This window comes from Myxine glutinosa, chromosome 1 (genome assembly GCF_964187855.1).
Source record: "Myxine glutinosa chromosome 1, kmMyxGlut1.1, whole genome shotgun sequence".
Classification (NCBI taxonomy): Eukaryota; Metazoa; Chordata; class Myxini; order Myxiniformes; family Myxinidae; genus Myxine; species Myxine glutinosa.
In genome coordinates, this window is record NC_136261.1 from 311,781,864 (window position 1) to 311,896,888 (window position 115,025).

The 115,025-nt window shown below is 43.9% G+C and overlaps 2 protein-coding genes and 1 long non-coding RNA gene across 7 annotated transcripts in view; 2 read left to right on the forward strand and 1 right to left on the reverse strand.

Moving 5' to 3' along the window:
• Positions 1 to 6,852: 6,852 nt before the first annotated feature.
• Positions 6,853 to 58,629, forward strand: LOC137439994 (rho guanine nucleotide exchange factor 3). The gene is made up of 10 exons (XM_068136332.2): positions 6,853 to 7,452; positions 17,934 to 18,029; positions 19,202 to 19,387; positions 19,583 to 19,645; positions 20,043 to 20,139; positions 35,636 to 35,712; positions 46,750 to 47,007; positions 47,464 to 47,634; positions 50,295 to 50,475; positions 56,270 to 58,629. The coding sequence occupies exons 1-10, from the start codon at positions 7,357 to 7,359 to the stop codon at positions 56,476 to 56,478; spliced, it is 1,434 nt and encodes a 477-aa protein (XP_067992433.2). The 5' UTR covers positions 6,853 to 7,356; the 3' UTR covers positions 56,479 to 58,629.
• An 85-nt stretch (positions 58,630 to 58,714) lies between these two features.
• Positions 58,715 to 69,715, reverse strand: ASB13 (ankyrin repeat and SOCS box containing 13). Of its 3 annotated transcripts, XR_010987034.2 has the most exons (7): positions 69,574 to 69,676; positions 69,270 to 69,457; positions 67,254 to 67,404; positions 66,843 to 66,980; positions 60,997 to 61,188; positions 60,499 to 60,551; positions 58,715 to 59,733 (listed from the first exon to the last, which is right to left on the reverse strand). XR_010987034.2 is itself a non-coding variant. In XM_068136346.2 (6 exons), the coding sequence occupies exons 1-6, from the start codon at positions 69,608 to 69,610 to the stop codon at positions 59,606 to 59,608; spliced, it is 834 nt and encodes a 277-aa protein (XP_067992447.1). In that variant the 5' UTR covers positions 69,611 to 69,715; the 3' UTR covers positions 58,715 to 59,605. The 3 variants fall into 3 exon arrangements, 2 of the variants coding, with proteins under 2 accessions (XP_067992447.1, XP_067992458.1); XM_068136346.2 differs by lacking the exon at positions 60,499 to 60,551 and having other exon boundaries at positions 69,574 to 69,715; XM_068136357.2 differs by having other exon boundaries at positions 58,715 to 60,551.
• Positions 69,716 to 114,556: 44,841 nt separating this feature from the next.
• Positions 114,557 to 115,025, forward strand: part of LOC137440032 (uncharacterized) — a 99,851-nt gene continuing 99,382 nt past the window's right edge. For all 3 annotated transcript variants that reach the window (XR_010987038.2, XR_013621497.1, XR_013621496.1), the window contains exon 1: positions 114,557 to 115,025. This exon is cut by the window's right edge and continues 1,472 nt beyond it. This is a non-coding gene — a long non-coding RNA (uncharacterized LOC137440032).

Here is a 115,025-nt window from a genome sequence, read left to right on the forward strand (position 1 = left end):
TTTTAAAGTGCTTTTTTCACCATTAAGAGATGTGGCCAAAAACGATATATAGCATGATATCTCAAAAAGTTGTGGACGGGTTCGGCCGAAACTTGGTGGAGAGGTTGGGTGTGTGAGAAAAAAGAATTCATTCGATTTTGGTGAAGATTCAAATCCGAATCCGAAATTTAGATATTTTTAAAGTGCTTTTTTCACCATTAAGAGATGTGGCCAAAAACGATATATAGCATGATATCTCAAAAAGTTGAGGACGGGTTCGGCCGAAACTTGGTGGAGAGGTTGAGTGTGTGAGAAAAAAGAATTCATTCGATTTTGGTGAAGATTCAAATCCGAATCCGAAATTTAGATATTTTTAAAGTGCTTTTTTCACCATTAAGAGATGTGGCCAAAAACGATATATAGCATGATATCTCAAAAAGTTGAGGACGGGTTCGGCCGAAACTTGGTGGAGAGGTTGGGTGTGTGAGAAAAAAGAATTCATTCGATTTTGGTGAAGATTCAAATCCGAATCCGAAATTTAGATATTTTTAAAGTGCTTTTTTCACCATTAAGAGATGTGGCCAAAAACGATATATAGCATGATGTCTCAAAACGTTGAGGACGGATTCGGCCGAAACTTAGTGGAGAGGTTGAGTGTGTGAGAAAAAGAATTCATTCGATTTTGATGAAGATTCAAATCGGAATCCGAATTTAGATATTTTTAAAGTGCTTTTTTCACCATTAAGAGATGTGGCCAAAAACGATATATAGCATGATATCTCAAAAAGTTGAGGACGGGTTCGGCCGAAACTTAGTGGAGAGGTTTAGTGTGTGAGAAAAAGAATTCATTCGATTTTGATGAAGATTCAAATCGGAATCCGAATTTAGATATTTTTAAAGTGCTTTTTTCACCATTAAGAGATGTGGCCAAAAACGATATATAGCATGATATCTCAAAAAGTTGAGGACGGGTTCGGCCGAAACTTGGTGGAGAGGTTGGGTGTGTGAGAAAAAAGAATTCATTCGATTTTGGTGAAGATTCAAATCCGAATCCGAAATTTAGATATTTTTAAAGTGCTTTTTTCACCATTAAGAGATGTGGCCAAAAACGATATATAGCATGATATCTCAAAAAGTTGAGGACGGGTTCGGCCGAAACTTGGTGGAGAGGTTGGGTGTGTGAGAAAAAAGAATTCATTCGATTTTGGTGAAGATTCAAATCCGAATCCGAAATTTAGATATTTTTAAAGTGCTTTTTTCACCATTAAGAGATGTGGCCAAAAACGATATATAGCATGATATCTCAAAAAGTTGAGGACGGGTTCGGCCGAAACTTGGTGGAGAGGTTGGGTGTGTGAGAAAAAAGAATTCATTCGATTTTGGTGAAGATTCAAATCCGAATCCGAAATTTAGATATTTTTAAAGTGCTTTTTTCACCATTAAGAGATGTGGCCAAAAACGATATATAGCATGATATCTCAAAAAGTTGAGGACGGGTTCGGCCGAAACTTGGTGGAGAGGTTGGGTGTGTGAGAAAAAAGAATTCATTCGATTTTGGTGAAGATTCAAATCCGAATCCGAAATTTAGATATTTTTAAAGTGCTTTTTTCACCATTAAGAGATGTGGCCAAAAACGATATATAGCATGATATCTCAAAAAGTTGAGGACGGGTTCGGCCGAAACTTGGTGGAGAGGTTGGGTGTGTGAGAAAAAGAATTCATTCGATTTTGGTGAAGATTCAAATCCGAATCCGAAATTTAGATATTTTTAAAGTGCTTTTTTCACCATTAAGAGATGTGGCCAAAAACGATATATAGCATGATGTCTCAAAATGTTGAGGACGGATTCGGCCGAAACTTGGTGGAGAGGTTGAGTGTGTGAGAAAAAGAATTCATTCGATTTTGGTGAAGATTCAAATCCGAATCCGAAATTTAGATATTTTTAAAGTGCTTTTTTTCACCATTAAGAGATGTGGCCAAAAACGATATATAGCATGATGTCTCAAAACGTTATGGACGGATTCGGCCGAAACTTGGTGGAGAGGTTGAGTGTGTGAGAAAAAGAATTCATTCGATTTTGATGAAGATTCAAATCCGAATCCAAAATTTATCTATTTTAAAGTGCTTTTTTCACCATTAAGAGATGTGGCCAAAAACGATATATAGCATGATATCTCAAAAAGTTGAGGACGGATTCGGCCGAAACTTAGTGGAGAGGTTGAGTGTGTGAGAAAAAGAATTCATTCGATTTTGATGAAGATTCAAATCCGAATCCGAAATTTAGATATTTTTAAAGTGCTTTTTTCACCATTAAGAGATGTGGCCAAAAACGATATATAGCATGATATCTCAAAAAGTTGAGGACGGGTTCGGCCGAAACTTGGTGGAGAGGTTGGGTGTGTGAGAAAAAAGAATTCATTCGATTTTGGTGAAGATTCAAATCCGAATCCGAAATTTAGATATTTTTAAAGTGCTTTTTTCACCATTAAGAGATGTGGCCAAAAACGATATATAGCATGATATCTCAAAAAGTTGAGGACGGGTTCGGCCGAAACTTGGTGGAGAGGTTGGGTGTGTGAGAAAAAAGAATTCATTCGATTTTGGTGAAGATTCAAATCCGAATCCGAAATTTAGATATTTTTAAAGTGCTTTTTTCACCATTAAGAGATGTGGCCAAAAACGATATATAGCATGATGTCTCAAAACGTTGAGGACGGATTCGGCCGAAACTTAGTGGAGAGGTTGAGTGTGTGAGAAAAAGAATTCATTCGATTTTGATGAAGATTCAAATCGGAATCCGAATTTAGATATTTTTAAAGTGCTTTTTTCACCATTAAGAGATGTGGCCAAAAACGATATATAGCATGATGTCTCAAAACGTTATGGACGGATTCGGCCGAAACTTGGTAGAGAGGTTGAGTGTGTGAGAAAAAGAATTCATTCGATTTTGATGAAGATTCAAATCCGAATCCAAAATTTATCTATTTTTAAAGTGCTTTTTTCACCATTAAGAGATGTGGCCAAAAACGATATATAGCATGATATCTCAAAAAGTTGAGGACGGATTCGGCCGAAACTTAGTGGAGAGGTTGAGTGTGTGAGCAAAAGAATTCATTCGATTTTGATGAAGATTCAAATCCGAATCCGAAATTTAGATATTTTTAAAGTGCTTTTTTCACCATTAAGAGATGTGGCCAAAAACGATATATAGCATGATATCTCAAAAAGTTGTGGACGGGTTCGGCCGAAACTTGGTGGAGAGGTTGGGTGTGTGAGAAAAAAGAATTCATTCGATTTTGGTGAAGATTCAAATCCGAATCCGAAATTTAGATATTTTTAAAGTGCTTTTTTCACCATTAAGAGATGTGGCCAAAAACGATATATAGCATGATATCTCAAAAAGTTGAGGACGGGTTCGGCCGAAACTTGGTGGAGAGGTTGAGTGTGTGAGAAAAAAGAATTCATTCGATTTTGGTGAAGATTCAAATCCGAATCCGAAATTTAGATATTTTTAAAGTGCTTTTTTCACCATTAAGAGATGTGGCCAAAAACGATATATAGCATGATATCTCAAAAAGTTGAGGACGGGTTCGGCCGAAACTTGGTGGAGAGGTTGGGTGTGTGAGAAAAAAGAAGTCATTCGATTTTGGTGAAGATTCAAATCCGAATCCGAAATTTAGATATTTTTAAAGTGCTTTTTTCACCATTAAGAGATGTGGCCAAAAACGATATATAGCATGATATCTCAAAAAGTTGAGGACGGGTTCGGCCGAAACTTGGTGGAGAGGTTGGGTGTGTGAGAAAAAAGAATTCATTCGATTTTGGTGAAGATTCAAATCCGAATCCGAAATTTAGATATTTTTAAAGTGCTTTTTTCACCATTAAGAGATGTGGCCAAAAACGATATATAGCATGATGTCTCAAAACGTTGAGGACGGATTCGGCCGAAACTTAGTGGAGAGGTTGAGTGTGTGAGAAAAAGAATTCATTCGATTTTGATGAAGATTCAAATCGGAATCCGAATTTAGATATTTTTAAAGTGCTTTTTTCACCATTAAGAGATGTGGCCAAAAACGATATATAGCATGATATCTCAAAAAGTTGAGGACGGGTTCGGCCGAAACTTAGTGGAGAGGTTTAGTGTGTGAGAAAAAGAATTCATTCGATTTTGATGAAGATTCAAATCGGAATCCGAATTTAGATATTTTTAAAGTGCTTTTTTCACCATTAAGAGATGTGGCCAAAAACGATATATAGCATGATGTCTCAAAACGTTATGGACGGATTCGGCCGAAACTTGGTAGAGAGGTTGAGTGTGTGAGAAAAAGAATTCATTCGATTTTGATGAAGATTCAAATCCGAATCCAAAATTTATCTATTTTTAAAGTGCTTTTTTCACCATTAAGAGATGTGGCCAAAAACGATATATAGCATGATATCTCAAAAAGTTGAGGACGGATTCGGCCGAAACTTAGTGGAGAGGTTGAGTGTGTGAGCAAAAGAATTCATTCGATTTTGATGAAGATTCAAATCCGAATCCGAAATTTAGATATTTTTAAAGTGCTTTTTTCACCATTAAGAGATGTGGCCAAAAACGATATATAGCATGATATCTCAAAAAGTTGTGGACGGGTTCGGCCGAAACTTGGTGGAGAGGTTGGGTGTGTGAGAAAAAAGAATTCATTCGATTTTGGTGAAGATTCAAATCCGAATCCGAAATTTAGATATTTTTAAAGTGCTTTTTTCACCATTAAGAGATGTGGCCAAAAACGATATATAGCATGATATCTCAAAAAGTTGAGGACGGGTTCGGCCGAAACTTGGTGGAGAGGTTGAGTGTGTGAGAAAAAAGAATTCATTCGATTTTGGTGAAGATTCAAATCCGAATCCGAAATTTAGATATTTTTAAAGTGCTTTTTTCACCATTAAGAGATGTGGCCAAAAACGATATATAGCATGATATCTCAAAAAGTTGTGGACGGGTTCGGCCGAAACTTGGTGGAGAGGTTGGGTGTGTGAGAAAAAAGAATTCATTCGATTTTGGTGAAGATTCAAATCCGAATCCGAAATTTAGATATTTTTAAAGTGCTTTTTTCACCATTAAGAGATGTGGCCAAAAACGATATATAGCATGATGTCTCAAAACGTTGAGGACGGATTCGGCCGAAACTTAGTGGAGAGGTTGAGTGTGTGAGAAAAAGAATTCATTCGATTTTGATGAAGATTCAAATCGGAATCCGAATTTAGATATTTTTAAAGTGCTTTTTTCACCATTAAGAGATGTGGCCAAAAACGATATATAGCATGATATCTCAAAAAGTTGAGGACGGGTTCGGCCGAAACTTAGTGGAGAGGTTTAGTGTGTGAGAAAAAGAATTCATTCGATTTTGATGAAGATTCAAATCGGAATCCGAATTTAGATATTTTTAAAGTGCTTTTTTCACCATTAAGAGATGTGGCCAAAAACGATATATAGCATGATATCTCAAAAAGTTGAGGACGGGTTCGGCCGAAACTTGGTGGAGAGGTTGGGTGTGTGAGAAAAAAGAATTCATTCGATTTTGGTGAAGATTCAAATCCGAATCCGAAATTTAGATATTTTTAAAGTGCTTTTTTCACCATTAAGAGATGTGGCCAAAAACGATATATAGCATGATATCTCAAAAAGTTGAGGACGGGTTCGGCCGAAACTTGGTGGAGAGGTTGGGTGTGTGAGAAAAAAGAATTCATTCGATTTTGGTGAAGATTCAAATCCGAATCCGAAATTTAGATATTTTTAAAGTGCTTTTTTCACCATTAAGAGATGTGGCCAAAAACGATATATAGCATGATATCTCAAAAAGTTGAGGACGGGTTCGGCCGAAACTTGGTGGAGAGGTTGGGTGTGTGAGAAAAAAGAATTCATTCGATTTTGGTGAAGATTCAAATCCGAATCCGAAATTTAGATATTTTTAAAGTGCTTTTTTCACCATTAAGAGATGTGGCCAAAAACGATATATAGCATGATATCTCAAAAAGTTGAGGACGGGTTCGGCCGAAACTTGGTGGAGAGGTTGGGTGTGTGAGAAAAAAGAATTCATTCGATTTTGGTGAAGATTCAAATCCGAATCCGAAATTTAGATATTTTTAAAGTGCTTTTTTCACCATTAAGAGATGTGGCCAAAAACGATATATAGCATGATATCTCAAAAAGTTGAGGACGGGTTCGGCCGAAACTTGGTGGAGAGGTTGGGTGTGTGAGAAAAAGAATTCATTCGATTTTGGTGAAGATTCGGTTACGGATACAAGAATGTTTTAATTTTTAAGTGATTTTTTACCAATAAGAGATGTGGCCAAAAACGATATATCGGACGATATCAAAAAGTTTAGGAAAGATTGAGCCGAAACTTGGTGGACTGGTTGGGTGTGTGTGAACGAAGAATTGATTCGATTTTGGGGAAGATTCGGCTACCGATAAGAGAATGTTTCAAATGATTATTCTCCATTGAGAGATCGGGCCAAAAACGATACATAGAACGATATCTCAAAAAGTTGTGGACGAGTTATGATAAAACTTGGTTGATGAGTTGGGAAGGTGACAAGAACAAAATGATTCGATTTTGGTTCAGGTCCGGATCCAGATCTGACCTATCAGTGGGATACAAAACGTAAGCATGCCGCATGATCCAGCGCCCCATTCACCAGAAGGGGGGCTTTAATATGATTCGACTCCACAGAGGAACTAAGCCATGTTCAGATATCTCGCGATCAAAACCCTCCCAAACACGCGAGCCAACCGAGCTCAGGAGTGCTCCCATCCGAGCACTGGGCGGTCTCAACTCCGCCCAGAGTTCGAGATCTGATAAAACCGGGTCCGTTCACGCAGGTATTCTCATCCATTAAGGAGACTTTATCGTTGAAAAAGTTTCTCCAAGTTGTTTAAACATTTATATTTGAACAAACTAAGCAAATGCAAACCGCCCATGTGCTTCGCCATGCAAATTGAGGTCAGTTCGACTATTAAACAGTAAAATATGCAAAACTCGTGAAATCAATAGTTTTAACCAATTAGGACCAAAGAAAGCGAATGAAGGTGTTCAACGAGAGCAAAGTGTACCCAGCAGGTAACAGGTAAGACTCTGGTCCTACCTGGATTTGTGGTCTTTTAATACCGGACAACGTGCTGTGCGGAGGGACCGATTTCCCTTCGCTGGGAGGTGGTGGGGGAGGGAGGAGGGCGGTGCGAGGATTGTTGGCCCCGCCCTCTAACCTAGCTTGTTATTCCCCACGAGAGTGGGCGGAGCTGTGAGCAAGGTCGAACACGAGTCGAGATTAGAGGAGCATTCGACGAGCGTAGCTACAGAGAAGGACTTGTCGAAACACCCGGACAAAGACAACATGCCGGAGCTGCAGGTAACCCAGGGCAGGAGCAAAAGGAGCAGCAGAGTGTTGGAACCTCTTCCCGTCAACGTTCTCAGGGAAGTTGAAATCCAGGTAAGATATCCCACGTAAATCTTCTTCTTCCTATTCCACTCGAATTATTTCGATGATTTTTATTTCCAATTATTCTAATGTTTGTTTTGCATCTTTTCGCGCTTTTTCACTCATTCCTCTAATTATTTTAATATTTTCGTTCATTTTGGGTTGTTTTTTTTATGAACTGTGTTACCTTTCACAACGGTGAACATGCACATTGCGTGGTGACCTCATAGAAACCCTTTGTTTATAGAAACCTAATCCTATTACCTGTTCTCTTTTTCTGTCCTATTACATAAGAGGATACCTTTTTGTGTGCCAAATGAATTGCGTGCCAGTGCGTGAAGCCCCTAGGTGCGAACAACTTGCGACTTCACCAAAGCTGTTTACCTGTCACTTGGGAATTTCGCGGCAATCTTCTATAAAGGGAACGATCGAACAAAAATTGCGATGCAGCAAAAGTAAGTTCGAAAACCTTGTTATATGTAAACAAGATTGTTACAGGTGATTGTTACAGGTAAACCAGAGTAGGTGGTTGAAAAGTGGCCTGGGGGTGGGGAGGCGTGGGAAGGGGGGGAGGTAGGGGAGCTTGTATGCTCATTACATGAAGGATTTGGATTGAAAAGGTTCCTCAGGGAGGGGGGGGGGGCTTATATGCGCATTACACTGAAGTGTTGGTTTAGCGGTTAGGGTGCCGGCTTGGGATCCTGGGATCCTGGGTTCGAATCCCGGTCGATCGCTGAATTAACGCCAGGGGTGTTGACTCAGCCTGTCGTCCTTCCAAGGTCGGCAAATTGAGTACCACTACCAGTTCACTGGTAATTCCCTGTGTGTGGCAAGAGGCGACTAACAGGGTTGGCGGCAGGAAGGGCATACGGCCATAAAACATTGCTTCAAAAAGGGGACCACGGTGCCCAAAAAAGGCCAACCCCTGCTCTGCGGGGAAAAGTGGCCTCTAAAGATGGTTCTGTTTTTTCTTTACACGGAGGACCTATATGCGCATTACACGGAGGACCTATATGCGCATTACACAGAGGACTTGGATTGAAGAGGGTCCTCAAGGGTGTGTGTGTGTGTGTGTGTGTGTGTGTGTGTGTGTGTGTGTGTATTGAAAAGGGTCCTCAGAGAGGGGAAACTTGTTGTCTCATTACATGGAGGACTTGGATTGAAAATGGTCCTTGGGGAGGGGGGCTTATATGTGCATTACATGGAGGACTTGGATTGAAAATTGTCCTCAAGGGGACTTGTGTGTGCATTACATGGAGGATATGGATTGAAAAGGGTCCTCGGAGAGGGGGGCGGGGCTTGTATGCGAATTACATGGAGGATATGGATTGAAAAGGGTATTCGAGGGGGCTTCTGTGCGCATTACATGGAGGATATGGATTGAAAAGGGTCTTCGAGGGGGCTTGTGTGCGCATTACATGGAGAACATGGATAGTAATGAGACACTATTGATATCACCAATGAAGCCACTGAGTGTAACCTGAGGCAATAGTGTTATGAGGCCACTGTGATGTTAATCGGAGCACACAGCCTGACATCATAGATGATTTCACATTTGGAAGTGCTGGATGAAGTGTATCCAAATTGATGGAAGCATTCAGACAAATACGTTCGTGTTCACACAGATGTACCAAGAGTACATAGCTGAAGCTTCGCCATCCAGACTCTCCAGGTGGCTGCAAATGAAGGGGTCGTTCGTCTTGGTTGTTCTGGAGGTCGAACAGCGGCTATCTGCTACCCCATCGGGCAATGGTTTCGCTTCGCCAAATATGTTTGGTCTGAAAGCCGAGGAAATGAGTGCGCAAAGCTACGATGGAAATGGAGATAAATGTTGGTAAATGTGCTTGGGGTAAACTATTCCCGACACACGAAGGTGGGAATGCTGACCGACGGTGGAAATGTAGGCCACAGAAGCAATTAAGAAATTGCGCTGAGACCCCCTGTTGTTTACTCATGTCGGGTTCAAGAGGGCCAGGCGAATAAACAAGCTCCGAGTCTTTTGTCTATTAGCGTGGTCTTGGAGGCCGAGGTGGTTGGGTGGAGGGGATGGAAAGTGGAGCTGCTCTGTCCCGGATTGTTTGGGAGAAGCAGGTGCCCCTGTCAGGTTTGTGGCCTTGATGGAACATGGCGTTTGAAGTATTTGGGGAGGTCTCCCTGACTTGATTGCTGTAATCCTGGGCCTGTCAATCCACAAGGATCTCTCTCTCTCCTCTCGCTCTCGCTCTCGCTCTCGCTCTCTCTCTCGCTCTCTCTCTGGATAGGCTTTGCACAGAAATTAATACGCTGGCCTTCTCCAGCTTTCGTGATTCGTTATGGACGGGCTACGCGTATGAGTGTGTACGCCTGTGTGATGCACGCGCCTATCTGTCTGTCTGTTTGTTTGTTCGCGCATGCGTGCAGACATTCAGATGTTCTCATGCAATACCACTTGGGTTTTTCCTTTCTCACGACTTCAGTACATGGGGAGTTCTAAGGTCCAGCTGAATGGGTTGGACAGGTGTTTGGACAGTCGGAGTGGAATTTCGGTGACAGTCAATGGGTCAAGCCCGGGAATTTTTTCAGAAATATAAACTCTGACGTCGTTAAACAAGTATTTGTCACCTTATCTCTCCAGTTATAGCATTCGTTTGGCATCAGTTTATTTTCCCTTTGTGGATAAAGTGAGTAACTTGGAATGATGTGATTCACAGTGGGTCATACAAGAAGTGCGTATATCTGAATAAAGATAATGATTTGCTTCATCACTGTTGAAAACTAAACAAATGCAAGATTTATGTATCAGGAAAGCACTTTAACTCGAGGCAGAACAAAGGAGCATGGATCCTTATCGCTTACTCCACATCCAGCAAATCCTGCATGTTGCAAGCTCATTAACCGAGGGTTAAGAAACTTCTTGGTGTAAAAAGATAATCTCATCAAAGTCTGTTGCAGTCACTTTACTAACTTAGTGCAGTGTCTGCAAAGGAGGAATGATTAACATTTCATCACGTACATCCACTGTGATCTTTGCACTTGAGAACTGTACTCGTATAACTAGAGAAAGTGAACTTTGTCACGTGCTTAAAAAATGACGCACAAGATAATTGCAAAAAACAAAAAAACAAGTATAGATACATTCAAAGTACACTGCCCACATGCCAAATAAATTAATATCCTCCAGCGCGGCATTGCCGGGGCACCTTTGGTGCCCGGCGATACCGCCATGCAGCTCATAGAGGCTGTATTTGGAGGGAGAGGTGTACAATAATTGATTGATTAATTGCATAATTAAAATCAATAAATAATAATCATAAAATATTTTCTTAATCAATTGGCTATTAGCATACCTAAACCAACAATGTTTCATCCGAAGCTATAACTTTTTGAACATTAATTAAATGTCATTAATCAGAAAAATTAAATAATTGATTAATCAAATAATCTATTAATTAATTAATCAATAAATCAAAAATATCCTTTATAGCCACATCACTTGGTCACTGTCGTGTCCAAATATCAGCTTCCTAGCTCAAAATGTGCCTGAGATATTGCCCAGATGAGAGAGAAAATAAATTAATAATTAATAATTAAAATAAATAAATAATTAATAATTAAAATAAATAAACAATAATCATAAAATAATTAAATAATTAATCAATTGGCTAATAGAATAGCGAAACCACAACCGTTTCATCCGAATCTGTAACTTAAAAATAATTAATCAAGTCATTAATCAAGTCATTAATCAAATAATTAAATAATTAATCTATTTATTGATTAATCAATAAATCAAAAATAGCCTTAACAGTGAAATCATTTGGTCATTGTCATGTCCAAATATCAGCATTCTAGCTCAAAAGGTGCCTGAGATAATTCCCAGAAGAGAGAGGAAATAAATATGTACTTAATTAATCGATAATAATTAAAGAACTAATCAATTAATTGATTAATCAAAAAATATAAATATACAGTGTTTGCCAAACCACTTGCTCACTATTGTGCCGAAATTTCAGCTTCCTAGCTCGCTCAAAGGATGGCTGAGATATCGCCCTGATAAACAAGAACACAAGAAAGAAACCGGAGTGAAAACTGAGTACTCCCTTTCAGCGTGCGTCATTGCCGAGCCCTCTTTGGTGCCCGACAATGATGGCATGCAGCGCCTGGAGATGGCATAGGAAAGGCGTGGTGTACAACAAGTACAGATACATTCAAAGTACACCGCCCCCATGACAAATAAATAAATAACATCCTCCAGCACTGCATTGCCGGAGGGGGGGGTGTGGGGGGGGCACCTGGCGATACCGCCGTGCAGCACATAGACTGTATTGGGAGGGAGAGATGTACAATAATTGATTAATTGCGGAATTAAAATCAATAAATAAGTCATAAAATAATTTCTTCATCAATTGACTGATAGCATACCTCAACCACCAGTGTTTCATCCGAAGCTGTAACTTTTTGAAAATTAATTAAATAAATCATTAATCTAAATAAATAATTAATTGATTAATCAATAAATTGATTAATCAGTAAATCAAAAATATCCTTTATGGTCAGGTTCACGCTGTTTTTTCGTTCAAAATTTTGGTAGATTAGCAAAACTATACATTTGTGGAATATTCAGAGAATGAGGAATCCAAAAATTAATGTTTACATTTGCGTAGACACCTTTGCGAAAATGACACTCAGGACAGTGATGAAGATCTGTAAAAGCATATTCCTGAACGGTATAGACCTCGTAGATCCTGTGTATAGGACTTATAGTTCAATCTGATACTACCTATAACTTCCTATAACAACCTATAACTTCAAAGGGCTTGCAATATCATGTATTATGTAATAGTTATATCACAAATATAAAGACAATGGTTTTCAATTACCTTTGTTTGTTGCTTTTCTATAATCCTGAGCACTCTTTTGAGGCCTTTATTGGATTCCTTGACCCAGAAAACATAGGATTAGCATATTTAATTAAGTCTCTAGGTTGACTAGAAGCCGAGATCGCGCAAAATATGTATTTTATGGCATATTATGGCAAAATATGTATTCAAAATCCAAAATGGCGGCCATGCAGGTGTCTGTGCAAATGCCAACATTGATTTTCAGATTCTCCATGCTCTGAAGATTCCAAAAATGTACAGGTTTGCTAATCTCCAAAATTTTGAACGAAATTATATTTGTTAACATAGTGAACCTAACTATCTTCATCACTGTCCTGAGTGTCATTTTCGCAAAGGTGTCTACGCAAATGTAAACATTAATTTTTGGATTCCTCATGCTCTGAATATTCCAAAAATGTATAGTTTTGCTAATCTACCAAAATTTTGAACGAATTTATATTTGTTAACATAGTGAACCTGACTATTATAGCCACATCACTTGGTCACTATCATGTACAAATATCAGTTTCTTAGCTCAAAAGGGCCTGAGATATTGCCCAGATGAGAAAGAAAATAAATAAGTGATTAATAATGAAAATAAATAAATAATGGTAAAATAATTCAATTCATAATCAATTGGTTAATAAAATACCTAAACCACCACCGTTTCATCTGAATCTGTAACTTAAAAAAAATAAAAAAATAAAGTCATGAATCGAATAATTCAATAATTAATCGATTAATTGATTGATCAGTAAATCAAAAGTACCCTTTAGTCATCATTGCTGATGACTCCACTCTCTGCCGCTCCATTCCTCTTCCCTCAGATCGGCAGTCTGCTGCCTCCTCACTCTCTGAAGACCTGGACAAAATCACAGACTGTTCAAACAAGTGGAACATGTCTTTCAATCCTGACAAATCTCACACTCTTACTATGTCTCTCCGAAAAGATCGACTGGACAACCCTCCCATCTACTTTCTCAACAATCCTCTCCAAGAAGTTCTGTCGCTCAAGATTTTGGGTCTCACTATCTGCCATGATCTTTCTTGGGAAAACCACATTTCCAAGCTGGCCTCCAAAGCCAGTCGCCGACTGGGCATCCTCCGTCGTGCGAAGTCCTTCCTCGCAACACCTGAGCTCCTCACCACATACAAGGCTTTCATCCGCAGCTCAATGGAATACTGTTCTCCCCTATGGGCCGGTGCTCCTGCCTCACACCTAGCTCGGCTTCACGCTGTTGAAACCAAAGCTTTCAGAATTATTGGAATCTCCCGCGATGAAGCTATCTCTGAGGGCCTTTCACTCACTCACCGCAGGCAGGTAGGTGGTCTTTCTGTCTTCTACCGACTCCTCTCCGGCCTTGCACCCCCAGCTCTCTCTGTGCTCTGTCCCCCAAATATTCCTACAGGTCGCACAAGATCTGCCAGCAACCCTCTGATGGTTAAACTGCCGAAATCTCGGCTCTCTGCTCACCTTCACTCTTTCATTCCTCTTTTCTCCGGCCTCTGGAACAAACTCCCTCACTCCCTTCAATCCCACTCCTCCCTCCAGGTCTTTAAAACAGCTGTTCACCACCATCTCTTATCTTCCCCCATCCAAAACCTTGATCTTTTCTACCCCCGCTAATTCACCCCAGATCCACCTTGTTTGAAATTCCAACTTCTTTCCTGGAAGTCCTGGCAGTGTCCATATGTTTTATACCTCTCCCACCGCCCCCTTCCCATGCCCCCCCCCCCCCCAAAGCCCTCGCCCTCTCTCAGATCTCTCGATGTCTCCATGTCTCTCGTCCCTGCTCTCAAATGTTGTGTTTGTGTCCTTCCCCCTCTCTCCCCATCTTGTCTACCGCTCCCGATGTTATATGTTTTATGTGTCGGTTTGTCTTTCTGTGTGATTAATGTTCGCTCTTTCACGAGCCTCGATCTTGTATACAAAAAAAAAAAAAAAAAAAGAGCCAAATCACTTGGTCATTCTCATGTCCAAATATCAGCTTCCTTGCTCAAAAGGTGCCTGTGATGTTGCCCAGATGTGAAAGGAAAAAAATAAGTACTTAATTAATCGATAATAATTAAGTAATCCATCAATTAATTGATTAATCAAAAAAACAAATACCGTTCTTGCCAAAGCACCTGCTCACTATTGTGCCAAAATTTCAGCTTCCTAGCTCAAAGGATGGCTGAGATATCGCCTGGACAAACAAGAACACAAGAAATAAAGAGAACAAGAAAACAAGAACCCGGAGTGAAAACTGAGTACTCCCTGTCAGCACACGTCATCACTGGGCCCCCTTTGCTGCTCGGCGATGACGTCATTCAGCGCCTGGAGATGGAGCATGAAAGGAGCACTGCACAAAAAGGAATTGATTGGATCAAAATACATTATGGAAAATACAAAATACAAAGAAGCTCGTTTTGGTTAATGGACACTCACTCATCACCTGTATGTTTTTCTTTAAATAAGTTTCAACCTTCTCTTTGTGGCCTTCTTTCCCTCATTAGAATGTGGAGTTAAGCCTTGGTTTTGGAATTGTCTGTCTTGGATAGTGGACGTTCCATGTACGAACCAGAATTGTCTATGAAGCCAACACATTCTGTTATATGGCTATACAAATAACATGGCAGGTTCTGCTTTATTCAAATGTTCACAATAAGAAACTAGAACTGCACTCGGCAGAGCGCATACCTCCACCAGGCTCAATAGTTTTCGTTTTGTATCCCACTGATAGGCCGAATCTGGATCCGAACCTGAACCAAAGTCTAATCTGCTTGTTTTTGTCGCCTACCCAACTCATCCAACCAAGTTTTGTCATCATCAATCCACAACTTCTTGAAATATCATGCTACTGACATCTTTTGGCCCCATCTCACGATGGTGAATAATCGTCAAAATAATTTTAAAACTCTCGGATCTGGATCTTCACCAAAATTCAATCAACGCGTCCTTTTCACACCCAACCTGTCCACCAAATTTCATCCTAATCTGTCCATAACCTTTTGAGATATCCTGCTAACAGACAAAAAGACAAACTGGTGAAAACAACCTCTGCCCACCTTCGGTGGCAAAGGTAAATATAATTGTGGTTTCCGTGTATTTATCAAACGTAACGTACTCATCTTTTAGTTGTCATTGGGGTTCAATTTCAAGACCGAATATGAATTGCCATCCTTTTCCTTTGCTTTTCCTTTTTTTTAGCTTACCTGGAACGAAGTTCAGGGGAGCTTATGTGACGGTGTGTCGTCCGTCCGTCCGTCAGTCCGTCCTTCTGTCCGTAAACACTTGAAACTTACTCTCTGAAACCGCTGATGGGATTGTGACCAAATTTGGCACAAATTATATTTGTTGTGTTGTGACTAAAGTTCGTTCATGGCATTAAAAAATTCGAGGTCTAAGGGGGTCTACCGAGGGTCAAAGTGGATCCAGGTTTGACGCCCCCCCCCCCCCCCCACCCCCAAATAGGAATTTGCTTTTTACTTTGAAACTACACACACAATTTAGATGAAACGTTACCACAACCCCTTCATCACCTGTGATGTACCAAACTTTGTTCACGGTATTAAAAAAAATCTGCCCCTTTGGGGGTCTATTGGGGGACAAATTGGGTCCAGGTTTGACCCTCGCCCCTCCCTCCCCACCCCCCAAATAGATGTTTAGATGTTTGCTTTCTTCTCTGAAACTACACACACAATTTTGATGAAACTTCACCACAACCTTCATCATCCGTGATGTACCAATGTTTGTTCAAGGCATTGGAAAAATTGGGGTCTGAGGATGTATACAGGGTGGGGGGGGGGGGGGAGGAGGTTTCCCCCCAAAATAGGTATTTTTTTGCTTGTTTAAAGTCTTATGATTATGTTAGTATGATTCTACATGCTGCCCTGTCTTCTAGCAAGCATTGAAATTAAAATACCTTTAGTCAGTGCAGTATACTGTTTATTCTACCAGATGAGTGCCGGGGGTATTGTCCCTACGTTTTCAGTAGAGCATCAATCATCTTCTTTTATATGTAGCACAAGGCTGTGGGTAGCATCAATGGTTGAGGGCAAGGCTCTGATGCTCACGGCAAGAATTTGGAATTTGGTCATTGTGCCGACGACAGCTCGTCTATTCTTCACGAAGGACATTGCCATTTCCAAGATCTTTAATGTCCAACTATTGCCGGCAGATGGGACGTCTGGTTTAACGTCCATCCGAGGTACAGCACATACATCAATGTATCACCTGGATGACAGTTTATAGTTGAGCTGAGATTGGAACCCAGACCAGACAGCTTAGAAGCGAGTGTGCGTACATCTCGACCATCCTTGCAACCCAGAGCATCAATGATTCTGATATCAAATTACCATATGAAATTTAAAATGGGCCAGCTCTCTCGTCTGCAAATATTTTATTTCTGGGAGATGCTAAATGTCTTCTTATCCTTGCACATGGCACGGCCAGGTGATGGCACTTAGTCCTGATGTCTTCATAGTATAACACTGTCAATATCATTAACAGGAGCACCCGCGTGTAGGTTGACATTTCCTTCCTGTTAAATATCTCGCACTGCATTGCAAAAAGAGTAAGTTCTTGTGCACTGGTATCTCAACAATAATTCCAAATCCCAGCCAGTCATTGCTGACCATAATGCCAGAATACTCACGGCTGACTCATAAAAGCTTCAGAAACGCCAAACTTCAGACTATCAAAAGCTCATTGCTTCTATTTATTACCAGATGGATCCCCTTGGTAGGTGTAATTGACAAAACTATTTGTACTAAGCCACGTTTTAGTATGGCTAAAATGGAAGACGTAGGCACATGCGCAAGGAAGCCAGGTAAAGCATGAGTTTGAAGAGGTTTTCCACTTGTGCAAACCACATGGTTTAACACGAAAACAGGACACGTAGCACAAAATACCAGCCACACCTGTCTCGTATTCGCCCATGCTTATTTCAATATTTGTCTTCCTACATGGGCGATAGGAGAGGCCCACCCTCGATTATGCAGGTGGCAGCACTTGCTGCATGCAGTTTGTGCTGCCCATTCCAACTGCATTCCCATAAAACGAGGCCATTATTCAAAGCTCTATACAAACACGCTGTACCCTGATTAGCTTCACAGGCCCGGTTTGTATTTTGGCCCAGTTCCCAGCTATGAAAAAGGTTGATGGAAAGGTCAGCGAAAGGATCTACTTTGAGGCCTGTACGAATATTTGTTTCGAGATTTTAACACTTTTGAGTTTGGTACACACAGCTGGCTGAGAGACATTCCGAGTACCGACTCGTTTCTCAACCCGGAATGAGCCGACAATCTTCTTTAAAAGTACCCTTTCCTTTAGCATTTTAACGATAAAGGATTGGATCATGTAACCCACAAGGCCATGTTGTGGCAAAAGGAAGAAGCAAAGTTATATTCATAAAAAATATATATTTATCATGTGATGTGCTGGCAAGAATCCAAAGATTTACCAGCTTGTGTACGGTCTGGAGCCAAGAGTCTGCAAAACAAAGCTCTGGCCAAAAGCCATAAAGATAGTGAAGCCTCAAACCCATAATGATGTCCCCTTTCATACAGGTGGCTTTTTGGGTTACAAGCCTCATTTTTGTTTTTGTTTATCCCCACTCCCCCTTTCCACTCTCCCGATTCTCTGCCACTCAGGAACCAAGCCGCAAGCGTGTTCGATCACAGTCAAAAGTCTCCAATTCCTTGGCAAATCTCATCTCTCCCGTTCGACATCTGGGAAAAGGCTTGCAGGTAAAGGCATGAGGATGGCGTTTATAATTTTACCTGAACTTTCATCCAGGATCGAGACATACATAAGGAATAAACAACCCTCCTTGCACTTGACGCTGGGATGCGCATGCCTCTCACTTTCCAATTACTCAGCGTTATCCGATTTTCATCAAAATAAAACGCCCGACTGCCATATTCTTCCATGTTTTTGCAATCTGGAAGTGCAGTAATTGCTTCCTCCATTCAGTTTGAGCAGTTCGCTTTGAGATAAAGACTGATTCATGACAAACAGGTGTGCAGGTAAACCCTTTGTCTGAACTCCATCCCATACCTAAGTCGCTGCCAATCTGTATAAAGATTGAATGTCTTACGTTATTCAGCAATTGTGTGTGTTTCTCTGTGTGTGTGTGTCTGTGTCATTACTGTAATTACGCCTTTCTCATGTTGATACTCCCACCAATGTTAACATTGTCGAGCACTACCACAAATTTGCATTTTGATTTATATTCCAATTACCGCATATCATTTCCTGAGCATGGACACTGATTATGCCTGAACAGGCTTACTGCACAGATATTGGGCCTAGGGAACATTGTTTATTGGAGAAGGTTCAAGACAACAGAGAAATGGAGAGTAGTTTGGCATCTGTGCATGTGTGGTGGCATATAGCTTCTTCAGTCGCTTGCTCGCCAATGAGCTACCGAGTCTGGGTTTGATTCCCGATGGGCTCAGAAGGCTCAGTTCATATCTTAAACTGAAAACTGCTGTTTTGGTGCAGTTCCAACAAGAAGTTCTCCATCTTGATGCATGCCATCCTCTGAATGGAGACCTAAAGCTGGCTGTCCTGTCACCCAATATGTGCCTGCACTCTAATCAAATTCCTTGATTGAGATTAGCATGATATGCAGCAGAAGGGAGTGCTGAGATGTGGATATAGCATAGGCATGATGGCCTTTACATGTACCTTAAGTAGGCCCTATTTTGCAATGCGTTGTACTGCATTGGTGTGTGATTCTGGTATTGTGCAGAGTTCTTATTGTGGTCGACAATCAAGTCCATTTTATTGCCGAACTTTGCTACCTCTTGGCTCGAGTGAAATCAACTGGCGACCATAATTCTGTGTGGAAATGAAGTTCTCAAACATTTTCAAACTCTCTTTCCCTACCCCATCACCACCCTCGGACCCCTCCCAGCATTCCATGAGTTTCCGTGGTGATTCGCGCCCTCACCAAGCACTCTTGAGCAGCCCCAGTCTAGGCTCACCTCCAGGGCTCCGCACGGCCAGTCTTGCCCGCAAACGCGGCAGCCTTCTCTGGAGTGACATGTTTGGTGCGTGCCCGGGCAGCTGCCTGTCCGCTAAAGAAATTCGCCGACAGGAGGTGTGCTTTTGATCAGATTCCTTTTGGATTGTACACCTTCGAGCCGAATATAATTAGCTATTTTTTATTTCTCTAGTTAATGTATGACTTTATTTTTAATTTTGTATGAGAGGCAGTGATAGTGTCTTATTTTAGTACTAAATCCATGAAGGAGATGTGAAATTTTTGTTTTTATGGTGCCATATTTGCATGCAGGCCATTTTTGAACTTTCGCAAGGTGAACAGGATCTCGTTGATGATCTCCGGTTAGCCAAAAAGGTAAGAATTAGAAACACTCATTAAAATATCCCAAAATATCTTAAATGGAGATTTACATGTACATAATGGGGAAAATTGGATAAACATCTCAAATGGGGAATTGGGGATTTCCAAACAAAATACATGTGAAGTCCGTACTCAAAAAGGAGTGAGGAAAGTTGGAACATCATCAAGTATGCTATCTCAAAACTACCTTGTCAGAATAATTGTGGGATAAATTGATGAAGTAAATAAAATGGAGCGAAGGTGTCAGAAGAGGAAATTAGATTCACTGGCCGACCCCACAATAAGGTGGGAATAAATGGGGTCGTTGATGTAGTCGTTGATGGACCGATACACTGAAAGGCAATTTTGTAACATAAATCAACTTAACAACAACGTTTTTGCCTCTTTCCAGGCATACCACGATCCGATGCTCAAGCTCTCCATTATGACGAAAGAGGAATTGGCTCAGATTTTTGGAGCTGCCCACTCATTCATTCCCCTGCATGAAGGTAAGCCATTTATTCATGCTGTCTATGTATGGTATTAAAAGAAACTATGTTCTACAAAACAATCTTTGCCGCTGCTCGAGTCTATGGTAATGCAAAGCTGACAGCTCAAGGCCGTTACAACAGGAACAAGAAAGAGCAATCAGAGATTACAAACTCTCACCAGGATGTATTTTCAGTGTTTTTTAAGGCTTTTGTGGTGAAACAAATATGGCGGCCGAACCACGTGACCGATGACGTCATTATTTTTTTTCTCCACTAATTTATTCCTACATTATGCTCAAGTAATGTCATCTTGATCGGATAAGTTTTGCACTTGTCAAATTATGAGGTCATAATAGAGGCATCGATGACATCATCACTAACAGATGTTATTCCACATGGAGAGTTCTTTACAATGAGCCATGTCTCAATTTTTTATATTCAGCGATTTCAGGTATATAGAGGTGCAAAATTTCGGTTTTTCCAAGATGGCGGCCAAACCACGTGATCTATGACGTGATAATTATCAATAAAAAAAATTATACAGGTGGAGGTGCACCAATGGTGAAAATTTCATGTCAATCGGACCAACGGTTGCAGAGAAAATCATATTTATTCCGTGTGGACAAACATACAAACAAACAGACTCAAATGCAATACCCTCTCCTCAGGTGAGGGTAAACATCTTTGGAAGACAACATGGTATACTCCACATGGACAGAAACATTTGATCCGCATAAAGTGTGTGTGTGTGTGTGTGTGTGTGTGTGTGTGTGTGTGTGTGTGTGTGTGTGTGTGTGTGTGTGTGTGTGTGTGTGTGTGTGTGTGTGTGTGTGTGTGTGTGTGTGTGTGTGTGTGTGTGTGTGCGCGCGCGCGCCTGTGTGCCTACAGCATAACCACCCGATGATATCATCCGATCTTGATGAAACTTGGGTGGGAGGAGGTTGATATCATGATATAGTTGTGTACTGCCTAGAGTGGGCGTATTGCGCCCATTGTGGGTGGAGCCACGCCCGAAAAATGTCTTTTTAGGGGGTAATCAAGATCAAGCTACATCTTCTCCGAGGGGTTTGGTGGAATCTGACAAGGGGTTTCGGTATTTGGTTAGGCCAATGTCATGTGTCTAGCCCCACGGAGCTCGATTTTTAATTTTTTATTTTATTTATTACTTATTTATTTATTTATTTATTTATTTTTCATTTCATTTTTCACCGAATTTTCGGTATTGTGTAGCTAACTAACCTCATAACTGATTATACATTCTTTTCTATCTCATTTCAAGGTCAGTAACCTTCGTTTTGACATTTCCGGGCCTGGCCTGTATCAGTTACAGTCCGTCCTTTGTCATTGAATACCGCTCGCTCGTGAACCATCGTCGTCTCCTGACTTGTTTACTACTATAATTCAGCTTTTAGTCGTGGCTGTAGAAGATAGACTACTATAATTCAGCTCAGCTTTTAATTGCGAAATGGCCCCAGCCCGGCCGAGGCGGCCTCGACCGGACTCGTCACCTAGCCTATAACCTTCCCGGGGCCCGTCCCGACATTTTTTGTTTCAGAGGTTTCCTCCTATCTTTCACCGTTCAGGAGATTAGCGCGTGCAGACAAACAAACAAAAACATTCTTTTATATATATATTTAGCCACAAGAGCATTAGTCAGGTGGGGCACTGATGTTGGGTGATGAGGCCTGGCTTGCAGTAGGTGTTCCAATTCATCCCAAAGGTGTTCTATGGGGTTGAGATCAGGGCTCTGTGCAGGCCAGTCAAGTTCATGCACACCGATCTTGACAAACCATTTCTGTATGGACTTCGCTTTGTGCACGGGTGCATTGTCATGCTGAAACAGGAAAGGGCCTTCCCCAAACTGTTGCCACAAAGTTGGAAGCACACAATTGTCTAGAATCTCATTGTATGCTGTTGCGTAAAGATTTCCCTTCACTGGAACTAAGGGCCAAGCCCGAACCATGAAAAACAGCCCCAGACAATTATTCCTCCTCCACCAAACTTTTCAGTTGGCACTATGCATTCGGGCAGGTCGCGTTCTCCTGGCATCCGCCAAACCCAGATTAGTCTGTCAGACTGCAAGATGGTGAAGCGTGATTCCTCACTCCAGAGAATGCATTTCCACTGATCCAGAGTCCAATAGCGGCGAGCTTTACACCACTCCAGCTGACCCTTGGCATTGCTCATGGTGATGGTGATCTTAGGCTTGTCTGCGGCTGCTCGGCCATGGAAATCCATTTAATGAAGCTCCCGACGAACAGTTGTTGTGCTGACGTTGCTTCCATTTGAATTTTGGAACTCTATGGTGAGTGTTGCAACCGACAAGACGATTTTTACGGGCTACGCGCTTCAGCACTCGGCAGTCCCGTTCTGTGAGCTTGTGTGACCTACCACTTCATGGCTGAGCTGTTGTTTCTCCTAGACATTTACACTTCACAATAACAGCACTTAGATGGCCAGGGCAGCTCGAGCAGGGCAGAAATTTGATGAACTGACTTGTTGGAAAGGTGGAATTCTATGACGGTGCCACGATGAAAGTCACTGAACTCTTCAGTATGGCCCATTCTACTGCCAATGTTTGTCTATGGAGATTGCATGGCTGTGTGCTTGATTATATATATATGTACATATCATTGTCAACAGGTTTGGTTGAAACAACAGAATCCACAAATTAGCAGGGGTGTCCGCATACTTTTGATCATGTAGTGTGTGTGTGTGTGTGTATATATATATATATATATATATATATATATATATATATATATGTACTAGCAAAAGTACCCGGTGTTGCCGGGTAACAATGAGTTGCTTCCTGACGGGAATAGGATATACGCAATCTGGGTCCATCACCGAGAGGGAATTTTAAAAATGGCTCGCAAGTACAGTGGACTCTGATGTAGTGGAGTGACACCCTATCCCATAGAATTTGCGCTCACAAACTGCTTAGGAAGTACCAGGCTATGCTTATGCATTTTATTAAACCATTCGTGTAAGACGATGACATTCTTTTGCTCCTTCAGCTGACAGTTTCGTTGAGTTCAGTAACACAACACACAGTAACACAGTGACACACACACACACACACACACACACACACACACACACACACACACACACACACACACACACACACACACACACACACACACACACACACAGTAACACACACACACACACAGTAACACACACACACACACAGTAACACACAGTAACACACACACAGTAACACACACACAGTAACACAGACACACACTAACACACACACACACACTCAGTAACACACACACACACACACACAGTAACACACCCACACCCACTAACACACACACACAGTAACACACACACTAACACAGACACACAGTAACACACACACAGTAACACACACACAGTAACACACACACAGTAACACACACACAGTAACACACACAGTAACACAAACACAGTAACACACACACACACAGTAACACACACCTACACACAGTAACACACACACATACTAACACAAACACAGTAACACAAACACAGTAACACAAACACAGTAACACACACACAGTAACACACACACAGTAACACACACACAGTAACACACACACAGTAACACACACAGTAACACACACACACAGTAACACACACACACAGTAACACACACACACAGTAACACACACACACAGTAACACACACACACAGTAACACACACACACAGTAACACACACACACAGTAACACACAGTAACACACACAGTAACACACACACAAAGTAACACACACACACAAAGTAACACACACACACACAGTAACACACACACACACACAGTAACACACACACACACACACAGTAACACACACACAGTAACACACACACAATAACACACACACAGTAACACAAACACAGTAACACACACACACACAGTAACACACACCTACACACAGTAACACACACACATACTAACACAAACACAGTAACACAAACACAGTAACACACACACAGTAACACACACACAGTAACACACACACAGTAACACACACACAGTAACACACACAGTAACACACACACACAGTAACACACACACACAGTAACACACACACACACAGTAACACACACACACAGTAACACACACACACAGTAACACACACACAGTAACACACACACACAGTAACACACACACACAGTAACACACACAGTAACACACACACAAAGTAACACACACACAAAGTAACACACACACACAGTAACACACACACACACACACACAGTAACACACACACAGTAACACACACACAATAACACACACACAGTAACACACACACAGTAACACACACACACACACACTGTAACACTAACACAGTGTAACATCGTGTAACATAGTGTAACACACAGTGCAACACACATTGTAACACACAGTAACACACATTGTAACACACACTGTAACACACACGGTAACACACATTGCAACACACATTGCAACACACATTGCAACACACATTGCAACACACATTGCAACACACATTGCAACACACGTTTTAACACACGTTGTAACACACGTTGTAACACACATTGTAACACAAATAGTAACACAAATAGTAACACAAATGGTAACACACATAGTAACACAGTAACACAAATAGTAACACACACTAACACACACATAGTAACACACACACATAGTAACACACACACATAGTAACACACACACATAGTAACACACACACATAGTAACACACACACATAGTAACACACACACATAGTAACACACACACATAGTAACACACACATAATAACACACACACTCACATAATAACACACACACACACACACACACATAATAACACACACACACACACATAATAACACACACATAATAACACACACACACACACACACACACATAGTAACACACACACACACACACACACACACATAGTAACACACACACATAGTAACACACACACACAGTAGCACACACACACAGTAGCGCACACAGTGTAACACACATTTTAAGACACATTTTAACACACATTGTAACACACATTGTAACACACATTGTAACACAAATAGTAACACACATAGTAACACACATAGTAACACAGTAACACAAATAGTAACACACACTAACACACACACATAGTAACACACACACATAGTAACACACACACATAGTAACACACACACATAGTAACACACACACATAGTAACACACACATATAGTAACACACATAATAACACACACACTCACATAATAACACACACACACACACATAATAACACACACACACATAATAACACACACACATAGTAACATAGTAACACACACACACAGTAGCACACACACACAGTAGCGCACACACACACACACACACAGTGTAACACACATTGTAACACACACACACAGTAACACCCCAGCACCGATCTCATGGAGCGAGATGCATTTTACCTGACAAAGTTAAATAAATAAATAAATCTTAACCTAACCAACAACGCCATGTAGGCAACCATCATGTGTCCATTTTAGTCCCGTGGAATCTTGACTGACCGTGTTTTGAAGTATATACAACGTTTTGTTGCAATTTCTGTAACTCATATGTATACTGATCTCAAAACAAGAGGGTGCCACTTTGGAACCTTTGGGGAATTTATTTTATTGCCATTTGAAAAAGTGAACGTTTTCGAGTGATTATCGACATTTTGTCGACTCATCTAAAATATATTTTTATGAATTAGTAGTACCTATGTCCAAATTAGCTAGACTATTTACAGCCTGTTAACATTTATTACATATAAATTTATGATAAAATCATCCAGGGGCAGAATAATGCACTTTATATCACATTTTGTTGTGAATAGCAAATAATATCGGTTTGACCTAGAATATGCGCCAGGAGATAATAAACAACTTGCATATGTATTTACTTTCCATATATATTTCAGATGCTTAATTCATGGTACACCCATGATGACAATTGGTGAAAATACATAGATTACAGACACATTGAAATAATAGATGGAAAAGAGTCCTCATAGATGGAAAAGAGTCGTTCATTGCATAACTGCTGAAAGGGGGCCTGACATGAAGAGCTTCAAAGATTCCATTCTGGAAGTATGTTCCATTCGAGAGGTTGAAATTGCCCAGCATGTCAGGATACGGGTGCAAGGAGCTGTCAGCGACCTTCATGCAGCAGATGCACAGTACCTGTGTGTATGTTCAGTACCTCTTCAGTACGACTTCTTTCGGGGACATCATATCATGCGTCACTCCCGTGGGCTATGGAATGGAATATGGTCAGACATGTTCATCGAAACTACCTTTATGCGGTATGGTAAAGGCCCGGGTGGACTGATTGGGATCACACTGAAACCAGCCACTGTGACCAGATGGGCACTGAGCCTGCACATCTACAGCACACTGCTGAAAGACTTGTCGCTGATGACAGAACAGGGAGGTCAGGATGCTGTGACGAGCCACAAAGAAGAGAATCCAGGCAGAATAGCCAAAGATGCCGAGGACAGATGTAAAATCCAAACCAAGTTGAGCGCTTCGATTGATCCACTGAAACCTGAAAGCCATCCTGATTGTCTTGTCAATATCGTGACATGACAGATCGCCTCCGATAAAGTGAATGTAGCAGAATCACTTGGCATTGGCAACAAACAGATGCAGGAATTTGAATCTACTTGGCCAGAAGGGTTCCACAATGTTATTCCGAACAAAGTTGTTACGATGGCTGTGAGCAAGAAGCACATAAAAGTGGATGGTTTGCCTGTCTATGACACTGAGCTCATATACACAAGGGTGATGTGCCTCCAACAGTCCAGGGAAATAGACGTGAAGGATGTACTGTCGTACGAACTGTCACCAGTCCCTTCCTCAATGTTTGAAGATAATGGTGACATGAGGATCACGACAACAAAATCCACACTCAAGAAAAAACTACAAGTTGAACGATCGAGTAGACTAGTATGTAGTCCACAGGTAACAATCATTGATGGTTGTGCACTCCTATGGGTTGTCCAGTGGCCAGCCAGCGGAACAGTACAAGACTTTGCCAACAACTTCTCCAAGAACATTATCAACCGACTGCTGATGACTGAAGTCCATCTGATTTTTGACCGGTACTGTGACGAAAGTGTCAAAAACGTGGCAAGGCTAAGCCGTGCTGGCAAGGATGCAAGTAGGCGACACCAGCTTTCACCAGAAACACCACTGCCACCACAGAAAGTGACGCTAACAGTAACAGCAAACAAGGTCCAGCTCATTGACATCTTGTGTGAAGACTTGTCGACTTGTGAAGACGCACTACGCCATCGCATATTTCAATTTTGTATCAAATATTACGATGTTTATGTGTGGAAAAATGTATATTGTGTTCGAAAGAAGGTTATATTGGTTCAAAGACTAATGAAAATAACACAATATGATATAGTGTAGGTCAAATAAACGTGTTGTGTGCACAGTACTTGTGTGTGTTCAATATTGGAGGATTTAATACTGTCCGAAAAGTAGGCATATTTTGATTAACGATTCATTTTTTAAAATGTGTATAAAAAAATTTCCCCAAGGGTGCGACTTTGGCACCCTGTTGATTTATTATCAGGAGATATCAAACACCGAGAAACAACAATAAAACATTGTATGTACCAAAAAACACACCTCAGCCCAATATCGTACTTTTTCCACTGGACTATTTCGGCGATCGACACAGATTACGGGATCGTTTTCTCACACGCCGATCCATATTCCTGTAGCAACTTCCGTCACACGTCAGACATGGACAGGAGGTTCGTGCAAAACTTAGGTTAAAAAAAAAAAAACGACGAAAGGAAAACCATGGAACCAATAAATGACACATTCCCGTGCCACCTGTAGTCGAACATCAGCCATGGACAGCAGGTTTGTGAAGGACTTACACGAAAAACGTACCTGTTTGAATGGTTCTATACCCATTCAATGACGAATCTGCATATGGCGATCCGCAAACAGGGGCGTATCTACGGAAAATAGCGCCCCTGTCCATGTCCAAACATCTGACACCCATCTTTTAGATAACTTTACCATAAAATCAGCTCAAAAATACAAGTCAAGCTCGTTAATCTTTTAATTAACAAATTATGGCACTACATGAAAATTACAACTGCACCTTCCTTGCTTTCACTGATGCAAATTGGTCTATGATGTCCTCAAAGTCCGTTTTTTCAGTTTCTTCTCTTTCTACACTCAGCAGAGCAAGATCACAGAGTCTGCCTTGACCCATGGAGGCTCTCAAATACGAAAGTATTAGTTTTAACTTGCTGAATGATCTCTCACAGCTGGTGATGGAAACTGCGATGGTTAGCATTATTTGAATAGCAATGCGAAGATTGGGGAAGACGCTCTCATCTCCATACTGAACAATTAATTCGAGAAGCTCTTCAGGTCTTGATATTTTCATGTTGGCCCGACTTGATAGCAACATTCTGCAATCCAAAATTTCTTCATGTAGCTGCTGTCCATCAACATCAGAGCTGTACAATTCGCCCAAATTTTTGCACTTCTTCTTTAAGTCGTTACTGTCGGCGCCGTAACAGTCCCTCGACATTGAGAAGGAACCCAAACTTGGCGTCGGTGTCGTGCAAACGAGCGAACCTTTCATCCATTTCTCTGTGAAGACGGTAGAGTGTTCCCTTCATGACTCTTTCCATTTCCTCCTTGGCTGTTAACCCAGCGTCTCTCGAGTTCTCATCAGCCATTCGTTTCTTTCGTCTGACGTCTTTCAACTTCAATATTCCATTCTTGACAGAGACCGAGTCCTTCGAGTGACTCACTGACCAACACTTCTCTTTCATCATCAAAATGATCTCGGAGGGCTTTCAAATCCAGGGCAGCATCGTGGAGGTTCATGCTAGGATCCTGCAGCCTCTTTTGAATACGGTCAATGCGAATGAGTACTTTGTTCCAAAATCCTAGCAAAGTCAGAAAATCGTAACTCAACATTTTCATGAACACTAATCCTTTCAGGTGCTTTCCACTGGTTGAAACCACTTTACTGCTCCAATGAGGATTGATGGTCTGACCGGGAACGGGAATAGAGAAGACAACAGATACAAAATGCAGACTTTTTAGAAGGGGAATAGACCAGCCATGAGCGAGTCACTTCCTCACCACGGCCAATTCCCAATTTCCTCTTGAACCAAGTTTTGTTTATTGAGCGGTTATTTGTTGGTAGGAAAGGCCCCTCACTGTTCTGGAAATACTTCGAACCCAGCTTTATTATTTCTGTTCTCAACGCGTCAGGCAGAATTGCTTTTCCAGTATCCTTTTCGAACTTCAGAAGTCCAATGTCATGCTGTTCAATCACTTCTGGTATGATAGTTCGAGGCTCTTCGACACCATCCAGTTCACTTGGTTCAGTGTCAGGTTCAATCTCGTCAGGTAAAATCTCGTCAATAAACTCAACATCACCACCACCACCATCGTCTTCCCCTCCTGTCATGTCCACCTTCTCTCTGGCAGCCTCACTTTTAATCTCGTCATACTCGGATTTATCTGACTTGACTTCCTCCTCGGCTTGTGACACATTTGTACTTGATCCACCTTCGGATTCTAACAAACTTGTAACAGGTGCAGGCGACTCCATGGAACGTGTCGAACAACTTGTTCCGGGCTTTTCAAAGAAGGGCATGAAGAACTTGCTCAACTTCTTGGCTTCCTCCGTCTCCAACTTTCGTCTTCCGTCCTTCAGCTCCACTTTCCTTCTTCTTCGTGAAGAAACGTTTCATGGTCTTCTTACACAATGCTCTGAAATAAGGAAATGGCACTTTTAATAAGAACATTAAATTTCACAGATTTTGCACAAAATTCGAGACTACCTCCCTAGTTTGCGCAGGAGAATGGTCTTACTGCCAGTTGGCACTGAGCAGTGGTACTGTGAGGTATGTGGTCATGTAGCTCCCAGCACTGTATTTTTACCTAATAATTTATATAAGTGGTTTAACAATCTAGCCATCCTTGTGCTTCTCACCCATGATAATCAAAGACAGATCATACATCTGAAGAAAATTCTTTTTTCACTATCCGAGGATGGCTTGTCTGACTTTAATAGAAACTGCTCAGTAGCACCCACCCCTCTTCAAGTGGTGCCCAGGGCACGTGCCATACCTGCCATACCTTAGGTACGCCACTGTCCGCAAATGTCATGCTTAGAAAGTTACGAATTCAAAACCATAATTTTATTCACTCAATTCCAAACGTCATTCCAATCATCAATTGATATTTTAACAAAATATTATATTAAATGACGGTTGAATTGGGATATTATCATACCAGCTTATTACAGTCATCTGTCCACTTCCGGCAGACGCGCTTTTTATTGTAAGGCAGTTGCAGGAGAAGTACATGGAGAAGAGGAAGAAGTTGTTTCTTGGGTTTGTTGATCTGGAGAAAGCATTCGATAGGGTTCCAAGCGAAGTAGTGACATGGGCATTGAGGAAGTTAGGAGTGGAGGAATGGTTGATCAGAGTAGTGATGGCAATGTACGAGAGAGCGCGCACAGCTGTAAGGACGAAGGACGGGAACAGTGGTGAGTTTGAGGTGAAGGTGGGAGTGCATCAGGGGACGGTACTAAGTCCGCTACTATTTGTAGCTGTGATGGAGGTGCTGCTGTGATGGAGGTGCTGCTGTGATGGAGGTGCTGGCTCAGAACGTAAAGGAGGGTTTACCGTGGGAGTTGTTGTATGCAGATGATCTGGTGTTGATTGCGGAAAGTATGGATGGACTGAAGGAGAAGATGAGCAAGTGGAAGGAATGTATGGAGTCAAAAGGTCTGAAGGTGAATATCGGAAAAACGAAGGTGATGGCAAGTGGTAAAGCATGTGGTGAGGTTGAAAGAACTGGGAAGTGGCCCTGTGCTGTGTGTAGGAAGGGTGTCGGAGTGAATTCCATTCAATGTACAATGTGCGCTGAGTGGGTTCATCAAAAATGTAGTGGTCTGAGAGGGTCATTAACCAGTGTGGCAGCTACATTCAAGTGTAAGGTGTGCACAGAGGGAGCTGCAGATGGACGAAATGTTGAGTTGGATCTTGGAGACGGCATGAAGCTGGAAGGTGTGAAAACATTTTGCTACCTCGGAGACATGCTGAATGGAGAAGGTGGATCAGATTCTGCAACGGTTGCAAGAGTGAGATGTGCATGGAAGAAGTTTTGGGAACTGAGTGGCGTGCTGATGAGGAGGGGAGTGTTGTTGAAGCTGAAGGGAAAGGTGTATGCTGCATGTGTGAGAAGTGTTATAATTTATGGGAGCGAGACATGGGTAATGAACGTCGAGCAGCAACGAAGGCTGGAAAGGGTGGAAATGCGAATGGTTCGGTGGATGTGCGGAGTATCGTTGAGAGAGAGGAAGGCAAATGATGAATTGTGAAAGATGATGGGAATAGAGCCTGTGATGGATGTTGTGAAGAGCAAACAGGTTGAGATGGTTTGGTCATGTGTTGAGGAAGGATGAAAGTGACTGGTTGAGAAGAGTGATGGAAATGAATGTAGAAGGAAGTAGAGGACGGGGAAGACCGAGAAAGACTTGGCTAAAGGTGCTGGAAGAAGAAATGCGGGCAAGGAGGTTAACAAGGGGAGATGCAGAAAATAGGGCAAAATGGAGAAGATTGTCATGGGGACCGCAAGGCTAACCCCCGCTCTAGCAGGGAAAATGGCCTTAAAATGCCTGTTGTTGTTGTTGTTGTGTTGTCCACTTCCGGATTTGTGGCGGGTTCGTCTCGAGTTGATTTCATAATCATAATCAAAATCAAATCAAAATCATAATACGGGGGGTGGGGGTTGGGTCCCACACGTGGGGGGGGGTGGGTCACAAACACGGGGGGGGGGGGACTGGGTCACACACGGGGGGGGGGGACTGGGTCACACACGGGGGGGGGGACTGGGTCACACACACGGGGGGGGGGGACTAGGTCACACACGGGGGGGACGGGACTGGGTCACACACACGGCGGGGACTGGGTCACACACACGGGGGGGACTGGGTCACGCACACGGGGGGGACTGGGTCACGCACACGGGGGGGAGTGGGTCACGCACACGGGGGGGAGTGGGTCACGCACACGGGGGGGAGTGGGCCCCGCACACGGGGGAGAGTGGGCCCCGCACACGGGGGAGAGTGGGCCCCGCACACGGGGGAGAGTGGGCCCCGCACACGGGGGAGAGTGGGCCCCGCACACGGGGGAGAGTGGGCCCCGCACACGGGGGAGAGTGGGCCACGCACACGGGGGAGATTGGGCCACGCACACGGGGGAGATTGGGCCACGCACACGGGGGAGATTGGGCCACGCACACGGGGGAGATTGGGCCACGCACACGGGGGAGATTGGGCCACGCACACGGGGGAGATTGGGCCTCGCTTTACTCCTCTCTCCTCTCCCCTCTCTCCTCTAATATCCCAATACAACCGAGCAGGTACGGCAAATATTTGAGGTAAATGAACTTTTTGTGTTGGAGAAACGCAGTGTAAATCCGTCCCCTTGTCCTGTTCATTCATTTGTGAAATTTTTTCCCAGAAAAGTACATGCATGGTGACATCATCGGACTCGGACCACAATGATGATCTTCAACAATATTATCAGATACTTCATCCGGATTCATCACAGCTGCTCTTGTATATGTTTGCTGAGCACACATTACCTTCTAATGTCTTTGCTGCTCAGCATCCGTCTGTGTTAACGTTCATTGGCGGTCTTGTTCTGTTCCCTCATTATTTTATTCATTTTGGAAATAGCATTTACAAATGTGAGTGGCCACACGTAAACGATGCTCCGCCCCTTTCCCCAAGTGCAGAGTACCTAATTGCAACTTTTTATTGTGACTGACTACGTCTAAAGAATGAAACATTCCAACGATATAAAGAATACAGCTCAAATGGAAGTCCCTGGGAAAAAGTCTTTTTGACGGTGTATAAGAACATTATATTGCAGCTTTGTGTCCCACAAAAACCAAAGTTACTTTTTTCGTTACAGCGTAAGAAATGACATTTTTTAAATTGAAGATTTCAAATAAACTTCTTTAAAGTGTACGTGCGCATAGCTTATAAAATACGAACGAAAAAATACCTTTTTCTGTTTATTTACTTTATTTTATTTCGCATCTGTTTATTTATTTATTTTACATATGTGAATTACATGTCCATGCACACGTGAAATGGAGTTTCTTTAATGATCCTGGATGTGAACACGATTGATTCAGCCTTGACAACTCGTGCAAAACCCCCCAAAAAAAATTATTAAAGATTTCACGATTTTATTTCCTCTCGAAATGAAATGCATCTTCTTTGGGCGGTGTATAATCGCTCCAAATGAAACGGGCATTGCCTGGTTTCCTTTGCTTGAGTTGTAATCAAAATGTACCTTTGTTTTTTCAAAAAGTAATTTATGATCGAAGACGTGTTAATTCAGTCTTAAAATGAACATCAGTCACGGGTGACTTCATTTTTTAACTTGAATGTATCAAACTTTTCGCTTTACAAAGTAAAAATAGATTAAAACCACGATATTGATAAATATTGTATTCCATAGTTGGTTTACATACAGGCTTTCTGTTACGTGCTCCTCCCCAAACCCCGGTCACGATGTACCTCCGAGCCCTGAGAGGATTCACGGCAGAAAGATATGTTATTCTGTATGTCAAAGATCAATGGTGAAGCCACACCAATTGTTACCAACAGACAAATATTGTAATAAGATCACACAAGAATAACAGTACAACAACAATAGTAATCAATTGTACAACCAATATATTGTTTCCTATGATGGCACCATCAGGTTTGTACAATATAACTCACTGTGCTCCAAGTGAGCGAAAACAAGAACATTCCCCAATGTCTCTATTCCGGCATCAAGCCAAAGTCCATCCGCTCCAGTAATCGTCAGAAAGATGTATAATCGAGATCAGAATCCCGTTCGGCTGACATAGTCCCGCTGCCAAAGCTGCGCAAAGGTGCCCTCCTGGCGACTGGGAAATCCAAAGGTGCCCTCCAGGCGACTGGGAAATCACACCCTTGGGTATGGACGTTTCACGGCTCCCAATCGGCGAACCGCAGATTTTCCACTCAAAAGCCACGTCTCACACACACACCAGATCCACGTCTGAATGCGGTGACAATGGGTGAAACGAAGTGAAAAACCTTGAGCGAGGCACAAAGCGTGAGTCAAAATGGCCGACGGCCCGTTCTCGTGGCGTAACGGCACTCCAACGATTCTCTTCGGAATCGACCGCAAAACCTGACACGCAGGTTGATCTGTCACAGCGATAACAACTCTGTCACAGGAATCCCTTTCCCGGGAAACCCAAAGTTCACTCGTGACCCTCGTTCGCCAATCGTTCGCTCCAGACCTCGAAGCAACTAAGCTTCTTGTCCGATTCACTCGCTCCGCCTTCTTTCCCTCATCTTCCTCTTCGTCGTTGTCCGGTTCCGATTTCATTTAAAACATTGACTTTTTACCTTTTGAAAATAGTAACCTCTATTTCCCTTAAACGACAACAATAATAGGACATGGAATCAAAAATGCTTACAGTGGATGAAAACCACAACAACGGAAGTGACGAATCCGTAACACTTCTCATTAAAAATGAATTTTGTTCTTTAAACATTAACTTTCATAGAATATTTCTTGTCTGTGTTATTTGGGCGATGTATGATAAACCGTGCCGATCTCGGCTATTTCCTGCCTGTGCGTTAACTTTCAACAAATCTCCTTCCCGTTTTTTGCAACCGAGTCGAAAACCATGTCGGTGACTGCGAAAAATGAAATGAGATATCGAATTGGAGTTGAAATAAAACTGAGACAGCAAGACACAGTGGGCCTAACAAAAGAGGCCTCCGCGATGTGAGTAAGCAACATGGTGGATATTTGCTTTTGAAGCCCCTCCCAGACCGGGTACAGCCACACCCCTGGACAGACTCACAGACAGACTCCGAGATAATCGCCTATGGAGAATATTATATATTATGATGATATATCTCACATAAAAAAGTGAGATGTGCATATATATATATATATGTATAATTGTATATATATATATATCTATATATATATATATATATAACCGTTCTTTTCCATATATATATAACCGTTTGTCCTTCCTGCCTTTTTTTTTGTTGTTTTTTTTGTGCTCCCTCCTCCCACAGACTTTTGCCTTTTGCCTTTCTCCGTTCCGTTTCCGTCCGTTTCCGTCCGTTTCCGTCCGTTCCGTTTCCGTTCCGTCCTGCGTTTCTCCGTTCTCCGATTTGCCGTTCTCCTCACATTTCCTTTTCTCAATTTTTTTTTTCTAAGTCATAATCTGATGCCTCTACACCTGTAATATGTGAATGACTGCAAATGTTATGAACTAGTGCAATTCTAGTACACTGATATATTTAAAAAACAGAAGACGTTGTTGACGTTTATTTGTGTCAGGCCGCAGAGTTGCCGATAACCCCTTGTATCCCCCATCTAGATGAAAAAAAAAAATTAAACAGCTGAGAGACATTGCCTTTTGTTTTTGCAGCACTGTTAAACAAACTAGCAGAAGTTAGAAAACCGGATGGTTCCATCATTGAAGTTGGACAGCTCCTCCTCGACTGGGTGAGTAAAACCAGAGGCGTGATTGATTGGCATTTCATGTCTGTGTCTTCAATGCTTAGCTCTAAATTCCTTTGGCATTCTCATTCTTTCACCTGAATAAACATACACGGTATTGGTATGTTCATAGCAAATTATTACCTGCAGTTGTTTCACTGTTGCACAAGCTTCTGATGCCAGCTGCTCCCAGGGGCGTCGAGAGGCAGCACGGGCCCCAAGGCAACCAACCTCGGGGCCTCCACCCCCACCCTTTCTCTCTTTTATAACTTTTTAAGGAACTTTCGTTTATGAAGATCCCAAATTGGAGTAGCAACGAGCTCATAAATATAGCAAAATCACAGCAGCAGCCTTTTTAGCTCATAGTACAAGTGTTGAAAAGTAAATAAAGTATTAACAAGTACACATACATTCAAAGTACACCGCCCCATGCCAAATAATTAAATATGCTGCAGCGCGGCATTGCCGGGGCGCCTCCGGCGCCCGGCAATACCGCAGTGCAGCTCATTAAGGCTGCATTGGGAGGGAGGGGTGTACACTAATTGATTGATTAATTGTATAATTAAAATCAATAAAAGATTATCACAAAATATTTTCATAATCAATTGGCCAATCGCATAACTAAACCACTAGTGCTTCATCCGAAGATGTATCTTTTAGAAATTTAATTAAATAAGTCATTTATAAAAAATTAAATAATTAATTGATTACTCAATAAATAATTAATCGATTAATCAATAAATAATTAATAGATGAAATGATTAATCAATAAATCAAAAATATCCTTGATAGCCACATCACTTGGTCACTCATGTCCAAATATTAGCTTCCCAGCTCAAAACGTGCCTGAGATATTGGCCAAATGAGAAAGAAAATAAATAAATGATTAATAATGAAAATAAATAAATAATAATCATAAAAAAATTAAATTATTAATCAATTTGGTCAGAGAACACATAAACTACCACTATTTCATCAGAATCTGTAACTTAAAAAAAAAAATTTTTTTGTCATTAATCGAATAATTAAATAATTAATCGATTAATTGATTAATTAATAAATCAAAAATATCCTTTGCAGCCAAATCACCTGGTCATTGGCATGTCCAAATATCAGCTTCCTAACTCAAAAGGTGCCTGAGTTAATAATGGTCAGAAGAGAAATGAAATTTAATTAATTAAATAAGTACTTAATTAAACGCTAATAATTAAATAACTCCTCAATTAATTGATTATTCAAAAAACAAAAAATACCGTATTTGACAAAGGACTTGCTCACTACTGTGCCGAAATTTCAGCTTCCTAGCTCAAAGGATGGCTGAGATATCGTCCGGACAACCAAGAAAACAAACAAACAAGAAACCAGAGTGAAAACTGAGTACTCTCTTTCAGCGTGCGTCACTGCCGAGCCCCCTTTGGTGCCCGGCAATGACGATTTGCAATGCCTGGAGATGGCATAGGAAAGGAGCGGTGTACAACAAAGCTATTACACAAGTTGAAGTTGGTGCACCTCATACACATTGCAGAGTACAGAACATACATTGTGGTCATTGTCCAAAGCGTCATGATTGCTCCAGACAAATGGCCTCAAACAGTATATAACAAGTACACATACATTCAAAGTACACCGCCCCATGCCAAATAATTAAATATGCTGCAGCGCGGCATTGCCGGGGCGCCTCCGGCGCCCGGCAATACCGCAGTGCAGCTCATTGAGGCTGCATTGGGAGGGAGAGGTGTACACTAATTGATTGATTAATTGTATAATTAAAATCAATAAAAGATTATCACAAAATATTTTCATAATCAATTGGCTAATCGCATAACTAAACCAGTAGTGCTTCATCCGAAGATGTATCTTTTAGAAATTTAATTAAATAAGTCATTTATAAAAAATTAAATAATTAATTGATTACTCAATAAATAATTAATCGATTAATCAATAAATACTTAATAGATGAAATGATTAATCAATAAATCAAAAATATCCTTGATAGCCACATCACTTGGTCACTCATGTCCAAATATTAGCTTCCCAGCTCAAAAGGTGCCTGAGATATTGGCCAAATGAGAAAGAAAATAAATAAATGATTAATAATGAAAATAAATAAATAATAATCATAAAAAAATTAAATTATTAATCAATTTGGTCAGAGAACACATAAACTACCACTATTTCATCAGAATCTGTAACTTAAAAAAAAAAATTTTTTTTGTCATTAATCGAATAATTAAATAATTAATCGATTAATTGATTAATTAATAAATCAAAAAATATCCTTTGCAGCCAAATCACCTGGTCATTGGCATGTCCAAATATCAGCTTCCTAACTCAAAAGGTGCCTGAGTTAATAATGGTCAGAAGATAAATGAAATTTAATTAATTAAATAAGTACATAATTAAACGCTAATAATTAAATAACTCCTCAATTAATTGATTATTCAAAAAACAAAAAATACCGTATTTGACAAAGGACTTGCTCACTACTGTGCCGAAATTTCAGCTTCCTAGCTCAAAGGATGGCTGAGATATCGTCCGGACAACCAAGAAAGAAAACAAACAAACAAGAAAACAAGAAAACAAACAAGAAACCAGAGTGAAAACTGAGTACTCTCTTTCAGCGTGCGTCACTGCCGAGCCCCCTTTGGTGCCCGGCAATGACGATTTGCAATGCCTGGAGATGGCATAGGAAAGGAGCGGTGTACAACAAGAAAAAGAGCAATCGGAGATTGCAAACCCTCGCCAGGATGTATTTTCAGTGGTTTTTAAGGCTTTTGTGTTAAAACAAATATGGCGGCCGAACCATGTGACCAATGACGTCATCATTAATTTTTTTCTAAACTAATTTATTCCTAGATTACACTGGTCAACAGCCAAATTGGTTCTGACTTATTTTCAACTGTCTCTAAATAATTTGGTGCCCACGAATCTGAATCTGACCTTAAAATTTCGCTATCACGTAACCTTGACGTAGGACATCATAAGTGTGGAAAAAATCTTTAGAGCATGCGAATTTCTTGATTAAGTCTCAATAAGTTTATTTATTGTCACAAAAAATAATATGAACTTAAAGTTTTTATTTACATCACATAAAAAATGTAAATCTCCAAAATAATATGAACTTTATAAAATATCACAAAAAATAATATGAACTTAAAGTTTTTATTTACATCACATAAAAAAAATGTACATCTTCAAAAATAATATGAACTTTATAAAATATCACAAAAAACAATATGAACTTTAAGTTTACATTTACATCACATTAAAAGTGCTTCTGAACTTTAATTTTGTGTTTGTAGGAGCAATCACTTTCACACTGTAAAGTCCAACAGTAGTCGCCCATCATGTTTGGATTGAATCGGCCTTGATATCGAGTCTCCATGATGGCAATTTCCTGGTGAAACTTTTCTCCATGTTCATCACTGACATCGCCAAGATTTTGTGGAAAGAAGTCCAGATGAGAATGGAAGAAATGTATCTTGAGTGACATTCGAGCACCGAGCGCCTGGTAACTCTTCAACATCTTGTCCACAAGCTCTTCATAATTTGGTGCTCGAAAATTTCCAAGGTAATTGATGGCAAGAGCCACAAAGCTATCCCAAGCAACGCTTTCCGGCTCAGATAGTCTCGTTACAAAGTCCTGATTAGTGAGTGCAAGACGAATTTGAGGAATATTGGAAACACCCGCCTTTACTTTGGCCTCAGATACAATGCCTGGGAACTTCATTAGCAAGTAATGGAAGCCAGCACCATCTTGATCCATGGTCTTCACAAAGTTCTTCATCAAACCAAGTTTAAAATGAAGTGGTGGTAAAAATATCTTCTCAGGGTCAACAAGAGGTTTGTGAATTTCAAATGAAGTGGTATTCCTATGGTATACTGGTTCTCAAAAACTGGATGTGCTCGTGAAAATTGGATATCATAATCGAAATCTACAGGTTCATGTTGGTTAGAATCACCTCAAAATATACTAGAACCATATAACTTTTAAAATTTTGTTGACCAGTGATGCTCAAGAAATTTCATCTTTATCGGATGAAGTTTTGTACTTGTCGAATTATGACGTCATAATGGAGGCACCTATAACATCATCATTAGCGTATTTTATTCCCCATGGAGAGTTCTTTACAATGAGCCTTGTCTCAATTTTTTTTCTATTCGGCACTTTCGGAGATGTAGAGGTGAAAAGTTTTTCGGCGTTTCCAAGATGGCGACCGAACCACGTGACCCATGACGTCATAATTATCATTTAAAAATTCTGCAGGCGGAGTTGCACCTATGGTGAAAATTTCCTGTCAATCGGACCAACAGTTGCAGAGAAAATATTTATTCTGTGCGGACAAACAAACAGACAAACAAACGGACTCAAATGCAATACCCTCTCCTCTGGCGAGGGTAATAAAATGCTCACAAGGACAAAATTATTATTTATCCATGTAATTTTCCTGAATATTTTACTGAGAAAAACAAATGGTCACTTTTACTTAGCCATATGATCGAAAATAAAGGAGTTGCGGGACGTTTGGACCGATCAAGGCAATTCGCACCCTCGACTGTTGAACATTTTCTCCCGAAGATTGGAAAAAAAAATATGAGAAGATGGTTAGTAAATGTTTTTGTACAAAGGGGATACAAACCCATTTCTTTGTAACACATTTCTGGTTAACAACCTGTAAAGTTTGAAACTGTACCATTAACAGCGGTAAATGTTTTGTTTCTGGCAAGGAAAGCAAAATCAGCTTCTGGGTTTTAATGTAACAATGAGGAAATGAGGATGAGCCGATGAGAGGTTTCACTGTACTGGTTAAAAAAATTACAGGAGAATCTCGGGCACCTCAACGGACCCCGGACCCCAAGGCAGCGAATCAATTTGTCCTCGTCATCCAAGCAATCTCTCCACCAAGTTTCATCCGAATCCCTCCACAACTTTTTGAGATATCCTGCTATATATCGTATTTTTTCCCTGGTGTTGTTGTGTGGCCTGGCCTGTGTGTGTGGCCTGTGTGTGGTGTGGCCTGGTGTGGCCCTGGTGTTGGGCAAGCGGCTAGGGTGAGGGCTTAGGATCCTAGGATCCTGGGTTCGAATCCCGGTCAATCGCTGAATTAACGCCAGGGGGTTGACTCAGCCTGTCATCCTTCCGAGGTCGGCAAATTGAGTACCAGTTCACTGGTAATTCCCTGTTTGTCGTTAAAGGTGACAAAAAGGGTTGGCGTCAGGAAGGGCATCCGGCCGTAAAACATTGCTTCAAAAAGGGGACCAAAAAACAACAACAACCACGGTCCCCGAAAAAGGCCAACCCCCGCTTGCGGGGAAAAATGGCCTCTAAAGGCGGTTATATCGTATTTTTTCCCCCCATATTTCTCAACGGTGAAGAATCACTAAAAAATTATTGGATCCGATCTGGATCTTCATCAAAATCTAATAATTTCTTACTTGTTACATATCCAACCCCTCCACCAAATTTTATCCAAATCCATCTACAACTTTTTGAGATATCCTGTTCATAAACAGACAGACTGACAGGTGTGAAAACATAACCTCCATCCACCTTCTGTGGCGGCGGTAACTATGTGCTGTGTCCACAAGGCTTTGGTGAAGGAGCAGCCAATCAAGACTTGGATGAGGGTGGGGAGGGGGCTATCTTTGGGCACTCATAATAACACGAAACTTTTAACAAGAAAGGCAAGATGGCTAGTCCTAGTGACGAATCCTGCTTACTACATCAATGCTAACCTAGTTGGCAAGGCCGGCCTCGTCATTTTGCAGGACGTGGTTCTGCTGGGCCATTGAAAGAACGGAAACGCATCGAGACGGTATTTCTATATTGTTGTGAGTTTGCTTCAACTGTACAAAATTTTCCTTTTAAATTGCAAAAGGGAAAGATAACCCCCGACTGCGCTGACATCTTTGTGTCCTTTGAGACGTGGTGTCCCGGCGGTGACTTGTCATGGCTGACTTTGTTGACGATTCTACATTTTCCCCATTGTTTTCCTCCCGATGTTTTGTTTGTGAATCACCACCGCTATTGCATATTGTTGGGATAGAATATGGTTTCAGTCGTTTTATTTCTCCGTGGTATCAATTTTTTGACCGACATTAAATGCTTTTCTCGTACAAATCACTGCTGTACTTTGCTGCAATGAAAGTCTCAAATTTAATGTTCTCTACGCACTTTCAAAAAGTGAACGGAACGAATTAATCCCTGAACCCCTTTTGCCCTCATTGTTGCACCATATAAATTGCAAAACTGTCATTTTGTCAGTGAAGTCTCCGATAATATAACTCCTAATTCACACTGATAGCAGCAGTATTCTATGTAGTTGCTTACATCACATATTGATGACCATGTGCTTAACAATATTTGTAATTAAATAATAGTTGACAATACTTTTCCCGTATTTATTGACTTTTAAGGTGCCTCATTAAAACATAAGCGCTTTTATGGCCTCCTCCCGAATATTATCCTAACTGACAAACTCGAAAAGTCAGTTAGATATTACTGATAGTTTATGCAGGATAATGGACATAAACATAACATAAACATAATCCCTGATGTTGGTGTTGGCTGGTGTTGTTGCCCCTGGTGTTGGCTTAGCGGTTAGGGTGCCGGCTTGGGATCCTAGGACCCTGGGTTCGAATCCCGGTCGATCGCTGAAGTAACGCCGGGGGGGTTGACTCAACCTGTCATCCTTCCGAGGTCGGCAAATTGAGTACCAGCTTGCTGGGATGAATGATCCTGGTGTGTACCCCGGTTTAGAATAGGTACACCGTATCCCTGCACATCGTAAGAGCGTGACCAAGGTTTGGCGTAAGGAAGAGCATCCGGCCATAAAAACATTGCCTCAAACAGGGAACCATGATTGTCATGGGGCCTGCAAGGCTAACCCCCGCTCTAGCGGGGAAAAATGGCCCTAAAACGATCATTCATATATTCATTCATTTCAATGGACATAAACAGCAGAGCGTGCTTTGAATGGCACTGGTAATGAACATCGTTTTATGGAGTTTCTTTTTTTTTGAAATTCTGGTAAAGAAACAGTATTATTTATTTTTTAGCGGTGAAGCCTCTTCAATATTTGCCTTTGTCCTTCCTTCCATCCATCTGTCCGTCAAAAATGAAGAAGAACCTTTCAAACCACCGCATTTAATTCTGAAGGGTTCTAAAGTGTAATTCTAGAGGGTTCTAATGAGTTCTTTCGAGTAATTCCAAAGGATTTTATTTGTTTTTACGCTTTGCTCATCTCATATTAAAAATGCCAAACTGAACCGCTTCCTTTGGACACTGGTACGATATTTATTTATTTAGTGAGTTATTTTTGTCTAAAGAAATCTAGACTCTTGGAGAAGTAAAACGACAGAGGGCAGCAGGTTCATAGACTGATGGAGGGTCAAAGTGGAGCAGGGAGACAGACATTGCACATGAGTGGGTGAGTGGTTAAAGAGACAGGGGCTTGAGTTTAGGGAGAAGGGGGGGGGGGGGAGTAAGGGTATAGGAATTGAGTTGAGTGTGGGAGAAGCATGAGGTGATGGGTAGCACACTTGCAATATTGGAGATAACACCTTGAGAAGGCATATGTAGTGTATTCCTCAGAAGAGAGAATATAGGGATGAAAGAATCAGGGGGGTTCTCAGCTTAGACTTAGGGGGGCTGGGGGGAACAGGTGTGGGATTCTGGAAGAATGCATGAGACATGGGCTAGCAAAGGGTGGATGTAAGAACTATAGGGCAGGAGGAGCGAGGTGTGAAGTGATGCAGAAAACTGAAAATCCACAAACTCACTTGTGGCAGGTGGGAATCGGGCCCTGAGACAAAGGCCTACTCTTATTCAAAACATATAATGAGATTAGTTATGTGCACAACATAAATACAATTACGAAAACTGGCTTCACATCCCCATGGGAAAGCACCAGAACCGGGCAACTGATTGGAATCGCATTTAATTTGGGAATCCAACTGATAATACATAGCTTAATTATGAGAATGTGACCTGAACAAACCTGACATCACCAGGAAAACTCAGAGTAATAATTTGTTTGTTTTTTTTGTTTCATAACAAACTTGAGTTCATATAACACCTTACAATACGCAGTCTTGAGAAAAGCACATGGGAAGGGTCTTTTAAACTCTTGCTTTGTGTTTCCAAGCACGATCTATTACATTAACTTTGTTCATGAGCTTTGAATAACAGATGTGATGGCAACCATATGAATCCACAGGTCAAAAGGAGCAGTCCAGAGCGGAACCTTCTGCCAACTCTTCCAAGAGAAACTGATGATTTTGAAACGGCCTTTGAGAAAAAGATAGAGTAAACAAGCATATTTTGGATGAAGTTCGCTCTGGGGTTGCATAGCTAGGCGCCGCCATTTTTGTCTGAATCTTGCTGTCACTGCGCCCTCAGAGTGCATGGCTAATTAGATTGGTGCAGACAGATTTTGCCAAAGTAATGCTAAACTGAAGGTTTTTGGAAGTGACAAGGTGATTTGTGTTCTGCAGTGTTCAAATATATAATGCAACGGAAACAAAATAAACATTTGAAAGGCTGTAGGGAAAAAAAACAAAAAATATCGAATCAAAATTATACTGCCATTGATACACCATCTTTTTCACCTCCTTATTTAACACTTTAAATTAGTTCTTCATGCCTGCTGTTTGTGTCCTTTATGACGTCCCTAAAAACAATAACTTTCCTGTTTTGAATTATTTTCAATTTTGTTTAACTACCTATCAGACGGCAGACTGACTGCTCGTGCGAGGCGAGATTCTGTACAATTTGCCAAATTCAGAGTCGCAATTAATACAGGAGGGCCTTGCCATTCATGGGAATTCCGTTTTTGAAAATCCCCGTGAAACGCAAATCTGCCATGCGCAAACTCGAGGGGTAATGGGGAAAATAGGGTTAGGGACTTCAACTTTAAAAATTGTCGCCCCTTTTTTCCAAACTGGACCCTTAATTAACATGTTTGTACATTGTTTTGGTGCTATTTAGTTTCATGGGTAAGAGTTAAGAACATAATATGAAGTACAGTATTATTTTCCTGCATTAAAAACATAAAATAAAGTTTCTTTTCTTATCTCTTATCTTTAATAGTATTGATGATAAACTTGATGTTGATGATGGCAACGATAAAGATGAATTGATTATGGCTATCACCTTTGGTCTCCATGAAATGTTCATAGATGCATCCAAGCCTTCTCTTGTATTATGGGTCCACTAAGAGACGCTTTCTCTGAAATTAACCCTCAACCCAAATATTAAGTGATTTTTTTTCCATATTTTCAATGATAGGATCACGACGACTCGCAAAAGACACTTTAACCCTTACAGAAACACTTAACCTTATTTTAGCCTCACTTTTCATGGACTGTATCCTATGGTTGACTCGTTGATCCCGTAATGGCTGTAGCAACAGTAGCCAAACTATCACACCTCAAATTAATTCAATAAATCCACTTTATCAGAAAGAGACATAACTTTTCTCTGCATCTTTTCACTAGGCTCATGACCACTTGGATTTCTCTTGGATAACGTCGTTACAAGGGCACACAAAAATGAGATGATGAGTCGTATAGTCATGAGCGGCATTGTTACAACCTTGTAGGATGCTGGGCACGAGCAGACTTGTTGTTATACACGCACCATTTTCTTGAGAGAGAAAATGGTGCGTGTGTTGTTCTGCAGCACACTAGCGCTATACTTACTTTTGCATTGGTGTGCGAGAGAAAATACTTCCTGTGATTAATTGAGTGCGTTGACTGCAATCGGCAAACCTTGCCTCAATAAATTCATTGCGATTTAGCGAATCCGCGAAGGGGGAAATCCGCAAATGGCTAGGCCCTCCTTTACCACTAATCTGCAGGTTCGTGTATTCCGTTTCATGTTCTACAGTGTTCAAAATATAAAATTCAAATGAAATTAGCTACTTCCTAGATCATCGACTGACGTGTGTCAGACACAGAGGTAACCAATTGCTTAACCCCGCTTTGTTCTCCGCATGCTGGATAATGAAAGTGTGGGAATGCTTTTGGACATTTGGTACAGTCAGATACATGTTTTTTTTCTTTGCAATTGGTTCCATCAATGTCATGCTGTGTGTTGTTGGAAACATTAATTTTGAAACAAACATAACTAGCATTAGGCCCATAACTCTTCTTTGCTTATCAGAGCCTTGCGAATTCAGTGTACAAAATACTAACCAACCAACCAATCATTGCTTGAGCCGCCCTCTGATGGCAGAAAATCCATTTCACAGGATGTTTGTCCTCGGATGCACCTTGAGCAAAGCACGAGATCTCATGTGTCACACACGAGGTGATACCAAAACAATCTAATATTAGCAACACAACAACACAAACCAAGCCATCAGCAAAACTAAAATAAAAGAGGAAAAAGCAGATTATTAGAAGGTTTTTGATAAGTTTCTACATAAACACTCATTAATCAGTTGGATAAGCGGATGCGGGAGTAATCGTTACACTTGCGGAGGAGATCAAGAACAAATTGTTCCTAAGCCAGTTCTTTAAGTGTGAATAGACCATCATGGTGGCTATAAACCAGGAAGAGTTCTAACAAGGCAATATGGTAAATCTGAGGGATTATTAATGCAGAATATTTTTTCCTTCTCCTTAAAAATATACTATAGAATTTCTAACATGGGCATTGCAGATGGCTCAGCTTTCATTGCATTTCTTTTAAAAGAAAGCATGCTCTATGATGCAACACCCCCCTGGCACACATGCTATTTGGCAGCTTTCATCGGATGGAGTCTATCAAACGGAACACGAGACAGATCAAGGGGCAACATTGTTCTGCTGAGCCATTGTCCCACATTCAATCACAAAAAAAATCAACAATAAAATTATTGCTTTATGTACAGAACTCGCCAACGTCATCATTTGGTTTGATCACATGATTAACTTGTGATGAAAATTGAGGGAACTGGGAATGGTGTGACAAAACCTCATCTTCCAACACTCGAGTTATTCACTTTCGTACATTGGTTATGCAGCAATATCCTCTCTTGCTTTCTCATTCTATCCCAGCTGCCAAGACTGAAAAATTACAAAAACTACTGCAGCAACCAGGCCGAAGCCAAGGCTTTGCTCGACCATAAGAAGCAAGACCCCCGTGTGGACGACTTCCTCCGACGATGCATCGAGTCACCGTTCAGCCGGCGCCTCGAGCTCTGGAGCTTTCTTGATGTTCCACGTGGGCGTCTTGTCAAGTATCCACTGCTCGTACAGGAGATCCTAAGACACACGCCACCCGAGCATCCAGATTGGCAACTGCTGCACTGTGCTGTAAGTCGACACCACTCTGCTCACCACCCTCCCTCCGCTCCTCCTTCCCCTGGCAGCGATTCATTTCTTATTTTGCAATCGATAGCTTCCTGAGATGACTTGCAGTTGTTTAATCAAAGCTGGAGAGGTTTTATTGATCATACGCATTTGTCAGATGGTGAAACGGGCACCTTGTAAATCTGTGACATGCTGATAAATGACATGAGACATGCAATAAGCCCGTGTAACGTCACGAGCTGTACAATGCACAAGGTAATCACTGCACAGGAGGGAAATCCCCCAAAAAATCAACGAGTTCACAAGATGATATTATTCATAATTTTCCTCTTCGACATTGTTATAAAGCTGTGCCCAGAATATAATTTTAGATGTCGATTAATTTGATGTGTGTGCTAAGGACTGGATTATTGGTACATTTGAATGAAAACTTGATGTCCTATGTGTCTATCTCTGCAGCTCGGTGTAATACGGGGTGTCCTGACAGACCTGAATAGGGATGCAGGAAGGGCAGAGTGCCGGTTTTTCTGCCAGCGGTTGCTACACGCAGGGGTAGATGGACACAAAGATGTTGTCGGGACCTCGGGCGTCTTGCACTGTCACGGCGAGCTACGCAATGCTCGTGGAGCTGTAGGTCCACATTCCTTCCACTCTTCATTCCTCTCACATCCTCGCCATTATCAATAAACTAACATGACATGGATGACTATATCTGACAATGATAAATTTTCAGCAGTCGAAGCAATATTTACTGTCGTAGTAATTGCTGCCACAATCATTATTACCACACACACGTGAAGCGAAAAGCGGGGTTAAACAATTGATTCGTCTGTCCGTCCATCTGTCTGTAAACAAACGTCAGTTCATGATCAAGAAACAACTTATTTGAATCGAATGTTATATTTTGAATATGGATTGGAAAACAAACTTGCCGTTGCACAGTACTTTGTCTCTGAATTCATCCCGATAGCGCATGCGCCGAGAGTCGTCGGATACTTTTTAAGCGGAGAAGCCACTTCAATATTTGGATATGTCCGTCCTACGTCCGTCAAAAATGAAGAATAACCTTTCTAACCCAATGTGTTTGATTCCAAAGGGTAATTTTAATGGGTTTCATTCGTTTCTAGGCTTTGCCTATTTCATATAAAAATGCCAAACTGAACCACTTCCTTCGGACACAGGTGCAATATTTATTTATTTATTTATTTTTAAGTCTGTCTGCCTGCCTGGCAGTCAAACAAAATTGAAAATCATTCCAGACAGGAAACGTACTGTTTTAAGGACGTTATAAAGGACACAAACAATAGGCATGAATAACTAATGTAACGTGTTAGACACTGTGTCAACGGTGGTAAAACGGCGGTCAATTCTGGAATTAAATTTTTGTACGACTTTTACAATCTTCATTTTATTTAAATTGAATTATTTACTTGAACCCTGTAGAACACAAATCGTCTTCTTATCGCTCCCAAGAACCTCCAGTATTGTAGTACATGGGCATGCTAAATAGGGTGGTGGTGGCAAGACTGATTCAATAGCGCTGAACTTCTGGAATTTTAAAAATATCTTTAAAATAATTATTTTTTAAAATTGAAATACAATTGAACACTGTGTGGGGTAACAAGTTCTATGAACTCTCTACTTCATACAATCATCATCATGTAAATCCATTGATCATGATGCATTTTTATCAAGATCAGAATTTTTACAAATTCCATCATCAGCATCATGATCCACAATCGCGCAATCAAATTGCTGATGGTTCATTGTCATCATTATCCACCGAATCGATACTATTAATTTTTATGATCATCACGATGATATTAATATCACAATTATTACCATCAATCATTGTCATTATCCCAAACACCCTTCATCACTCCTAGCTTTGTCAAAGCCAGCACTATTATTTTTGGTATTCAGCATTATCAAGACCATTGATGGATTCGCTACTAAAATGAGTCAACTTAAATCGTTTCTCTCATCTATATAATAATAGCGTAAGGAATCGACTTTGTTATCCCTTTTACGCCGCACCCAGTGACCCGATGCCCACGGCACTAATGGATTTACGATCTACGAACCGCGCTCTTTGTTTATCACGTACAGCCATACTCGAAAAATCTGAATTAGCCGACGTTGGGGCCCAAAAGCATCCGATTAACTGCCGATACGACGCCATCGTATTGGCGTCTGCTGGGCGAAGGCGAAGCAAGCCGTCCGCTGATTGGACAGGCGAAGGCGAAAGCAAGCCGTCCACTGAGTGGACAATCCAGAGCATGCATTTGTGCCGTTGTCGGCGATCGTTGTTCATATACGCACTCTTCATTCTCATCTTTCTTCCTAACTCTTACTCGGACGAGCAAATCCCCTATGCCATCCATAATGGTACACTCTATCCATACACCACATCCTCCCTTCCGTGGATGTTCCACGGGTTTCGGCTAGTATTCAATATTACTGAACAATCATGATTATCAGTTGAATCAATCGAAGTCTCTTCTTCACTCTACCCTGTCATTTAAGTTGGGGTTGGGAGTTGCATCGGCTGGGGTTTGGGGTTGGGGTTGCTAGCACGACTTGGTTGCATCGTTGTTGTTCTTCTGCACGCAACTGCAGTGCGGTAATCTTCATCCTGATGAAGCAGCACTTACAGGGAAAGAAGGGAGCTCATGAAGCACGTATCGTTGGCCGAAGTCTTTCAGAACCAGCTAGCCAGGCCTGATGGTCGACTTGTCATATCAGGAATTAGGAATTTGTCTAGGGTGCCGGCGATGACGCACTTCTTTTTTTTTCTTTTTTAATACAAGATCGAGGCTCGTGTAAGAGCTAAACTTACTGGCGATGACTCACTTACTCTTCACAATTGGTCAGAGTGCTAGTGATAATTTGCCTACCTTTTGTCTGAAGACACCCGTGGGGTTTTTAATGCCCACTAGCTGATATAAAATCGTACCCCAAATTAATGTCCATCCGAGGAAATCTGGTAATCCATGCACCGCGCACTGCTAATTAAACACACTGCCTGTGAAGCACCAATCTGACACTCAATTGTCAAGTTTATCAGTGTTGTTATCATTTCCATTATCAATCACAATCTGCTGTGCTTTTCTTACACTATGCCACCAATGGAATCGATTGGTCAGGATGAACCCATGCTGGTGGAAATGCTTCTTGGGGATGAAAATACTGTGATGGTTGTGCTGTCATGTTTTATGTTTATTCTCATGATCCATGCACCTGTCTTCACCCCCATCACTTTCAATCCCCATGCACCCAATACCTGACAGAAACTGCATGCCTTCTTGTTTGCCGAGGGACTCGTCCTAACTCGACCTGTGACTCGGCCAGAGGGCCTGGCCTACCAGGTGTGCGGCCGGCCATTACGCCTCGTTGAGCTTGATGTTGTTAACGTCCCAGACGGCGAGGCGCGTCTTGGAGGCTCTTTCCGAGGAGCCTTTGGGGACAAAGGTGTGTCCTCATGGATGCTTATTATTCACTTTTCTCGTATTCCCTTACTCATCAATCTGCTGCACTTTCTCACGTGATCTCCATTTATTACTTTCAAATGTAGTTTCCTCCATGATTACTCCTCACTACTTTGCCTCCATTTTCTTTATTCCCCTCTCTCCCCCCGCAGCCTTGTAAAATCGCTCACTTTTGTTGTACAATATTAACTTCTTGAAAAACAAATTTAAAAATATTTGGAAAAACATCGTCGTTCACCGATAATCACCACAAAACCGTTAAAATATTTCTCCTGCCTCATTCACCTTTGCTCCACTCACACTACTCAAGTTATATAAATAAAACCATCCCACAAGTAGCACATGACAGTAGTCATGCCAAATGAAAGAATCCTACTGCTGTAAAGTGATCTGTCATAAACAACTTCCTTATTCCATCACAGAATAAACTCTCATTGGCATGTCAGCGGGCTCATGTTTGGAATCCCTGGCCTTGCACACCAATGAATCTTGAAGGTTAGTCAAAGGAACCAGGGGTTGCTCCCCCAGCTCTCTCTGTGCTCTGTCCCCCAAATATTCCTACAGGTCGCACAAGATCTGCCAGCCACCCTCTGATGGTTAAACTGCCGAAATCTCGGCTCTCTGCTCACCTTCACTCTTTCATTCCTCTTTTCTCCCGCCTCTGGAACAAACTCCCATACTCACTTCAATCACACTCCTCCCTCCAGGTCTTTAAAACAGCTGTTCACCACCATCTCTTATCTTCCCCCATCCAAAACCTTGATCTTTTCTACCCCCGTTAATTCACCCCAGATCCACCTTGTTTGAAATTCCAACTTCTTTCCTGGAAGTCGTGGCAGTGTCCATACGTTTTATACCTCTCCCACCCCCCCCCCCCCCTTCCCATGCCTTCCCCCCAAAGCCCTCTCCCTCCCACAGTTCTCTCGATGTCTCCATGTCTCTCGGTCCCTGCTCTCAAATGTTGTGTTTGTGTCCTTCCCCCTCTCTCCCCATCTTGTCTACCGCTCCCGATGTTATTTGTTTTGTGTGTCTGTTTGTCTTTCTGTGTGATTAATGTTCGCTCTTTCACGAGCCTCGATCTTGTATACAAACAAACAAACAAACAAACAAACAAACAAACAAAAAAAAAAACATTTCTGTTAACCCGAGATTGCACATGGGCCGTTCAAAAACTACTAATGAGATGCTCACTATAATCCAAGACAGGAAAAGGCTTTATCTATTTATTTTTCAAAATAATATATCGATACAAGCGGTTTACCCTCTATGGGTGGATATTTAATTGTGAATTTGAAATGGAGTCAAACTTCTTTGCTAAAAGCAGAGTTTAATCACACGTAAGTGATAGTTTCAATAAACTACATACTAAGATGTACTCATGTTGTACTATGCACTTAGACATACATACTCGTGTCTTGCTGAGGAAATGGCAGAGCTTGGACTGCACATGGGCATTTGCTCCTGTCCTACGTTCTCTTGCTGAGAGGAGCGGAGCCTTCCCTGTCCTCATGCTGTGGAGAGGGGCGGAGTTTGCATCAAGCAAGCAAACTCGGTGTATGTATGTATGTGTACTGCACAGTATACAAATAGATATTCTGATATACCATACTCTGTTACAGAGCATCTGTGCTGCTGAAGCAGTTTCTTGGCAAGAGTTATCCTGGGTGGTTTGCCATTGCCTTCCCAGCAGCAGTTATGGCAGAAATTTGTAATTTGTTCATGGTGCCGGCGATAGCCCACCTGCTCTTTGCGAAGGACACGGTGGGATCTTAAGGCCTCAGTCACACTGGTTCGTACGATTTCTGGATCGTGCGATTGATGGCAATCTGGCCGAGGTACGACGAATCGTCAATGTTTGTGACGCTCTCCATTTGCGATCGCAAACAGCGATTGGTCTTAGGGGTCATCGTACGATTGGTGGTACGCGTGGTTGTGCGATCACCAACGATTGGAGAAGATCGATCGCAAGATCAATCGTAGGTAATCGTGCGAATAGTGGTGGCGATCAGCGACCAATCGTACGGTCAATCGTGGCGACTTGCGACCGCTCGGACAATCTATTATGGCGACCTGCGAACGCTCGCACTGCCGATCGTGAGGTTGAACGACAGGTGGCACCACCAGTCGTCAGGTGGCAGGACCAGTAGCATGACCAATCGTGCGACAACTTGACCCACGATCATGCATGACTGGTGGTGCGTCCATGCACGACTGGTGGTACGACCATGTAAGACCTGTCTGCGACCTCTTACGATTTGGAATCGCAGGTCAGAGGTTTTGAACATGACCATCGACCTTGCTGCGACTGATTTTGCTCTGGCGATCACCCACGACCTCTGCGACCAGTCGCGTGCTCTTTCTACGATTTGCCCGCGATTCACAAAATTTTCGGTCGCAGCTAGGTCGTAACCTGGTCGCAGGCCCGGTGTGACTGGGGCTTTACCCTCCATCAAATAATGCCAGCAGATGGGACACCAAGTTTAACATCAATCCGAGGGATGGCACACACACTGATGAATCACCCTGCCTGTGAAACACAAGATGATAACTTATTCACTCGTTGCAATTGAACTTCGCAATTCCATATATAATCACAAGGATGACAGTTTGTAGCTGGATCAGGATTCAAACCCAGGTTTTATACACACACATACACACACACACACACACACACACACACACACACACACACACACACACATATATATATATATATATATATATATATATGGACGTTGAACATTGAAATGGAGTTTGAATTGACATTGTGCAGCAGTTGCACTATCATTAATCATGTATAAAGCTTTGATAGCGAAAGCGCGTTCTTCACCAGACCAGTTCCACATGGTCACTCGTGTTTTGCCTGCAAAAAATAAAACTAAATCAGTAAAAAAAAACAATAAAAAAAACGTATGTTATGTACTTCAATATCATGAATGAATTTATTTTGATATACAATTTTTTTTATTTCCTTCACACAAATTTCAAAAATGACCACTTCTGGCTCACCCGTATATATGCATATACAGTTTAGTTGAAAACCGTAAACAATTAAAAAAATAAAATTAAAAATAAAAACCTCAATCAATATCTAGAATTTAAAATTGTATTTTCTATAACTGTAAACTGTGAAATAAAATCTCAATGAAAATTTGTTTTAAAAAACCTTAAACATGTCCGTGAAATAAATAAATTAACAAGAAGATGTCATGCAGAGAATAATACTTGAAAAATCCACCCTCCCCCCCCCCCCCCCCCCCCCAAAAAAAAAGTTGCCATGGATACATCAAATTGTCCATTTCATTAAGATTTAAATTGACTATCTTAATCAAAGCTTGGGTAAATTGGATTAAAACTGATTATTTTTCAGATGAAAATCCATATTGGAAGTTTGACCTTGAGTTTACCTTTGACCTTTAAAATAGTTGGTTTCCCAATTCAATAATCCTAAATTGATATCTAGCAGGAGGTCGGTGATGCTTGCCTATGAATCATAAAGCTTCTATTTATTATGTAACTACATATGAAGCACAGTTTGTCATTGCTTACACAGTGTGTGTGTGCGTGAGCGCGCGCGCATGTACATACACATATATTCCGTCTCTAATTCCATAGACTTTACATATATTTTGAATAAATAAACATCAGTCTGTCTTGACCAATTGGCTGTGTCTCATTGGCAGAATGTTTTGAATGCCCCCTGTAGTTATTCCATCATAACTTTTACACCAAGTAGATTTGGGGAATTTGGCTCAATAAAATCACATTAAAATACAGTGTCTGTTAGTCTGTTCAAGTGTAGCCGCAAACAACTTGGCCGATCTCCATCAAATTCTGCACACGTGCTGGGGCTACCCGGGGTCAAGTCATGGCACAAAATAATTCACCCCTCCCCATGACGGTGTGTAGACATCTTGTGATTTTTGACCATGTGCTTGGCACAGTGCACGTTGTTTACCGACTCCTGCCAGAGTAAGAAGCATTACAAGCCACGGGCAAGAAATAAAATTGCTCCGCAACCCCGCTTCCCAAGCTACTCCCAGAGGGACCTCCTCGCCAGAGGGACCTGTGTGTTTCTCGTAAAGATTAATTGTTCTATTTTACTTCAACAAATGCATATGTACCTCAATAAATATCTAGCTCCTCAATATTCGATTACAAATTTGGTCCACCCTGTTGCATCACTTCAAAGGTAAGATTAATAATTCATTAGATATTTCATAGTGCAAGGTGACCGCTTTACTTAACTGAAAAAACATTCTGAACATTTATCATCAAAATCAAAGGTTTGCAAAAGATGCAAAAGGTCTCGCTTCTCCGGAAAATTGAAGAGCAAATGGTGTCGATGCCCCTTGTGATTCTGCTGGGGAGTAAAAGTAGTACTGAGCCAGCAAATGTTACATGTCTATATTTTCAATTCCATGTTGGCAGGTTACCATTGAGCTTGCCATTGAGCTTTTTCCTAAACCTTGGCACCAGAATTCAAAAAATGTAATGGCACTAAACGTTATCCAAAACATCCACTAAAATGCACCCAAGTTCAGCACGTGATATTATGTCCTTTTTAGTGCGAAGCCTTGCCAAGGCCTCATCCTCATCAAGCGATTCCAGGTTTTTCTGGCCCATGAACTTCCGCAACACATGCTAACAGCATGTTGCCTTTGACAGCATGCGATCCCCCCTCCTCGGAGAACGTGCTCCAGCATATTCTCCTAGGTGGCAATGATTGTCTAACGCTGCAACTCTTTGGGCCACCTTTCTGACGCCCCTGCCAAAGTGCATTTTAATATTGCTATTTAAGGTCTACACAGTCGGATTTTAATGTCGACCCCCTTGGTGTGACGTTATTACCTTTATTTCATCATGACGTATTTGCTTTGTTGGAACGTGCTTACCGATTTGGTGCCAAATTGTGATCTCAGCGAGCTATAATTTAAACTGCAATGATCATTTTTGCTCAGTTGTTTTCGGTTGATGATTGCTCCTCGATGCAAGCAAAATTGAGGACCGTGGCTCACTTTATTATTATGCACCCTGCTCTGTACTGGTAATTTCTTGGCTCCGGTTTCAATCCTAGACGTGTCGCCATTGGCTGAGTGTGCAGGAATTTGTTCATGGTATGGGCGATAGCTTGCCTAGTCCAGGTAAAGGACACAATGCGTTCTTTGACATCCACTAAATCATTTGAGCAGAGAAGACGCCCAGTTTAACGTCTATTCTGAGGGACGGCACACACATCGATGCCTCGTGAAACACCGGGATGAAAGGTTATAGCTTGGTCGAGGTTCAAACCCAGGCTAGACCGTTTAGAGGCGAGTGTGCGTACCTGTAGGCCATCCTGTCAGCCACTGTCTTTTTTTTACACATCAAAATGATCACCTGGTCTCCAAACTATACACAGAGTTTGACAGCTTATCTGTCATTGTAATTCCTTGGTGAGGGGGCTGGACTAATGCTCCAAATTTGACTCCAATTCCGTTGACCCAACATTTCCCCTCTCCCCTGCTTCTCTACCCTCCTCCCCTCCCCCCATCACATGTGCACTGGGGATAACACCTGCATTTTGTTAACCCATTACTTATTGAACTACCAAAGCTGTTCTTTCATCTTAATTCCTCTCTATCTGGAATTGTCCCAGCTCTGCCCATTTTCATTCTGCCATTCAGTGCAAGGAAGATGATAAAGGTGTGCTGTCACAAAGTGCGCCTCTCTTCCCTTACCTTACTTATTTGTCTTTTTTTGGACTCATCTACATGGTCTGTTTTGTTTCCCAACAGCCAAAAACTGCTTCCGGGTTGGTCAGGGCTGTGTGGCACAACAAACACCACTTACCTTACAAGCTGCGGACGTCTTCGACAAGCACAAGTGGCTCTGCGCCCTTCGTCAAGCTAAATCCTGCATTACAGCTACCATGGCACCTGCAAAATGTGTGAGGCCACCATTCCTCCCTCTAAACAAGAGGAGTTTGGTGGTCAGTCCAGCATAAGGTCTCGGGTTATGGATGAGAAGCCGATATTCAACATGGCAGCTCAGCGGGCTGGAAGCAATCCTGGCCTAGATCGGTACGTCTCGAGGCAAGAATAGAACTCCGTGGTTGTTCAAAACTGATGTGCTGCACGGTTGCCTTTTTTCGTATTCATTATTTGGTTTATTTCATGTCATTATGGTGGTATATAATTGTCTTCAAATGTTATTTTTTATTCCAATTTTAGGGCCTTAAAGTGGTTTCTTCATCTCCTTAATTGTTTCCATGGAATTGGTTTATGTATTATACTCCATCACCAAATGCACATTATTTGAACAGTTGCTTGTACAATGCATGTGTTATTGCAAATCGGTTGCTACCACCACCACCTATTGTACATTGCGGTTGAAAGTTAGTTAATCTGTGTTCGACATTGTTTGCCCTATAATTTTGCTTGGATTCCTAGTCATATCTTTACAGTTTAATTGTATTATAATTACCATTCACGGTGGCTGAACACCTCTGCACAATTTGTGGATCTGATGAGCTCCAAAATTACCACAAGTAGGTGCAGAAGGTCGTGGTACTGCATGGGATGTGGGGATGGGAGGTGGAGAGGACACCAGAGAAACTTTCTTGGTGCCCTTCGAGTTTATACAAAGCGGTTGACGAGTATCCCTAGAGGATCATTGGGACCACTATTCCATTTGCAAAGCGAAAAATGGGATTTGAAATGGTTCCTCTGAAGGTATGTCAGAAAGAATCAGTGGGATTTAAGGGTGGATATTTTGGTGGCCCAGCATACCTTGTGTCGTTCGACACCATCAGTCAACTTTCTGGCAAGAAGCTTAGTCAAATTTGATCAGCTATTTGTACCAGACATTCATTTTCAAACTGTTTGTGGCAGTCATTGTAGGAGGTGGCTTGGCCTACATCTTGGCTCTATCGATTTCTAATCAGCAGGAGGGTCGGGCAATAGTACCTTAATCGGAAGGTACTTTGTCACCAGAATTACACCAAGTTTAGTGCTGCCGCACTAACTCGTAAGCCCATAAACATTTGCAGCTGAACGTCTAACCATCGACATATTAAATATGCATGAGGAGAGTGGGAAGTAGACATATTAGGCTGGTTGAGGGGGAGGTAAAAGAAAGAAAAAAAAGTGGATTTGTGGGTGGATTAAAATTCCACCATTTGTGCATATGTTTATGCAGAATGTCCTCATTCCGAGTTTCCTGCTAATCTCCAACCACCTGCCAACTTGAAAAGCTTCATATCTGAAAAAAACAGGAAATCTGACGGCAAACATGCTGTAGAATGACGTGACAGGTCTTTCAGTAGGTGTGTAGTCACTTGTAGGAAATAGGTCAAAAAAAGCAACACCTTTTAAATGTAAGGTTCTGCAAAATATAAAACAGCTACTTTCAATTTCACTTTGGCAGGTCTTGGAAAAATACAGTGAAGTCTCTTGACCTTGATCATTCGGTCAAAGTCGAGTCATTCGGAGAATAAATGGCATTCCAAATTGCAGCTCACGTAAAATGAGAGCAATGCAAAGGAGAGCAGAACAGCACACATTCCACTTTATAGCTGCAAAATATTCAACGTATTTTATTTGAAATACACCTCCTAAAAACCACATTGAAATTTGTGGATCAACATTTTGCTGATTTTGCACATCCAAATTCACATTCGAATAACATCGCTTTGATTTGAATTCTACACTCCAATGTCACAAAGGTGACCTCGATGCATATGGACGGGTCGCAAAAGTCGGTCGATTTGATTAATCTTAAGAACAGATTGCTTCATTTTAGTTTGTGGAATGCGAATCCAATGAATTTTTTTTTTTTATGTACACTGTATTTGTTTGTTTTGACCAAGGAACGGATTTTATTTAAAGTGGGTTTATGCAAGTGCTTAGATGGTCAGAGTAAGTCGGATGGAATGTGCAGCGTTTTGCTGTGGCAAGTGCAAGGGAAGTTTCTTTTTCTTTTTTTAAAAAGATGGACGTTTGGAGGAGGTTTTGAAAGTTGATGGATGGAACGATTCAGAATGGTAACGAGAAAGTATGGTTACAGATTATTTTTGCAATGATGGAATGTTTTTAGCACATGAAAACCAAAATAAAAGAAGCATGTTATTTTTAACATTCAAAAAAACAAAACAATTTATCTGTGAAGTTTGTGGATATTTCAGAAGTTGGGTACCATACATGTTATTTTTAATGGGAAAAAGAATAATTTGCACTTCCAAGGAGTATCGCAATGTATTTATTGCAAAACGAGCCCGGTGCCAATGTGGCATAGGCCAGATGTAGGACCAGATATCACGTTATGTTGCTCACCAACAACAAAAAAGTGCTCAAATGAAATTTCCTTTGCACTTGTGTTCAGTTCATTAAGAAGGGGTAGACAGGGTCTTGTTACTCCTTGCGTTTTAGGAGTCAAGGATTGGTCTGTGCATCGACGTTTTCCAGGCGGAAGATCGTACTGCAAGCTCCGTGTTGCACCATCCTGAGCATTCCAGCATGGTTTGGCTCAAATGCCCCAATAAACCGGCGCACTAGTTTGCCATGTTTTCCTTAAAGTTATCCAATTAGTACACTGCATTAATCCAATCTGAAATGGGAAACAAACTACTCTTTTAGCATCACTAGGCAATGGGGACATCATGTTCACCATAAATTCATGAGTATGAAAATTACAAATCCAGCTAATGCACCTTTGAGATGTGCATGCAAGGTAATTTGTATTTTGTACAAGATGCATCAATGAATGCCAAACCAATGATTAGTAAAGTGCATCATGGCTGCAGTGCTGCATACTATCAAAAATCCAAATATACAGTGGATATGGAAACTACCAAGTCGGAGTGACCATGCATGGCCTTTACAGCCTTGGTGTATGTGGATTTGTGAAATTTTCACAACAGCTGCATCAGACAGAGTTTCACCGACTTGTCCATCTAACATCTGAATAAGTCTGGGTGACCCTAATCTTGTCTGAAGGTGGTGTTTGGATGACCTCACAGATACAGCCCTGGAAAAAGAAGCATCATTTGAAAGGAACAAATCGAATCAGCACAGGTCAAAAAGTCAAACTGCAGAAGCAGGAACGAGGTGCAGGAAAGGACAGTCGTTGGATATTTAACCAGAAACGAGGTACTGGAGCACAGGTGAGGGAAGGGGCAGTTCTGTGAGCCGGTTGAGTCTTTGAGGTCCAACTAAGAGCCGAACGGCAAGCCGAGACAGCTGCATCATCCGCATGGGCTGGCCTGTGGGCCATGAAAACATTGCTGTAGGACTTCTCAAAATAATACCACTGTTACTACACAATACTGAGCCATCAAAAGAACTTCCTTACATTGTCAAATCCAAACATGCATGAACAAATTGATGGTTGGACGACCTGCTGGCTAAAATTGAGCTATAAAGAAAGAAAAATTAAAAGCTTGGTCTCTCCAGCAGTCAGACATGATGATAAAAGCTGCATTTAATTACGGTGTCAACAGGGGGTACATTCTATCAGCAGCGCACATTGTTTGAAAGGAGACCTTAAGCCAGAAGTTTAATTTCCTGACAATCATTTGAAGGTATTATAGATTTCATATGGTATTCTTAGGAAAAGGAGCCTATCCTCGTCAGGGGTCAGGAAACTGAACAAAATATCCACACTTTTGCTACTACCAATGGCAATAGCAAACTGGTTATCAACGATCCACATTCAAACATGAAAGCACCACTAACGGCACTCGGTGAAGCGTATACCACCTCCGCCATGCTGAACAGTTTCCGTTTTGTATCCCACTGATAGGTTGGATCTGAATCCGGACCTCAACCAAAATCTAATCGGCTTGTTCTTGTCACCGAACCAATTCATCCACCAAGTTTCATCGAAATCCATCCAAAACTTTTTGAGATATCATGCTATAAATAGTTTTTGGCCCCATCTGTCAATGGTGAAGAATCGCTTTTTAAAAATTTTAGTATCCGGAACCGGGTCTTCACCAAAATCGAATCAATTCGTCTTTGTCACGTACCCAACCTCTCCACCAAATTTCATCCAAATCCATCCAAACCTTTTTGAGATATCCTGCACACAAACAGACAGGGGTGAAAACAAAACCTCTGTTAATCGCAGATGGTGGAGGTAATTGGAATAGCTGCCCAACAGACGAGGCTTGGGCCTGACGGTAGGCGATGATGAAAACTATGTCGGGTCTGACAATCGATATATTGCAGCGAAGTGATGCTCGCTCCCCTTTGAGAGGATACTTAACATGTAGCACACAATGCCCGAACATTCCCGGATAAAGACCACTCAGTTGAAATGTCAGACCCAAGCCTTGCCTGCTGAGCAGCTATATTAGTTGGTGGTGCAGTCATTTTTGAATATCTGTCCAGTCATGTAAGCTTAAGCTCATCCTGTAAGAATCAAGCAGCAGAAACTGAATTGAGAAACCTTAAATTGGTCACTCATTTACACCTCTCGTCACCCTCCCATGAAGCAACAAACCACAACACCATCAAATACTCACACTCGTAGAACAGCAGACGCTGAGCGCAGGCTGTGTCCGCTGAGATGTAGTCACGGGGCGTGCGGCCACGGTTGTCTCGTGCATAAACATTACCACCATAGGACACCAGCAGGTCAATAAGGTCAGGATTAAGCGTCCTCGCTGCATGGTGGAGTGCCATCTCGTGTAGTTTTGATGCATTCACGTTTGCTCCTGTACCCAGAATGGCCACGACACAAATGTGACTGACCTACATATTTCTTCATCACCAAACACTCCACGGTTGATGTGGACATTTTCGAGAGTCTCCACTGAAACGTTTTATGAGAAAACGTGAAAATAAGAACACAAGTAATGTAAAAGATTAGGAGGGGCAGAATCCAAGACTCCCAAGAGGAAAATATGACATCGTAAGATTAGGTGCTAACCTAGACCAGTCTACATTAATTTTGCAGATGTATACATTGCTAAAAAAAAAAAAAAAAAAAAAAAAAACTGATTAGATTTGAAACTGATTAGTGCACATCGGATTTTTATGTGAAAAAAGAAAAAATATTTTTTCACATAAAACGGCTTTTTTGCGCGCAAAAAAATTATTTTGCTATTTCCGGAGAAAAAAAATATTTCGCCCTTTTTCGGGAAAAATAAAATAAAATGCCCTCTTTGGTCGAAAATGTCTGGCAACGCTAAAAAAAATTAGGGAATTTTTCGAAATTTTAAACTGCGATCGAAATTTTTAACTGCGATCGATCTCAAAAACAAAACGTTGCGTCCACTTGCATGCATTGCGTCCCCAGCGTGTACAGCAGTGAGGCGGTGTACTACAGTGAGAGAGTGTACACAAAGTGTGAACAAGTCTCCTATCAAGATGAGTGCTGCTCTTCGTGACAAGTGGCTGAAGGAATACAACGCTGATGGCGATGGGGCCACCTTCAAGTACGTGTCGAGTGACACGGCTTTCTGTCGAGCTTGTGAAAAGACTTTCCGGGCGAAGCAGAAGTCTGAGCTGGCCCAACATGTCCGAGGAGACCGCCACAAGAGCAACTTGTCCTTGAAGAAGAAGAGGACGGTCACGCAAGCCACCATGGAGGACTTTGGTGGCGGAAAGAGGCACAAGTGCGACGTCGTGGCTCAGGAGCTGTGCCAGGCCATGCTGGCCGCTGGCATCCCATGGTCGAAATTGGAAAACCCTGCCTTCCGGTCATTCCTGGAGAAGCACATCACTCTCCAGATCCCCGATGAAAGCTGGTTCGAAAGCACTACCTCGACAAGCGCTACGACGAGGCCTTGGCGGGGATCCGTGCCGACCTCGGACAGCAGCCCATCTGGCTGTCCGTCGACGAGACGACCGATTCGGCAGGTCGATATGTGGCCAACATCATCGCGGGACGCTTGTCCAAGGAGGGGTACTTTCGTCCCCACCTCGTCCAGTGCATGTTTCTGGAGAAGACCAACTCCGGGGAGATCGTGCGCGCAGTCAATGACACGCTGCGCTATCTTTGGCCTGATTTCAAGCCGGAGTGCCTCAAGGTCCTCGTCAGCGACGCCGCGGCCTATATGATCAAGGCCGGCCATGCCCTGAAGGAACTCTTCCCGGACTTGCTGCATGTGACTTGCGTTGCCCACGCGCTCCACCGTGTCTGCGAGACAGTCCGAGAAATGTTCAAGGACGTCAACGACCTGATTGCCACGGCGAAGAAGGTGTTCGTCAAAGCCCCGTCGCGTGTTGTCCTTTGGAAGGAGCAGCAGCCCAATCTTTCTCTCCCCCCGGAGCCCATTCTGACTCGGTGGGGGACGTGGATCGACGCCGCGGTGTTTTACGCCGAGCACTTCGAGGCCGTCAAGGACATTGTGGACCAGCTGAACGATGATGACGCGATGGCAATCCGGAGTGCCAAGAACCTGTTCGGAAAGGCGGACATCAAGCTCAGTTTGGTCTTCTTAAATTCCCACGTGTCGTTCATCCCGAAGATCCTTAAGCAGGTGGAGGAGGCCGGCATGGAGCTGGCCAAGGCCTTCCAGCTCCTTGATCAGGCCAAGGAGGAGCTCGAAAAGATCCGAGGCTGCCGTAAGGAGATCCTGCTCACCAAGTTCAAGGCGGTGCTGCAGCGCAATCCCGACATTGGTGTGCTGAGGACAGAGGCTTTGATCCTGGATGGAGATCAGCACAGATCTGAGGTTGGTGTGCCGGCTGGAGTCAAGCTTGCCGACATCCCCCTCTTGAGGTACTGCCCCATCATCAGCGTCGACGTGGAAAGGTCCTTCTCCGTCGACAGAAATGTCCTCACCGACCGCCGACACCGCCTCACCAAGGAGAACTTTACCAAGATAATGATTTCAAACACCTACTTTAACCGTTCCTAAAAGGGTCTTGTCAATTTCTTCTAGTCCTCTACTTATCAAACAATGCGGTTGCAATAAAGGTACCTGAACATCATTTTTTTTACCTGTTTACTAGCCCAGAGTGCTTAATGTTGTGCAGGAAAAAGCTTACCATTTTTTGTTCTTTTTTTTACTGATTTCTGAAAAACTTGGTAATAATAAAAAATGAATAAAACGGGGGAAAAAAATATTTCGGGATTTTTTCACATAAAAAAAATATATATTCCGCTTTTCAAAACATAAAAGGCCTATTTTCTTAACATAAAAATCCGTAGTCAGTGATTAGATTAGATTAGATTAGATTAGAGACAAGAACAAAATGATTAGATTTTGGTTCAGGTCTGGATCCAGATCTAAACCATCAGTGGGATACATAACGTAAACTGTTCACCTCGAAGGTATTCAAAGGTATTCAAAGGTGTTCAAAGGTATTCGCTATACTAGTTAGAACAACACTCGGTAGAGCGCATACCTCCACCAGGCTGAAGAGTATAATTTGTGTATCCCACTGATCGGCCAGATCTGGATTTGGACCTGAACCAAAATCGAATCACTTTGTTCTTGTCACTGAACCAACTCATCCATAGTTTTGGCCTAACTCATCCACAACTTTTTAAATATCGTGCTACATATTGTTTTTGTTCCATCTCTCAATCGTGAAGAATCACTTTAGATATTATAAAAAATTCTCGGATCCGGATTCCAATCTTCACCAAAATTGAATGAATTTGTCCATATCACACATCCAACCTGTCCACCAAGTTTCATCCGAATCCATCCATAACTTTTTGAGATATCCTGCTATATATTGGTTTTAGCCTTATCCTCATTCGTGAAGAATCACTTTAAAAATTATCGTATCCTGATCCGGATTTTCACCAAAATATAATCATTCTGTCCTTGCTCAGAAGAAAATCTCATATGGTAAAGCTAGCCTCAACCACTCGGAGCATCTAGAGTGAGGCCCAAGTGTTCAGGCTGCCAGAGCTCAGTGGGGCCTAGCAGACCGAGCACATGGCAGTATTGTCCTACGTATCTACATATTGCATGCACAAAGAAAGGGGAGGGAATAAATTGAGAAACACATCAAAAGAAGTAGGAAACAGAAAAGCAACTTGAAATGGATTTGGTAACAAAAAACTCTCTCGAAGAAAAGAGGAACTTGGGGTAAATATTATGGAGCATGAGGATGTCATACATGATGGAGTACATTTTAACATGTAATGTCTCGTTCATGTTACGAGTCCTTTTAATCCAAGGGAGTGCTACCATTCTGTAGGTGATTGTTTCCGTGCATCCAACACTGACATCCAATCATTCTGCAATTTCACTTTTCCGGCGAGTCTCTGAAATTAGTGCTTCAACACGTTTAACGTTTATTCGGGTGACAGTTGGAATGCTCAAGATCGCTCACCATTTCACAGCCAACTGCACCATTTACTACTAGAGGGAAGAGTGATAGAACATCTTGGAATAGGGGTTCCACAGACAGGAGAAGTGGGAACAAAAGAGTTGGTTGCAGGCAGTTGGGATTTGGTAAATTTAACAAGGAAGGGGTTACTGGAAGAATATGTGCATCCTGGAGTCCTGGGGATTGTCGGAGGGCTGAGAGAGAGCAGAGGGAGCTAAACTTGAGGAGAGGCAGTGACCTGCATGCAATGTGAAAGCAACAGTCCTTGTACTTCAGCCTTATTAATTTAAATTCCACAGAATCCAGGACAGATATGATGCTGATGTCCCACCCCATAGAAGAGAGCAGAAGGAAGAGCACATTGAGGAGTAATGAACAAGGGCCTTGTGGGCTGTGAGTAGTTCTGATCTTTCAAGTAAAAGGATTCCCAGTCTGCAGCTGGCTTTGGAGCCAAGCTTTACTTTATGATCAACCCAAGAAGGGTTATGGCTGATAGTGAGGCCTAGAATTTGAGAATAAACCTCTTCCTGTGGCTGACCACTTGAAGATTCTTCTCAGTGATACGATGTGACTGTGGGATTTTCCAGGATTGAAGGGCTTGTTCCATTCATCAGACGAACTTGTAATAAATTCCAGATCAGGAGAAAGTGGTGCAGCTGCCGTGTGCCCATCAGTGGGATGTACTGTATGACCCAATGTGGAATAATCTGCAAAAAGGAAAAGAGGGTTTTCCAGAATTGGAGGGGTTGCTTACATAGATGAGGAAACAGACTGGGCCCAAAACTACCTTGGAGAGCTCCAGCCTCTACTGGGTGAGGGAAGGAGAGAGTTCCTGTGATGGCAACACATTGATTGTGTGATTGTAGTTAGTCAGAAATTCAGGAATGAAGGTGGCAGGTAGGACAGAAAGTGCCTTTGTATGCCCAGGCAGAAAGCTTGGCAAGCAGAACAGAATGCCAGACTGTATTGAATGGACGAGATGTGTCCAAGGAGACTGCCTTGACCTCTTCTTTGAAAATGAAGGCCTCCAACCAGTTTTTAAGAAGTCGAAGTCTTGGTTGTGCAGCCAAGACTTTTGAAGCTTGCAACATGTTCCGCAGCACATTTTTCGAAGATAAGAACCAGCTGATGAAAATACTGCATTCCCACAACAAACAGTTTAACGTTTAACAACGAATGTCAGCAGACCATTTCCGAGTTTAACGTCCATCCTAAGTATGGCACACTTATTGACGCAATGCCATTCTTGTGAAACACCAATCCGACAGTTTATAGTTGGGTCGAAAAATCAAACCCAGACTAGACAGCTCAGAGGCAAATACACTACCTGTATACCATCCTGTCCGACTCTGGTGGTGAAGTGTGGAACAAAGATTGGGTGGTGGTTCGTATGCAGCCTGTGGCTGCTTGGCTGCATCATTTATCACATGTGGAAGCGCGGCCATGCCGCTGATGCAATGCCCTCTATTACCAGTCATTACCAGTCAGCTGGTACTCATTTTGCCGACCTCGGAAGGATAACAAGTGGAGTCAACCCACCTGGTGTTAATTCAATGGCAACAGGGGCTCAAACTCAGGACCCTAATGTCTCAAGCCAGCCACCTTAACTGTGAAGCTAACACCAGGCTTTAAATAATGGGTGAAAGTAAGACAAAAGTGTGGTTTAAGCTGATAAACAGGAACTATACGAAACAAGAACTTAGCAAAATATTATTGTTGATAAGTATAAACTCGATCAGGAACTCTGCTCCATATATGTAATGTATTCTTCCTTGCTGTTAATAATAAATTATTAAGCAGGAATAAGCTCAGTGGCATCACCTTGCCCCTGCCAGCACCGATGATAACCTGCAGCCACATGCGGTGCTGCATACGAACGATGACGATAAGCAGGCGTAAGCTGGGTAAAAAAGTCACGTGATGAAGTATTGACAATTCCTAACTGACAAAATGTTTGGATAAATCCTTACGGTGAATTAATGCTTTACCCAAGATGCCAATAAAGCTGCAATTGCATTCTCTGAGTAGAGCATCCAACCTTTGGTCCTCAACAGGTCCTGTCCGTGAACATTACCTGCATCTAAAAGCGCCTTCGCACAGTCCTGGTGCTGTCTCCTGGTGCAGGCGACGTGCAGTGCCGTACCCAAGTGGCAATCGTGCGCTTCCAGGTTGGCTCCCGCCTGGATGAGAAGTTGCACACACTCCAGACTACCTGAGCGATTGTAAGGAATAATGGGTCCATTAGGAAGGGTCTGCAGATTTGTTGTAAAGGTGACTAAGCAGAAATCAAGTATATTATATTTACAACCTTCTACTCGATAATCACCATTATTGTGTGGATGACATCCTGATTGCAGGTGTGGTTTGTTACAAAATAAGCACCAGATAAAAATGAACACTGAAAAGTAAATGGTTTCATTTATCCTTGTAATGTAATAAATGTACCCATTGGGCTATCTGGGGCTTCCCTCTACCATGTGCCCACCAGCGAGGCAGGCCTCGTGGAGTGGGGAAACCGAGAAGATGCTCAGGTTGGCCTTGGCACCGTGGGCGAGCAGTAGTTTGGCGCAATCCAGACTCCCGGCCGCACAAGCATCACACAGTGGTGTGCTACCATCGATGTTTCTCGCCTCGACCTGTCAGCATCATCAACATCAAAATCACACCATTGTTGTCACCGAAGATACCATTGTTGTAGTTTTTAGACGGTGAGGAAGTATAAGACAAACAAAAATGGATGATAGGACTGTGGATGGATGAGAAGAGGTCAGGGGGTTCGGACTAATGGTAGACCGCTATATCGGCACGGCCGATATAATCGTCCGATATCTGGCATTTTGAGGTTATCGGCATCGGCCGATGATGGCACTGATATGGCCGTTATTTTAAAAACATAAGGGCAATACCCCTGGCACTCACCTGGAGGAATAAACAGTATACTGCACCGACTAAGGGTATTTTAAACCAATATCAATGGTTGCTAGAAGACAGGGCAGCATGTTGAATCATACTAATATAATCATAAGACTTTAAACAAACAAACAAAAAAAATACCTATTTTGGGGGGCAACCCCATATACCTCCTAAGACCCCAATTTTTCTAATACCTTGAACAAACATAGGTACATTATGGGTGATTAAGGTTGTGGTGACGTTTCATCGAAATTGCGTGTGTAGTTTATGATAAGAAAGCAAAAACCTATTTTGGGGGGCAACCCCGCTCCCCCGTAGACCCCCAAAAGGGCAGATTTTTATTAGTCGTGAACATACTTTGGTACATCACGGGCGGTGAAGGTTGTGGTCAGGTTTTATCAAAAAAAATTGTGTAGTTTCAGAGGAAAAGCTCATTCCTATTTTGGGGAGTCAAACCTGGATCCACTTTGATTAAGCCTTGTGTTGGCTTAGCAGTTAGGATGCCGGCTTGGGATCCTAGGATCCTGGGTTCGAATCCCGGTCGATCGCTGAATTAACGCTAGGGGGGTTGACTCAGCCTGTCATCCTTCAGAGGTCGGCAAATTGAGGACCAGTTCACTGGTAATTCCCTGTGTGTTGCAAGAGGCGACTAACAGGGTTGGCAGCAGGAAGGGCATCCGGCCATAAAACATTGCTTCAAAAAGGGGACCAAGGTGCCCAAACAAGGCCAACCCCTGCTCTGTGGGGAAAAATGGCTTCTAAAGGTGGTACTAGTACTACTAAACCTGGATCCACTTTGACCCCTTAAATCCCGATTTTTTTTAATGCCGTGAATAAACTTTAGTCACAACACAACAAACATCATTTGTGCGAAATTTCGTCGCAATCCCATCAGCGGTTTTGGAGACCAAGTTTCAAGTGTTTATGGACGGACGGACGACGCGCCATCGCATAAGCTCACCTGAACTTCGTTCCAGGTGAGCTAAAAAATAATTAAACTTTCCTTCTTGTGATCCCAGGCAGCTTGACGACCAAAGCGCTGCAGGTTTTCAGGATAAAAGACCACGAATCGAAGAATTTTGGACTTTTTAAAATCGAACCCCAGCCGAGTCAAACCAAGGACTTTACAAACGGTACTTGCTGCTTGAAAAGGTAGAGCACGGACAAACAACCATCGGTTATCAATAATACTAATAGCGCAGATTTTGATTTCATCGTGAAAAATATCGTTTTTGTCCCGATCTCTCAACGGTGAAGAATCACTTTTTTAAAATTCCTCTGATCCAGATCCGGATTCGGATCTTCACCGAAATCCAATCAATTTGTCCTGGTCACACCCCCAACCTGTCCACCAAGTTTTGTCCGAATTCGTCCATAACCTTTTGGGATATCCCGCTGACAAACAGGGCGCGAATGCACCACCTCGGTCCACCTTCGGTGGTGCAGGTAATGATCAGGAAGACCACGGGACGATGGGCGGGCAGCAATATTGGCACAATTTGGACGTCAAGGTGAGCAGGTGAAGGGCGTGAAGGAAGAGAACGAAGGCTTACACAAAGGTGGACGACTGGCAGTGATCGATTCGTACCTGTGCTCCGGCCTCGATGAGGAGTCTCGCGCACACGGTGTGTCCGCGCTGGCTCGCCTCGTGGAGCGGCGTCACCGAGTCCACGGTCATCATGTTTACGCACAGACCGCTTTCGATGAGCGCGCGTACCTGCAGCACGCGACCCAGCACGCACGCCTCGTGCAGCGCCGAACGGTCAGCCCAAAGCCCTGCGACACCGGGAGCACGGCAAACTCAAACAAGGACTAGACCGATAAACCGACCGGTGACACCTCCGACCGCCATGACGTGCCAAGCCGAGACCGTCGCTCCTCCTCACTCTCACCAATATCACCGATGTTGGTTGGTCGTCCAACGCTCATTTTGCCACGAGCAGTCTCTCGAATCCCGCGGTATCCGTGCGCGGTGACGTCATGACGGCACGCAGCACGTCAAGGCGTCGTGTTGACGATATGCTGGTACTGTACGTCGGTGTTTGCTTACAAAAGTGGGACGAGACGTTATCATTATCACCAGTATTGCATTAGCCTCCATGTATAAATTCTTCTTCTTCTTCTTATTCCTTAATAGCTACAGTTGTTTTTCCCAAGTTCTTGTGGACTTGGCCGGGGAAAATGTTGACCCAAGTCTTTCACGAATGAGCTGGCCAGGACTGACGTTCGACTGTGGCTAGGGCAGGAATTTGGAATTTGTTAATTGTGCCGAAGATAGCTCGCCTACTCTTCACGAAGGACATCATGGGATTTTTAACGTCCACCAACTAATGTCGGCAGACCGAATGCTCAGTTTAACGTCCATCCGAGGGACGGCAACACATTGATGAATCGCTCTGCCTGTGAAACACCAGAATGACAGTTTATTGCTGGCTCGGGATTCGAACCTCGGGGACGATAAGTATGAGCGTCTCCAAAAATGGTCTTAAAAAGACGAAAAAGGTCTAAATGGGTCTACATGTCTAAAGTATCTAAAGGGTCTCTAGGGCCATATGGGTTGAAAGAGTCATAAAGGGATCTAAATGTCTAAACTCTAAAGGGTCACTACCATAGAGACATATTTGAAGTCTTTAGATCCCATAGACTCTATGGGATCTAAGGGGTCTAAAGTGTTCATTCCAATAGTAGTTATAGGGTCTAGTGGGTCTGAAGAGTCTAAGGATCTCAAGGGTATATAAGCGGGTCTAAAGGGTATAATGGTCTAAAGGAGTCTAAATTGTTGAAAGTGTTTTAAAAGGTCAAAAGAGGTCTACAAAGTCCAAACCATCTAAAGGTCAAAAGGGTCGACATGCGTAAAGGGCCCATAGAGTACTAGCAACGGTACCCGGCCTGGCAATGCAGCGTCCCTCCTCCCACCCTTTCCCCTGCCTCCTTCAATCCCATCCCCTCCCTCTGGACTCCCACCGCCCCCTTCTCTTACCCCATATCCTCCATCCAGACTCCCACCTCACCCTTTCTCCACCTTCCTCCCATCCCATTCCCTCCCGTCAGACTCCTGCCCCACCCCCTTACCTTCCTGTTACGTATTACCTCCCCAAACCCCGCTTACGGTGCACCTCAGAGTCTGGAGCGGGAACACGGCAGAAAGAATTGTCATTTTGCATTTTCTAATAAACCATGGTAAAACCAAACCAATGCACTTGTAGGACAAAACAAGTAATTGTATTAATAACTCTCACATACACAATAATAACACTTATTAAAGAAAGTACAATGAAAATATCACTTGCATCAAATGAACAATACATATGATGGTACCATCATTCCCCAATGCTCTCAAAGCAATGAACTCACGAGACGCCAAACGTGAGTGGGATGTAATATTCCCCAAAGTCCATGCACGGATCCCCACGCTGGTTGAAGAGCGAAATCGTGCAGAACGGCAAATCAATAGGCAGGTATTGGCGCGGCTGTGGATGAGGAGTTATGAAGTGAGAGATCAAAATGGGAATTGAGCCGATAGGTAAACCAACGGCAATCAACACGCTGAGGTCGATACGGAAATCCCAACGGCAAAACAAGACACCCCAAGCCGACAGCCTCTTCTTCTTCGAGGACAAAATGGCGTATAGGCCCGTAATGGAGGCGCTTGATTTCTCCAACGATGACTCACACTTGGTGATAAAACCTGAGACGCAGGTTTAATTGCACTCGCAATATATGACGATGTCGCGGACAATCCCTTTCACGGGAAACCTCAACTCGTTCGCGACCAATATCAAAAAAGTCCGCTCGCAGCCTCGACGTGACTCACGCCTGTATCTCTCTCCTGGCCGTTCTCCTCCTCCTCCTCCTCCTCCTCTTCCTCCTTTTGGTTCTTTGCCGCGTTTTTCTTTTTCTTCCACAAACATTTATTTTTACCTTTTACTAAAGTCATCTCCATTTCACACAAAAATCTTAACCGAGTTTCTGACGTCATGAATCATTTTGCCAAGTTTCAAAACGATCCGTTGAGTAAGCTGCCGAGGAAGAGGAGGGGAAAAATTGTTAATGGGCCCATTGCCTGGCTGACTGAAAAATATCGTTATGGCTCGACAGCTCATCTCGACATTGTTGTAGACGAGCGAATTAAGATATTGGCTAATTGTTCAAGTGAGATGTGAAGAAAGTACTTAAATGTTAATGGAAAGTTGAAGGGGTGGCTGGGAGGATTTTACTTCGGAAATGAGAATGAATGACAGTTGCTGAAAGTTGAAAGGATATCTTGGCACTCTGGTTTCTTTATTGATTTTTTTTGTATACAGTATCTCGGCTCATAGCCGAACAAAACGACAGGGGGCAGCAGGTTTACAGATTGGCAGGGGATCAAATAGGAAGAGGGAGACAAGACATCGCACACTGATGGATCCGAAAAGGGGAGATGGAGGAGGTGCGGCGTCAATGAGAGTATACTGTACATCGAAGACAGGTGTGGGTATTGGGGAAGGTACGAGGTGATGAGCAGCGCACTCAAAAGATTGTTGTAGTCTGTTCCAGATACAGGGAGTCTGTTCCACAGGCCTCAAGTAATCAAGATGAGAGTTCAGCTTAGAATTTGGAGGGAGGTGGGCGACCAGGTGTGCGATTGTGAAAGAACGTGTGTGATCTGGGATGGCTGGCGAAGGACGATAGGGCTGAAGGAGCAAGGCCAAAAGTGAAACAATAGAAAATTGAGCACTTGTCCAACAACCTGCCTGCAATGGGCAAGAATAAAAACATGAGACTTGACCTTCTGCCAAAATAACTCGGAGAGCCTTGGACTTTATCACCTCCAAGGTAGCAAGATTAGAACCAGCTGCACCAGCCCAACGTATGGACCCACACTCAAAATGATACTTTCTATGAAGACCTGAAACACTATAATGAGCTTTGAGTAGCTCAGAATAGAGAACCCTGTGTAGAATACCTATGTGTCGGCATGCCTTCGAGGCCAGCTGTTTGGTGATGTGTTTTGCCAAAGATAACTTCAGAACTTCTGATAGATTGTGTACGAAGAGATCCAGGGACAGCCCCTGAACATCCAGGGGTTGGCCAGAGAAGTAGCCTTCTCAATGTATTTTTGGGTGGATACAAAATCTTGTCTCATGGAGTTTAGCGACATGACAGAGGGCATAAAATGCAAAGTAATGAGAGTGGCGCAGTGGGGCAACAGTCAGACACACAAGTAAGGGGATGAATGAATAGGAAATGAGGATCGAGAGGAATGGAAGAAAATGGTAAACCTGCAAGTCAGAGGATTGGTTTTGGTGGGTTAATGGGGAAGAAAAGATAATGGGTATGGATGGGGGATCACATGCAAAAATGGTGATGCATTGCCAAAATGAAGCCATGGAAAGAACAGTGCAATGGAACAGCCTCTGGAAGGTAGATTCCAAATGAGTGAGAAGAGGAACGATAGAGTGGAGATAGATGGTAATCTTGACTTTTTTGAATTTAACCAGGAGGGGACTACTGGAAGAATGCACATGTTAGTCAGGTTCACTATGTTTTTTCGTTCAACATTTTTGGAGATTAGCAAAACTATACATTTTTGGAATATTCAGAGCATGAGGAATCCAAAAATTAATGTTGGCATTTCCGTAGACACCTTTGCGAAAATGACACTCAGGACAGTGATGAAGATCCGTAAAAGCATATTCCTGAACGGTATAGACCTCGTAGATCCTGTGTATAGGACTTATAGTTCAATCTGATACTAACAAGGCTGCTTTCTTGCTTTATAAACCCATACCTATAACTTCAAAGGACTTGCAATATCATGTATTGTAGCGGCTACCGCTGGGTTTTCACAATCGCCTTGCACCTATCAAGGACGCGGAGCGATCACCATGCTGGGCTCGTCCAGGACGCCCGGGCAGGCCCGCGCTCAACTTGCCAGGCCTCGGTCGGGACGCCCGGGCAGGCTCGCCCTCAACTTGCCAGGCCGCAGCCAGGACGCTCGGCCACGCCCCCTCTCGCCTTTCCTGGGCAAACGCTCCGGGATAATGTGTGTATATATATTGCTGCCCGATAAACGGGCTTTTCAGAGTACCTGAGTGTTTTGTTTGAATAAAGCAACTCGGACGAATTCCAGCTTTTTGTCACGTCCATTCTTCCGATCGACGTGGGAGCCCGAGCTCCTTCATTGGTGACCTACCGACATGGACACGGCAGTGGCCCTTAAACTGCCTACCTTCTGGGAGGCTCACGCGTCAGTTTGGTTCGCACAGGCGGACTCCCTGTTCGCCCTGCGAGGCATCACGGCCGACGACACCCGCTTCCACCATGTGGTAGCAGCGCTCGGTTCAGCCACCGCGGCCCGCGCCCTGAGCCACGTCGAGAGCCCGCCAGCCGCTGACAAATACGGCGCGATTAAAAAGCTCCTCCTCGACGCTTTCGCCCTCCCATCGGCGGAATGCGCACGGCGCCTGCTCGACCTGCCCGAGCTCGGCGACACGCGCCCTTCCGAGCGAATGGACTACATGCTTTCGCTGCTCGGCGAGCACTCTCTGGCATTCCTGTTCCGGGAGCTGTTCCTCCGTCAGCTGCCTAGCCCGGTACGCCTCGCCCTGGCAAGCACGACGATCACGGATCCCCGTGCCCTTGCCAGGGAAGCTGACAAGATCTCCACCGCAGGCCAGCGCATCGCAGCAGCGACCTGGGGCCCACCGCCGTCCAACGCAACACCCATGGTGCCCGAGCACCCGGCACGGTCGACGACCGAACTGCCGACGCAATTGGCGGTCGCTACACCGAGCCGACCACCTCCAGCACGACGACCGGGGCCTCCACCTGACCAAGCATGGTGTTACTATCATGCCAGGTTCGGACAGAGGGCCCGGACATGCCGACCCCCGTGCACCTTCGGCAGGCCGGGAAACGGCCGGGCCGGCGTTCATTACCAGCCATGAGCGCCGGCCACACGGGCAACTTACTGTTCATCACGGATAAAGCGTCCGGACGGCGCTTCCTGTGCGACACCGGTGCCCAACTGAGCGTCATACCCGCCTCTGACCAGGACAGGCAATCCGCGGTTTGCGGCCCCTCCTTGGTTGCGGCCAACGGATCGGCCATCCGCACCTTTGGCCCGTGCAACGTCACCCTCTGCTTCGGCAGCCAATGCTTTGCTTGGACGTTTGTAACCGCAAACGTGCCCATGGCTCTGCTAGGCGCCGACTTCCTCTACGCACACGGACTGCTGGTGGACGTCCAACGGCGTCGTTTAATCAACGCCGAAACCTTCAGCTCCCTGGTATGCACATTGAGCAACTCCGCGCCGACCGAGCTGGCATGCACCCTCCCGGCGGCGAACGAGTTTGCTCGCCTGCTCACAGAGTTCCCGGCCCTCACGCGGCCGACGTTTTCGGCCGTCGCAGTACGGCATGGGATCGAGCACCACATACCAACCACGGGCCCGCCGGTCTATGCCAGAGCCCGCCGCCTCGACCCAGCCAAGCTCGCCGTGGCCAAAGCCGAGTTCGACGCTTTAGAACACCTCGGCATCGTGCGGCGCTCCGATAGCGCGTGGGCTTCGCCACTACACATCGTCCCAAAGCCAGGGGGCGGCTGGTGCCCATGTGGCGACTACAGCCGCCTTAAAGACGCTACCACCCCCGACAGGTATCCGATCCCGCACATCCAAGACTTCTCCGCCCGTCTGGCGGGACAGGTCATTTTTTCGAAAATTGATCTCATACGGGGATATCACCAGGTACCTGTCAGGGCGGCCGACGTCCCTAAAACGGCAGTCATCACGCCGTTCGGCTTATTCGAATTCTTACGGATGCCGTTTGGTCTCAAGAACGCGGCTCAGGCGTTCCAGCGCTTGATGGACGGCGTGCTGCGTGACCTGCCGTTCCTTTTCGTTTACCTGGACGACATCCTCGTCGCCAGCACGTCCCGGGCCGAGCACCTCCTCCACCTCCGAACACTGTTCGGGCGCCTCAGCGAGCACGGCCTCATCGTCAACCCGGCCAAATGCCACTTCGGCACGACGGCCGTTGATTTTTTGGGCCACCACATCACCAAGAACGGGGCCGTGCCGCTGCCAACCAAGGTCGAGGCCATCACCACGTTCCCGCGTCCCCGCAACATAAAGGCCCTGCAGGAATTCCTGGGAATGGTGAATTTTTATCACCGCTTCGTGCCCCGCGATGCTCAACTCATGCGGCCCCTCTACGAAGCCCTCCGGGGCAAGCCGGCCAAGCACGACATCGCCTGGTCCGCAGCAATGGACGCGGCCTTCCAAAGCTCAAAGCGGGCCCTCGCCGACGCAACACTGCTTGCTCACCCGGTGCTCAACGCTCCCATCGCCCTCACCACGGATGCCTCCGACTATGCGGTGGGCGCCGTACATGAGCAATGGGTGAACGGGGTTTGGCAGCCACTCGCTTTTTTCAGCCGGCAGCTCCGGCCGAACGAGCTCAAATACAGCACGTTTGACCGTGAGCTCCTCGGTCTACACCTGGCCGTCCGCCATTTCCGCCACCTCCTGGAGGCCCGACCTTTCACGGCGTTCGTCGACCACAAGCCGTTGGTTTACGCAATGGCCAAGGTCACGGAGCCGTGGTCGGCCCGCCAACAGCGCCACCTCTCCGCCGTGTCGGAGTTTACCACGGACACCCGGCACGTCGCCGGCAAAAACAACGCCGTGGCCGACTGTCTTTCTCGGGCCAGCGCGAACGCGGTCCACCTGGGCGTGGACTTCGTGCTTATGGCGGCGGACCAAACCACCGACACCATGGTGCAAGCCCTCCGGGCGGCGGACACGGGCCTCCGCCTGGCCGACATCCCCTTCGCGGACACTGTCCTGCTCTGCGACGTCTCCCAACGCCAGCCTCGCCCCATCGTGCCCGTCACCTGGCAACGCCGCATCTTCGCCTCCCTCCACGGCCTTTCCCACCCGGGCCAGAAAGCTTCCCAGAAGCTGGTGTCAGCGCGATTCGTCTGGCACGGCCTTCGTCGGGACGTCCGCGATTGGACCAGCACCTGCACAGCCTGCCAACGGGCCAAGGTCCACCGACACACCCAGGCCCCGCTGGCACCTTTCACCGTGCCCGAACGACGTTTCGACCACATCAACGTGGGTCTGGTGGGCCCCCTCCCCCCGTCACGGGGGTTAACACACCTGCTCACCATGGTGGACAGGACCACCAGGTGGCCGGAGGCCGTTCCCCTCGTCTCCACCACCACCGCCGACGTGGCGCAGGCTTTCATCGCCACCTGGGTCGCCCGCTTCGGCGCACCGGCGGACATCTCATCAGACCGCGGACCACAGTTCACCTCCGAGCTGTGGGGCACGGTCGCCCGCAACCTGGGGGTCAAGCTCCACCGTACTACGGCCTACCACCCCCAAGCAAACGGGTTGTGCGAGCGATTCCACCGCTCCATGAAGGCCGCGCTCATGGCCGGCCTTCAAGACGGCGGTTGGGCCGACCGGCTGCCGTGGGTCCTTTTGGGCCTCCGCACGGCCCCCAAGGAGGACCTCCAGGCATCCACCGCCGAGCGGCCCGCCAACGCATCGGTGCATCTACGGCCAGGCGCTACGCGTCCCGGGCGAATTCGTGCCCGACGCTACCAGTCCCTGGTCCGCAGCTCACCAGCGCTCGGACCTCCAGGAGGCCGCCCGACGGTTTGCCCCCGTGCCAACATCCCACCACGGTGACCCCCAGTCCTACGTCCCCCCAGCACTTCACACAGCGGAGTATGTTTTTGTGTGTCACGACGCACATCGGGGGCCACTCCGGCCGCCGTACGACGGGCCCTTCCGGGTCCTGCGACGGGACGACAAGTCGTTCGTCATCGACATCGGCGGCAGGTCGGACCGGATTGCGGTGGACTGCCTCAAGCCGGCGCACGTGGACGTCGACCAACCACCACGGGTGGCCCTTCCGCCGCGGCGAGGCCGCCCCCCGTCCACGGTGCCCCACACTCGACCGCCCACCACCACACCGGACCCCCCCCCCCCCCCCCCACGACCCGCCAGGGGTCGCTTCGGCCGGGTCATCAGGACCCCCCTCAAATTGACCCTGCCGGTGCAAGTTGATTCTGGGGGGACGTGTGTAGCGGCTACCGCTGGGTTTTCACAATCGCCTTGCACCTATCAAGGACGCGGAGCGATCACCATGCCGGGCTCGTCCAGGACGCCCGGGCAGGCTCGCCCTCAACTTGCCAGGCCGCAGCCAGGACGCTCGGCCACGCCCCCTCTCGCCTTTGCTGGGCAAACGCTCCGGGATAATGTGTGTATATATATTGCTGCCCGATAAACGGGCTTTTCAGAGTACCTGAGTGTTTTGTTTGAATAAAGCAACTCGGACGAATTCCAGCTTTTTGTCGCGTCCATTCTTCTGATCGACGTGGGAGCCCGAGCTCCTTCAAGACAATGGTTTTCATTTACGTTTGTTTGTTGCTTTTCTATAATCCTGAGCACTATTTTGAGGCCTTTATTGGATTCCTTGACCCAGAAAATATAGGATTAGCATATTTAATTAGGTTTCTGTGTTGACTAGAAGCCGAGATCGCGCAAAATATGTATTTTATGGCGGCCATTTTGAAAATCCAAAATCTGTGTCTGTGCAAATGACAACATTGATTTTCGGATTCTCCATGCTCTGACGATTCCAAAAATGTACAGTTTTGCTAATCTCCCAAATTTTGAACGAAATTATATTTGTTAACATCGTGAACCTGACTATAAATTAAGGTGGAAAAAGGACCATCTGGCAAACCCTCCGATCTACTTTCTTAACAATCCTCTTGAAGTTAATGAAAAACTCAAACGTTTGGGTCTCACTATCAACCATCATCTTTCTTGGGCAAACTACACTTCTACGTTGGCCTCCAAAGAATTGCCAACTGGGCATCCTCCATCATGCGAAGTGCCTTCATCTACAGCTTGAGGAAGTACTGCTCTCTCCTCTTGGCTGGCGCCTTTGCCTCACACCTTGCTCACCTTGACGCTGTGGAAACCAAGGCCTTCAAGATCATTGGAATCTCCTGCAATGAAGTTGCGTCGATGAGCTTATCACTTTCACATTGCAGACAGGTCGGTGTTCTGTCTTCTTTCTCCTCTTTTCTGGTCTTGCATTCCCTGCTCCTTCTATGCTCTATCCCCCATCCTTCCCGTCCTTCCCCAGGGTCCAGCAAGGCACATGCTTTCCACAGCAACTCCCTTCTAGTGAAAATGTAGAACCACTGCTCACCTCCATTCATTTGTTCCTCTTTTTTCCCACCTGTGGAACCAACGTCCTCATTCTCTTCAATTTCAGTCTTCCCTCCAGGTCTTTAAGCCAACTGTTCACCATCATCTCAGATCATCCCACATCCAAAACCATGATATTTTCCACCCCCGTTAACTCTCCCCAATTCCATTTCTTTGCAAATTTCCAGTTTTTTCTTCCTAGGATTTTGCGGCTGTATCCATCTTTTCCACCCCATGTGTTCTCCCCTAGTCGTCCGTCAGGTGGAGGGGTCCATCGGTACCAACTGGGTGGACAAGGTTCATTGGTATAATTTGATAGCTCTGTGTGTCAGGATACCATTTATGCCTGGTAGCAGTTTCAAATGAGTAGCTTTCATTTCAAAATTTGTTGTTCAAATAAACCTCTATCAGTTCAATGTATAGTACAAACGTCCTTGTAAGTCATTTACACTCCAAAGATTCTGGTCATATATGTGATGACTGAATATAATATGCATATAAATAAGGTACCAAATGAAAGCTTTCACCCTGCTGGTACCTCCAAATGGTTTATTTTATTTTATTCCTAAAACACTAAAAACTACAACAGCACTCAGTAGCGAGCATACCTCCGCCTGGTTGGCCATATCACTCAATAGTGAAGAATCACTTCAATAATTCTCATATCCGAATCCATATTCAGATCTTCACCAAAAACGAATCTCTTTGTCCTTGTCAGACACCAAACCGGTCCACCAAGTTTCGTCCAAATATATCCACAACTTTTTGAGATATCCTGCTATGTATCGTTTTTGGCCCTATATCCCAAGGTGAAGAATCACTTAAAAGATTTTAGTAACCGGATCCGAATCCGGATCTTCACCAAAATCTAATCATTTCGTCCTAGTCACATACGCTACATCTCTGCTAAATTTCGTCCGAATCCATGCACAACTTTTTGAGATATTTTGTTCACAAACAAACAAACAAGAAGACGTCATGCAGAGCACGATACTTACAAAATCCCCCCCCCCCCCCAAGAAAAAAAATTCCATTGTTACAGCAAATTTTCCATTTCATGAAGATTAAAATTGATAATCTTGATCAAAGCTCGGGTCAGTAGGAAGAAAAGTGACGATTTTTCAGATGAAAAAATGATGATTTTGGAAGGTTGACCTTGAGTTGACCTTTGACCTTTTGACCTCAAAAATAGTTAGTTTCCCTATTTAGTGAGTCAATGTGCAAATGTTGTTCAATTTTCAAGTCAATCGGATGAAAATTGAGGATTTTTGAAACTTGGCCTATGTTGACCTTTTGGCCTATGTTGACCTCAAGAATACTTGGTGGTTGAATTCAGTGACCAGATATGCAAGTCCTCTTCAAATTTCAAGTCAATCGGATGAAAATTGAGAATTTTAGAAATTTAGCAAAGTTGGTGACCTTTGGCCTATGTTGACCTTTTGACCTTTTGACCCCAAAAACAATAGGCTTCTTGCTTTTGACCAACTCTACCATTTAATGAAGTTTCGTGAAGATCGGTTGAAAATTGTGACCTGTAGGCCGGTGACAAACAAACAAACAGACAGAACCACAAACGCAACCGACCAATATACGTGAAAAATCTTCGATTTTGCAAATAACAAACAAACGGACAGACAGGGGTGAAAACATCACCCCCATCCACCTTTGGTGGCGGAGGTAATAAAATATACATTTCTCACCAGTATATACGAGTATTCTCGTATTTTCCTTGCAGGATTACTGACTTCCTTATTGTTTCTTGACACTTCAGAAATTGCTGTGATTATTTCTAATGCCATTTTATTTATTTTAGGTCAATTCAAAAATGGACAGCACGGAAACGGTTTTGCATTATTCACACGACTGGTGAGGATCCACATACTGGTCCACTTCACCAAGGATCTGTAATCCTGGAATTCCATCCGAAGAGCTAGTGATGGCACAGACAAGACAGCTTGACATGTGAGAGGTTCTGAAGCATCCCTTGGGTCCACTTCCAAGGTCCCGAGCCACTGCAGATGGCAGACCAAGGAAAACCAACTAATCGGCTCTCGCCAAGGAACTCAGGAAAAACATCTCACCAGTGGAATTCAAATAACCAAAGTCGGTGTGTCTCATTGATGGAATGGCACTTGTGCACAGGACAAAAAGTGAGTACAAGACGTTTGGTGACATCGCCTCTCTCATACTCTCAAAGGCTGTGAACGAAGCTTCTCAGTCTTCTCGTATTGATATTGTCTTTGATACGTACAGAGAGAATTCCATCAAAGAAGTGGAAAGAGAAGCCAGACAATCAAACACTGGATCTATACAGTTGAAGAACATCACAGCAAAGCAGACAGTAGTCCAGTGGAAGAAATTTCTCTCAGCAACTCCAAACAAAACCAGTCTCGTTGAATTTCTTGTACAAGAGTGGAAGCAGCCAAAATACACAGAACAACTAAGAGGAAAGGTTCTCTGTATAACCTCTGGAGAGAACTGCTTCAAAATCACACACGAAGGAAGTGTTCTGGTCCCAGAGCTCTGCTCTTCACAAGAAGAGGCAGATACGTGACTCATTTTACATGCGGCACATGAAGCAGTTCAAGGCTTCCAGTCCATTGTACTCGTAGCTGATGACACTGATGTGTTTCTGCTCCTACTGGCATTTACGGAAGACATCAGTGCAACACTGTATCTGAAATTTGGATCCGAGGCAAAGTCACATTACATGGACATAAAAAAAATCGCATCTGTGCTAGTCTCTCTACAAAGTTGTCTGGTTAGACAGTTCACCAGCTCCAGAAGCTGTAATATAACTCATTTCTTGTGACTGTTCCAGGTCATGCCGACGGCCTGGGTGCACCTGCTTGATGGATAACTTCAGGTGCTCCGAGCCCTGCAAACTAAAGACATGTGACAACCAGCCGTCTGAGGAGGGAGAGGACACGGTTGTGCAGGATGATGCTGATGATGTTGATGAACTTGAAGATCTTTATTAATTATTCTTCTGCAATTGATGATGCTAATGATTTCCATGATTATGTTCATTTATTTTGATAAAATTAATTCATTTATTTTGATGAAAATTTCGAGTTATTTTCATTTTGATGATGATGATGATTACAGTGTAATGTACACTACCGGTCAAAAGTTTTAGAACACCTCAATTTTTCCAGTTTTTATTTAAATTTACGCAGTTTAATGTCTCAATACAACATGCATTTTAAGGCCATTTTCCCTGCGAGAGCGGGGGTTAGCCTTGCGGTCCCCATGACAATCTTCTCCATCTTGCCCTATTTTCTGCATCTCTCCTTGTTAACCCCCTTGCTCGCATTTCTTCTTCCACCAACTTTAGCCAAGTCTTTCTCGGTCTTCCCCGTCCTCTACTTCCTTCTACATGCATTTCCATCACTCTTCTCAACCAGTCACTTTCATCCTTCCTCAACACATGACCAAACTTCTTCCTTACGTTTTGCCCTGTTCAAGTGACTCGTGGTCGTCGCTCTAGGCTTCCTCTCCCCATTGGCATTTTAGTGAATGTAAGATTGTTCTTCACAGTTCTGTTTAAATATGTTTAAACTATCCCCTTCAGTGTTTTATTCAGTGGTTTATTACAACACGCTGTTTTTCTTCTTATTTAAAAGGCTCCTTTCAATTTCCTCTTCAACTCATTCCATTTCAAAAAAATATTCAATCTCTTATGATTCCAAATCACTCCATGCTCTAAATTCTCATTCATTCCATCCCTCCTCCATCGTTCTTAAACGAATCGCGAACTTGAAAATCACAACAAACCCAATTTGTTATAAATGTTCATCTTTCATTAATCATCCACTTTCTAAACTCCCCCCTTGCCCCTCCCGTCCGAATCTCCACACTTGCCCCTCCCCTCCGAATCTCCCCACTTGCCCCTCCCCTCCTAAACTCCCACTTTGCCCCTCCCCGCCTAAACGCCCACCTTGCCCCTCCCCTCCTAAACTCCCCCCTTGCCCCTCCCCTCCAAATGTTCCCCCTTGCCCCTCCCCTTCAAATCTCCCCCCTTGCCCCTCCCCTCCTAAACTCCCCCCTTTCCCCTCCCCTCCTAAACTCCTCCCTTGCCCTTCCCCTCCTAAACTCCCCCCTTGCCCCTCCCATTCAAAACTCTCCCTCAACCCCTCCCCTTCAAATCTCCCCCCCAACCATCCCTCCCAAATTCTCCCTCCTCCCACCTCCTTCTCAAAGCTGCCTCCTCCCCACTTCGTCTCCCTTCTATGTCATACCTCCACCTCCCCCAACCTTCTACTTTCCTCTGCCCCCCCTCAAACAAACCCTCACTGTGCCTCATCCCATCACCATCAAACCTTTCGTCCTCCTCATCCTTCCCTTTCTTGTAACTCTTCTGTAATCTCTGACACACTATCAACTGCTCTTCCTACATCCCCCTCTCACCCTTCATCTGACCCTACCCCTCCCCTCCCCTGTCCTGCACCCGATGCTCCCCCTCTCTCCTCACTAACGGTATGGACCTCAAACATCCGGGGCCTTCGCTCAAACCTGATTGATCTCTCCATTCAGGTTGCTTCTGACAATCCAGAATTGATCTGCTTAACAGAAACTTTCCTCCTTCAAGATGTCTCTGATTCCTTAATATCTCTTCCTGGTTACTCCCTCCTCCGGTACGATAGACCTGAGCCTCGTCCTGGTGGTGGGGTGGCTATCTTTATCAAAAACTCTCTTCCTCACTCTCCCTGCACTGCCCTCTCTCCACCCCACCCACAGGAGTACCTCTGGCTACGGCTTCCTCTTCGCTCCCACCTTTGGTTCATATGTGTTCTGTACCGTCCTCCAAACAGTGATGACTCCATTTACATTTCGCTGTCGGACAACATGGACCAACTTCTATCAACTCATCCAAACTCTCTCTTCCTCATATGTGGCGACTTCAACTGTCATCATGCTAGCTGGCTGGGTGTGGGTTCATCTCTCACCAGCCATGGCACCTCAGCAAAGGACTTCTGTGACTCATTGGGACTGACACAATCTGTCAATTTCCCGACCCGGATCTCAGTCAATGGAGTATCTTCTCTTCTGGACTTGGTTATGACTAACTTCCCTGCAAATGTCTGCTGCTCTTCTTCTGCTCCAATCGGTTCTTCTGATCATGTGCTTGTTAAAGTGGACTGGAATGGATCATGTGCTTGTTAAAGTCACTGGCCATTCTCAGAGAGCCTCCTCAGCGCCGACGAGTCTGGCATTTCACTCAGGCCGACTGGCATGGTCTGCAAGCAGCCATCAATCAACTGGACTGGTCTCCCATCTCTAATGCCTCTGACATCAATTCTTCCTGGGAATTCTTCCAAAGCAAACTGCTCTCTCTCATGCACAGATTTATCCCATCTCGTCTTCAGTTGTCTTACCCTTCCTCCCGTCCATGGTACACTGAATCTTGTGGTGAGGCAGTTGCCCTGAAACAACTTGCCTTTGCGTCTTGGAAGGCAAATCCAACTGAAGGCAATCTCAGTTCCTTCCACCAAGCTCGGAACAAGTGTGTGTCTACCCTCAGGAGTGCCAGGAAGCACTATCTCTCCACACTCAAGATTGAACTCTCAAACCTGTCTCCTTCCTCCAAATCCTGGTGGCGTCTGGTCAAATCCGTTTCTGGTGTTTGTTCCCCCTCCATCCCCTCCCTTACCTCAAATGGCTACACAGTTGACACTGCACGTGACAAAGCCGAATGCAACAACTCTGTGTTTGCCTCAAAATCTTGTGTCCCAAACCCATCTCTCTCTGTTCCCACCTTTCCCAGTCGAACCCAACTGCTCCTGGACTCTGTGTCCTTCTCTCCTGACAAGGTGGAGAAGTTTTTTTTAATCAAACCTCGACTCTGATTCTGCAACTGGACCAGACGGCATCAGCCCACGGGTCCTTAAATCCTGCTCTTCCGCTCTATCTCACCCTCTCTCTGTTCTTTTCGCCCTCTCTTTTGCTCAAGGTCATCTGCCAGCATCTTGGAAATCAGCAAACATTACCGCTTTACACAAAAAGGTGCAAAAACAGATCCTTGCAACTACAGACCAATCAGCCTGCTCCCAATTATCAGCAAAGTCATGGAATCCATCATTGCTTCGGATATCAAATCCTTCCTCTTCTCCAATGGCTTGATCTCTGATCATGAATTTGGATTCACACCAGGTCATTCTACTCTGGACATGTTGCTCCTGCTGTCTCAACAATGGATGGAGGTCGTCAATGCCAAACAGGAAATCAGAGCTGTCTCACTTGACATATCACGTGCCTTCGATATGGTCTGGCACCCCGCTCTGCTCACCAAACTCACCTCCTATGGTATTCATGGAAATCTCCACTCATCGCTTGCGGACTTCCTCTCTGGTCGTAGGCAACGTGTGGCCCTGAATGGATTTCTCTCATCTCCCCTTCCTGTTCTGGCTGGAGTTCCCCAAGGTAGTGTTCTGGGCCCTGTGCTATTTCTGGTCTTCATCAATGATCTCTCCGACTCTCTGGAAAATCCTCTCTATCTCTTTGCTCATGACTCCACTATCTGCCGCTCCATTCCTCATCCCTCAGATCGGCAGTCTGCAGCCTCCTCACTCTCTGCAGACCTGGACAAAATAACAGACTGGTCAAACAAGTGGACCATGTCTTTCAATCCTGACAAATCTCACACTCTTGCAATGTCAATCTGAAAGGACCGACTGGAAAACCCTCCCATCTACTTTCTCAACAATCCTCTCCAAGAAATTCTGTCGCTCAAGCTTTTGGGTCTCACTATTTGCCATGATCTTTCTTGGGAAAACCACATTTCCAAGCTGGCCTCCAAAGCCAGTTGCTCACTGGGCATCCTCCGTCGTGCGAAGTCCTTCCTTGGCACACCTGAGCTCCTCACCACATACAAGGCGTTCATCTGCAGCTAAATCGCTAACACACTCCCACCCGCAACCTCCGCTCTGCTGGTACCAACCTCCTGACCCCCCCCCCCCCATCCGGACCAAATTTAGATCCTGGGGGGACAGGGCCTTCTCCATCGCTGCTCCCACCCTCTGGAACTCGCTACCTCACACCATCAGAGACTCCTCCTCACTCACCACATTAAAAACATCACTCAAGACCCACCTGTTCAACACTGCATTCAACATTTAACCCACAGCATCTAACCCCTGACTATCTCCTCTCCTTCTCCCTCCTTTGTGTTTTGAATATTTCCCTATTGATTCTTCTTTTTTTGCAATTGTTTTTATGTTTTGCTATGCATTATGTTTTGCACTCTGTCAAAGCGTCTTTGGGCTTCCTGAAAAGCGCTATATAAAATAAATGCATTATTATTATTATTATTAAATGGAATACTGTTCCCCCCTCTGGGCTGGTGCTCCTGCCTCACACCTAGCTCGGCTTCACGCTGTTGAGGCCAAAGCTTTCAGAATCATTGGAATCTCCCGCGATGAAGTCAACTCCGAGGGCCTTTCACTCACTCACCGCAGGCAGGTTGGTGGTCTTTCTGTCTTCTACCGACTCCTCTCTGGCCTTGCTCCCCCAGCTCTCTCTGTGCTCTGTCCCCCCAATATTCCTTCCGGTCGCACAAGATCTGCCAGCAACCCTCTGATGGTTAATCTGCCAAAATCTAGGCTCTCTGCTCACCTTCACACTTTCATTCCCCTTTTCTGCCGCCTCTGGAACAAACTCCCTCACTCTCTTCAATCCCACTCCACCCTCCAGGTCTTTAAAACAGCTGTTCACCACCATCTCTTATCTTCCCCCATCCAAAACCTTGATCTTTTCTACCCCCGGTAATTCACCCCAGAGTCCTTGCAGTGTTCATATGTTTTATACCGCTCCCACCTCCCCCCAAGTCCTCCCGATGTCCCTGCTCTCAAATGTTGTGTTTGTGTCCTTCCCCCTCTCTTCCCATCTTGTCTGCCGCTCCCCTTGTTTTTTGTGTTTTGTGTGTCGGTTTGACCTTTTGTGTGATTAATGTTAGCTCTTTCACGAGCCTCGATCTTGTATACAAAAAAAAAACAAAAAAAAAAACAACTTGTTCCTCTTCACAGCATCAATCACAGGCTCTATTCCCATCATCTTTCGCAATTCATCATTTGTCTTCCTCTCTCTCAGCGACACTCCGCACATCCACCGAACCATTCGCATTTCCACTCTTTCCAGCCTTCGTTGCTGCTCTACGTTCATTACCCATGTCTCGCTCCCATAAATCATAACACTTCTCACACATGCAGCATACACCTTTCCCTTCAGCTTCAACGACACTCCCCTCCTCATCAGCACGCCACTCAGTTCCCGAAACTTCTTCCATGCACATCTCACTCTAGCAACCGTTGCCGAGTCTGATGCACCTTCTCCATTCAGCATGTCTCCGAGGTAGCAAAATGTTTTCACACCTTCCAGCTTCACGCCGTCTCCAAGATCCAACTCAACATTTCCTCCTTCTGCAGCTCCCTCTGTGCACACCTTACATTTGAATGTAGCTGCCACACTGGTTAATGACCCTCTCAGACAACTACATTTTTGATGAACCCACTCAGCGCACATTGTACTTTGAATGGAGTTCACTCCGACACCCTTCCTACACACAGCACAGGACTACTTCCCAGTTCTTTCCACCTCACCACATGCTTTACCACTTGCCATCACCTTCGACTATCCTATATTCACCTTCAGACCTTTTGTCTCCATACATTCCTTCCACTTGTTCATCTTTTCCTTCTGTCCATCCATACTTTCCGCAATCAACACCAGATCATCTGCACACAACAACTCCCACGGTGAACCCTCCCACGGTGAACCCTCATTTTGTTTAACAAAATTTAATTTAAATTTTTGACTCAGCAAAGTAGCCACCTTTTGCAGATATAACCACCGAACACACCCGTGGCATTCTTTCTACAATGGAATTCAAATATTGTTTGGGAAGTTCTTCCCAACACTTGCAAAAATTCCAACAAATGTGTTGCACTTGTAGGTTGCTTTGCTTTCACTCTTCTGTCCAGTTTATCCGAAACCAGCTCGATGGGGTTTAAGTCTGGAGACTGTGCTGGCCATTCCACGATTTGAAGCCTACCGTCTTGTTCTTTTCCTCAAAGGTAGTTTTGACATAGCCTGGAGGTATGTTTAGGGTCATTATCTTGCTGTAGGATGAACCCCTGACCAACTAGGCGTATACGAGAGGGTATTGCATGGCGCTGCAAAACGCTGTGGTCGCCCTTTTGGTTCAGGGTGCAAGTCACTCTGTGCAAGTCGTCGACTCTGGATCCAGCAATGAGCCCCAGACCATCACGCTCCTCCTCCATGTTTGACAGTTGGTGTCACACACTGAAGAACCATGCTTTCGCCTACTCGATGGTGTACAAAACCCCTGCGTGATGAACCAAATATTTCAAATTTTGATTCATCGGTCCATAAGACCTTTTCCAGTCTTCAGTAGTCCACTAGCCTCTGGTCTTCTACTCGCCTTCATGGCCCAGGCAAGCCTCTTTTTCTTATTTTGCCATCTTAGCAATTGCTTTCTTACTGCCACTCGGCCTGTCAAACCTGCAGCTTGAAGTCTTCTCTTCACAGTTATAATAATAATAATAATACATTTATTTTATTTAGCGCTTTTCAAGAAGCCCAAAGACACTTTGACAGAGTACCAAAAACAAGTGCAAAAAGACAAAAAATAAATAGGTAAATAATCAAAGGAAAAGGAAGGAGAAGGAGGAGAGATAGTCAGGGGTTAAATGCTGTGGGTTAAATGTTAAAAGCAGTGTTGAACAGGTGGGTCTTGAGTGATGTTTTGAATGTGGTGAGTGAGGAGGAGTCTCTGATGGTGTGAGGTAGTGAGTTCCAGAGGGTGGGAGCAGCGATGGAGAAGACCCTGTCCCCCCAGGATCTGAATTTTGTCTGGATGGGGGGGGGGGGGGGGACAGGTGGTTGGCGCCAGCAGAGCGGAGGTTGCGGGTGGGAGTGTGTCTGGAGAGGAGGTCAGTCAGGTAGGATGGGGCCAGGTTATGGAGGGCTTTGTAGGTCAAGAGGAGGATTTTGTACTGGATTCTCTGGGGGATGGGGAGCCAGTGAAGCTTATAAAGGACGGGGGTGATGTGGTCACGGATCCGGGAATGGGTGAGTAGACGGGCAGCGGAGTTCTGAATGTATTGGAGTTTATTGATGATTATTGAGGGTGAGCTATAGAGGAGGCTGTTGCAGTAGTCCAGACGGGAGGTGATGAAGGCATGGATGAGGGTTTCTGCAGCCGTGTAGGAGAGGGATGGACGGAGACGGGCGATGTTTTTCACGTGAAAGAAGGCTGTCTTTGTGATTTGTTTAGTGTATTTGTCGAAGGAGAGGGTTTGATCAAAGATGATGCCAAGATTCCGGAAGTGAGGGGAGGTGGATACTGGGAAACCCTCAATGTTGAGGGTGAAGTTATGGATGGATTTGGTGAGCGTTTTTGGGCCAATGATGATTATTTCAGATTTATCATAGTTAAGTTTGAGGAAGTTGATTTGAAGCCAGGATTTTATTTCAGTGATGCAGTTTGTCAGGATAGAGTGGGTGGCGGTGGAGATGGACTTGGTGGAGATGAAAAGTTGGATGTCATCGGCGAAGCAGTGGAATTGGAGACCATGACGGCGGATTAAGTGACCAAGGGGGGACAGGTACAGGATGAAGAGGAGGGGGCCGAGAACTGAACCTTGGGGGACACCTTGGGGGAGGGGAGCAGTGGGGGATTTGCAGTTATTGATGGAGATGAACTGGCGTCTGTCAGAGAGGTAAGATTTGATCCAAGAGAGGGCAGTGCCGGTAATGTTAAAGGTGGTTTCAAGTCGGGTGAGGAGGATGGTGTGATTGATGGTGTCAAAGGCGGCGCTGAGGTCGAGGAGGCTGAGAATGTTGAGGTTGCCGGCGTCAGAGGAGAGGAGAAGGTCGTTGGTGATTTTGAGGAGAGCAGTTTCAGTACTGTGGTTGGAGCGGAATCCGGATTGGAATGTTTCAAACAGGTTATTGGCAGAGAGGTGATGTTTGAGTTGAGTGCCTACAGCGCGTTCCAAAACTTTTGACAGAAAGGCTAGGTTGGAGATGGGTCTGAAGTTATTTAGGGTGTCAGGGTTGAGTCCAGGTTTTTTCAGAATGGGGGTAACAGCAGCAATTTTGAGGGATGGTGGGACGATGCCTGCAGACAGGGAGGAGTTTATTGTTGCAGTGATAAGTGGAGAGAGAGCAGGAAGGGAGGCCTTGACAAAGCTGGAGGGGATGGGGTCCAGAGTGCAGGTGGCAGTTTTCATTCCTATGAGGAGTTCAGAGAGGTCAGTAGGGGAGACTGGGGAGAACTGAGACAGGGGTTGGCAGGATAAGGGGGGGCAGGTGGTTTGAGGGGGAGCAGGTGCGGTGGTGGTTAATCTGTTGTAGATGTTGTCAATTTTGCTTTAGAAGAATGAAAGGAAGGAGATGCAGTTGTCTACTGTGAATGACTGGGTGGTGGTGTCCAGGGGGCTGAGGAGTTTGTTTATTGTAGAGAAGAGTGCTTTTGGGTTTCCGGAGCCAGAGTGGATAATTTGAGAGTAGTAGGCGGAGCGGGCGCGGGAGAGGGCACTTTGTAGTGCTGCAGGTGGTCATTGTAGGCTTGGGAGTGAATTGTGAGACCTGTTTTATTGCGGAGTCTTTCAAGTTGGCGAGCAGGAGTTTTCATCAGGCGGAGTTCAGGGGTAAACCAGGGAGCAGAATGGGTGAAAGAAACTGTTTTGGTTTTTATCGGCGCAAGCTGGTCGAGGCAGAAGGAGAGAGTGTGGTTGTAGTAGTCAGTGAGGTCAGAAGGGGTGTGGAGGTCAACGAAGGGAGAAGTGGATATTTTTTCAGAGAGGGTGGATGAGAATGAGGTAGGTGAAAGAGAGTTTATCTTACGGAAGTTGATAATGCGATAATGCCTTGGTGCTGGGGTGGGGATGTTGATGGTCATAGTGATGGCTAAGTGGTCAGAGAGGGTGAGGTCGGAGCTAGAGAGATGGTGCAAAATTAGTCCAGTAGAGCAGACAAGGTCGAGAATGTGACCACGGTTATGGGTAGGAAAGTTGACATGTTGAGTGAGGTTAAAGCAGGTGAGTAAATCAGTGAAGTCAGTGGTTATTGTGGAGTCAGTGGAGTCCATGTGGATATTGAAATCACCGAGGAGGAGGATTGAGGGGGAGAAGGAACAGAGCTGGGTCACAAAGTAAGAGAAGTCAGACAGGAATGATGGGTGTGGTTTGGGAGGGCGGTAGACGACTGCCATGACTGACTGTGTGTGACCAGAGAGTTTAAAAGCCAGGTGTTCAAATGATGGAGCAGATGAGATGGAGATGAGGCTGGTCTTGATGTCCTGTCGGTGAATTACGTCAATTCCACCACCTCGGCCCTCCGAGCGTGGTTTATTGATGTATGAATATCCATTGGGTGTAGTGAGGTTGAGTGAGAAGTAGTCCAGAGGTTGTTGCCAGGTTTCAGTGAGACAGAGAAAGTCCAGTTTATTGTCCAGAATGTAGTCGTTCAGGATGTGGCTTTTGTTGTTGAGGGACCGGGTATTAAACAGAGTGAGCTTGATGTTGCTTTGTACGGTGGGGATGAACTCGGGTGATTTTGGCAGGGTTTGCAGACAGGAGGCGCGATCGTGTGCGTTGCTGTGATGACGTAGTCGATGAGTGGGAGTGCGCTGAGCTGACCAGAGTACGGGGATGGAGTGACCTGTTTGTAAGTAAACAAACTTGCGACCGGAGCCTCTATGAATGTATCTGGGTCGTCGCAGGAGTCCGTGGTATTTGATTGCAGAGATGCATGATGGGGTGGAGTGAGTGTTGAGCAGAAGAAGCCTTGCGGCGGAGTACCTTAGAGCCATGCCAGGCAGGAGCGAAGTGGACGAGGACGAGTTCACCGTTCACGAAGTCCACCGTCAAAAACACCGCTATTAGGCCTCGTGGTGTTCCAGCGGCAAACCGCCCTCGTCCACGCGCAACCGCAGCCGCAAACAATACAGCAAAGGGTAGCAGAGGCATAAGACGCCCCGGGAGCGGGCCTGAGGCAACGGTGGAAGAGCCGGGCAGGCAAAGCCGGGAGCAGAGCCGGGACCGTGTAGAGAGCAGCCGGGACCGAGTAGAGAGCAGGACGAGTTCACCGTTCACGAGACTTCCTTACTTCGACCAGTGTTAAGCTGTGCTTGAAGCTGTTGTCCTGTGAGCCGCCTATCACGCAAGCTGTTGACTCTCAGAAACTTGTCTTCTGATTCTGTTGTGGCTTTGGGTCTGCCAGACCTCTTCCTGTCAGAGTTTCCTCCAGTTTCCAATATATTACTTCCTGCAGTGCAATATTGTCCAAATAATGCTTCAGAGGGTGTAATAACAGTCTGTTCCAATACTGCTTTGATACAGACAGGGGGGTTGTAATCAAGTAATCAGCAGAGATTGGGACACCTGTAGGAATTTTGCATCAACTTTCAAGGCTTAATTTACTTACATTGCTGCAGAACAGCTGTAAGTTGTTAACCCATTACTTGTTCCCTGAAGAAGGCCTTTTTTTTACAATATAACTGTGCAATTTACATTATTTTCCCGTTTTTGCTAACCTAAAATTTTTTTAAAATCTCGAGCAGTTTACTGCTTACCTTTGTACCATTTCAGGTTATTCACTGGACATTAAACTGCGTAAATTTCAATAAAAACTGGAAAAATTGAGGTGTTCTAAAACTTTTGACCAGTAGTGTATGGTGGCTGTAAATGCAAAATAAACTGTTTGCAAGAGCTTACGTGTGATCTTCTGAAGCCTAGTATGTCTGTACTACATATACATATTGTGAAAAATCGAACCAATAGGGGGTCTTTTCAACATCATATTTCAGGGTGAAAGCTATTACTTACAGACTGTGACCAGGCAGAAATGTGTTCCTGAATAGCAGAACTTTCATATGGTACTCATTAACTTTGGCCACCCCGAGTGGTACCGGTGTTACGGACTATAGCCCTCATTCTTCTCCACACCACTTATTTCTCCAAGTCTACCTCTATTTTGTCCCATATCCGTACTGTTGGTGTGTGGTTTGTCCCTACCTCTCTCCCCCCCCCCCCCCCTCCTCAACCTCCCACCTCCCTTTCTTCTGTTCCTTTTAGTCAATTACGTCCTGTTCCATTCTATGTTCTAGCTCCTCCACGATCCTAGACATTGTATTGGTGGTAAGAAGGGGGCATTATTGGGGCTTCACCATCCCTTTTCAGTTATGTATATGTACAGTATAAGTGTGGGTGTTTGTTTGTTCCTCATACGTTTCCAAACCCCTGCGCCAATTCACCAGAAATGTGCTGTACCGCATTCCCTGCTCCATCCGTGCAAGACCAGATCCTGTACGACTTTAAACAAGGAAAATAAGGGGCCATTTGGCCCGTCGTTGCTGTATTGCACTCCTGAGTTAATTTTTGCTACAGCTTTAAACAACAACCTCCTTCATGTTTTACTCCAGTCTAACTAACCGAATGTTGATCCGGTGATCCAACGTGGTAATTGATATACACACCTCCTATGATGGGATTTCATAGTCCTTTTCAGGTACTAAAACTGATATACCCATTACACCTATTCATCACCTATAAATGGATCTTCATAGTCCTTTTCAGTTAGTGACATGATCTTAGTATTGAACAAATATTGTGAAACCTCCAGAGTCCTCTGTCCTTACTTTATGGGTAACATGTCACATACAACAGCACTTTCTGTAAAGGAGGAAGTGTGTTATTTTACACCTGATGTCCACCAACATTTTTTAGGAATTGATTAGATACTTAATTGAATATTTTGGTATCTGGTCGTGACAGTGATACTCGACTAAGGTTCCAACATATACTGGGTTGAATGCACCCAATCTCGTCATATCTGGTAAGCTAAGAAGTCAATTGCTTGTGAGTACTTATTTGAGTCATGATCATGATGAGAAATTTAAAATAAAAAACAATCATGATCAGAACTCCAAGAGATAAAGCTATGGTCTCGAATGATAACCCCTCCCTACCACCAGGTTTGAAAGCACCCAAATGGCTACTGTGGAAGAGGAAAGCCTTTTGATGAGTAGGACTAGCCGTTATGATGGGACTGGATCAAACCAGCAAGGAAATCCAGTCGCTGACTGAAAGTCGTCAAAACTAAAAATTGGAACTCTGAGCTTCTGAAACGTTCACAAAATTGGAACATGGAATACAAGGTCAATGCATCAGGGAACGCTAACTTAAATGCAATAAAGTGAGAGACAGAGACGACAAGAATTGAAAATTTTAGGATAGTGAACTTAGATGGACTGGTTTGGGACAGTTTCAATCTAATGATTACAAAGTATTATTTTTTGGTCATGAAACCTGTAAAAGAAATAGTGGCAGTGATTTGTAATAGGAAGATGGCAGGGTTAGTACTGGGATACAACCCAGTCAAGATATTGTCGCGTGGACAGCTCTCAGTTAAGACCGAGTGTCCACGGATGGAATCAAGCTTACTTTGAGGCATTTCCAATTCAATGGCGGATCGACACACGGGCCGGGGGATTGGGGGAGGATGCCGGCTTACCTGTCGGTCCGACGATGTCTTCTCCTGCAAATTAATAACTCAAACCAAAACGGATATAAAATGTACAACAATAAATATTTATTAACGGACCCGATAACAAAGAACGCGACGGAAGAACTAAGACCTAGGTTGGGATCCCACTTACAGACTTCATATACAAAACAATGGGAGAAGGAATCAAAGGAACCGTTGTTTGCATGTCTGTGCTTATCTGTCTCGATGTGGTGACCGTCAGGAATCGTCTGGTTGTGCAGCTCCGTTGTCCAACGCGGCTCCGTTTGGTGTGAACTGCCTCGTCGTTGGTGTGGAGCGGCCCTCGGTGCGCCCACACGATCGCTCGTCAGCGCTCCAACCGCAAGCCTCGCTCGTTGTTCGTATACGAACGCAGGGAAAGAGAATCGTCGGCGCTGGTCTCCCCACCAAAGTCTAAAGGCAGGAACAGGTCCAGCATGAAGGGACAGTCCAGAGCAAGAGGCAAAGGGAAGAGAGAAGCGGAGGCGAAGACAGGCAGAGGCGAAGAGAGAAAATGTCGGTCAGCGAGTGGTTTTTCTGATCATCTTCTCACGTCACTCTCTATCTCTCCCAATCAGTGCGTCGTTTACTCATCACCTTTCACGCCTTTTTACGTCACCGGTGCTTCTCCTCCAACCAGTGTGTAGCTTGTTGGGGCTCTTTCACGCCTTCCTCACTGATTGGCCAAGGTGTCATCGGTCGGTGGCCAATCAGTCTGCCGCTTCTTTCCACCTTCCTTCCACCAATCAGTGGCCAGCTTCTTACCCCATGGTGCGATCTTCCCATCAAAACCCTTTTTACCAATCACGCATGAAGTGGGCGTGGCCTCAGCCTGCCTGATCGATGTTCCATCGCCATGGTGGCGTACTGCGCGGCCGCTGCCTGTTGGTTTTTCCGGTCAGTCTTATCGTCTTGTGGCGGAGGGGGAATTAATGAATGTGGTGCGCTAATGGATCTAGCTAATGTATGTGATGTATTGCCATACGGGACTCCAGGATAATCACAGAAGTTTGACATACAATGGAGTCTTATCCTTATTCCCTAGTCTACCTATCACCGGATCATCTTCGTATGATCACGGGTACACACTTGATTCGACAAACCACCTAAACACAAAACTTATTACATCGAGATTGTTCTAACTCGACAGACGAAGCATGATACCTATACAGATCTACCTAAATCTATATATGCCTTACCCACGACATACCAATATGTTAATAAGAGTGAGGTTCATAGTACATACAGTGAACATCACCATCATTCAGATATATGCTCCAACTTCTGCAGCAGCTGCATGAATAAAATGTGGAGGAGTTTTATGGTAAGTTGGAGGAATTGGTAAAACAAGTATGTAAATGGGAGGTTTTAATTATTATGGGAGACTGACTGCAAAAAATGGAGAAGCAGGAGCACCAGGGATTGCAGAAAATCAGAGACTTAGTATCCGAAACGGGTCAAGGGAGTCAATGCTGGAGTTCAGTGTGGAGAATGAGCTTGTGATTGCAAAAACATGGCTCAAACAATCCAAGCGTGGACTGCACACATGAATTTCACCTAATAGGAAAAATAGAAATCAGATTGACTACATTCTAATCAATAGAAGATGGAGAAGTGCTGTGCAATTTGCCAATATTTTGCTTGGCGCATACTGTGGGACAGATCATGAACTCCTTGTGAGAACACTTACTGCATTAAAGTAGAACTTATTATTGCCGTTCAGACTTAGGAGCGTTAAAGTGGTGCCCAGAACCATCTTACACTCTCTGTGTCAGGATTGCTGGTCTTACTTTCTGTCTCACTTAAACTACAGCTACCAGGCTAGCTTCAACCTCTCTTTCTTAGAAACAAACATCATGCACTTTTCATCATACACTTTTCTTCTTTTATTTTAGGACTGGCCTCGATTAGGGCTATATAGTCAGTGCTCGCCTTCAACATAAATAAAAAAGTACAAGACAAATTGAGAAAAGGTGACAAAAAATTTAAAACTCTGACCAGATATGACCTTGAAAACAATTCTAAATAATATAACTTAAAATAACGGTAAAAAAAAAGTTTCATAGAGCTGGACTTGGTTGACAGGATGTCAGACGAACAGTGTCAAGAGAATGAAGACATTGTAAAATAAGAGGCCAAAAACATCCCAAAAACTAGCAGAAAGAGAGAGGATGAATGGCTGAATAGTTGGCAGAAGTGGTAATAAATATTGCATCGAGAAATAGAGATGAAAACTAAAGGTGCATCAAGAGAGGACTTTAAGTAGATAAATGCCGAGTTCCACTGACAAGCTGGGAAAGACAAATAAGTATTTCAAAGAGACATGCACAGAGATAGAACGTGCCAACAGAGCGGGAAGAACAAGAGATCTTATAAAAATATCAGAGAGGTCACTGGAAAGTGTAGGTCTAGGATTGGGGTCCTTAAGAGTACAACAGGAAAATATCTGAGAAAAAACGTGAAATAGCTATAATGTCACTCGGTAGAGAGCATACCTCCGCCAGGCTTAACAGTTTACGTTTTGTATCCCACTGAGGCCAGATCTGGATTTGAGCCTGAATCAAAATCTAATCGGCTTCTTTGTGTCCCCGAACGAACTCATTCACCACGTTTTGTCAAAATCCATTCACAACTTTTTGAAATATGTTGTTTATTGTTTTGTCCCTATCACAAAACGGTGAAGAATCACTGAAACATTTAAAAAAAACTCGCGTATCCGGATGCTAACTCAGAAATTCACCAAAATCAAATAGATTCATCCATGTAACACACCCAATCTATCCACCAAGCTTCATTCAAATCCGTCCAAAACGTTCTGAGATATCATGCTATACGTATATTGTTTTTAGCCCCATCTGGTGAAAAAATCTGGTCAATGGTGAAAAATCACTTTAAAAATTCTCAGATTCATATATGGATCTTCACAAAAATCTAATCATTTTGTCCATGTCACATACCCAACCTCTCCACCAAATTTTGTCCGACTCTGTCCATAACTTTTTGAGATATCCTGTTCACAAACAAACAGACAAACAAGTACAGATACATTCAAAGTACACCACCCCCATGCCAAATAAATAAATAACATCCTCCATTGCCGGGGTATTGCCGGTTGCCGTTGCCGGTCTCGGGGTGCCTCGCCATACCACCATGCAGCAAGCACATAGATACGGTATTGGGAGGGAGAGTCAATCAATAAATCAAAAATACCTTTTACAGTCAAATCACTTGGTCATTGTCGACATCAAAGTTTGAGTATTTTCCCATTCCTGTCTTTGTCAAATTTCCACTGGTTATTTTATTGTGTATGTGTTACTGTGTGTTTCTATTTAGTTTTGGTTTTGTAATTATTGCAAATTTGTGTGTAATTAGTCGTTTTTTTTTTGTTTGCACCTCTTGCGCGGCCTGGTCTCTACAGGCTCCCTCTCCCCCCCCTCCCCCCCGTCAGTATTTTGTGAATATAAGTTCTTTCCTTCATAGTATTTGCTTGTTTCTTTGATTTTCTTTTCTCCCCCCCTACCTCTCACGAACATCTTACCCTTTGTCCAACGTTTTAAAAACAAAACATACAACAACAAAAAATTCTTTATTAATTCTTTCTCTCCTCCCGGACACATGCTTGTTCGCTTTCCTCCTCGTCTCGACTTGTGCCCCGCCCTCTATATCTCGTTTTTCTTCCACCTCTGCTCCTTCTTTCTCAAATCCACGTTCTCACTTAGAGACTTTTCCCAGATTGTTTTTCATGGTTTTGTTTAAATATTATTTAAATATGTTTAAACCGCAGTCGTGATGCTGACGCCGCCACCTCCCCCCCCTCCCCCCCCCAAGAATTTCCATGTTTTAAACGTTTCCCAGTGTGTACCCTGGATAAGAATAGGTACACCGTATCCCTGCGTGTCCTAAGAGACGACTAAGAGGGTTGGCGTCAGGAAGGGCAACCGGCCATAAAAACTTTGCCTCAAAAAGAGAACCATGACAATTACAACTACATATGGGCAGGGTACAGCCCGAAGTGGAGATCGGTTTCTGAGGTTTGGGACGTGGAATGTAGGGACAATGACAGGGAGATCAGGAGAAGTGGTGGAAGTATTGGTCAGAAGAAGAGTGGACATATGTTGTGTGCAAGAGACGAGATGGAAGGGAAGTGGTGTGAGAATGGTGAAGGGTAGGCAGGGACAGAAATACAAGTTTATGTGGCAAGGGTGCCCGGAGGGCGTGCATGGCGTTGGTGTCCTGTTTTCTGAGGAGTTTGTAGACAGTGTGGTGAGTGTGACTAGAGTGAGTGATAGGTTGATGATGGTGAAAATGATGATGGGAAAGATCTTGGTGAACGTCATCTCGGGATATGCTCCGCAGGTTGGTCGGAGCGATGAAGAGAAGGACAAGTTCTGGTGTGCGATAGAGAAGCTGATGGAAAACGTGAAAGATGAGGAAGTTGTTGTGGTAGGAGGAGACCTAAATGGACATGTGGGAAGGAGTATGGACGGTTTTGAGGGAGTTCATGGGGGTTACGGATATGGTGTGAGAAATGGAGAAGGTGAAAGGATTTTGGAGTTTGCTGATGGAGCTGAATTGTTGATTTGTAATACTCAGTTCCAGAAAGAGGATAATAAGCTTGTTACATACACGTCGGGTGGGTCGACGACAACCGTTGACTACCTGATGGTGCGTAGGCGAGATAGGGGGCACCTCCGGGACACAAAGGTGATCCCGGGGGAGGAGGCTGTTTCACAGCACCACTTGGTTGTCTGCGACATAAGGGTGAAAGGTGCGAGGAGAGCTCGGCGGGTGAAGTACCAACCGAGAATGAAGGTGTGGAGGTTGAAAGAGGTGACAGTAAGGAAGGGAGGCATTAAAAGAGAGGCTGAGTAGTGTAGAGGATCATGTGGTTGAGCTTGAAAGTGGTTGGATGTCAATGAAAGCTAGTCTGTTGGGAGCCGTTGGTGAGGTATGTGGATGGACAAAAGGACCACCGAGGCACTCGGAAACATGGTGGTGGGATGATGAAGTTGGAAAGAGGATTGTCGAGAAGAGGAAGAAGTTCAAGGAGTGGCAGAAGGCGAAGGGTACGGGAGCAGAAACAGCAGAGCATGAAAGTTATAAGGCAGCCAAGAAGGCTGCAAAGAAGGAGGTAGCAAAGGCGCAGGAGGCATGTAGGAAAATGTTCGGAGAACGCTTGGATTCAGAAGAGGGTCAAAGAGCAGTATTCAGGATTGCAAAGCAGATAGCGAAAGAGAGGTGTGATGTGATGGGGGTGAGTTGCTTGAAGGATGAAGTGGGACAAATCGTTGTCGACCCAGATGGAATTAAAGGAAGATGGAAAAGATATATGGAGATGCTGTTGAACACAGAGAATGAATGGGATGGCAACACAGAGAGTAACCCAGTTTTAGGACCGGCAGAGAAGATAACTGAGAAGGAAGTTGAGGAAGCGATAAAAGCAATGAAGAGTAGTAAAGCGGGAGGCCGACGGGAGTTGTGGGAGATATGTTGAAGGCAGCAGGAAGTTGGGGTGTGAAGAGAATGACAGAGATCTGTAATCTGGTGGTGAAAGAAGGCTTCATTCCAGTGGTTTGGGAACTGAGTACCCTCGTCCCTCTATACAAGGGGAAAGGTGACCCTCTGGAGTGTGGCTCGTACCGAGCGATAAGGTTATTGGAGCATGAAATGAAGGTATTGGAAAGGGTGCTGGAGAGGAGGATAAGGAAGAAAGTGAAGATCGACGAAATGCAGTTTGGATTTATGCCAGGAAGAGGAACGACAAACGTGCTTTTCATTGTGAGGCAGTTGCAGGAGAAGTACATGGAGAAGAGGAAGAAGTTGTTTCTTGGGTTTGTTGATCTGGAGAAAGCATTCGATAGGGTTCCACGCAAAGTATTGACATGGGCATTGAGGAAGTTAGGAGTGGAGGAATGGTTGATCAGAGTAGTGATGGCAATGTAAAAAAGAGCGTGCACAGCTGTAAGGACGAAGGACGAGAACAGTGGTGAGTTTGAGGTGAAGGTGGGAGTGCATCAGGGGTCGTTACTAAGTCCACGACTATTTGTAGCTGTGATGGAGGTGCTGGCTCGGAACGTAAAGGAGGGTTTACCGTGGGAGTTGTTGTATGCAGATGATCTGGTGTTGATTGCCGAAAGTATGGATTGACTGAAGGAAAAGATGAACAAGTGGAAGGAATGTATGGAGACAAAAGGTCTGAAGGTAAATATCGGAAAGACGAAGGTGATGGCAAGTGGTAAAGCATGTGGTGAGGTGGAAATAACTGGGAAGTGGCCCTGTGCTGTGTGTAGGAAGGGTGTCGGAGTGAACTCCATTCAAAGTACAATGTGCGCTGAGTGGGTTCATCAAAAATGTAGTGGTCTGAGAGGGTCATTAACCAGTGTGGCAGCTACATTCAAATGTAAGGTTTGCACAGAGGGAGCTGCAGATGGACGAAATGTTGAGTTGGATCTTGGAGACGGCGTGAAGCTGGAAGGTGTAAAAACATTTTGCTACCTCGGAGACATGCTGAATGGAGAAGGTGGATCAGACTCGGCAACGGTTGCAAGAGTGAGATGTGCATGGAAGAAGTTTCGGGAACTGAGTGGCATGCTGATGAGGAGGGGAGTGTCGTTGAAGCTGAAGGGAAAGGTGTATGCTGCATGTGTGAGAAGTGTTATGATTTATGGGAGCGAGACATGGGTAATGAACGTAGAGCAGCAACGAAGGTTGGAAAGGGTGGAAATGCGAATGGTTAGATGGATGTGCGGAGTATCGTTGAGAGAGAGGAAGACAAATTATGAATTGCGAAAGATGATGGGAATAGAGCCTGTGATTGATGCTGTGAAGAGGAACAGGTTGAGATGGTTTGGTCTGGATGAAAGTGACTGGTTGAGAAGAGTGATGGAAATGAATGTAGAAGGAAGTAGAGGACGGGGAAGACCGAGAAAGCCTTGGCTAAAGATGGTGGAAGAAGAAATGCGGGCAAGGGGGTTAACAAGGAGAGATGCAGAAAATAGGGCAAAATGGAGAAGATTGTCATGGGGCCCGCAAGGCTAACCCCCGCTCTGGCAGGAAAAATGGCCTTTAAAATGCATGTTGTTGTTGTTGTCACTTGGTCATTGTCATGTTCAAATATCAGCTTCCTCGCTCTAAAGGTGCCTGAGATATTGCCCAGATGAAAAAGGAAATAAATGAGTACTTCATTAATCGACAATAATTAAGTAACTAATCAAGTAACTGATTAATCAAAAAACAAAAATTAACGTTTTTGCCAAACACTTGCTCACTATTGTGCCGAGATTTCAGCTTCCTAGCTCAAAGGATGGCTGAGATATAGCCTGGACAAACAAACAAGAAAACAAACAAGTACAGATACATTCAAAGTACACCACCCCCATGCCAAATAAATAAATAACATCCTCTGCGCGGCATTGCCGGGACGCCCGGCAATACCGCCATGCAGCGCATAGAGATTGCATTGGGAGGGAGAGGTATACAATAATTGATTGATTAATTGCATAATTAAATTCAATACATAGTGATCATAAAATATTTTCTTCATCAATTGGCCAATAGCATATCTAAACCACCAGTGCTTCATCCGAAGCTGTAACTTTTTGAAAAATAATTAAATAAGTCATTAATCGGGGAAAATAAATAAATAATTGATTAATTAATTGATAATTAATTGATTAATTGATTAATCAATAAATCCAAAATATCCTTTTTCGCCACATCACTTGGTCACTATCGTGTCCAAATATTCGCTTCCTAGCCCAAAAGGTGCCTGAGGTATTGCCCAGATGAGAAAGAAAATAAATAAGTGATTAATAACGAAAATAAATAAATAATAATCGTAAAATAATTAAATTATTAATTAATTGGCTCATAGAATACCTAAACCACCAACGTTTCATCCCAATGTGTAACTTTAAAAGATAATTAATTGAGTAATTAATCAAATAATTAAATAATTAATTGTTTAATTGATTAATCGATATATAAAAAATAGCCTTTACAGCCAAATCACTTGTTCATTGCAGTGTCCAAATATCAGCTTCCTAGCTCAAAAGGTTCCTGAGATATTGCCCATATGAGAAAGGAAATAAATAAGTACTTAATTAATCGATAATAATTAAGTAACTAATCAATCAATTGAATAATCAAAAAACAAAAAATGCTGTTTCTTCCAAAGGACTTGCTCACGATTGTGCCGAAATGTTAGCTTTCTCGCTCAAAGAATGGCTGAGATATCGCCCGGGCAAACAAGAAAACAAACAAAAAACAAGAAATCGGAGTAAAAACTGAGTACTCACTTTCAGCGCGCGTCATTTCCGGGCCCCCTTCAGTGCCCGGCAATGACGTCTGCAGCGCCTGGAGATTGCATAGGAAAGGAGCGGTGTACAATAGCTATCTGTACACAGATCTGGAGCAGGATTGTATGGCCTAAAAGGTAAAACCAGTCAGTCTACATACCATTGCCAAAGAAATGGGTTGCAAGAGAATATTCAAATAACCGAACCATTGCTTTGATATGACATGCTCGCACAGCATATAAGATTTCATTAAGCAAGAAATGCCAATTGAGCAAGCAGGTTTCAGAAGAGGAAGAGGTGCTGGAGATCAAATCGCAGATCTGAGGTAAATCATTGAAAAGGATGAGAATATGAAAGGAAGGTGTATTTCTGTTTTATAGATTACTAGCGTAGATTGGATTGGCTCGCTGTGCTCGCCTCGCCACACATCGCTACAGAGGCACAGGCTTGTTTTAACTGAGGATAATGGCTATTTGAGTTGCTGTGTTATCATGATTTACAGCAATCATAATTGTTACGGATTCGTCACTTCTGTTGTGGTGGCTTTCATCCACTTGAGACATTTCTGGTTCCATGTATTATTATTATTGTTGTTCGAGGGAAATAACAATTATTATTGTCAAAAGGTAAAAGGAATGTTTTAAAAATGAAACTGGATCAGGAACCGGAAGATGAAGAAACAGAAGAGAAAAAAGGGCGGAGCGAATGGGTCGGACAAGAAAGCCGAGTTGCTCCGGGTTATGAAGCGAACGTTGGCGAGCCAGAGTCACTAGCGAACTTTCGGGTTTCCGGGAGAGGAATACCTACGACGAAGTTGTCATCGCTGTGACCGGTCAACCTGCATGTCAGGATTTGCGATCGATTCAGGAGAGAATCATTGCCGTGCCATGTGCCACGAGACCGGGTCGTCGGCCATTTTGACTCGCGCAGGATTTGTGCTTAGCTCGCGGTTTCGTTTCTTTTTCGACAATTCTCACCGCATTCAGACGTCGATCTGGGGCGTGTGTGTGACACGGATTTTTGAAGGCTAATTCGTCCATACCCGAGGGTGTGATCTCTCGGTCGCCTGTAGGGCACCTTTGGATTTCCCAGTCGCCTTGAGGGCGCCTTTGTACAGCTTCGGCTGTGTGACTGCCCTGGCCATCCGCATGGGATTCTGGTCGTTTGGACATCGTTCTAGCGATCGCTGGAGCGAATCAACTTCGTCTTGGAGCCGGGAATAAGAGACATTGGGGAAAGTTCTTGTTACACTCACTTGGAGCACAGTGAGTTATATATTGCAAAACTGATGGTACCATAATAGGACATATTGATTGTACTTTTGAATACTATTGTTGTTGTACCATTATTCTTGTGTGATCTCAATACAATATTTGTTTGTGAATAACAATTGGGGTGGCTTCTCCATTGATCTTTGAAACACAGAATAACACATTTTTCTGCCGTGACTCTCCTCTCGGGGCTCGGAGGTACACCGTGACCAGGGGGTCGGGGAGGAGCACGTAACAGAAATTGGGGGCTCGTCCAATTGACTCGGGGCCTCGAAATTGGGTACTCGTCCGGGATAGAATTCCCTAACATTCCCAAAATTCCCAAATTTGGAATTTTTTCTAACATTCCCAAATTTTTCAAAAAAAAAAAAAATGCTTTTTTTTTGTGTGAAGGTTAATAGGTGTTAACTGATAGTCACCATGGTGTTTGACGCAGGAAAGTTTGCGGCGTCCCCTAATGAGGCACAGTTCCTAGCGTTAAAAAGATCGGAACTCTTGAGATTGGCCAAACATTTTAACTTGGAGGTCCGAACTCAGATGAAGAAAGCAGAGATGCAGACATTGGTGGTAGAATCTCTGGTGGGACAGGGCACATGGACAGAGGTAGCCTTGGATTGGTTACCCGAAGAAAAAGAAAATGTGGAGCTCCGGAAACTGGAGATGCAACTGCAGAGCCAGGAAAGGTTAAAAGCAGAGGAAAGGAAAGCAGAAAAGGAAAGAGCAGGACAGGAACGAGGACTCGAGGAGAGAAGAGTAGAGGAAAAAGCAGAGGAAAGGAGAGCTGCAAGAGAACTCGAGGAAAGAAGAGCAGAGGAAAGGAGAGTTGAAAGGGAACTCGAAGAAAGAAGAGAAAAGGAAAGAGCAGAGGAAAGAAGAGCCGAAAGGGAGTTAAAGGAACGTGACATTTAGTGTCAGAGGGAACTTAAACTCAAGGAGCTGCAAATAATGGAAGAACGGGTAGAGTTAACATTCATGCCGGCGAGTTCGACAACTAGTCAGAGCACCTGGGATGTTGGTAGGCAAGTGCGGCTGGTTCCACCCTTCAAAGAAAAGGAGGTAGCCAAGTTTTTTTTACACTTTGAGAAAGTGGCTCAAATGCTAAAATGGCCTGGGGAGTCCTGGACTACGTCAGTGCAAAGTGTTCTGGTGGGTAAAGCTCAAGATATATTTTCGGCTTTACCGATTGACCAATGTGCAGATTATGAGATAGTGAAGAAAACCATTCTCAAAGCCTATGAATTGGTCCCTGAAGTTACTGGCAAAAATTCCGGAATGCCAGGAAGAGGGAGAGTGAGACCCATGTGGAGTTTGCCAGAATGAAGGAAACCATGTTTGATCGGTGGTGTGATTCGAAAGGGGTTGGGAAAGACCTCAAACTGTTGCGACAATTGATCTTGGTGGAGGAATTCAAACAGTATGTCCACGAGGACATTAAAGTACATCTGGAGGAAAAGAAGGTACCAGAGTTGAATGAGGCAGCCACCGTGACAGATGACTATGCCTTGACCCACAGGATGGGGTTCCACAAACCTAACTTCCCGCCTAGAGTTCGCCAGGGGAGTTATGGTACATCCAGTGCGGAGAACGAAGATTCATGTGGGCAGCCGAGAGATGACTATGAGGACAGATCTGATACCGCGACTCTGAGGGATCAGAAGTCCACAGTTCCAAGACAGACTTATCTTCCGGGGGGCTCGAGCCAGACCACGAGTTTTTCCTCCGGGCCTACTTTTTTTTTCTTTTTTCTTTTTTTTTTCATCTGGAGGAAAAACTCGTGGTAACTCGTGGTACTTGCGCTCGTACAAAAACTCGTGGTACTTGCGCTTTTTGTAAGAAACCTGGACATTTGATGTCCCAATGTTATGCCCTGGAAAGGAAAAATCAGGAGCGGAGTCAGATTAGTACAACTCCGAATGCATTGGCAAATGTGAGAAATCGTCCTTGGAGGACAGAGTCTTGTGGAGGTTCCCATGCCAAAGTTCCAGCATCTCAGAACGACCTTGTTCAAGGGGGTTACAAACCTTTTATTTCAGAGGGGTTTGTGTCACTGGATGGAGACTTGACTAACCAGAGACCGGTTAGGGTATTGAGGGACACAGGAGCACATCGATCTTTGATGCTTGAAGGCATTTTGCCATTGTCAGAGAAGACGGCAACTGCTGTTAGTGTTCGTTTACAGGGGGTTGGTGGCTATGTTAAAGCTCCACTTCATGTCATCCATTTGCAGTCTGATTTGGTGTCAGGACCGGTCACCGTAGGTTTACAAGCCACTCTTCCTGTAGAGGGAGTATCTTTTGTTATCGGGAATGATTTGGCCGGGGGTCAAGTTTCTGGTAACCCGATGTTTGTTGAAAAGCCTAGTATGGAAAATAACGCTGCGCAGTTAGAGCAGGAGATTCCGGGTATCTTTCCATCCTGTACCGCGACTCGTGCTATGGGTAGGAAGCGCTCTGAATAGAAGAGGAAGGTACTGACGTCACGCTTTGCACAGGCACGTCTTGTCAAGTACCCAAAAACTAAGTGTCAGCGCACACAAGTCATGGATGGAGGCTATGTTGACAAGCTCTTTGTATGTGGACTGAACTTCAAAACAAGGGAAGATGTTCTGGACTCTATCTTTGGCAAATATGGACCGCTCTTGGAAGTGCTGCTGATAAAAGACAGGGAGACGCAAAAGTCAAGAGGGTTTGGCTTTGTCACGTTTGAAAACACAAAGGACGCCAATTGTGCAGAAAAGGATTTGAATGGCAAGGATTTGGATGGTCGGACCATAACAGTAGAGAAGGCAGGCCATAGACGTCGAGGGGGCTACAGAGGAGGAAAACGTGGAGGTAGTTTCAGGGGTGGATATGGCTCCCGGGGTGGGAGTAGTAGTTTTGGTGGTGGCCGCAGTCGATATTGCTATGGAGGCTCCCAGAGTTACGGCAACTACCGAAGGGATGATTATCAGGGTAGTGGCCGAGAAGGAGACCGCTATTCACGTGACTACAGCAACAAGCATTTGAACCATGATTATTATGAAAGTTAGGAAGAGTTGAAGCACTGAATGCTGCGGAGCAGCCGAGCCAAGATTCCTACACGGATTAACCGTGAACTCCACTTTCTTAAAGGCGTCCATGTAGTGAACTTTCCTGCACGGATTGACCGTGAACTCCACGTTCCTAAAAGCGTCCATGTAGTGAATACTTCCAAGCCTCACCACCCAACCAACATTAAACCTGGCTCTCAGCTCGGCCTCCCTAAAAAGTGTTATAGATTTGCTTGACTTTGGATTTTTGATCACACCCCCTTAACCTTCATTCAAAAAATGAAAAATAAAATTAGAGGTTGATGAGATGGAGTTTGGCTTTGCAGGAGTTCAACTTGGAAATTGAGCATGTAAAGGGCAGGGACAATGTCGTTGCGGATGCTTTGTCCAGAGTGAACTAACTTTGGAGATATCTGTAGGTTGTTTGAAGTTTTTTTGCTTTATTTTTGGGAAATATTGATTATTATCGTTGCTCACGGGAATTGATGATTTGGGTGTGAGTTTACTTTTGTTTGTTTAAAGAGTTTTGCCTCCAAAGAAAGTTTTCACTATGTTCAAACTTTCTTTCTTGAGGGGGGGAAATGTTACGGATTCGTCACTTCCGTTGTGGTGGCTTTCATCCAATTGAGATATTTCTGGTTCCATGTATTATTATTATTGTTGCTTGAGGGAAATAGCAATTATTATTGTCAAAAGGTAAAAGGAATGTTTTAAAAATGAAACCGGATCGGGAACCGGAAGACGAAGAAGAAGAAGGGAAAAAAGGGCGGAGCGAATGGGTCGGACAAGAAAGCCAAGTTGCTCCGGGTTCTGAAGCGAACGTTGGCGAGCCAGAGTCACTAGCGAACTTTCGGGTTTCCGGGAGAGGAATTCCCACGACGGAGTTGTCATCGCTTTGACCGGTCAACCTGCATGTCAGGTTTTGAGATCGATTCAGGAGAGAATCATCGCCGTGCCTTGCACCACGAGACCAGGTCGTCGGCCATTTTGACTCGCGCAGGATTTGTGCTTCGCTCGCGGTTTCATTTCTTTTCGACAATTCTCACCGCATTCAGACGTCGATCTGGGGCGTGTGTGAGACGCGGATTTTTGAAGGCTAATTCGTCCATACCTGAGGGTGTGATCTCTCGGTCGCCTGTAGGGCGCCGTTGGATTTCCCAGTCGCCTTGAGGGCACCTTTGTACAGCTTCGGCTGTGTGACTGCCCTGGCCATCCGCACGGGATTCTGGTCATTTGGACATCGATCTAGCGATCGCTGGAGCGAAGCGGGAATAAGAGACAGCAGAATTTTTTTTGAAGGCTTCCCCAGATCTGTGCCTCAACACAATCCTGTCTCTGAGCTCTGCAGGCAGTTCCTTCGACCTCATGGCTTGGTTTTTGCTCTGATATGCATTGTCAGCTGTGAGACCTTATATAGATAGGTGTGTGCCTTACCAAATCATGTCCAATCAATTGAATTTACCACAGGTGGACTCCAATCAAGGTGTAGAAACATCTCAAAGATGATCTAGAGAAATGGGAGGCACCTGAGCTAAATTTCAAGTGTCATAGCAAAGGGTCTGAATACTTATGTAAATGGAATATTTCAGTTTTTTATTTTTAATAAATTTGCAAAACTTTCTAAAATCCTGTTTTCTCTTTGTCATTATGGGGTATTGAGTGTAGATTGATGAGGGAAAAAATGAATTTCAACGATTTCAGCATAAGGCTGCAACATAACAAAATGTGAAAAAAGTGAAGGGATCTGAATACTTTCTGAATGCACTGTATAGTGTTTAAGTATTGTTAGGCTGCTAAATATTTAATATTTCACTGAGGTCTTCACTACAGACAAGTTTGAGGTCGCATAAATCGATGTATTGTTTGTATCACGTTGCTAATTTGCATAAATATTAGATTTAAAATGCATCTAATTTATTGCGATTTCAAAGGCTGAAGATGGTCTCGTGCAGATCGTGGTAGACAATTTTGATGCACATATAGCATCTCAGAGTGGTAAATTGTCAACCCATTCCTTAGCAGTTCTCATGACCCAAACCAAATGTCAAAACACCACCAGGAACAGGACACACCACACCTTCAGAAGACAGAGATGACAAAACAAATAGATTATGAGTTTAATATTGTCAGATACAATCGTCCCAATAAGCCAGATATGCCACCGCAGTTTGTGAAGAAGCAAGTTCATCTTCTGAGCATTCTTGCCCATATGGTTGAGCCACAGCAGAGAGCTAGTGAGAGTAGCCGTACTTTCCTAACAGATGTCGTAAAGAGTGATGACTGTCCTGAGTTCAATGGGTACAATACACGTTTGTGTCGTGAGCAAGGGAAATCTCCTGAGCCTAAAACGAAAGCAGTCTATCTACCACTATTTATATGTCACCAGCACATCCTGACACTATCATGAATGCCATGAACAGAGCACATAAATTAACTCAAGAAACTGGACAAGATTTCACAACGTGCACAGCTGATCAACTACTGTGCAGGGTTGCAGTAGAGATCCAGTGGGCACATCCAGATCTATTTTCACATCTGATTCCCAGATTAGGTTGAATGCCTTTGCTGATGAGCTTATGGATGATGTTGGATCATTGATGGCAGAGTCTGGCCAGCACAGATTTTGGAGTCTGTATTAGGGGGTGTAGGCAAAATGCTAACTGGAAAGAAGTTTCCAATGAATATGAGAGCTATGTGCGTGGTGGCTGAAGAGCTACCCAGAGATGTTGTCGGTCAAGGTCAGCTAAAGCACCATGATCATCTCTTGACTGTGCTGAAAGATCTGGCATCCAGAAGTCGCACTGCAAGGATGTGGGTTGATGTCTTCATAAAACCAGTACTTATAATGATGCTACATGTAAGGGCAGAACGAGAAGTTGATTGGCCTCTTCTCCTACAGGCAGTTAAACTCATGATGTTGCCTTACTGCTTTGCATCCAGCCACGCTAATTTATGCAAGACATGGTGCATATTATCTGAGAAGCATAGAGGCCTTACAAGCAAATGGGCTTAAACACTTCATGAAATGTTCTCATGTGATGAAGCACATGCAGGGATTGTGGGATGGCATCTGGAGTGATATGTTTATTGAGAAAAACAATACATTGATTATGCGACCTCAAACCTGACTATAGTGAACACTTGTGTGAAATATACAATATTTAGCACCCTGAAAATACTTAAAGACTATTTGCATATTTGTTCACAAAGAAATTTGGTATTTTGGTGGCCATTTTGTTTTAGGGTCATTAGCTCATATTGCCTAATGCTGACAGAAGTCCAGTGAAATAATTTTTCAAATTGGTGGTCTTGGCAAGCAAAATCCACCAAAAAAAACAAGATGCCAAAACGAGGTTGAGCCTAGCTGTTGCTGGACTAGTATGGATGTCAGTCATGGACAGTGAAAGAAAGAAAGGGAGAAGATTGACAGTCTTAAAATGTGGTGTTTGAAACGAATGTTAAAAACTCCATGGACTTTAAGAAGAACAAACAAATCGGTGCTTGAAGAAATTAGACCACCACGTACATTAGAAGCTCTGGTGCGAAATGAGAAACTGTCATACTTTTGTCACATCATGCATGCAAAACATGAAAGTTAGTCCAGTCCATTTAGGCCCCAAATCGCCTAACCTAGCCAAAATTGCAACAGAAAAGAGGTTTGATCTAAAGAAGCCCCAAACACCTGCTGAATAACATTAAAATATCGATAAATATTGGTGGGGCAAAACAGTTAATTTGTAATAATTCCAAGATGGCCACTTGGTGCTGATTATGTGCAATATATCTCATTGAACATTTGTGCAATATATCAGGATCAGGGAGGAAGAGCGGTTTGGGTGCTGGGCTGTGGTAACGGTTGCTTTTGCTGGAGCGATTGCAGGTTCACTGGGGCGCGTACCAGACCCTACTCTTTTTCTACCCTCAACTTCGGCATTCTCTAATTTCCCTCAACCCAAGCTATCTGTATCCTTAATTTGGGTGTCAAGATCCATCTTTTGTTTACAGGTACTAAGTTACTGGTTCTCAATTGGTGGTCGATGGTGACTTTTTTCACGTGTCCACAGGAACATTGTCCAAAGTCACATGACATGAGAAATAAATTTCAAACCAAAATGTTTGTTGTCTACTCTTTTTTATTATGTTTCAAAATGGAGGTGGTCCACTAAAAAATTTTGATTGGCCTGGTGGTCCGTGGACTGAAACGAGTTGAGAACCACTGCACTAAGTAAATGTTCCAAGTTTTGCCATGCAGTAATATTCATGTAGCTCCTCATCATTCCTCCGGATGTTTCCCACTGTTTCGCTTCATTGCCTGCACGTGTAATAAATCAATGAAAGTGTAGATTCGTGTCTTGATTTATCCTTCTTGGGGTTGGCCAGAAATAGCATTCCCAGGGAGCGTTTGGTCCAAGTTTAGAACTGTAATGGTAGCCCATATAATGCGGCATGAGGCATTGGTTTGCTCGGCCGATTAATTAACCGTCATGTAATCGCTGGTGCAGATCCACTTTTGCCTCGCTTAACTCACCAGCACGGTAAATTGACCTTGGGCATGAGGATCGGGCCAAAGTTGAGAGTCTCTCAAATACACGCCGTCCTCTTGGAGTTATCCATAGGCGAGGTCCGCAACATTATATTGATAATATATTTGAGTGAAATAGTTGTCTATTTGTATGATTCCCACCATTATTTTCTCCATTTCAGATCATGGATGTGTGTATGATATATAAGGAGACACTAAACAAAGGCCAACTTAATGTGGTTTTTCATCAGAAGGGGAGCAGTGGTATCAATACAGTCAGTGAACTGCACGGAGACAGTGTCCACAGTCCACACGTCTGCTGGGCAGACTGTCCATCAAATGTGTCGAAAGGAGTACGTGAACAAAAATGTCATCAGTCGTGATCTCAAGAAGAAAACTGAAGAGCAACCAATCAGCAGTCGCAGCCTTCCTTGGCAATCATCTAGTTTTAGATTTTGTGAACACTGTTTATTCTGCAATTGTTCAGGCAAATACGGGGCAGTGGAGTTTTTCCAATCAGAACGGCAGATTTCCAGGCAACAGTTGAGCGTGCTTGCATGGAGCGCGTTGACATTTGGGCGCAGAAAGTTCGCAAAAGGATTGAGTTCGCTCAAGATGTACATGCAGTGGCTGCTGCTTATCACCTGGTCTGCAGCACCAATTTCTGAACAGGACAAAAAAACACCATTAGTATATCAGTCCACTTTCCAACGTAAGAAGCAATGTCTGGAATAGACGAGTGACACTTTAATAGAAGAAGCTTTTTTAAAGGTGGCTACATATCCAAAAGAAAATGACGATGAACATATAACCTTCAGCGATCTTGTGCAGAAAATGGGAGATTTCTTCAACCGAGACACCGACATATACAGTCTTAACATCGTGGTTCGTAAAGGGATCGGTTCGTACAAAGGGAGGACAAGAAAATCGATTTTCTTATCCTCTCTTTGTACGAACCAATCTCTGGAAAATCAATTTTCAATCAATTTTTTGTCAATCAATTCGATCAATTTTTCTATTTTCTCTGGAAAATCCTCTATTTTTTTTCCAATCAGAACGTCAATGTTCTGGAAAATCTCTTTCCAGAACTTTCCCTGGAAAATCCTCTATTTTTTTGCTGATGACTCCACTCTCTGCCAATCCATCTCTCAACCTTCAGATTGGCAGCAGCAGCTTCTTCACTCTCTGCAGACATGGATAAAATTACAAGCTGGTCATACAAGTGGAACATGTCTTTCAATCCAGACAAATCTCACACTCTCACTATGTCTGTCTGAAAACACCGTCTGGAAAACCCTCCCATTTACTTTCTCAACAAGCCTCTCGAAAAAATTCTGTCACTCAAGCTTTTGGATCTCACTACCTGCCATGATCTTTCCTGGGAAAACCACATTTCCAAGCTGGCTTCCAAAGCCAGTCGCTGACTTGGCATCCTCCGTCGTGCGAAGTCCTTCCTTGGTACCACTGAGCTTCTCACCGTTTACAGAGCTTTCATCTGCAGCTTGATGGAATAATGCTCTCCCCTCTGGGCTGGTGCTCCTGCCTCACACCTAGCTCGGCTTCGCACTGTAGAAACCAAAGCCTTTAGAATAATTGATATCGCCCACGATGAAGCCGATTATGAGGGACTTTCGCTCTCTCACCGCAGGCAGGTTGGTGGTTTTGCTGTCTTCTTCCGACTCCTCTCTGGCCTAGCTCCCCCAGCTTTGTCTGTGCTCTGTCCCACAAATATTCCTTCAGGACACACAAGATCTGCCATAAACCTTCTTCTGGTGAAACTGCCAAAATTAAGACTCTTTTTTTCCGCCACTCGAACAAACTCCCTCACTCTCTTAAATCCGACTTCCCCCTCCAGGTCTTCAAAACAGCTGTTCACCACCATCTCTTATCTTCCCCCATCCAAAACCTGGATCTTTTCTACCCCCGTCAATACACCCCAAATCGACCTCCTTCAAATTTCGTTTTCTTTCCTGAAAGTTATTGTGGTGTCCATCTTGTTGATGTCGTGTACCCTGCCCCAGTCCTCTCCTTCCACAGATCTCCTGATGGTCCTGTTCCCTACTGTTGTTGTGCTTCCCTCTCTCTCCCCCTCTTGACTCCGGCTCCCCTTATTATATATTAGCTCTTACACGAGCCTCGACTTAGTATATCAAAAAATATGGTAGTGACGAGTGAGGACACGGTACATGCACGATGGGCTAAACGACCTCGTCTTAACACGACACGTCCGTGAAATCGAATTGAAGACATGAACGTATATTATATTATTATTACTAGCAATGGTACCCGCTATACGGGCGGGGCTTCAATTGGGAGGCCCAAATGAAAAGACAAAATATCAGAAATTGAAAGCTTTTTTTATTTTAAACGACTCATATAAACATCCGTTGAATCATATCACACGCAAATCATCAAAATCTAAACAGTACATAGCGCCCATTTTGAAAAAAGATTGAATTCTGCAAAACGGAAGCGGCCGCTACACGCCTTTCTCAGTCGCACGTTTATGTGTGAAGTGTGCGCGCCGAATCTGTAACACGGAAGCGGCCACTACACCTGTTTCTCAGTCGCTTTGCACACGCTGCCGTGTTACTTCGGAGCCGCACGTTTATATAGGAAGAGTTCGTCAGGAGTCGATCTACTCTCTCCTGGTACGTAGAATAAACAGTATTTGTAGAATTTCAACAAAAGCCACATCACTGTTCATACCGGTAAATATTTATTCCATCGTTTTTGGAAAAACTGGAAAATTGGAAAAATTGGAAAAACAATATAGCCTATTTTACTCCAGGGGTCCCAGGATTACCCACCCAAAATATCGTTGCGATCGGTTCAGCCGTTTTTGCGGTACCTTCGAACGGACAGACGGACAGACATTTGGTGAATTCTTATAGTAAGATTTCCGAATGTTTCTGGTATTGATCTGACCATATAGTGTTTTTGTTTTTTTAAAGATCAACTTCTCTGCAGCCGGTTTTATCCCACTCGGCAGTAAACATCACGTGCTCCGAGCACACCGTTGACGTTTTTTAATTAGGTTATAGCGGAACATAACACATTGAAACACATTCGCCCACATTGAAAGACGACACGCAACATGCATTACGGATTGTTCCCTCCCCCTCCCTCTCACTCTCAGCTCATCGATCTGTCGGACATGAAACGTTACAATTTCGCGGTTTTTATTTAATGAGGTAGTAACAAAAAGCGTAAGATAAATAATCGTTGGCGCAACGCCAGTTGTGAGGATTAGAAGGCTTCGCTGGTGTTTGACGGGGGAATGCAAACGTCGGGATGTGAAGATGGCGATCACGACGATGAATGCAAGCTCGGTGAGGAAAAAAAGAGGCGAGAACACATTTTCATGGTTGCTTTTTATAAGCAAAGACGATCCAGGCACGTTTTCCGACCACGTGGTGGAGATTTTTTGTTTTTGTGCCAACGCGCGTACCAACGTCC

What these genes read in the sequence shown, in the direction of transcription:
- LOC137439994 (XM_068136332.2), top strand. Translation starts at nt 7,357, where the DNA reads ATGCCGGAGCTGCAGGTAACCCAGGGCAGGAGCAAAAGGAGCAGCAGA. An exon ending in AAGAAATTCGCCGACAGGAG is followed by an intron (nt 19,388 to 19,582) that starts GTGTGCTTTTGA and finishes ATTTGCATGCAG; the next exon opens with GCCATTTTTGAACTTTCGCA. An exon ending in GGCAACTGCTGCACTGTGCT is followed by an intron (nt 47,008 to 47,463) that starts GTAAGTCGACAC and finishes CTATCTCTGCAG; the next exon opens with CTCGGTGTAATACGGGGTGT.
- ASB13 (XM_068136346.2), bottom strand. Translation starts at nt 69,610, where the DNA reads ATGAGCGTTGGACGACCAACCAACATCGGTGATATTG. An exon ending in TCATCGAGGCCGGAGCACAG is followed by an intron (nt 67,405 to 69,269) that starts GTACGAATCGAT and finishes TGATGCTGACAG; the next exon opens with GTCGAGGCGAGAAACATCGA. An exon ending in CCACGAGGCCTGCCTCGCTG is followed by an intron (nt 66,981 to 67,253) that starts GTGGGCACATGG and finishes ACAATCGCTCAG; the next exon opens with GTAGTCTGGAGTGTGTGCAA.